We start from the raw sequence: 130,293 nt of genomic DNA on the forward strand, positions 1-130,293 counted from the left end.
AATTCCTCAAATATGTTGAATTATAGACCTTAGTCATATGCATTCATGCACGGCTTCATGTAGAGTAGTAATCTCAGCATGATTCGAGGAAGTAGCGACAAATGTTTGCTTTGTAGACCTCCAAGATATCGCGGTGCTTCCCATGGTAAAGACATAACCTGTTTGGAAGCGACATTTGTGAGGGTCAGAGAGATACCATGCATCAGCAAAACGCATCAAAACATCACCATCATTTTGACAGAGGGGAGGAGGGTGACGTTGGCCACTCTGGTGGTGCCGGCGCAGACCATCTCGCCGGTCACAGCGATGGGGACGGTAGCATTATGCCTAATAGGGTCCGATCCCATTCTTCCGTTTCTCTCTGTAGGGATAAAACAAGCTCATATCTAGCGTACTTTTTAAGTATCAAAAGATTGTCTTTACACTATTTTAGTGGCATCGCGTTGGCCCAGGGCTACATCTAGCTAATAAGTTCATAACAAATGAGGTGTTCGGTCTTGTATAGTGTTAAGTACAATAATGCGCCTATTGCACTTAGGTAAGACACTTCTGCCAATTAACACATTTTCATCATCATCCCTGGGACGAAACGTATCTCTCTTAGGGTCAAGACTACAGACGGCTATGGGAGTGCATCTTGACTTTATCAAAATGCTAAAACATTCATTGACACGGTATACAAGTTCTAAATCTAGACAAAACCGTATTCTCCCAAGGTCCTTCATCTCAAACTCGGATTTCAGTTGTTTAGCGGTTTCCCTTAACTCTCAAAGGTTCAAATTATGTTCATCAACATAAACCGTGAAAATTGCAAATCCGGAACTTATCATGGAAATGCGTGGGCATAGTTCATCATATCATTTCCCAATCAAGTAATCACTGTAGTGAGTGTTTCAACCTCATTGCAAACGCGCTCCGTGGTCTAGAGCCACTTGATTTGGGTAAATGAAGTCCATAAATACCTTCATTATATTCCGTATCTAGATCCCCATAAAGATACGTAGTGACCACATTCGTAAGCTACATGTTCAGTTATTTGGAAACTACCAAACTGACAAAGTAGTGGAGTGCAATGACATCCATTACGAGAGAATATGTCTTCTCGTAGTCGATTCCAGGGCGTTTTGTGAGAAGCCTTGCGCCATAATGCGAGATTACCATCTCTTTTCTCATCACGCTATCTAACGAAGACCTATTAATGTCAATAGGTTTTATGTTAGGAGGTGTTGGCATCTCAGGCCCGAAATCCTTCTTCTTCGTTAGTAAATCCGATTCAACTTGGATCGCATCTTTCCATTTAGGCCAATTTTCTCTACGCTGGCATTCTTCAACGGAGTAAGGTCCGATGTAATTGATCTCAATAATCTCACGTACTCATGTACACTAGTGTAGTTTGTAGAGATCTCTATATTATTAGGAATTGGTTCTAACATTGAGGCGTTCCTCAACGATGTCTTTTGGACATAACCACAATCCAGAATATTCTTATGAGGTGGATTTTGAATATCAATGATCAATGGATCAAGTTGTGCCAAACTCGCTCTCTTTCTAGGGTGAGAATCCATCAAACCTATCGGTCTCCTACCCTCTCTAGTGAAACCTATGGCCTATGACACCATTATGCCACCTTGTGGCGTCACCATACCACCATCCATGGTGGTGGTACCGTACCCATCTCCCCTGGGTGGCACCATGTCCTCTTGTGGGGACATCCATCCTTGCAGGCATGTTTGCAGCAGGTATATGTGATCTAGTCACTTTTAGGGGATCAAGATGAGACATAGTGGGGACAGACCACGACAATTCTGGTCATTCATGTTGAACGTTGATGTTCTAATCTCCCCCTAACGACTGGAAGACTGTCTCATCAAAGTGATAATCCTCAAATCTAGCGGTAAAAAGATCGCCTGTCAGGTGTTCTATATAGCGGACTTATAGTTGGAGATTTATATCCAATACAAATATGCATTTGTTGCAATGACCCATTTGATGTGCTGTGGCGGCGCGATTGGCACATAAACCGCACACTCAAATATGAATAAGTATAAGATATTAGACTCGCACCCAGTCACTAGCTGTAACGCAAATAACAGTTGAGTTGCTATGGGTCGTAGAAGAATTAGTATAGCTGCATGCGATATTGCATAACCCCAAGCGGAAATATTGGTGCGCATTACCAATGTCCGGGCCACTATCGTAGTCGTTTAATGGTGGTTTTTCCACGAGACCGTTGGAGTGTGTACATGGGAATATGATGCCTAATATCAATCTCCAATAATAAGCAATAGTCATCAAAAAAATTTGATATAAACTCTCTAGCATTATCAAGTCCAATTGACTGAATGAGATGATCTGGGTAGTGAGCCCGTAGCCATATGATCTGGGCCAAGAGTTTATCATAAGCAGCATTACGAGTGGACGATAGTGAGACACGTGTCCAGCGTGTTTGCACATCAACCAACACCATAAAACATCTAAGCAGTCTGCAAGTTGGTTGAATCGATCCACAGAATCCCCTTGGATTATATGTAAGAATGGAATTATTTCTTTAGTATCCTTTGCATAGGATGGTCCAAATCCTAAAAAACAGGCTTTATAAAATGAAAGATTGGTCTTATAATCAACCAATGAAGGTTTTGGTTGAGCCACAATGTCACAATTGACTTTGAGAAGTAGAGAGAGGAGTCAAGTCTCAATACATGGCGTCAAAGCCAAGTCTCCATACATGGTGTCAAAGCCATAATTTTGCCTCAGGGGGATCACGGCGCCGGCGTTGGCCAGCCGGTGGTGTATGGCGGCGGTTCCCAAGGCAATGCTCTCTTTGAATTGACTTTTGATTCTTACTTCTCTTCGTTCTGAAGAAGGGATGTCTGTGTGAAGTCTTTAGTATTATGGATCATCATATCATGACCTGGGTGTCCCAAACGGTCATGCTAAAGCCTATATGTGTCGGTGTCCCAAAGGTCATCTCTTGTGATGTCATTGGACTTAATTACTTGAATAGTGGTTACATATAACCTACTAGAGCGAGACATAAGCTTCTTTAATACTCGTTTTCGTCCGTAGTCATTAGAGGTAATGCAAAGGAACTTATGTCCATTCTTACTATGTGTTTCCACATAAAAACCATTGGCTATTATATCTTTAGAATAATAAAGTTCGAATTAAAGAATCGACACTTTATTAATAATAGCCAATGATTACATCAAAATTTCTGGACCAAAATCTAATCTAAAGTAAAAATCAAATTTAGACAAATTGTAATTACTCAATTCTTTCGGTAACTTCAATTAAACATGACCAGGAAAGTAAGAAGAGATGTCGGTGGAGCAAAGCTCACTTAAGTACTTCTAATCTCAAATAGTTTCCTAGACATCATACTTAATTGGGTGAGCCTAGTGAGAAAGAGTTAAGACAATTGTCATTTATTGATTTAAGGCATAATTGCCATTACGTAATTCTTGGAAAATAAAAGACTATACGAAAAATCTGCAGCATTTTATCTTCATCGCTAGATTTAAAGTCTCCTTTAACTCGGTGGCTAGAAGAAGTCACCGTTGATTGAGGTGTATTGTCACAATACATATGGTCCCTAGGACCAATGGCATTGGAATAACATCACCATAGCCAAAAGTGGCACCATGGTGTCCAACCCTTATACCCTCAACTTCATGACCCCCATTGGTCATGTATTCGCCAATTTTGGCGATTACCTTCTTGAGCAGGTTGATCATATGGATCATATTATCTATGGCGACTTCTTCTAGCGATTGAATGATGCTCATGGTAGCCATCTTGAGGCCTACCAAATTCGATATTCACAAATTCGTGGTTGTGCCTTTCAACACAAACAATAGCTCCAATTAGCTGATGGAGATTTGTGATTCGTCCTTCATTGATTAAGATTTGATAGAATTCAGAGAATCTTAATTCAGTGACGGGGAAGGTAGTTAGGGTTTTCTCAATCAATTATGCTTCCGAACAATATTCCATAACTATTTCAAAGTTAGAGAAGCAGAGATTATTCCATCGTGCTTCTAAGTTCGGAAGATCTTGAATGTTAACTAAAACATTCAGGAAGCGCTACCCAAAGGTTTCTAATGCTATCCTCATTCATGTACTCAAACTAGTGTGCCATCTCTATGTGGCGCTTCATCAGGGTAAGTGCCCTGGAATTATTTATCTCAGTTTGAGAGTCTTGAGCTGTTCCTTTAGAACAGGGCTCTTGGATTGTAGGCAATAAATCAAGGGCAATTAGGTGGAGCTCAACATTATGAGCCCACATGAAATATCCCATGCCCGTAGAATTCAATGGAGTAAAATCGAGCTTGTTCAAGTTTGATATCCTAAAAAGGAAAGCAAGAACGGATTAGTTTCGAAGTCAATGCTTCCACGAAAACTAATATAAGATTTCTAAGCCTTAATGCTACCAAGAAATCGATTTCCAAGAATACTTGGATTAGACCGAAACAATGATGTTTGAATGGTCAAATTTTGACGCTCACGGACACTCTTAGTCCGTAATATTTCAATGCTTCACGAACTAAGAGCGTTCGTATAGCGTGAATCCCCACGATTCTGTTTTTATAGAATCGAACCCACGTTATAGAAAGGTGGGATGTAGAAGAAGGGAGGTTGCAAGTCCCCGAAGAAAAAGAAGAAGAAATTAAAGACAGAAAACAGGAACTTTAATCTTAAATATTTACTTGGATTTCTTTTCTTGTTCTTCTTCTTGGTCTTGATCTTGAACTCGAAGATGATGGCACATGAGTGTGTAGGAGGAGGAGGACTTGCGGCGATGGAGGTGGTGCGCAGCCAAGGGTGGTGTGCACGGGTTTTGGGGTTCTAGGGTTTGATGTTACGCAGCAGGATGCTTTGCAGAAAAATTTTGGCTTCTGATTTCAGGGTTAGGGCTCATGCTGATAACGTGTTTAAGGAAAAGAGAACTATAGAGAGAATTGAGAGAATAGTTGTAACTTTTATTGATAATAGAAGCCTATATATATAGAGGATACAAGTACATAATCTTTGAGTACAAGGAATCCTATTCTAATTAGAACTAGGAATCTAGAACATTCTCTCCTATAACAAGTTTACAACTATAGAAAGTAATCCTAGTATGGTAAGGCACACATAAATCGAATATCTTTCAACATATATATGTTTTTTTTTTTTTTTTGAAGTTTGGAACTCAATGAGAGGCTCATCTTTACGCCTTTATTATTTTCAATCAAAACATACAACCGGGGGAACATAAAACCGATGATGAAATGCCTCAGCCTCTGTATTTTATGTTTGTGGAAATTATTCTATGCACCGACGGTGCAAATGACCCAACACTTATAAGATGATCTCAACCCTTGATATTTATAATTAATATTTTTATTAATAACCTAAGAGTATATTTAATATAATCTAACCATATGTCCGTAGTGTTCTGCTGTTTTCACCATTGATATCAATTTTGAGTAGTATAAATGGAAATGCCTCAGTGTGCAGGATGATTCAACCAATATGATTAAGCTGCGTCCAAAACAATCAATTAATCAAGATAATGAGCTACCTACAGAGTTCCTGAGACAACATTAGCAATACAGATGGTTTTTTTTAGATAGACAAATGATTAGTTCATTATAAGCAAATTATTAAAAGTTTGCACCCTTGTAATTATGTTGCACAATGAAGTCCAGTACTTCCACTGAATCTGTTTCTGTTTTTATAAATGTGTAATCTGATGTTAGAAAATCAAAGCTCACTATTTGGAAGAACATTACAGTTTGGAGATTTGAATCATCGACCAAAAAGATTTGGGTATGGGACCAATTATTTTTTGGTCAGAAACTCTGAATATAGGACCAGTTATTTGTAACTTTGTAATCAATGTTGCTTCAAAGTTCAAACTGTGGTCACTTTGACCTTTTACTTCCGACTTCCGAGACACTCAAAGGAGTCAGACTATACAGTCTGTGCTTCCAAAAATTATGACCCAGAAATTTCACACGCAAAAGATTTTTGGACAGAGTCTCTGCAGCAGATCAGATATTATATATGTTCGGGCAAGCAAGCAAGACTATAAATTGATAATCCTCGAGCACAGGCTTTGAGACCACAGTTTTAGGCAAGTGCCTCTTGATTTTTAGTCCCCCGTTTTTCATTTTTGTGGAATGAAAGAGTGTTTCAGCTTTTTCCTGGTTTTTGGGTTTGATATGTCTCAGTAGATCAGAAAAGATGCATATTTGTAAGCAGTGTGAGTTTTGTCTCGACCAAAAAAGTAGTCTCGAAGAAGAACATTGTCTTCGGTTCTTTGATTTTCCCGAGCTTTGCAATGCACTAGAAGATTATGCCAATGCAAAGCTCGGAAAATCAATGAACTTTCGGTGATGTTTTGCAAAGCTTGGGAAAATCAAAGAAGGTTATTAAATGCTCCGAAAATATATATCTGTGATAATCACTTCTCCAAACCCGTTTGGGAGGAGTGAATTCCTTCAATCTGTCATAGATAACTCCATCCAGCTCTTTATGAGAACGAATCCGTTTCCGACTCTCCATTCATTTTCATTTCAGCTCTTAGTTTCTCATTTTCTTTCATTTTCGAGCAGATCGATCATTAAGTGACATATTGTCTATTTCTTCAAAAGTCAATTTAACCAAGTGAATGATACTGAGACACTGAGTAATGTATAAAATGATAGCCCTCGAACACAAGCTCCAGTGTTAGTTTATGGCTTCTTTTTCAGTATTCCATTAATCTCAGTTTTCTTCAATCCCCTGTTTTTGGTTTTTGTTGAAGGAAGAGTGTTCTGTCTCCTGGCAAGTTCAAAAGAAATGGATGTTGTTGGTGAGGAGTTTGAGTTTTGTGTTGACCAAACAAGAAGCCTCCGAGAAGAACATTGTGTTCGTTTACTTGATTTTCCCAAGCTTGGCAAGGCAGTAGAACAATGTGCCAATGCGCGCAAAGCTCGGAAAATCAATGAATTTATGGTGATGTTCTGCAAAGTTCGGGAAGGTCAAAGAAAGTGATTGGAGGATCTCTGTCAAAACTATGTTCTTGATGTTGCTCGGAGTCAGATCCTCAGAAAAGATCAAAGAATATTGTTGAAGCCATCGTTGAACCCCTGGCGGGATCCTCCTTCTTGAGTCTCCTATAAGTCAGGTCCATTTCCAATTATGTTTGGAGTTATGCTTTTGATTTATTCGAGTTCCTCAACATCATCAACATCCGAAGTACCACGGAGTTGAAGCACGCACAAGTGTTTTTAATTTTCAACATCAACCGTCTGGATTTTAGAAACAAGCAGCTTTGGTTCTGATTAACGTTTGTATCATTTTGTTGTCTTTTGCTTTTGATTTTGTTCATGTATTGACCAGAATGTAGTTGGAATAGATCATGTAGTGACCCGTATTTCTTCCAGAAGAAACTCACCGATTTTTTGAGATGTACCCAATATTTTTGAGGAAAAAACTTGCTTACATGTTTGATGGATCGAGTGGCTTGGCACGTACAGCTGCTGCACCGAATTGATCAGATTTGGTGTCATGTTAGGAGTTCTGTGGATAAACCTTTGTCATCACATTTTGATGAACTTGAGAATCAGTTCTCCAATTCGGATGATCGAAGATTGATAATGTATGAGATCCCAATTGGATCAGCCTACTTTAAGAAGAACAAAGATACATGATAATTAAGAAGAAAAAAATGGTGTTGCAACCCCTAAAAGGACCCAAAATTTCCCCGTAATCATGTAGATATGTCTTTTGTCCCCTGAATCTGCTTTTGTTGATATAGTCAGAAAATGGGATTAATTAGTACCAATCTCTTTTGTCACTCAAAGGCACAACATCAAAGATTACCCTGCTTGAACATCTATAAATTTTACTAATTGTTTGGTAAGCTGCAAGAAATTCAAATGCAAAAGACATATATATATATATATATATATATATATATAGGGGCGGGTTCTGAAGCGGACGTCCGCACTTGGCTAAAGTGCGGACGGCGACGCAGCGGCGGCGTTCCAGGCTGCGACGGCGGCTCGGGGCTTGGCGGACGGTTCTGGGCAGCGTTCGAGGTCGGAGGAGGTCGGAGTTGCAGGTTTCTGGGCAGCGAGCTCACCTGCAACTGCAGGTTTATGGGCAAGGCTGCAACCACGTCGCCGGCGACTCCACCGACTGCAGACCCATCCGTCTGACCCGTGGCGTCCGTCCGGCAAGCTCCGCTGCTCCGTCGCACCCCGAACCGAGCTGCAGCAGCGCCATCCGCACTTTAACGAAAGTGCGGACGTCCTCTTTAGAACGCGTCCGTATATATATATATATATATATATATATATATATATATAATTATCTACAATTGTTGTAGATTTGTGCTTGTGTCATGATTACTTGATTAGTTAGGAAAATTATCTACAAATTCATTGACATCAATAATGGGGCTTGATTTGAAAGGGGAACTGATGAAGGGGGTGGTGGACAATTTTTGACCATGTTATGAACAGATTTTCTTCTTTTACCAAGTTTTCGCTTTATTCAGTCGTCTCATTTCAGCCAATACACAAAATAGCAGTATAGATCATGAACCTTAAAGTGCAAAATATCTGTTTATGAAATTATGAACAATATGAAGAGAAAATGTACAAGATGAGAGGAGAAACAATTTAACAATTTATTCACCCTTTCTGATTCTTTAAAGGTCATCGTATCATTTATTTATTTTATTTTATTGAATTTAAAATACAGGATTTGGTGATATAAGCACCCATATCATTTAAGCTTTCACATACATTCTTCACGTCAGACGAGTCAGACACTACCTCCCTCTTTCGTCACTTCAATTAATACTCTTTTAAGAGAGAAGAGATTTCACACGCAAAAGATTCAATTGCAGGTAAACAAAAGTCCATAAGAATGATAAGATGATAGTTCTTCTCCAACGCAAGCTTGCCTTTGACCTTTGAGTGTGATCGATTTCTTCCATCCCCCTGTTTTTCTTCTTTTGTTTGAGGGCAGAGCATTTTATTTCCTGGGCATTAGAGAGACATTCTGGGTTGAAATTTCTCATTTGTGCAGAGAAAATGGATATTGGTCAAGGGTGTGAGTTTTGTCTTGACCAAACAAGAAGAACAGTGTCAGTCAGTTCCTTGATTTTCCTGAACTGAGCAAGGCAATAGAAGAATGTTTTGCGAAGCTCCGAAATTCAATGAACATATGGTGATGTTTTGTAAAGCTCGGGAAGATCAAAGAAGGTGATAAGAGGATCACTGTTGAGATGGATGGTCATAAATCAATTGAGTAAGAAATAGAAAAATTTACTCTCCTTTGCGAATCCTACAGATGTAACAGGTTTAGAACTTAGAGCAAATTCACCCGTTGGGTCATCAGGTCACCCACTATTTACTGATTTTAGTGTTAATTTCACCCTTTAGGTCACGAGCACAGTGTATTTCGTGCCTCGGGTCACTCTGTACAGTGTTCTGGGTCACCATGGTGACCTGCACAGTGTATTTCGTGCCCTGGGTCACGGGCACAGTGTATTTCGTGACCCAGAGAATGAAAATATACACTAAAAAACAGTTAATAGTAGGTGACCCAGTGACTCAACGGGTGAACTTGTTCTTAATTGATTTAATCATGTACAAGCATGGAAATTCAAGTGGTTACGCTTACTTTTGGAAAGGTACCCTTCGAGTTAAATAGAGTGACCTTAAAAGTGTAATCTACATTGCTTGATCTTATTGATATAAATATCTCTAGTTTACTAAAAGTGAAATCATACACAATTAAATGAGGCGACTATAAAAAGTGAGGCAATTGACAATAATACATTTCTTGCAAACAAGCTGATTGTACTAAGGTCTTTTGTGATTAAATCTCACCACCTAACGGTTGGTTGAATTGGGACAATATTGGTAGAATGGTGGATCACGCTTGTCGCTCTGTAACATGGAATCAGAGCGGATCCCTCTCCAATTGCATTATGGGCCAAATTTGGGTTCCTTATTTTGCCATCGGAAAATTGCAATTAGATTACTAAGTGTCCGATATGTGCCTTGGATTGTTTTATTGACCAAGTTGCCGATATGAGACTTGCGTCCCAATTTCCAATGGGGGAGTGAAATGCATACTCCCCATTTTACAATCTACATTTTTTTTGTTTTGAATTATAAAAAGACAAAACTAAGTTACTAAGACAAAAATTTAACTTACTAAAAAAAGAAACATGGAGTGTGGATTGTAAAATTGGGAGTGTGAATTGTAAAATTGGAAGTGAATTTCACTCTCCTTTCCAATGTTGGTATTGGATTGTTAATTGATTTCTTACATTAGAAAAGTGACAAATAAAATATAATCTATAAGTGGGTGGATCACATCCAATTGTACCGAGGTCTTTTGTGATTAAAACCCAACACTTAACGTGTAGTTAATTTAAGTCAGTATCAATACAATGGTGGGCCACGGACCACGCTTGTTGTTGTTTAACAACATTCTATCTCGGAGCTCACTGCTTATCTCTTGGGTGAGGCTACCAAATCAGCTGTTCTAGCTCTTACACAACTGACGTGAAATGGAATGAAGTGATGAGTGAAAAGAAGAAGAAACTAAGGGAGACGTTTGAGAAGGAAGGATGAGGAAGAAAAGCAGATAATTAATCCCAAGTTTAAGGATATCTCTATTTGTGTTTAATCCAAACTCTAGGTTACTTGACCTAGTGGTAATAGGGTTCAATTAGAAGAATCTAGAGATTATATTTCCTTGTATGCTTCTAACTCTATGCATTGTAATCCTCTATATAAAGAGGCCCCTATTATCAATGAATATATGCAGCGATTATCTCTCAATTTCTGATTCCCTACAACACGTTATCAGCACGAGCTCTAACCCTGAAACTCTAAATTCGTAACCTTCAAATCTCAGAAACCACCGCCGCCTACCTTGAAGCTCTCAATCCCAGGAACCCAGAACCGGCGGCACCACCCCCAAAACCGGCTGGAATCAACCTGAACCGGCCACCGGAAGTGTTCAAATCGGCCTCCCAAGAAGAATCCGAAGATCTCTTGTGTGGTTCGCCATCTTCCCGTCCACCCTTCACTACCACCTTTTGTCAGTAGCTGCACCTCGTCCCCAGAATCCGAAACCTGAAAAATCTCCACTGGAACCGGCCTAAATTCAACCGAATCGGCCACCGGCGTCCGCTGACCTGAACTGACAGAGAGAAAGAAAAAAAAAAAGGGAAGAACCCACAATCGAGCCCACGTGCAGCAGGCCCCAGCGGAGCCCACGTGCACCAGCCAAGCAGCCAAGTTCCCTACCACGTCAGCGTCCACGCAGGAGTCCAGTCAGCCCTGCCGCGTCAGCAACCGATCTGCCACGTCAGCAACCGGACTCCACGTCAGCATCCCCTGTCAATGGTCAGTCAATACCGGTCAACGCCGGTCAACACTTTTCCGGCCAACTTTTCCGGTCAAGATTTCAGGCAATTTTTCAAGGTAAACTTTTCTAAAAGTTCCCGTTTTTGAAGTTTTTCAATTTCTTCTTCTTTTCTCGGGGACTTCCATTATCCCTTCTCCTACCCCCTTTCTTCTTCATAGGGGAGACCAATAGCGGAACTGTGAGGGTTCGTGCTCACTCCAAGCTTGGAGCTTGTAGAGTCCTCCAAACTTAGAGTTTGTTGAGAAGAAAACGATGGACCACATACGTCGTTGTTTCGATCTAATCCAAAACCCCTCTTGGAATCGGATTTTCTCGGAAGCGACTACACTCAGAAAATTCCTAATTTCTTAGAAGCGACTACGCTCAGAAATTTAATAGTTTTTCGTGGTAGCCTTTTTTGCTCCGAAACTAACCCTAATCTTGTGTTGTTTTTCAGGATGAGTAACCTGAACAAGTTTAACTTCGTTCCACTAGAGACAACTGGCGCAGGATACCATAGGTGGGTCCGAGATGTGCGCCAACATCTTAAGGCTGATGGACTTCTGGGAGCCATCCAAGAGCCTAGTCAGAACGTGCTCTCCATTGAGCAAGCTACTGCTTTTGAAGCAAAACAAGCTAAAGCCATAATTCTCATGACAAGGCACATGAATGACGCGCTCCAAAATGAATACCTCAATAAGGAAGACCAAAGAAAGCTATGGGTAGAACTTGAGCAGCGATTTGGCAACGTTCGTGACTCCCTGCTTCCTGATTTAGAAGTGCGATGGCATAGACTCTGCTTTTGTGATTTCAAGTCTGTGCTTGATTATAACTCGAAAGCTCTTCGTATCAAGTCTCTGATGGAGTTTTGTGGCCAAGCCATAACTGATACGATGTTGATCGAGAAGAGTCTCTCTACCTTCCCCGTCTCTGCACTGATGATTTCAAAGAATTATCGGATTGATGTAAATGCAGGAGTATCACAAGGTTTCATGAGCTCATTAGTGCCATGAACGTAGTTGAAAAGCACGACAATATTTTTGTGAAGAACTATAATGCTAGACCCGTGGGAACTAAGTCTATTCCGGAGTCTAACTATAGTCGCGCCCCCAATGGAGGACGCAAAGAGCGAAACCCTAAGAGTAGGGACAATTCTGGACATTCTGGTCCATACGTTCGCCCTAAAGAGGAAGGAAATTGCCAAGAGAAGAGTGCACGGAACCGTGGAGGTCAACGTGTGAAGAGAGAGAGAGGCGGAGCCTCCGACCATGGTGGTAACGCCACCAAGAGCATAGGTTGTCCAAATCGCGCCCCAATGGCGCCTCGATCAAGGGAGCCTGACCATAATGATGTTTGTTTTCGATGTGGATCAACTGAACATTGGGCCAAAGCATGTACAGCACCCCAGAATGTTGCAAACGCATACAAGACGTATCGTGAAGCAAGGGAAGCAAATTACATGGAACAAGAAGATCAAGATGGCGATCTCAATCTAAGGGTGGAAGACTACAAGGATCAAGACCCAGAGACTGGCGATTTTGATTAAGTCTTTTTATTTTCCAAGAGATGTAGGCGATTGCCATATTACTTTTGTAGTAGATGCCAATGATATTAGTCTTTCTTCAAAGTAGGCATACTCAATGTAAGTGTGATGTCTAGGAAGGTTTTGAGATAAGTGGTACTTAAGCGAGCTTTGCTCCACCGACATCTCTCTACCCACCTGGTCACATTTACATTGGAAATAGCGAAAGGAGTTAGACGACTACCATTGTTTTGCATTAACTAGTTTATTGGATTAGATTTTCTTTGATCAAATAAACAATGATGTACTTCGTTGGCTTATGAATAAAATTTCGAGTTCTTTTCATTATGACTCAATTTTGATTATGAGCATATTACTTTGTGACTACGATGGCTGGGCCATCAATATTAATTCAAGGACATGGAATAGCCCAAGTTCCACTTGCCAAATAGCACCTTAATTACTGTCACAGAAACTCTCTACGCTCTTAGGGAAAATTGCCCTATGAATAGCCAATGGATTCCATGCGAAAACACATGTAGAGAATGGAGATGAGTTCCTTTGCAAATACCTCTAACGATTGCGAACAAAGGCGCATCTTAGAGAAGTTTATGTGTCTCTCTAGTGGACTCTATGTCACTATTCGAGCTATTAAATCCAATAAAGTTATGAGAGAAGATCTCTTGGATTTAGACATATATTGGCTTTGTCACGATAGGATAGGTCATCCTGGTCATGATATGATGATCCATCTACTAAAGACTTCACTCGGACATCCATCCTTTTGAGCAAAACGAAGCAAGAATCAGATGACGCCATAAAAGGCGCCAACCATGAGCATAACGCTATGGTTGTTCCTCCTTGTGGCCATGACGCCATACATGCTAATTTCCATGGCTCCAACGCCATGATGGGAGATGTAGTCACACATTTTGCTTCTAATAGCGCTACAGACGCTCAGGCCCAACCAAAATCCTCATTGGTCGCTTCTAAGGCCTCTCGCTCATTTTGCAAAGCCAGTTCCTTCGGGAAATTAGGACTGAGACCGTCCTACGCAAAGGATATGAAAATACTCATTCTGTTCTTACATCAAATCCATGGGGATTCTATGGACTGATTCAACCAACTTGCGGACGTTTAAATATCTCATGATGTTGGTTAACACGTAAACACGCTGGTCACGTGTCGTGCCATTGTCCACTTGTAATGCTGCTTATGCTACACTCCTAGCACATATCATATGACAACGGGCTCACTCCCCATATCATCATATTCAGTCACTTGGATTTGACTATGCTGGAGAGTTTACATCGAAGACTTTCGATGGTTATTGCATTGGGACTGATGTTGGACATCATATTCCCATGTACACACCCAATTGGTCTCGCGGAAATGACTACGATGATAGTCTGGACATTGGTAATGCGCACCACTCTCCTTATATCCGCTTGAGGTGATGCAATATCGCATGCAGGTATGCTAATTCGTCTACGACCTACCACCACTCACTGTACCCCTGCGTTACAGCTAGTGACTGGGTACAAGTATTTTGTACTTACGCACATTTGAGTGAGCCATTTATGTGCCCATTGGGCCGCCACAACGCACTATGATAGGTCCTTACAGATGAATGGGCAACTCAGTTGGATTTGAGACTCCAACAATCGTCCGCCACTTAATGCCCTTGCAAGGCGATCTCCTTACCACTAGATTTGCGGATGTCACTTTGATGAAACAGTCTTCCCGTCGTTCGGGGGAGATAAGAACACAGATGTTCAACAGGAACGACAGGAATGGTCGTGGTCTGTCCCCACTATGTCTCATCTTGATCCCTATTAAAGTGACGAGATCACACAAATATGCTGCAAACATGCCTGCAAGGAAGGACGTCCCTACGAGAGGACGTAGCGCCACCCTACACGGAGGTAGGCATGGCACCAATGCCAAAGAGAGTGGCACTCTGGCATTATAGGCCATGGCCCCAGCTAGGATGCGTGGGAGGCCCGTGAGTTCGAAGGATACTTTGGCACATTCCAATGCTTTGATCATCGACACTCAAAATCCGTCTCATGAGTATCTTCCGGGTTATGGTTAGAGTTGGGGGACGCCTCAACGTCAGAACCTATTCCTGAGAATATAGAGCTCTATGAAACTTACACTAGTGTACATGAGACGTTGGGTAGAAACTCCATCATGATTGATGATGCAGTTGCGCATTTCGTTGCGCATGAGTTTGTTGAGTCCAATGACGTCGAACCACGCTCCGTTGATGAATGAATGCCAACGTAGAGAGATTTGGCCTAAATGGAAAGATGCGATCCAGGTTAAGATGGATTCTCTAACGAAGAGGAAGGTTTTCTGAGCCAGCAATGCCAACACCTCCTGACATAAAACCTATTGACTAATGGGTCTTCGTTAGAAAGCGTGATGAGAAAAAGAGAAGGCAATCTCGCCTTATGGCGCAAGGCTTCTCACAAAACGCCCTGGAATCGACTACGATGAGACATATTCTCTCGTAATGGATGTCATTGCACTCCACTACCTTGTCAGTTTGGTAGTTTCCGAATAACTAAACATGCAGCTTACAAATGTGGTCACTACGTATCTCTATGGGGATCTAGATACCGAATATACATGAAGGTTCATGGTGAACTTCATTTACCAAAGTCAAGAGGCTCTAGACCACGGAGCGCGTTTATAATAAGATTGAAACGCTCACTAACGTGACTACTTGATTGGGAAGGGATATGCCCACGCGTTTCTATAACAAGTTTCGGATTCTATCGCGGTTCATGTTGGACATGATCTTCATTAGAAGCTCTTAAAGAGTTAAGGGAAACCGCTGAACACTTGAAATCCAAGTTTGAGATGGAGGATTTTGGGAGAACACGATTATGTCTAGGTTTAGAACTTGAGCATCGTGTCGATAGATGCTTAGGCATTTTGACAAGGTCAAGCCTTCAAGCACCCCCATGATCGTCCATAGTCTTGATCCTGAAAAGGATCCTCTTCGTCGAAAGGATGATGACGAAGATGTGCTGGAGGCAGAAATGCTTTACTTAGTACAATAGGCGCATTATTGTACTTATCCCAATGCACAAGACCTGACATCTCATATGTTGTGAACTTGTTAGCTAGATATAGCTATGTGCCAACGCGACGCCATTGGATTGGTGTAAAAGATATCTTTCGATATTTGAGATGTATAATTGATATGGGCTTGTTCTATCCCTACAAAGAGATGATGGATTCGGATCCATCACACACCAGGTACGCCGCCAACACTGGACTGCGTCCACTATCCCCATCCCAAAACGACATGTGTTTTGGAAGGTTTTGCTGATGTTGGGTATCTCTCTGACCCACACAAAGGTCATTCTCAATCCGGTCAAGTGTTCACCATGGGAAAAGACCGTGACATCTTGGAGGTCTACAAAATAGACCCTAGTCGCTATATCTTCGAACAATGCAGAGATCATTGCTCTTCACGAAGTGGTTTGTGAATGTATATGGATTGGATCCATAATTACGCATGTTCGAACAATTATGGTTTGAAGTCTACCACAGATGAGCCTACGAGCATTTAGGATAATGCTGCTTGTTTTGAACAAATGAGGCAAGGCTACATCAAAAGCGATAACACCAAGCATAATCAGCAACAACAGACTCTCCTCGAGATCAAAGTGAACTAGGTTCAATCTGAGGACAGTGAGGCAGACTTGTTTACTAAGTCATTGCCCAAATCCACGATCGAGAAACATGTGGCAAGAATTGGCTTGCGGAAATTATCTGAACTCCCATGATCGTAGTCATCAGGGGGAGGCGCAGACATCAGGGGGAGATGTCTACATGTTCACCTCGAAACTTAAAGGGTGTGTTGTGCTCTTTTTCCCCTTCGACCGAGGTTATTTTTATCCCACTGGGTTTTTGTTACTCGGCAAGGTTTTTAACGAGGCAACGAGAGAAGCACCGCGTTTGGACAACACAAGGGGGAGTGTTTAAGGATATCTCTATTTGTGTTTAATCCAAACTCTAGGTTACTTGACCTAGTGGTAATAGGGTTCAATTAGAATAATCTAGAGATTATCTTTCCTTGTATGCTTCTAACTCTATGCAGCGATTATCTCTCAATTTCTGATTCCCTACAACATCCCATTCATTCACTGTTGTAATTATTCTTCCATGTACATATATAGTAAGTCTGAGATAAAGCCCAACTTTCCTTTGAACCATCTACTTAGTTTTAGACTTTGTCCACTGGATCTCCTCTTGTTGGTAAAATCAGTAAAGTGATCTTTAGTACACAACTCCATCAAGATATGTGTGATATATGGATTGGAGCACACATTGTGTGCAGCCTGCCAGAAATTCAATTCCAAGGTCACAAATGTGGATCTACATTTCTTGTTTCTGCTTGTCAGTCTAGGTATGATTTGTGAGAAATGAGCTGCTCAGTGAACTTTAGGAAGAGATGGGGTTGAGAAACGAGCTATATTTGGATTTAGCTGTTGAAATGATAGAGCATGATGTACCTCCGCTTGAATGAACTGCATATAGTTTTTTGATTTTTAATTCAGAGGCTTATGGCCTTATGTGGAAGGGAGTGGAGAATATCAGAGAGACAATTGTGTTCATCTTGTTGGAAAAAATGGATGATGCTTCAAATGAATGAGAACTTATTAGGTTGAGGCGTGTAGTCACTGCCCTTAAGAGTAGATCCGCCCCTCGAAGACTAAGTCTTGGTGTATCAGGTTAAGGCGCCCTACCCTCCAGGATACAACAACCTTGATCCTCGTATGTGTACACTCACAATACTTGGATTGGTAGAACAGCTTTGAAACTTTCTTTGGTGGAACAAAGAACAGAGAAAAGAGACTCACAAAGACATGATATTGAGATAGCTATGTTGAGTTTTTTCATATGTAGATGAGCTCGTCAGGGAGGGTATAAATAGTAGTGCATGAGAGGAAATTAATTATGGAACAATTAAGCTTTGTAACTGACACTATTCAAACACCCCAACACATGCAAACACAATATAGGACCAATTCATGCAATTAAGGAGAGTAACAGACCTGTTGAGTTTTGAATATGGATTTGAATTCCACTTGAATGGTCCAATTGAACATGAATGCATGATTGAATTCAAATGATCATGTAACAGACCACTATTGCCATTAACTCATGTAACTGAAAATCTATGGCAATCAATATATGAATAATCATTTGAATTCCAGCCTGAAAGAAACAGATGAATTCAGTTGGATTGGAATACTAACAAGTATTTTGAAATACCATAAAATTTTAACACATCTTACATCATTTCTATTATAATCGGAAGTTCCAAACATATGGAGTTGGGAACTTGTGGTTTATGGCCACTGAAAGTGTAATCTACATTGCTTGATCTTATTGATATAGAGATCTCTAATTTGCTAAAAGTGAAATCAGACACAATTAAATGTCACAAATCAGGCACTATAAAAATTGAGACAATATATGATAAGGAATCTGCTATACATGCCCTTAGCCCTCCTAAAAACAATCATGAGCTTGTTTGCAAGAAATGATATACTGTCAATCTTGCTTACCCTGTTCCTAACTATTTGTGATGCTGCTACTAATGCAAAAATGCATGTTAACATCACTAGTGATCTATCTGGTGGAGCTCCCATCGATCTCAACATTCATTGTAAAACACAGAAGCACGATTTTGGTGGTCTAGTGATTCCCTATGGATCATACTTTGACTTTGTTTTTTCACTAAGCATACTTCGGAGGAATACCATATTGGAGTGTGATGCCGAATGCGATGGTGTAGTTCACAACTTGGTTGCATACAACCAAAGGAGTTCAATCATAGACATCGTCTGTAAATATGGAATTTGTTTGTGGAAGATAAGGCGGGATGGATATTGTTATTTTAACAACGTACGAAGGGAGTATGATTGCACACCGTGGCATGGGCGGATATAGTTGTTATGTTGAATTCTCTATGTAGTTCTTCTTGAATAATAAGTATAGAAAGAACTTCGTTGTTCTTTTAGTTCTATGAATTAGATTCCCTTTATTTCATTACAATGCATTATTGTACATTAATTTGTACCTGAATCTGCTTCTCGATCTGTTACGATGGCCAATAGCTACTAAACCCCTACTTGGTAAACTTAAAACAGTTGGTAGACACTAGCTCTTCTTGTGGTTCATATATAGGTAAGAATAGAGATCATAGCGTAACAGAAACATGATTTGGTGGTGGTGAAATAGGCTTCTAAGATTCTAAGAATGTTGTCTTGGTCGCTTCCTGATATATCAAATTCTATCACGGAGCTCACTGTGCTCATCTCTTTGGTGTGGCTACCATATCAACTGTTCTAGTGCCTACACAACTGATGTGAATTGTGAAATCACTGAAATGGAATGAAGTGATGAGTGAAAAGAAGAAAGTAAGGGAGACGTTTGAGAGGGGAGGAGGAGAATTAAAGGAATTATGGCTTATTTGCTTCACCTCCATTTTGTGGTCTGTCTGGCATGTGAGGAACAAAACCAGATTTGATGGTCGTTGCTTCTCAGTTCAAGCTGTTTGTAGGCTTATATCTGGGCATATAAGAGCAACTAGTCATCTTACAACGAGTCCCATGCATAGTACTGTTCAAGAGCTACGAATATTGAAGTGTTTTGGAGCCCCATGTCGGCCTCCTAGAGTAGTTGAAGTTAATTGGCTCCCACCTTCTCTTGGTTGGGTGAAAATTAATTCTAATGGATCATGGAAACATGAAGAGGGAGTTGGTGGTTGTGGTGCAATTTTTCAGGATTATAAAGGTCAATTTCTTGGAGCTTTTGCCTCAAATCTTGAGATTCCTAGTTCGATTGCAGCGGAGATAATGGCTGTCATAAAGGCCATTGAGCTTGCTTGGGTTCGAGATTGGAAACATATTTGGTTGGAGGTTGATTCATCTCTAGTACTTGATTATATCCGTACACCTTCTCTTGTCCCTTGGTCTCTTTGAGTTCGTTGGTTGAATTGCTTATACCAAATCTCTCATATGATCTTTAGAGCTTCTTATTTTTTTTTCGGGAAGGAAATAAAATTGCTGATGCTTTGGCAAATCATGGTACGTCTTGTTCTAATTTGGTGTGGCGGGATTATGCTCCACCTTTTATAGTATCATATTGTAATAGTGACATTAGAGATCTGCCTCAATTTCGTTTTAGTTAGTTTGTTGCTTGCTTTTTTTTTCTCCGAGGTATTGGTTTTGGTCCCCCTCCTTCATTCTTCTTCTTTGATTGATACAATGGTGCAATAGGGAGGCCTTTCACTCTCCTATCCACAATCTTTTAGCTAAAATAAAAAAATAAAAAAATAAGTAAAGGAAGGAGGAGGAAGAAAATGCTGATAATTAATCTCATATATTCACTGTTGTAATTATTCTTGTACATAGCAAGTCTGAGATTTGATTTGAAACATGTACCTAGTTTTTGACTTTGTCCACTGGATCTCTTCTTGTTGGTAAAATCAGTAAAGTAATGCTTAGTAATTAGTACCCATCGAGCCAACAAATCACCGGAAAACACAACATCGAAGATTAAACACAACTCCATCAAGATACGTGTGATGTATGAAGGTACTAGATTGCTGCGCACATTCTCTGCAGCCTGCCAGAAATTCAATTCCAAGATTACAAATGTGGATCTACTTTTCTTGTTGATTTGTGCTTGTCAGTCTAGGTATGATTGTGAGAAATGAGCTACTCAATGAACTTCAGGAAGAATGGGGTTGAGAAACGAGCTATACTTTGATTTAGCTGTTGAAATGTTAAGTGTGATGCTCCTCTGCTTTAATGAACTGCATATAGTTTTTTTCTATTTTTAATTCAGAGGTTAATGGCTCGTAAGGAAGGGACTGAGAAAATTGTGTTCATCTTGCATCATTTCCATGATAATCGGAAGTTCCAAACATAGGATCAATAGCTTCTGCATTTTCATGAAGATCAACATGAGTACAGTATGACTAAATACTCTTCAGTCTTCAACTATTACATATCCGCAATGAAACACAAATTTAAACAACACTTCACAACAGGAAATAGGAAGAGTTATTTTCAGTTAGGAACATAGGAATGGTTCTTTGGTCACTTCTTGGCAAAACTGATGCCCATGGGATTTTGTGGGGTGACTTTGAAGCCTTGAAGGGCCTGCATGGCCATGGATGACTGTACGTCGTCTTCAAATTCTACAAAGGCAATGCCTGGCTTTGCATCAATCATTCTAACTTCCCTAAACCCTGGGTATTGTTTGAAGAGCAGTTCCAGCATTGCACTAGTGGTTTCATGAGGCAAATTCTCTATGAACAGAATATTGTTAGGAGCTGCTGTTTCGTTTGCATTTGGATTACCACTGCGGTATGAGGTCTGCTGATATTGCAACACACAAAATTTAATTAAATCAACCACACTTAAAAGAACTCATTTTTCAACATCTGGAGTGCAAGTTATTTATATGAATAAATTGGAAACACTTACAGTTCTGCCTCCATTTTCAGTAGCTCCACCATTTGCTGGAGCAGATTGTGGCCCTTCTTCAGTTCGCCGCTTTCTATCAGCAGCTGTACCAAAAGAATTATTTTCAGATTATGACTTGCATATAAGATAAGAAACTATTTGAGCAAACATTTTCTTTTACAGTATAAACCACAAATCTGAATGTTCAGTAGCAGGCCACGTGGTAAATTTAGACTATAAACCTAGGTCAATCACCATTCAAAAACAACACAATATATGATTCAGAAATAGATATTAAGTTTGACAAAGTTCAAAGCCAAAATGACTGCCTTTTCTTCAGTCATGCCTTAAGCAAATGATAATAGTCTCTCAAACTATTAAAATCACTATCAGTATCCACTTACCCAACACCATATTTCCCCATCTAACATGAAGTATATGTCAAAACCTCTATTGGTTCAAGTGAAAGCAATGTGCTCCCAAGATCAATGACAGCATATACACAGTCAGTCTCCCTTACTCTAACAAATAACCCCTTCCCCAAAAAAAAAAAAAAAAGAAGTAAGCTGGTCCTTCCCTTCTCATTTCTTAAACTATTCATTTATTCATTCTAACCCTAGTATTGCTATGCATTAAAATCATCTGAAATGCTATTAAAAGCTTCAAGACTATAGAAAATTTCAAAATAAGATTTAGTCACCTCTTTCTTCTTGCTTCCTTTTCTTATCTCTTGGAACAAAACTTCCTTCTACTTTAGCAATGCAATCTGACTTTGTTTTTGCATATTGAATCCTCTGCATGACACCAACAATTCCCATATTTAGATAAAAAAGTTCAATGGATATAGAATATCAGAATTAGCTTTTTTATTGAAAAAAGAACAATCAAAGCAAACATAAAAGTATAAAGCTGTAATCAAGCAACATTATGCCAGAAAGTCAAAACAGAGGCACTGTGACATTTACAGTCAACAGCTGTACATCTTCTAGTCCATGCTATTCCCTTTTTTTTCTGTTTTTATTTTTTACTGTTTTATTTAAGAGACCAGGTAATAGGTATTTGACAACCTAATCTTTCATTATATGTAATGCCTATGCCAAAAGAGACATGACATGGATACACACAGATACACACAAACAAACATAAGAGTCTATGATCTAATGGAAGAAGAAAGGTTAGGCACGAAAGCTTGGGACTTTAACAAACATGTCCAACATAGGCGCAATAAACTAACAAATATCCAGACTCACCATGGGTTTATCATAGAACGGAAAGTTCTGCATCTGGCGCACAGCATTACTGGCAGATGTCACTTCAAGAAATGCAACCCATGCTTGCCCTCGAAGCTTGGGCGTCTTCAAGGCAACAACATCCAAAATCCTTCCATACTGAGAGAATAAGCAATAGAGGGACCTCTTCAATTCTGCAAAGAGAAAAGAACATTGTCATAACCTACTTTACATACAAAACTATGCAAAAGCTAAGAAAAGCAGTTAAACAAGCCATCAACCGGAAAGACGAGTCCAAAAAGATACCAAGACTCTTAAAGATAAAAAAAACTGTCAGCTCTAATGTCATGACCTATATACTGTTGTTTCCTCAAGTTTCAAGATCCAATAGGCACCCAAAGTTAACCAGAACCATTCAGAACCCGACATAAAAATCTAATGTTGTGATCGTTTCAGGAGCTTCAGAAGAACAAACTATTCGTGTAAATTTGCTTAATGAGACTCTTGAAAGTGTTCCTTTAAGGTTGATAAAATCTGCTTTTGAGTTGACTAGTCGAAACAAAAGAACTAAATGACAACAACACCTACATCTAATGTTTTCATTTCGATTCACAACACTATAAATCCCTAAACCCTAATGCAAATAGTTCAAACCAGATAGCCAAATCTAAATCCCCCAATTCAAATCCACAAATCCAAATGCTAGCATCCGTATCAATCCCTGCAATTGGCAACCAAGTATGGTCCTTCCAATACTTGCGAGCATAAATTCATTAGCATACCTTCTTACTCTGCATCAATTAAACCCCAATTTCCCAAAATTCGCCCCAATTCAAACTAAAACCCTAAACCTCTACTTCAGCTAAGGAGAACCAAAAACAAAATTACAAAGGAAACCCAGTTCAGTCGAGCCGATTAGTACTAATTTGGCTTTAGATTGAGTTAAAGATTCAACATTTAGTTCTGTTATAGTCGCATTCTCAGGTTTTTTTTCTCAGTAACCAAACAAAGGGTGCAACAGAAAGAGAGAATTACCTTCTTTTTTGATTTTCTCATTGAGATTCTTAATGTATATGGTCTGGTTTGGTGGAATGTCCCCTGAAAGCATGGTCGCAGAGAGAGAGAGAGAGAGAGAGCAGCTTCGAGTTTCTGATTTGAGTTTCAGAAAGAAAGAGAGGGAGATGGAGACCAATCGAGCCCTAGGAATACTAAGAGAAGCCTCCTATTATTAGCCCACATACTTTGGGCTTGGGTTCATTTCTTGCTATTGTATTGGGCTTGGGTTTCGTTTAGTTCTCCTTTTTCTTTTTTTATTACAAATTCTCTCCTTCTTCTTCTTTTTTTTTCCTTTTCTTTTCAGTCGGGTCAAATAAATTAAGCTTGCTAAAAAGATTCATTTAGTAAAGGATCACTACTAGAAAAAAAAAAGTATCCATCACACGGATGAGAATCCGTGTGAAATCATAGTTTCTATACGAATTTTCGTGTGAATACGTCAATACACACGGTACAACGAGAAATTAATGATTTGTACACATTGCAAGCGTTGCCAATACTACTTGCACATATCTAGCTGTGTGAATGTTTTTGAAAAACAGTCTTGTCGATTGTTAGGGGATTATATCCGCATAAATTTGTGAGATCGAAAAGTTATTTAACCGTTCATTATCATGATGAACGTCAGACGTAATAGCTAACGAACAATTATAACTGCGAAGAAAAACCTCTTGATAAAGTTAGAATTAGCAAAACAAATCATCATATATGTTTTCTCTATTGGATGCACTTGCAAATGTATCGTGTGAGTGCGCACTGATGCTATGAGTACATTTAATAATTTTTGGTTTCAAATTTGAACTTTTTTTTTTAACCGTACCAACCGATATAAAGGATTACTAAATGGACTTAAACTAAAGACTGCATAGCCTAGTAGATGCATCTATACTATTCCAATGAAAAACGAAATTTGTGCAATTGAGAACCAAGATCAAATTATGAAAGATCCAATAATAAAAAAAAAATACAATAACAGTTGCAAAATAGAGATGTGTCCCTTCCGCCATACGTAAAATAGAATTGTGGTGATTGTAGCTCTAGTTGTAATATAATCTTCCTGAGCTAATATGCCCTATACCTCATACGGACGGGACAATCCAAACAAGTGGTGACTGCAATATGGGCTTATCCTCTTGGTATAAACCGTTGTTTTGCAAGTTGTAGACTACAACTGTCGGACATTTCTCATAAACAGCACGGCCATCAGAATTTCTTCTCTCTCTCTTTTGGCTATGTAATTATGTAAATGCAGTTTGTTTCAAGTTCCGGGAAATCTCTAGTGGATAATGACATTGATGTTGATTCTTATTCGCTCAAAACTAGAGCCTGCTCTTGCAAACATTCCAATTTCTCCCACACATAGGCAGTGAAGTTTAACTTATGAATCATATATGAATACACAAGAAACCATACATTTCTCCACAAACAAAAGCTCACCCAGTGATTCCACTAAATAAAGCCGAAAACTAAGATGTTCTACGTCCCTCTCTGGAGGTTGGAATTCCATGGCTATGAAGGGATAGATTCCCCCAAGGTCCCAAACTTCAATTATGTTTGAGTCCAAGCATAATGCAAACAAATGGCTGTTGTGGAATATAATCTCACCATATCTTTATCTGTAGTGTCCAAGTCGGTCCAAGTGTTGTCTCCATCATCACCATGCTTGTGGAATGCTAGTGATCTTGGCCCTAGTTTTTGATAGCTTACCACAACGTAAAAGTTGTTGTTGCGAGACGGATCCGAAGAGAGCACGTACAACTTTGCTAGCCCTGCGCGGGAAGCTCAAACTCTAGAGATGGGAGTTTAATTCTAACCCTATAGATGGGATTGAGAAGATGGACTCTGAACGTGGTCGAGTCAAACATCACCAGCCACCCATGTGACGAACTCAGACATGTTTCGGAATAAGAAAAGCCTCGAAACAGGTTTTTGAAGGTGTAAACCTTTTTCTCTGTGAGGCTAAAGAAGCGGCCGGCATTTATATTTTTGGGTTCTCCAGGGAGCATGAGCCATGCATACAGTTTGAGGAAGCAAGGGTCTGTAAAACGGGGCAGAGATATAAGATTTTGCAGTCGCATACCAAGATGGAGAAACAAGCTTGAAGCATGTGAGGTCGACGAGTGCAAGTCTTTTCAAGATCAACTCTAATAAATCGAATGGGAGATCCGACCAGTTACTCGTGCAACCATTGAGGATTTTATCATCCATAGCTATTTCATTGGCGGCCTTAGCCATGGCCATATTTTTTCATGCTTTTTCGTGTATGTAGGCTATGGTTGGTTATACGGAGTACTATCAAGAATACCCTTTGGGGTTTAGGAAAATATATATGGAGGATAGAGTTATACTCAGTTTGCTGGGTATGAATAGTAGGGATAATATTGCAATATAGTCGAGAGTTATCTTTTATTTTCTGTTGAATAATTATAGAAGTTCTGTTCTACAGGGAGTTGGTTACTATTGAGTATTGACCAATTCAATCTTTAGGAGAATCCCTTAGGAGTAGGAGTTATTAGTCACGAGTTAGTTGTAGCTCACTATCTGTTATGTTTGTTACTGTATTCCCTAAATAAGCAGCCTTCCCGTTGATGAAAAACTCATTTTGAGTTCTCAGTTTTTTTCTCAAAGCACACTATCAATCAGGTTTATTTAATTTGTAATAGTGGCATCAGAGCCGTCACTGGACCTGATTGAATATAAGCTGCATCAAGCGTCGTATGACATCCGACAACAATTTCGTGCAGCCTTCGATTCCTTGCTTGGTCACGTACTATGACCGTTGGAGCATATTGATAGATTCATAAATAATTTTTTGCGGTCCAAGGAGTATTAAATCATTGTGAAAACAGGTGTCAGTGAAGTAGTTTAGGGAATAGTCTTGACAGCGGCTCAACAAAGGAGCCTTGATGAACATAAACTCTAGCTAGAATCTCAAAGCGAAAAAAATATCTGTTTCAGGCAGTTGATCATGTCATTTTGGATACTATCCTTCAAAATGACTCTTTAAAACACATTTGGAATTGTATGAACAAGTATCAAGGGACAACATAGATAAAATACTGAAATGGCAGCAGCTACAAGCCCTTCACAAGGAGTTTGAGATTCTCCGATCCATATGGTTGAATTTAATTATCTTCCTCATCCATAGCTATTTGATTGGCGGCCTTTGCCATAGCCACACAGTTATTTATACTTTCTAGTGTATAGACTACGTACGGTTAGTTTTTGTTTTAGGAGAATAAGACTAGGGTTAGTTTTTTTTTTTTTTTGAAAGGATGTTGATTGCATTAGATTTAATAGCCGTTCAAATGGGTTAGAGTCTAACATGTACTTGGATAGGAAAGAGACAAGGATCCCGAAACTCTATCAAGTAAATGTAACTCATTACTAGTCTGATTGGAGCTTGCTATTTTAGCGAGCTTATAAACAAAGAACAACTCTGTGTCTTCTAAGACAAAATCATTATCTAGCCTCCTATTAGCCAATCACGCAGTTGTGGTACTAACAGAATGTCACTTCCTAGCAAACAAATAGGAGTAACTCCTTATCCATAAGCCGCTACGCCAATCTTAATCCAGATAATTACCAACTCCTATAGCAGTCTTGATTCTAAACGATTGGTCATGGACCATACATAGGCCTCAATGCCCAAGAAGGTCCACCTCTTAGGCAAGGCCCACCCTCACCACTAAGTGATAAGTGCGGATGGCAAGGCACCCTCCTAAAAGGTCAACAAAAGAGACCTTAAAAACCCAGCTTTGAGCCCAGGCCAAAAGGCCCAAGCCCAAAACCGAGTAAAGTGGATAAAAACCCTAGCCTGCATCTGTCAATCTAGCACCGTCGCCGTCGAGCTTTTTGACAGCCGGCCCTTCTAGATAGCCTTGCATCAACGACGACAATCCGGCTTGAACCAGCAACCCACCGCTACCCTTGAAAACTACATCAGGCCAGCAACAAAACCAACTGGCTGGAATCAGAAAGAAATCTCCAAACCAACTAGAAGTAAGCAACAACCGCCGCCGACCACTCTCCGATCGACGCTATCACCGTCACTGCTGCTTTCAGACCAGACCGCCTCTGATCTGCAAGACGCGAACACTTCCTAGCGCAAGTCTCTCACCTGCAATCCACGACACCACATGCCGCCTTCACAAACCAAAAGCCACCAACGCGTCAATGTCTCCGTCGACACTAAACACAGCGTGAAGAACCGCCGTCGAAGCTAGGGTTGCTCTTGCGCGCTCTCCCTCTTGATATGTCTAGAATCACTTTAATGAGTCCTTTTTTGTAGGTATATGCTAGGTTTAGTTATGCGAAGTATAAAGAATATATTCTTTGTATTTAGGGTAAATAAAGATGCAAATTAGAGAAACCGAAACATTTTAGCTATACAAGAAGAGTAATTAATTATTTGTGAAAAGAGACAAGCTAAAAGAATATTTTGGAACAAATACACAATTTGGTTGTTATTACTGCCGACTATGAGTGTCTGAGCCGGCCGGAGTTTCTAGAACACATAGCACAATGGCAGCATGGATTGATTTTTAATATTAATTGTTAGTACCAGTGGATCAAATGCAGCAAATGATGTTGTTCATCAAATTAAGCTTCTTCTTTCTTGTCATACGTACCAGACCAAACCAAACTTCAATAGACATGTTTGGCGCATTGAGGTTGTAAGATCCTGCTATCAAACAATGCCAATGTAAAAGTATATATAATAGTGAAAATAAAAACGTACTCCTTAATTTCAGTCATGTACCTAAACTCAATTTAAATATGACCAACATGCATCACTAATGTTTCAGGTAAACAACTCATGTAAAAGTATGTATAACAGTGAAAATAAAAACGTACTCCTTAATTTCAGTCATGATCATATCATGTACCTAAACTCGATTTAAGTAGGGCTGTCAATGGGTCGTGTCGGGTTGGGTTCGTGTCGGGTCAAGGTATTTGTTGTGTCGCAATATACAAACCCAAACCCAACCCATTTAATAATCGTGTCAAAAATTTAAACCCAAACTCAATCTATTTATTAAACGGGTTACCCATTTCCAACCGCTTAACCCATTTAACAAATATCTAGGTCGCGTCATGTTAGACAAAATAACTCATTTAAGGGTCAACAATGCAACTCATTTAACTAAAAAAATGCATAAATTGATTAAATTAACTAAAAATTCAACAAGACTAAGAATATAAATAATTATATATATATATTCATAAATAATTAAATCCAATAATTATAAAGCAAAATATTTCAAATGGTCTAATCTTATGATCAAATACTCCCAACGTCCAAAATTTCAAGAAGAAGTATAGCATAATTGGGTTATACGGGTTCACTTTGTGTTGGTGGGTTAACCCGTAGCCGATCCATTTATTAAATGGGTCATAGAGGGTTGACCCACGGCTGACCCGCTTTTTAATCGTGCGGGTTCAACCTGCTTTATTTCGTGCGGGTTTCGAGTCGTGTTTTCGGGTCGTGTCGGAATTGACAGCCCTAAATTTAAGTATGACCGACATGCATCACTAATGTTTCAGGTAAACTACTCATGCATGCTTATGATTTGACGACATCGTTAATTATGAGTCAATACTCTAAATCTTAATTATAAAGAAAAGATGTTAACCGATTACGTTTCTATTTATTTATTTATTTAATTTTTGTTTGTTTACTTAAAGATGAAGGTGCTAACTGCACAGCTATTAACTGTGAATATAGAAACACACAGAGAAGTCCTTATTAGCATGCACATGAATTGTTTTTTAGTTTCTATTCGTTTTGTTCCGCATACACGTACGTGATTCGCGTGGGTTATATATATAATTAGACAAGATTTTTTGGCGTAGAAAAATAAAGTTCTTGTGATTATATTGGCTTTCCCTGCTATCACTTTTGGGCTTCGAAGTTGTTGAAACTTCATCTATTTTATATTCAATTTGAACTTGTCTACACTTGGTACCAGAAGCATAGCCTCCCCAGATTAGCATATTCTTTAACAATACTGGGAACATGTAAGCTAATTATTACGTTTGAAACGTCGACACGAAGAAAATTTGGAAATTAAGCCGCTCTCGTTTTTCTCTCTCTAATAGCTAGGGTTTTCCCTGGTCGAAAATTTCTCTTATCCGGTGGCGCACCAATGTCGGTGTGGGCCTCCGGCTGCACGCGCCAATGCCTCATCGGCATGTGGCTTGTGCAGTCGAACGGGTTCTGTGCTTCTAGGCCTTGTAGGTTCCTCCCGATGCTTCTCTCAGATGACTTGAGTTGTAGTGGGTGTCTCTTACAGGCGTTCAACACCGAACTAGCGGTGGGTGGCCGGATTAGTGCTTTTAAATCTGAATCGAGACTCGACAGTGTCTGTTTGGTTTTGCTCTGGCTTGCACGGGTTGGTGGCTGGTTAGTTGTGTTTGCACTACTAGTGACTGTTGTTTGGCTCCAAAACCAGTCTGGTTGCAAACAATCTCTTTTGAGCGTGCGCAGGCGTACCAGCACCGTGGGGTGCAGTCGTCGGGGAGTCCCTTGACCTGACTTCTTCTTAAACGTTGTGGACAAGGAGAGCACTAACCCTGTCACAAGGTTCTTTTCTATGCCTTTCGGAAAAGGACTTTTTGCCTTACTGGTAAGGGCTTGTGTTGTGATCTCTTGCGTTCACCGAATCGATACTTAACGTTGTAGGTTAAGCAGAGTAATCACTGGAAGTTTGGAGAAAGCACGGGTTTGCTAAAGCGTATCTTTAGCTTTGCTGGGTTGCGAGGGCTTTACTCTTGTTTCGCTGGTTTGCAACTGGGTTGTAAGTAGGTTTGCTCCAGAGAGGCTTTGATAATCTGTGAGTTGTGTGTTTTTTTGTCCTTGAAACCTGGTATTTATATCCTAGGGTTTCGACTGTTCCTTGCCATAGAAGGATTATTGATTGAAGTTTCCTATTCAATCTCCGCTACTTGATTCCGTTAAGGGCTCGTTTTCCTTATGGATCTCGGATTGGATGAAGCTATAACCCAAACCCAAGTAGACATAATTTTGGGCCGCAGGTATCGGCCCGCTATGCTAAATCCCCTAAAGGGATCTTGCCAAAATTACTTTTGGGCTCAAACATTGCCCCCCAGGCCCCGAGATCAAGCTCGCGGAAATATAGCTGATCGAAGGGGACTTAAACGACACGTACGCTTGATGACAGAAACGAGGGCATTAATGAAGGCTCGCGTCCATTCGCTTACTAAATGTCTTTTCGTCGCATATTTTACCTCACAAAATCTCTTATTTAAACCCGCAGCCATTTCAAACCTGTCACATCAGACACTCTTCCAGTCTCTCTTAGACCTAGAAACCCTCCTATTCCACACCACCTTCTTGAAAAAAAACCCAGAAATGGCTCCACCCAAGAAGATCATCATCGAACAGGAGGAGGAAATCAACGAGGCGGCTGCTCACACCTGGGGAACCAGCATCGGTGCCCGCTGCTTCATTCACACCACAGTCTAGAGACCCCTGCTACTCAGACTTCCCAACCACCACGCCGGACTAGGTCCTTCTCGCCCTCTACAGTCTACCCATCCGTCGACCCATTTCGGTCCTCCAAAGGACCCCCGGAGATTTCAACAGTTGGGGTGCGCATCTGCACAAAGCCAAAATAGGGTTCTGGCCCACCATTAGCTCGGTGGAGATCTCTTAGTATAGCGAAGTGCGAGCGCGAGATCTGGCCCGCTGGAACGCTGCAGGCATTACCCATACCATCGATCTGTGTTTTCGCCTTCCACGTGGTGGCAATCGCTCACCACTGGCCGCCATTCTTTGCTTCTGGAACACCTCCACCAACACCTTCGACTTCCGATTTAGGCAGATGAGCATCACATTGTTAGATATTCTCACCATCACTGGTCTACCCATCGACGGCGAGCCCTACGTGCATGGCCAATTTGACTCTGTCACATTCACCTCGGCAATGGCTCAAACCTGCCGCGGTTCCTACAGCAGCTCCTACCCACGGTGGCTGACCCATTACCGCAAAGAGCACAATGCGACAGGTGGAATTGCTTTCTTGGAGTATTGGCTCTGCAAATTCATTTTCTGCCCTTCTTCTAACAAGCCCACTAGTCCTTGGACTTCCCTGGCCACGGCCCTCTACAACGGCCGCTGTGTAGGACTTGGACAACCAGTACTAGGCGCTCTCTACCGCACTCTGTACCAAGCCACCATGCACCCTTTCGAGACCGGCATTTCTGGCCCCTTTTGGATCCTCGACTTCTGGATTCAAATTTATTTCCCGCATTTCCGCCGCGAAGACATTCCACTGCTCCCACTGGCTGATGAGCTTCTTGGTCAATAGCTCTGGCACGAGACAAGGTACACATCCCCGCCTTATTCTGAATGTTTCTCATATTTGTACCACTTGGATGAGATGCCATACTTGGATTTGGTGCTTAGTAGAAGATTCCCGCCCCTGCTTGAACATGGGTTCCTTCCTAGGGACCCTAATTATAGCGATCTCTCGCGCTTGGCCTTCCACCGCGCGATCTCCTGCTCAGATATCAGGCTCGCCACTAATGAACTTAGTTACGAGCTTTATGCCCCAATCATGACTTCGCTCGCCAACTCGGCCTGATCCAGTTAGTGCCATTCCCCCTCTATGATGCTTGGAACTACAACACTTCCTGGCGTAGAATTGGCCCCATAACTGGGCCTCCACCAGCCCAAAGCATGCTCACACTGGTTGACCTCCCTAACTGGGCCAACGAGATCATTCTCGTTGATGGGGTCGCTGAGGACTACAAGCACTGGTGGTCAGAAGTTTCTATTAATTGTTGGAAACAGCGAGATGATGAGCTCTTCGCAACCTTCTTCCAAGACTTGTACTGAGTTGCTTGCTTGCTTCCCTAAGGATGAAGCACAACCTCCGCTGGCTCCACGACCCGCGTCCTGCTCAAGCCAAAATCGTAATCCGCGAGCCCTCTCAAGAGGTAATTCCCTTAGCATGTTCTCCCCTCTTCTCCTTCTGTTTTCACTCTTTTATTCCTCTAACTTATATTTTATTGTAGCGGAGAAGTATGCCTCCTTCCGACAGTCAAGCAATTGATGCTACTCCGGCCACTGGTCAGGCCGCGAAACAAAAAGCAATAGCGATGGACCCTGAAGTCAAAGACTCTTCTGATGATAAAGACCCACAGACGGTAAGGAGTCCCTCATAGAGCCTATTATCTTGATGTACTCTTTCAAAGTCTAATATGACTCCCTTAATCTTAATAGATTATCGCCGCTCTGGCCCGCAAGTGCAATTGCTCCAACCCCCGGACCGATCCTTGGGCAGAAGATGAACCAATCGCTGACCGACTGGTAATTCATACTTACAGCGAGCACTAAAACCTTCGTTATATCCTTATATCCAAACCCATAACACTCTTAACTTGCAGGTTCGTCACAGATCCTCAGGCTCCTCGAGGCAAATTGGGGAAGGATAGTCCACCGCTGGCGGAGGAGCAACCTTTTCGCAAGCCCAAGCGCCACCTGATTCAGCCAACTCTCCACCTCCTATCAATGTTGCGCGCCATTCGCAATTGGCTCTGGTGCCAGTACACATTCTAGACGATAGTTCGCCTGAGGTTGAAGAAAGAATACCGCCTCCTGATACCCCTGGCGAGCAACCAACTGCAGTTAATATCCTGGAGCAAGTAGCCCCTGATTCGGTTCCGGACACTGTTGAGGTCGTCCAGGAACAAATGGCAACAGAAACTCCCACCCTTCTCAGTGCTCCAGGAACTCTCCGCGAGCCAATTGCTGAAGAGGTACGCTTTCTCATAGCCACCTTTATTCTGACTCCCGCCTTAATCCTTTTGATATTTTAACACCTCTTTTTAGGATCAGAACCTCGCTCCAAACGAGGGGGTGTTTGTCGCTGTCGAGGAGGTGGCTGGCGAAAATCCCGCTGAGCCAGATAGTGAAAACGTGGCTGACTAGGAACCTGCCCCCATGCCCCCAGAGTACCTGAAGCAAGGAAAGGAGTGAACCCTGAGCTAGTGCCAGAGGCAGTTCCTATCGTGGAGCCTCTTGAGGCTCCTGTCGTTGTTCCCCTTCTGCAACAAGTGCTTCCTTCCAGACTGGAGATGTTGGCTCGCGTGCTTGAAGTGACTCCTCCTGGAGTTGTAGATGATACTAGAGAAAGGCTTCACCGTCTCCTGGGCCTTAACATTTTGACGCCCGACGCGCCCACCAGAGCTTTAGAGTACCTCCGAGTACTTCTTCGCTAGGGTGCCATCACTGAAGCCCAGTTCCGTGACATAGATAAGCTGCTAGATGATCTCCCAAGGTGGCTTAATGAGAAAACGGTCGCGACGACGCAGGCTAGGCAAGCCCAGGCACATTATCAGGCCCTTGCCCAACAAATGGATAACCTGCGAGATTTCCTGGGAGGGCGGGCCATCCTTATTAGAGATTTGAGGGTCGCAGAGAATCATCTTCAGTCCCAGATTCAGGAACTTCAGGCCCAATTAACCACTGTGAGGGCCAGGCTTGCCCATGAAGAACCTCAACTGGAGCAACCCTTAGCCGTTTCTGAGACGCTGTCTCAGAACCTGGCCCAAGCTCGCGAAGAAGTACAACAAGCTGCCGCTGACGCTGGCTTTCGCCTGGATGAACATTTCCTTCGTCTAACTTATGCGGGCCGGGGCCTCTAGGCCTCTAGTATTAGGCCCAATATTTTGTATGAACAATATTAATATTAATACTATTTAGTTATTTAGCCCACTTCACTAGCCCAAATACTTCTTTAAATTTTGTAGGCAATTAAGCATTCAATTTTTCCTTATCTGCTCATTAAAACAGTTTTTAAAAAGATAATCTCGAAATGGAGCGGTTACCTCCTTGAAGACCGTACCGTTTCCCACGCGTCTTTAATCTTCCTTCATTTTCGAGATCATATCATTCAATTTTTATTGATGGCTCTATTGATGGCGTTGAATCTACTCCAACCGTCCATCAAAGGACTGAGGCCACTGAGGTTGGCCCTATAAATATCTGTACTTGGGGAAACGAAGATACACACAACCATGATTTACCCAGAAATAACCTTGCAAGCCCTACTTCTCTATCTTCTTTTCTTGAAATCTTTCCCCCACGGCTCCACCTCTAGCCTCTGAATCTTAAGCCTTATGGAGAAATCTCAGTTCCTGGGTAAGCCTTATGGCTTAATCTCATGTCCACCTCGTGTCTTTGGTCTTCTAACATCCTGGATAGGATCCACCGGTTTCAGTTAGGCTGAAGAACACGCGGCACTCCTAACGCGGGATACCACATTCTAGGGAGTCCCTCTCCTTAAGTTTCCTCGCGCGGAGCAAGTCGAAGAAGGGTGGGAGGCCACCCAAGGCCGTACGCTCTTCTTCAGCACCCTACCTCCTGGACTTAAAGGATCGAACTTTCGTTTTGTCCAGGAGGGAGATGAAGCAACTGGGCAGCGCTCTCCTCTGATGACCACTTTCGGCCCAGAGGATGGATGACAGAAGGGGTTGGGATAATTATTTCCTTCCCTCTCCTTGCAGTACAGACGATAGCAGCTGCTCAGATTTAAGGAGGGTGAAGAAAGGAAGAGTAAGAGCAATCATCTCACCGACCCCCTCCTGACGGAAAATCCAGAATACCCAGAAACTGTTAGAAGATCTGAAATCCTATGATTTTCGGCCACTTTTGGCTTTGAAATCCTGCAAATGTAACTTTCGCGAGTATACTTGTATTGCTTTTGGCCGCAAAGCCGCTTTATAAATATGAATATATTTCTTTTGATATTTTCAACTGTTCTATTATATAATAAGGCCTCAGGTATAGGCCTCGTTACACATACTCTTAACACTTATTGTCAAAAGAATTGAAGAAATTTGAAAAAGTTCGAAAAAAATTAAACATAATACAGAGAAAACAAAGAACATCTGAAGGCCGTGAATACAGAGCCTGAATAGATAGAGTGTTGCCCCCTAGTCTTACTAGGTGAAGCGAATACATGTGAATGAGGCCACTGAGGAGGCCTAAATGTAAGGGAGGATGCGAACAAAGTAAGACTATGTTTGGCCCCCTGTCCTAGGAACAGGTGGATCTGGGGGATCTTCAAATTCCCAAACGCTTGGGTAATATTTCTTCAAGAACCTGCTATTGATTGGGTTGCGATGGAGTTCGCCGTCCAAATCTTTAAGGTGAAAGGCCCCGCGATCGAGAATTCTGTGAATCACAAAGAGTCCTTCCCAGCGCGGGGTCCACTTACCGCGACCAGTCAACTTCTCGCCCAGTGGCAGAACTGCTTTCCAAACGAGGTCACCCTAGCTCCTTGTAGCTGCGCCGGCGTGTCCTCTTATCATAGGCGCGAGCGATGCGCTGTTTCTCCATCACCAGGCTGTCCAAAGCCTCCAAGCGCCTCTCGCTAAGATCTTCATGCTCTTGCCACACACCCTGGACATAGTCTTCACCAATCAAATGATGTTGATCCTGGACGCGTAGGGACTGAACATTGATCTCCAAAGGTAAAACTGCATCATGGCCAAACATCAGAGCATAGGGTGTGGTGGCAGCCAGGTTCCGCTTAGAAGTGCGATAAGCCCATAGTGTTTCATACAGTGTTTTATGCCATTAGTGAGGATTCTCTGCGAGCATCTTCTTCAGCAAAGTGATGGCAACCTTGTTACTGGCCTCTGCTTGGCCGTTGGATTGAGCATAGTAAGGGGTAGAATGAATAAATTGGATACCCAAGTCAACAACGAGCTCTTGCATATCACGCCCCATAAACACTGCCCCCCTATCCGAAACCAGAACCTCAGGGACACCAAACCTGTAGATAATATTAGTGAAGACGAACTGGCGAATGGTTGCACCTGAGGCCTCCTTCAAGGGTTCAGCCTCTACCCACTTAGTGAAGAAATCGGTAGCGACGATGATGAACTTATGCTGGAAGGATGAATGAGGGTGAATCATGCCAATCAAATCCAGCGCCCAGCCTTGCGCAAGCCATGGCTTGATAATAGGTTGCATGGGAATATTGGGAATATGCTGGACTGGGCCATGTGCCTGGCAATCTTGGCATCCTTTCGCGAATGCGATGCAGTCTTTCAAAATACTGGGCCAATAATACCCATGTCTCCTGATTAACCATCGCATCTTAGGACCTGCTTGATGGGCTCTGCAGACCCAGTATATGCCCTGCGCATTAATCACTTGGCTTCGCGGCCATACACACCTGAAATCGATGTTGTCCTCGCTGCGCCGACACAGCTCATCACTCCTAAGAAAATAATTAAGCGCGAGAAAGCATATTTTCCTGTCAGTGGAGGAGTCTAGTTGCTTAAGGTAGGTGATTAGAGGAACTCGCAATTCTACATCAATAGAATCTAGAGCAGCCACTGTTGGTTCATCAGGTGGGTCAGGCCGCGCGAGCCATAAAGGCAACGTGCGGCGCTAGACTTTTGATATGTGCTCGCGAACACCATACTTCAAAGTGATTCTTGTAGCCAGCTGGGCGAGCTCATTGACCCCAAAATTGCTTTCACGAGGAATATGTTCCAGGTCCACGTCGTCAAATTGGTCCAAAAGCTCAAGTGCACGATCTAAATAGGGTGCAAGTAGGTAGCTTGTGCATCTAAACTTCTCGCGCAGGTGATTGATTACGAGCAATGAATCTCCGCGGACCTGGATGTCTCTAATACCTAGTTCCAGCAGCACTTCTAGGCCTATAATGAGGGCCTCATACTCTGCTTGGTTATTGGTGCACCGGAACTCTAACTGGAAAGAGTAGGAAAACCGATCGCCGACTGGGTTCTCCAAGACGACTCCTGCCCCTGCCAGTGTATCCATTTGTGAGCCGTCAAAATATAGTATCCAGGGTTGGAGTGAGACAGTGGCTTGATATAGTGCGGTGTACTCTGGAAAACATGCTAAGTCCTGGCGATCTAAAGTTTCAGCAGCAACCTCTAAATCTCTCACCGCGGGGACGTCCAGCATAGGGTGATGTGCCAGAAAGTCTGTGATGGCTTGCCCCTTGACTGCCTTCTGTGGGATGTATTGAAGCGAAAATTCTGACAGGGCGAGCACCCATTTGCCACTGCAACCTCTTAGGATAGGCCGCGATAGCATATACTTGACTAGGTCAGTTTGGACGATGATGCAAGTAGTAAAAGATAACATGTAGTGTCGCAACTTGCACATTGAGAAGTATAGCGTAAGACACAGCTTTTCCATTGGAGTGTACCTTGTTTCGCAATCTGTGAGTGTCCTACTGAGGTAGAAGATGGCATGCTCTATGCCCTCTTCATTGTCCTGAGCGAGTCGGCTGCCAATGGAAGCCTTAGCTGCTGAAATATACAACTTTAATGGAAATCCGGCTCTGGGAGGAACAAGCACTGGCGGGCTCGCTAAATAGGCCTCGATTTTGTCGAAAGCCTCTTGATGTTTAGGTTCCCATACAAACTCGTTCTGTCCTTGCAACTTTAGTAATGAGGAAAAAGGCTGGATTTTCCCAGCAGAATTAGAAATGAAGCGTCGCAGGAAATTAATCTTACCCAGTAACCGCTGCAATTCTTTCTTCGTTTGTGGGGGTGACGTGTTGATAACCGCATTTGCCTTATCCTTAGGGACCTCGATGCCCCTTTGATGGACAATGAACCCCAGGAAATCGCCTGCCTGAACTCCAAAAACGCACTTGGAGGGGTTCATCTTGAGCTTGTGTAGCCGCATGCGCTCGAAGACCTTTTTGAGATCCGCAATGTGGTCTCCTCGCTTCTTATATTTCACGACCACATCATCAATCTAAACCTCTAAGATCTTTCCAAGTATGTCATGGAAGATCAAGTTCTCTGATAGGTGGCCCCAGAATTCTTCAGTCCAAAGGGCATGACCACATATTTGAAAACTCCCGCGAACCCTGGCCAACGAAACGCGGTCTTGTGCCTATCCTCCTCCGCAACCGGAATCTGGTGATATCTTGCTGTTCCGTCCATGAAGGACAACAAGTCATGCCTTGCAACTGCATCTACCAACAAGTTCGCGACCGGCATGGGGTAGACGTCTTTGGGGGTAGCCAAATTAAGGTCTCTGTAATCCACGCAGACCATTTTGCCAATTTTCTTGCGAACAGGCACTATATTGGATAGCCACTGATTGTATTTGGCCACCCTAATGATGCCGGATTTGTGCATTTTCTCGACCTCCTCTTTGACCAGAACTTGGGTCTCCGAGTTCATTCTTCGCGGCTCTTGCTTCACAGGCCTCTTATCAGGCAGCGTTGGCAGCTGGTAGCATACTAAGTCTGGTACAGGCCGGGCATGTCTTCATATTTTTTCGCGAAGCAGTCCTTGTATTCCAGCAATAAGTCAATGAGCCTCTGTTTCTCTCTAAGCTCTAAATTTATGCTAACGGCTACTTCCATGGGCTCATCAATGGTTCCCAGATTGACCTTTTCAGTAGGGTCCCTAACCTTCAGAGCTGTGTCATCTAATGCCGCTGGGGCGAGGTGAATCTCTTCTTCTTCCTCTTCGTGGTCAGAAAACTCCTCGTTAACAATTTCTAAGGTCGCGACTAGATCATAGGCCTCTTTTTCCACTTTTGTACAAAGAATGGAAGGCCTCTATCCCTTCCTCTGGAAAGTCGTAATCTACTAACTATTCAAAGTATTGGGCACAGCATGGCCAGGCCTTTCCAGGTCTTCTTTCGCGAGCGTGAGCCCCCACTATGCCAATTCAGAAGCCGTCACCCCTGTGGGGCGGCCCTTACTGTCAATGCCACTGACCTGTAATAGAGCGATTGGCTCCAAGTATAGTACCTGACATTTACATAATTCGCCGACACAGGGAATGGGTAAGGATCAGCTTCAATCACCTCAGCCTTATCAGTAACCCTGTTCCACATAATTAGTTCCTGGTGGAGAGTAGACGGAATACAATAGCTTCGGTGAATCCAATCCTTGCCTAGAATAGCTCTGTAGGCTGCGTAACAATCTGTAACAAATAAAGCATAAACCCCCTCTGTAGGGCTGACCTTGATACGCAGTAACAGTAGGCCCAATGTCTTCGTTACAGTCCCCGCGAAGTTCTTAAGCGTGAGGGATGTGGACTGTATCTTCTCTTTCTTGATTCCAAGGAGCTGCATGGTCCTTGTAGTAATGACATTAACGGCTTCAATGTCGACCATGATTTTACTAACCTTGGTGCCGCCAATTTCCGCCGTGATATACAAAGGCCGCATGTGCTGAACCATAGCAGGTGTGGGTCTTGTAAAGCTCATGAAGAATTTCTTGTTATTGGCATCCTCAGTTTCGAGGAACACCGCCTCTTCTACAGGTGTTGTTGCCGCTGAGGTAATCTGCAGTGGCTGTTCGCCACTTTCCTTAATTTCTACACACTCCTGCGCGGCAACTGGCAAAGCGTATTTAGTGGGAAGCACATAAACCTTGTTGCAGGAGGTGTCAACCACTTCTGTCTCATCCATGTCATCTTCAAGGTTAAGCTTGGGTTCATCAATTGGGATTTCAGTGTTGAACTGTCTAGCCACCAACGATTCTTCCGTGGGGGACGGCTTTTCCTCTGGTATCGTGGAGACTTGCCTTGGTGGTTCCAACTCTGGTTCCTCTGCTGGGACCTGTTTGGAGGGCGTAGCCACTAGACTTTGAACTGTCTTCAGTTTCCACTGCAAAGTATCTGAAGTTTTGTCCTTGCCCCCCAGTCTTTCAAAAACTGAAGGCTTGGTTTCAGGCTCCTCGCGAAATAACCTACGCCTGACACGTGGCTGCCTAGTTGGCGAGCTTTCCTTCCTAGCTGGCGGTGGTGTCCTTTCTTTAGTGATTCTACAGAAAACACTGGGCTTAGATGCCCTTGACGCCTAGCTTGCTTACTTTTGAAAGCTGCGGGGAGCCACCAATGGCTTAGCAGCTAGCGCCTCCATTTCCTTCTGATATTGTTAAGGAGATTTGACCAATTACGAAGGCTTGATCAGGCCCTGATCCAGAGCCTCTAGTGTTCGCTTGGCCTCTCCAAAGCTGCGCTGCAGCTTCCTTTTCTTAGAAGGACTGATTTCTACCTCCTTTCCCTTCTCCCTGGTGTACAATTTTCCCTCTTTGATGGAGGAGGTCGAAGCAGGCGATATATAGGGTTTTGTTAGGATATCTTTGCTCTCGTTCCTGGCTTTTCTGTCTTGTTTTTGTTCGGCTGCAACCGCTTTCAATATCCTGAACAAGTTGGAATCCTTTGGCGACGGCGGTGACTCTAACTTGTCTCTAGCCCTTGGGCTGGAAGGCTGATAGTTTCGAGATGGTGAAGCCCACTTGACCGGCAGGAAAGAGCCAAAGCAAAATGTCTGCTCGACCTCTTCATTTGACACTTGGATGCCACATTCCTCTTTGCATCGCCAACATAGGACCACTGGTGAGTCTTCGCCGATAGGTTTGGCCTTCTTCTTTGCTGGGACCTCATCCTTGTCCTCTTCTTGACCCCTGGTAGTCAAATTTAGGGTTGGTTTCCTCTGGCTCTTCTTGGTCCAAATCACATCAACCATGTTGACCCTAGTGTCAGGAAAGGGGTTTAGGTCTACCAGCGCTGCCGCGGTTGTCGGAGTTTCCACCTGCAGACTACCATTATTGAGCCATACCTGAATCTGGTCCTTCCGTTTCACATAGTCAGCTGTGTTATGATTCCACAGATTGTGAAATTTGCAGTACTTTTTCCCTTTCAGCTGATCTGGTCGAGGGAATGGTCCAAAGTTTGTCTTCACCATCTTCACGGCAATCATCTCATCTAAAATCTCATGTGCCTCATTGGCATCGTACGTATACGTCGCGAATTCAGTTTTGGTAAAGGCTACGGACTTAAGCTTGACTGGTTCCTTAGTTATTTTCAATTGTTTCAAGGCCAAGTTCTTTCTTCCAGTCAGCTCAAAAGCGGAGACATCATTTTCTTCCTCTTCTTCTTCGTCCTGGAAAACTTCTTCACCTCCGTGGTAGTAGGGATCATAAGTGGCCGACTGGTACTTCAATCCAGCTACTATACAGTGTTTTCCCTGAATGTATGTCCCCTTGGAAGCATTCTTCCTAGCATCTGTCTCTCTGAGGAGGTGTTCAAAGCTGCCTACCTCAGTGATAAGGTCTCCCATTGATTGGATCATGCTACTATGCTGCTTCTTTCGCCGACGTGGCTCTAAGCCCTTGATTGCCAACTTAACCAGCTCCATTTCTGGCAAGATCATGTCCAGCTTAGCTTTCTAAATCTGAAACCTCTGAAGGTAAGCAACAGGAGACTCGGTAGGTTTTTGTGCCATCTGGGTAAGGGAAGCCAAGTCAACTTCAGGTTCTATCACTCCAAAGGTTTCCTTGAAGAGTTTTTCCATTGCTAGCCAATTCGCGACGGACCCTGGCAGAAGCTTGGAGAACTAGGTGAAGGCGGCGCCGGATAAAGAAATGCCGAAGATCTTGCACTTAAGACTGTCATCATTCTAGTACTGGCCACATTGCACCTTGATCCTGGCCAAATGGGTTGCCGCATTCTCGGTATCTTCCCCTGAAAAAGTAGAAAATATGATATTTTTATAACTTCTGGGGAAAGGCGCGAGCATTATGTGTGGCGGGAAAGGCCCCTCATACACCTCATCCAGGTGGGCCCTTGGGTTAGCCAACCTGATCATCTCCTCAACCTCTTCGCGTCTCACATAATCTGGACCAGGAGGAGGAGGTGTCGCCACAGTCTGGCTAGCAGTCTGCAGGGGTACGGCCTGGCTAGCAGTCGCCGTTCCTTCCCTAGGGCGAATTGTCCAGGGAATAGTAGACTACTGAAGGGTCATAGCTGGCGTGGTCACATCCTTTACCAGAGTCGTTATCTTAATTAGATTGCCTGCCTGGTTAATGCCATAGTAATTTTCTAGGAGTTCTTCGTACACATTTTTTGCTCCATCGCTGTCATATTGAGTAAACACAATATGATCAGACTGAGTGCCTTCACCGACTTTCAGGGTTCTACTCTTTTGCCATGCCTGAGGTGTAGACTTCTCTTTGTTGCTGATTACGAGAGCCTTTTCTTTATTCTTAGTTGACGAGACAGCGTCAGTAGTAGGCGGCGATGCGGTGCTATTGCTAGACTTCTCTCGAGAATTCGGTGGTATATACTTGCCGGATCCGGAGGGTTGACCCAGAGAACCCAAGATAGCACTGGGGTCTCCAAACGTCTTATGCAGAACTTCTTTAGCCTGGTCCAACTCAGCTCTCTGCATGGCAACCTGGGTCGCGAGATTGGAACCGTCGTTTTGGATGACCGCGACGTCAGTGGCGATGTGTTTGCTCGCGGCCAACAGCTCGTTGTGGTTTTTCTGCATTTTTTGGTTCATGCCATCCAATCGCCCCTATGTAGGCTATGCCCCCAGCTCAAGCCTTTTGACCGAAATCGTGAACTCATCGAGCCGTCAATGGTCCTCCGCGAGGGCTTTTTCCATCTTCTCATGGTATGTGGCAGAATTCCGTTGAAGGATATCAAGCTGCTCTTCTATGCTCGCATTCTCTAGAACGGGAATAGGCACAAAGTTATCAGTCGTACCCACGCCCGCGAGTATCTGGGTAGCATTAGACGTGTTGCCAGTCTCATTAGGCTGAACAGTAGGGATGTTGTCACCCTCAATAACGGGCTGGGGAATTCCACCCTGTTCAGTTGACATATCGGGTGATGGTGGGTTGAGAGAAAACCTTTGAATCACTTGTTCGTTGGAAAGACCACGACAGTCTGCACGAGAGTGCGGCCTGTAACTGGAGGTCTTGTGCTTCGGGCAGTTAACGTAAACCTTTTGGTAAGGGTTTGCGCTTGACTTCCCAATGGTGGCGATCGCAAAGAAACACTATGCAGGTCCCACTGGGCTTGCCAAAATGTTTGGCTCCAAAACCAGTCTGGTTGCAAACAGTCTCTTTTAAGGGTGCGCAGGCGTGCCAGCACCGTGGGGTGCAGTCGTCGGGGAGTCCCTTGACCTGACTTCTTCTCAAACGCTGTGGACGAGGAGAGCACCAACCCCATCAAAAGGTTCTTTTCTATGCCTTTCGGAAAATAACTTTTTGCCTTACTGGTAAGGGCTTGTGTTGTGATCTCTTGCGTTCACCGAATCGATACTTAACGTTGTAGGTTAAGCAGAGCAATCACTGGGAAGTTTGGAGAAAGCACGGGTTTGCTAAAGCGTATATTTAGTTTCGCTGGGTTGCGAGGGCGTTACCCTTGCTTTGTTGGTTTGCAACTGGGTTGCAGGTAGGTTTGCTCCGGAGAGGCTTTGATAATCTATGCGATTAGTTGATTGAAGAGTTGTGTGTTTGTTCGTCCTTGAAATCTGGTATTTATATCTTAGGGTTTCGACTGTTCCTTGCCATAGAAGGATTATTGACTGAAGTTTCCTATTCAATCTCTGCTACTTGATTCCAATAAGGGCTCATTTTCCTTATGGATCTCAGAATGGATGAAGCTATAACCCGACCCTAAGTAGACTTAATTTTGGCCGGCATGTATAGGCCCGCTATGCTAAAATTACTTTTGGCTCAAACAACTGTCGCTGGATTTGAATGGGTCGTCGTGGAAGTGGCTTCCGATGGTTTGAATGGTGGGTAGCTTGGATGGCGGCCGCGATTGCAAGGTCAGTTTCGTTCCGAGCTTCGTAAAGGTGAGTAGGCTGTGGCTTCGATGGTGACCGAAATGGTAGGGGGCGGATGTGGTCTGAGAAAGGAGGGTGGTGGTGAGACTGCGACGGAGCAGCGGCGGTGGTAATGGGAATTAAGGAGATGAGGGTGCGACGGTGGCAAGTAGTCAAGAGTGTTGTTGGGCTTGGCAAGTAGACTCCTGCAATTTCTATGTTGGATGGGTCGGAGATGGGGCTTGGACTGAGTTATTGGGCCATTATTGGCCTCTTGTTATTTTTCTTGCTTTGTTTTATTGCTACTATTTAGTAGATTGTGGCTTTATGCCAGAAATAAATCTTAGTCAATCTGTGTTAGGGTAACGTGGGCCCTATCCCGAATTGCACACCTTGTGTATCTTGTCTGCCCTAGTGAGGTACACTACAAAAAAAAATTCAAATTGCCACGGCTATGTACTGTCGCGGAAAATGAAATTGCCATCGCGAAAGACCAATGGCGACGACAATTGCGCCGATGTCGTTGAGGGCGTTTCCATTGGTATTTGCAACGGCAAATGCTACTGTAAAATGCCATCACAAATATCTATGGCGACGCCACCTACCGCTACCAAAACTTTGCGACGGTAAAATTGCCGTCGCAAAATTTTATTTATGAATTTTTAAAAAATCTGGCATGCAAATATGCATTGCCAGAATTTTTTTTTTTTTGGATAAAAGTGTGCTGTACAAAAAGGAATTAAACATATTGAAAAGGGAATGTTAAATTTTGCCTTTTCTCATGAATGTTACAAAAGCAATGAAGCTCTTATACAAGAGTTTACAAGATAATACGGTACTTTTCTTCCTCTACTTCAAGAAAAGCTTTGCAGGGATCTTCCTCCATCCTCCTCAAGATATGTGTCCGTTTTCTACCTACATAGATAAGTGAAAAGTATTCAGATAAAGAAACATAAATCAAGTGAAGAGAGGGAGGATGAGCATGAGACTTAGGACTACACTTACAGATACTAAAGTTTAGGCAAATTGATATTGATATCCTCTAATTAATTACTTTATGAAAGCATAGATCCTAGTGTGGAGAAGTGTACATTTGAATGAAATTTAGAGTGAAATTTGGAGAAATGTACATTTGAGTGATTAATTACTTCATTAAAGCATAGATCCTAGGTCGGCAAATTTACTGTCAACCAGACCAAACAATATCGGTGTACACACTACACACCAATCCACATAAAAAAACTTAAAGTGAAATTTAAACTACATATGAGTTTTTCATACTGCAAATCCCAAAAAAATGTTGCTGAAAGCTCTGCCTCTCATCCTCCTTTTCCAACTGTGCACTTCAGAACGTATGCTCCAACTTCTCCATTTCCTTGTAGTTTTGGACATACCTGCATCAATTCAAGATTCAATGAACATATATAGAGTTGCAAATTTAGAACTTGATAAACAATGAACAAGAATTACACACATAAGAAATAAGATACAGAACAAAAAAACCTTTACTTAGTTTCGTAGCTTTCAGTCATTTCATTATAATTTCAATTCATATATACTCTATGAAAGCATTTAGTTCCTACTGTCTTATGGTATTGATATGCCCTATTTTACTTCTAAGCTTCATTGTCATGTGCCCAGGAAGGATCCAAAAGATAAACCCTTAAAGGAATAGGTCACATAATCAACTCATCAATAACTATCATTGTTATTCACCAATTGATGTCACACACTCAAAATAAAAATCAAAAGCTTACACCTTTTTCATTCCAACCTCCTCAAACCCCAATTCAAAACACATACCCTAATATCAAAACCATCAAACCAATCTCACAAAAGCAAAGTATAGTCTTTCCCACTAAATTGTTTAAAAAAAGATTTCGGGAACAAATTAGTGCTAAGATTTTATGACTACCAACTAAAGCTGGGATATATCTGTTTACAATGATCCTATTATACTACATATAATCTCCAGCAAAGCAAATCAAATAGATATAATAGCAAAGTAGCACAGCAAAAAACAATATTAAATTTTGATGAAAAATTACACTAAAACTAGATTGATTCTTGAATTCTATCAAAAAACTGTGGGCATGAGAACTTAAACAACAAAGTTTTAAATGACCACCAATTAGAGCCAAAACAAGAGTCCCTGTAACATAATCGAATGGAATCATGATTGAGCATTCTGTCTTTAAGCCTTTTTTAAACTGCAGCTAATGTTGACAAAGGATCATTTAATGGAAGCAAATCAGGTAAATTAGCAGCTTAACTCCACAACTTTACTATCTATTACAGCATGATCATTACAGTTACAACCTTACAATTACTTATTGTTGCATACTAACTTGCTCTTTATATTCCTATTTTATTGAGCCTAACTTATATATACGCTTGAGAAATCCAAAAGCATAAATTAAAAACTCAAAAGGTTAGTATGAAAGTCCAAGATTTGTTCCATATGAAGGTCCACAACTCCATAAGCATATTAAATTCTGCAATTTAAAGATTTTAAACTCATTTCTTCTTGAAAGAAACAAAACTGCCAACCTTAAACTCGTCTCTCTAAACATACTTTATATTTTAAGATAAGATGAAGACTGTATCAGAAAATTAAGTGTGAACAACAGCAAAGGTTTATTAGCAGTAAACAATATGCTAAACTCATCTAGTTGTGTAATTGATTCCTCATGTCCTTATCTTTTCCCATAAATTTCTAAATCTTTTCTCATCAATTCCATGAAAAGCAAGAAAGAGTACAAATCCATTTAAACATGAGCACTAAACTACAGTACCCAATAAACATGACGGGGCAAAGTGATAATTAGTAAACTAGAATTGAGAACGGGTGAATCACTGCTGCAAAAACCATAGTTTGGTTTTTGGTGTCTAAAAGGAAAACAAAGTTTATATCAAGAACAAAAAAAGATTGATGTTCTCACCAAGATAAGAGCTTTTAGTAGGTTCCCAATTCTCTAAGAATGCCTCGTTTTGCAGCTGTACCTCAACCAAAGCAAGCTTTGGCTCAACTCTTTGAGTTTATGCCCTCCCTATGTAGTTTACTACTAACCATTGTTGATCCCAACAAAAACCCATTACATCCAGAACATGTAAAACTCAACAAATATTATATCCCTAATTAGACAAAGAGAAACTCTAGACTCACAGAGAGTTCTTGGTTACTATAAGCATGACAAAATTTTGATTAGAAAATACATTTGCATTTGACAAAAAATAAAAAACATTAGTTGTACCTCAAATTCGAAGCTTCATGCTAAAGGAGAAGCCGAGTTTATCCTATTTAAGCAGCTTGCGTTCATGGCACAATGAATCCGATTGAGCATTTGAACTTGTCCTATTAATTAAGTGTCAAATGCATTTGTATATAACTGTTGTTCCAACAAATCATATGTATAAATTATGAAGGAACTGGGTATATAAACTTACCAAGCCAACGCAAACAAAACCAAGTGCAAATCCAAGTACTATGCACATGTAGAATGTTGAAACCCAGGTAGTTTTCTGAGATAAAAGACATGAATAAGTTGACAGCAACAAGTGTATTCAAATGCGCATAAACCTCATTTGGACTTGTCCTATTAATTAAGTGTACTCATATGCGCATAAACCTCATTTGTTTCTTGTTCAGCCTAAATTCCTAGTAGAAAGAAAACAGGAAGTTTTTGGCAAAAGTACACAAATCTCACAAATTATTCCCACCTCTATTGCTTTCTAAGAGCAGGAAACTGAAAGTCATATTTTCACAACTACAAAGTCCAAGATTCCAATTATGCCTACTCCCTCATAATAAAGCTATGAATAAAGCTAATCTGACTTCTAATTTTCAGGAATCGGAGTTGAAAGGTTTTACTAGAACAATACATCAATACATCAGTGCCTCAATAACCAAGAACATTGGTTCTCCAAGTACATAATAAACAACACTAAAGCATTTCCGCTAAACCCCATCAAACCAAGAACATGACAAACACCACTATTTCTACACAGAAGTATAGAACACAGCCTACACTATTTCAATTTTGATTAAAGTGAAATAAACACATAACAGGGGAAATTGAGAAACCAAGTTTCAGATTTCAGATTTTCAAACAAATATGAGATTTTAGAGAGAGAGAGAGAGAGAGAGAGAAAGAGATGACAAGTCACTACCGGCCAGATTGGATTCGAGGAGAGGGTCGGACCGGAATCAGATTCGAAGATAGATTGAGACGTAGCGAGTTCCTTGTTTTGTCAAATGGTCGCAATTACCTTCTAGTGGTAAGATGAAACTAATTCAGTGTCACCAGATTCAGTTTCTTGTGGCAACATAGTGGGAAAGCTTATCGTATTAGTATGTTATGGCTTTGAGTACGTAAGCATTTACTTTCCGGTATGTCACCACCTCTGTAAAGCGAATGGAGAGCCAGAAATGCACTCTTCCCTAATTAGTGCTTGTTAGAATACAGACTCTTGTTATTATCTTATTTTGAGATGTTTTCTTTATGCTTATTGTAATTTGGGGTTCAGGTATTATGTTTTCTTTATGCTTATTGTTAAAATACAAACTCTTGTTATTATCTTATTTTGAGATGTTTTCTTTATGCTTATTGTAATTTGGGATTCAGGTATTATGTCCCCCCAACCCCCCCCCCAAAAATGTATTATACAGTTTCATTAATGACCAAGGCTGAAGGGCAGCCATTCAGACTCTTTTTTTAAAAAAAAACCTAATTATTAGGATACTTAAAGTCAAATTACAATCCCACTTAGAACTAAATTATATTCCTAATTGTAATTAAAGTCATAATCTTAATTTTAAAATAAGATGACTCACAACTGATGCAAAATGGGTCATCATGTCGGTGCCACGTTAGCTTGTGACGTCACAAATGAAGGTGATTTTGAAATCTGAACACGGTTGATGCAATTTGAAATTGCATGGATGATCGTAGTAAAAAAAATATCATGAACCAAATTGATGTTTGCCTCAAAATTTGAGGGAGTAAACTGAATTTAGTCCTAAAACAAAACAAAAAAACCTCATGCGTAGTTTTCCCAAAGGAAAAAAATAAATTTCTCATGACAGTACTAAAATTAGTTTCTAATTTAACTTTTAATTAATTTTTTTTCTATATTTGATGAAAAAATAAACAAATATAATGGCCTCAAACATATCAAAACAATTGAATATCACGATCTGCATGCTTTTCTCAAGTAAAAAACTTGTTGGAACACGACTCTCCAATTTCCACGAATATACTAACCGTACCTCCGAGGGCATTGGATCTTCTGGTCAAGAAAACTAAGCCGTTAAGTAATTATGAATTTGATTTCACTCCCAGGTATATATTAGCTGGTAAGTCATACCAAACCCTCCCTAGTTAATTTGCACTACAGCTGTGCCTATTTGTCTTTCTCCAAAGACAAAAAAGGAAAGCTGTGCCTATATATATGTCTCACACGAACACAAGAAAGTTAATAAGACTTATAGCTAGCCGGCTAGCTAAAGCCTTCCTTGGTTCGTCCTGAGATTCTGACAATTGGGATCCGCCATTTTTGACCAAATTCCCCCGGAAAACTCTGGCATTCTCGGTGAGTTAATGATGCCGGAAAATCCCCAATCCCGCCACAGAAAAATTGTGAAGACCCTCTACAAAACCCTAGCACACAGAGACACCAGAACCACCGTAATGCTAGTGGCTCCAGATCTCGAGTGGTGGTTCCACGGGCCTCCGCAGTGCCAGCACATGATGAAGATGCTAACCGGGCAGTCGAGGCACTTGGAGTTCAAGTTCCAGCCCCGAAGCCTCAAAGCGGTCGGGGACCGTGTGGTGGCGGAGGGATGGGAAGGTAAGAAGGCATACTGGGTACAGGTGTGGACTGTTAACAAGGATGGGATGATCACGCAGTTGCGCGAGTATTTCAACACTTGGGTGACGCTGATGGTTAGGGTTTCGGAGGCCGAGGACGAGATGGTGAAGCTGTGGCAGAGTGATTCAAAGGAGCGGTTCCGGCGCTCGTTGCCGGATATTGTGTTAGCTATCTGAATATTTTGAACATGTATTATGTTTGAGTTGGATCAGGTCTAGTAATGTTCATATCTCTGAGTCACTGTGCTCAGAGTGTTCGTTCATTCTGCTACTATTAAATTAAATGTAGAGATCGATGGCCTGATCTATAGTACTACTGCTTCTCGATCATTTAATTATTACCAAAGATCATATAATATATAAGGGAATAAATAATACATTATAGATATTCTGGTTTCTCACACATATCGCGATCCTACTGTTTGAGCAGTATTTAATAGCTCAAAAAATTTGGAGATGTTTAAGTAAATCTCTACTCTGTGTCTGGCCCAAACTCTAGGTTACTTGACTTAGTGGTAATAGGGTTACATTAGAAGGATCTAGATTCATATTCAATGTATGATTACTTTCCTGGCATGATTTGGATTCTATGCATTGTAATCCTCTATATAAAGAGGCCCCTATTATCAATAAGTATATACAGCAAATTCCTCTCAATTTTAGTTTCTCTACAACACGTTATCAGCACAAGACCTAACCCTGGCTTTAGAAACCAAAACCCCAGAAATTGATCAAGCTCCACCAGATTAGCCTTGCCTGCACTACTATTGCCCCCGCAGCCCCCGCGTTACAACTCAACGCTAACCCTACCAGGTTAGCCTTGCTGCCCCTGCAGCGCCCACAAGCCCTGCTTGCTTTCTACCCTCGCATGCGCTCGCTTGCCCTCGCGACCGCGACTCACCAGCGACACCGCGACCCCAAGACTCTGAGATTCTACGACGCTGCAATCCTACAAGTCTGCTTGCTTGCACTAGGACTGAAGCTCGTCTCCAATCCTACGATAAGGACCGAATACGTTCCGCAATCCTAAGAGGTATGTTCTACTATAAGTTCCCGATTTTGAGTTTTTCCTCTTTTTCTCTTCTTTTTCTTGGGGACTTGCAACCTCCCTTCTTCTACCCCCCCCCCCCCCCCCCCCTCTTTCTTCTTCATAGGGGAGACCAATAGCCGAACTGTGGGGGTTCGCACTCACTCCAAGCTTGGAGCTTGTAGAGTCCTCCAAACTTAGAGTTTGTTGAGATGTTATGATCGACCACAAACACATCATTGTTTCTATCTAATCCAATTCCTCTTGGAATCGGATTTCTTGGAAGAGACTACACTCAGAAATCCCTAAATTTCTTGTTTTCGTGGTAGCCTTTTTCGCTCCAAAACTAACCCTAATTTCTTGTTCTCTTTCAGGATGAATAACCTGAACAAACTGGACTTCGCTCCATTGGGAACAACTGGCTCTGGATATCACAAGTGGGTTTGTGATGTTCGCCAGCATCTCAAGGCCGATGGAATCTTGGATATGATTCTCGAGCCTAGCCAGGATGTGCTAACTATTGAGCAAGCTCAAGCTTTGGAAGCAAATAAAGCAGCCTTAGAGGCAAATAAGGCGAAAGCCATCATCCTAATGACTCGTCATGTGGATGATTCGTTCCAGTACGAGTGTATGAATAAAGAAGACCCTAGAAGGCTGTGGGTCTCACTCGAATAAAGATTTGGCAATGTCCGTGACTACCTGCTTCCTGACCTAGAAGTGAGATGGCATAGCCTCCGCTTCTGTGATTTCAAGTCAGTTCTTGACTACAACTCGGAAGCACTTCGCATTAAATCCTTAATGGAATTCTGTGGTCAAGAGATCACAGATGCGATGTTGATTGAGAAGACTCTCTCTACCTTCCCCGTCTCTGCATTGATGGTTGCTAAGAACTATCGAATCGATGTTACTGCAGAACGGATCACAAGGTTTCATGAGCTTATTGGAGCTATGAATATCGCTGAAAAACATGACAACATTCTTGTGAAGAACTATAATTCTAGATCCATGGAAACAGAGCATATTCCAAAGTCCAATTATAGTCGCACCCCTAAAAGAAGGCGCCAAGAGCGAAACCCTAATCTCAGGGATACTTTTGGACATTCTGGTCCATATAATCGCTTTACTCGGGAAGGTAACCGCCATAATAGGCAAACTCGGAACCGAAGAGGTCAACGTGGAAAGAGAGAGGGAGGCAACGCCTCTGGCCATGTTGGTGGCACCACCAATACTAAGAGCCATCTAAATGACGCTTTCAAAGCGCCTCAATCAATGGAGTCTGAGCAAAGAGATGAATGTTCTCGATGTGGAGTATCCGGTCATTGGGCACACATTTATAGAGCTTATGAAGAAATTGTCACCGCCTACAAATCATATTGTGAAGCAAAGAAGCTCACTATGTGGAACAAGAAGATCAAGGAGATGATCTAGAGTGAAGGGTTGAAGACTACAAATCTGGCTAGGATCAATAGATCGCCAATTCTGTTTAAGTCTTTATTTTCCAAGAGATGTAATAAGCAATTGCCATATATATTTTTGTAGTAGATGCCAATGGTTTAGTCTTTCTTCAAAGTAGGCTCACCCAAAGTAAGTGTGATGTCTAGGAAGGTTATGAGATTAGTGGTACTTAAGCGAGTTTTGCTCCACCGACATCTCTCTACTCACATGGTCACATTTATTTTGGATTAGATTTTCTCCTTGTTTTGCATTAGCTCTATAGATTTTCTCCTTGTTTTGCATTTTCTCCTTGTTTTGCATTAGATTTTCTCTCTATAGATTTTCTCCTTGGACTTACCGAAAGAAGTTAGATGACTACCATTGTTTTGCATTATCTAGCATTTTGGATTAGATTTTCTCTGGTCAAAGAGACAATGATGTAACTCCGTTGGCTTATGAATAAAATTTCGAGTTCTTTTCATTATGACTCTATTTTGATTCTGAGCATTGACTTTGCGACTACTATGGCTGGGCCATCAGTATTAATTCAAGGACATGGAATAGCCCAAGTTCCCCTTGCCAAATGGCACCTTGATTACTGTCACAGTAACTCTCTACTCTCCTAAGGCAAAACACACCTATGAATAGCCAACGGATTCCATGCAAAACGCATGTAGAGAGCGAAAATGAGTTCCTTTGCAATGCCTCTAACATTTGCGAACAAATGCGCACCTTAGAGAAGTTTATGTGTCTCTCTAGTGGGCTCTATGTCACTATTCGAGCTATTAAATCCAATAAAGTTATGAGAGAAGATCTCTTGGATTTAGATACATATTGGCTTTGTCACGACAGGATAGATCATCCTAGTCATGATATGATGATCCGTCTACTAAAGACTTCACACGGACATCCATTCTTTTGAGTGAAACGAAGCAAGAATCGAAAATTGATTCCCGGATTTAGTGTGACCGCCGCTACCGCCGCATTTGGCGTTGCCGCTATCCTTAGCCATTGTAGGGCCACGAAAGTCCTTTGTGACAACGCCATAAATGGCGCCAACCATAGCCATGCCGCCATGGATGCCACTTTCCATGGTTCCAAAGCCATGATGGGTGATGTAGTCACACATTTTGCTTCTAATAGCGCTACAGACGCTCATGCCCAACCAAACTCCTCATTGGTTGCTTCTAAGGCACCTCGCTCATTGTGCAAAGCTTGTTCCTTAAGGGAAGTTAGGACTGAGACCGTCCTATGCAAAGAAATATGACAATACTCATTCTGTTCTTACATATAATCTGTGGGAGTTCTGTGGACTGATTCAACCGACTTGCGGACGTTTAAATATCTCATGATGTTGGTTAACACACAAACACGCTGCGTGTTGTGCCATTGTCCACTTGTAATGCTGCTTATGCTACACTCCTAGCACATATCATATGACAACGGGCTCACTCCCCGGATCATCCTATTGAGTCAATTGGATTTGACTATGCTAGAGAGTTTACATCGAAGACTTTCGATGGTTATTGCAATGGGGCTGATGTTGGACATCACATTCCCATGTACACACCCAAATGGTCTCGCGGAAAAGACTACGATGGTAGTCCGACCATTGGTAATGCGCACCAATCTCCTTATATCTGCTTGGGGTGATGCAATATCGCATGCAGCTATGCTAATTCGTCTACGACCTACCGCCACTCAATGTATCTCTGCGTTACAACTAGTGACTGGGTACAAGTATTTTGTACTTATGCACATTTGAGTGAGCCATTTATGTGCCAATTGCGTTGCCACAGCGCACTATGATAGGTCTTTACAGACGAATGGGCAACTCAGTTGGATTTGAAACTCCAACAATCGTCTGCCACTTAAATGCCCTTACAAGGCGATCTCCTTACCGCTAGATTTGCGGATGTCACTTTGATGAGACAATCTTCCCGTCATTAGGGGGAGATAAGAACATGAATGTTCAACAGGAACGACAGGAATTGTCGTTATCTGTCCCCACTATGTCTCATCTCTATCCCTGTTAAAGTGACGAGATCACACAAATACGCTGCAAACATGCCTGCAAGGAAGGACGTCCCTACGAGAGGACATAGCGCCACCCTACACGGAGGAAGGCATGGCGCCAACGCCAAAGAGAGTGGCACTCTGGCGTTATAGGCCATGACCCCAGCTAAGATGCATGGGAGGCCTGTGGGTTCGAAGGATACTTTAGCACAACCTAATCTTTTGATCATCAAAACTCAAAATCTGTCACATGAGAATCTTTCGAGTTATGGTTATCGTTGGGGGACGCCTCGACGTCAGAACCTACTCTTGAGAATATAGAGCTCTATGAAAATTACACTAGTGTACATGAGACGTGGGATAGAAACTCCATCAAAATTGATGATGTAGTCGCGCATTTCATTGTGCATGAGTTTGTTGAGTCTGATGATATCGAACCACACTCCGCTGATGAATAAATACCAACGTAGAGAAATTTGGCCTAAATGGAAAGATGCGATCGAGGTTAAGATGGATTCTCTAACAAAGAGGAAGGTTTTCGAGCCAGTGATGCCAACACCTCCTAACATAAAACCTATTAACTAATGAGTCTTCGTTGGAATGCGTGATGAGAAAAAGATATGGTAATCTCACCTTATGGCGCAAGGCTTCTCACAAGACGGCCTGGAATCGACCACGATGAGACATATTCTCTCGTAATGGATGTCATTGCACTCCACTACCTTGTCAGTTTGGTGGTTTCCAAATAACTAAACATGCAGCTTACAAATGTGGTCACTACGTATCTCTATGGGGATCTAGATACGGAATGTATATGAAGGTTCATGGTGAACTTCATTTACCCAAGTCAAGTGGCTCTAGACCACGGAGCGCGTTTACAATAAGGTTGAAATGCTCACTAAAGTGACTACTTGATTAGGAATGGATATGCCCGCGCATTTCCATAACAAGTTTCGGATTCTATCGCGGTTCATGTTGGACATGATCTTCATTGGAAGCCCTTAAAGAGTTAAGGGAAACAGCTGAACACTTGAAATCCGATTTTGAGATGAAAGATTTTGGGAGAACACGATTATGTCTCGGTTTGGAACTTGAGCATCGTGTTGATAGATGCTTAGGTATTTTGACAAGGTCAAGCCTTCAAGCACCCCCATGATCGTCCGTAGTTTTAATCCTGAAAATGAACCTCTTCTTCCGAAGGATGATGGCGAAGATGTGCTAGAGGCGGAAGTGCCCTACATAAGTATAATAGGCGCATTATTGTACTTAGCTCCATGCACAAAACTTGACATCTCATACGTTGTGAACTTGTTAGCTAGATATAGCTTTGCGCCAACGCGACGCCATTGGATTGGTGTAAAAGATATCTTTCGGTACTTGAGTTGTACGATTGATATAGGCTTGTTCTATCCCTACAGGGAGTTGATGGATTTGGACCCATCACACACCAGGAACGCTGCCAACACTGGCCTGCGTCCCCTCTCCCCATCCCAAAACGACGTTAGCATTTTGGAAGGTTTTGCTGATGCTGGGTGCCTCTCTGACCCTCACAAAGGTCGTTCCCAAATGGGTTATGTGTTCACTATGGGTAAAGACCGTGATATCTTGGAGGTCTACAGAATAGACCATAGTCGCTATATCTTCGAACAATGCAGAGATTATTGCTTTTCACGAAGTGGTTTGTGAATGTATATGGATTGGATCCATAATTACGCATGTTCGAACAATTGTGGTTTGAAGTCTACCACAAATGAGCCTACGAGCATTTAGGATAATGTTGCTTGTTTTGAACAAATGAAGCAAGGCTACATTAAAAGCGACAACACCAAGAATAATCAGCAACAATAGACTCTCCTCAAGATCAAGGTGAACTAGGTTCGATCTGAGGACAGTATGGCAGACTTGCTCACTAAGTCATTGCCTAAATTTCACTTTTGAGAACCATGTTGGTAGCATCGTTTGCGGAAGTTATCCGAACTCCCATGACCATAGTCATCATGGGGAGATGCAGACACCAAGGGGAGATGTCTACATGTATGATCTTGAAACGTGAAGGGTGTGTTGTGCTCTTTTTCCCCTTGGACCGAGGTTATTTTTATCCCACTGGGTTTTTGTTACTCGGCAAGGTTTTTAGCGAGGCAACGAGAGAAGCACCTCGTTTGGGCAACACGAGGGGGAATGTTTAAGTAAATCTCTATTATGTGTCTAGCCCAAACTCTAGGTTACTTGACCTAGTGGTAATAGGGTTACATTAGAAGGATCTAGATTCCTATTCAATGTATGATTACTTTCCTTGTATGATTTGGATTCTATGCATTGTAATCCTCTATATAAAGAGGCCCCTATTATCAATGAGTATATATAGCAAATTCCTCTCAATTTCAGTTTCTCTACTTTAAGTAAATCTCTATTCTGTGTCTGGCCCAAACTCTAGGTTACTTGACCTAGTGGTAATAGGGTTACATTAGAAGGATCTAGATTCATATTCAATGTTTGATTACTTTCCTTGTATGATTCAGATTCTATGCATTGTAATCCTCTATATAAAGAGGCCCCTATTATCAATGAGTATATACAGCAAATTCCTCTCAATTTCAGTTTCTCTACAACAGGAGAATATTTCACCGATCAGCCGACCATAAATCATATAAGACAAGTTTTGTATTTTCATAAATATGTGTGGATTCTACAGGCACTATATGTTCTACGAGTCGACTACGATCGCTTTCAAATATGATTTTATGACAAAATTGATCAATGTAAAGTTAACTCCTGAACCGCAATTTTGTTCACCAAAATTGAGGGAGGGAGGGAGGGAGGGAGGGAGAGCGAGAGAGACAGAGAGCAGTTCTAACACCTAAGTTGACATCTTTGCCCATGAAAATTTGTCTTTTGATCATGAAAATTTGACTCCTCACTCTTAATTGTCATCATCATTCCTTTCCCTGTTACCCTGTTAGCTATCTAAATGTGAGGAGGTAAAATTTTCTAACCAGGAAAGGAATCAATTATGTCGAAAGTAAGAGGACATTTTTAGCCTTGTAAAGAAATGCATTCTTAAACAATTGAACGTTCTTTTCAAAAAAAAAAAAAAAAACAATTGAACGTTATAGTCCAACCCTTAAACCCTAATAGAATAGAACACGCCTTCGCACTTTTTTAGCTCCAGCTTTATTTTCTTCTCCGTCTGGCAGCACGTTCTAGCGACATCGTTGTTAGATGAGACATGATTGTCTGAGCCTCTCTTGGCTGCTTTGTTGGTCTCTCGTGGGACTTTGGGCCTGAAACTTGGGTTAAAAATGGAGAAGGGAGATTGTGTGGTGGGATAGGAGCGTTTCCGGGACTGATGTTAATGGGATCGTTGGTGGAAGACAGGTGCAAAGGGATAGACCACACCATTTAGCAACACCGGGACTCGTGGTCCAGGCAATAGGCTTGTTGGGCTGAGGGTAAGATTAAAGGTTGATTTGATATGAGTTGATTGCAGGCGGGATTAGATATTGGTATAGTCGGGATTGATTGTAGGCGAGATCAGAGTTTGTTGTGCTCTGGGTGGATTGATGGTTTGTAGGTTGTTCTAGTCTGATATGTGACTAACTGGGATCGTCAGCTCAGTTCAGGTAGGTGGCTTCGGTTCGACAATGGTGCTTCGATGGTGGGGAGCAATCGACCATGGTTGTGCCCCAGTGTGGGTGGTGGTGCCACGTTAGAGTTTAGGCAGGAATGCTCATAGGCCAGACATGGCCTTCTCCCAATCTTGGACGGTGCTTGGGCCTAGGTTCAGGATTTGGGCCCAATTTGGGCAGCTATGTTGTTAGCTCTCAGTTACTTTGTTTTTTTAGTTGTAACTTATTTACTATTTTCAATAAGAAGATATGGGCGTTGTCCCCGTCTGCACACCTTGCGTGCCTTGTCTATCCTAATTAGAAGGCAAGTTTTTTGCTTTGTCAAATGGTCGCAACCTCCTAGTGGTAGGATGAAACAGAGTGTCGTTAGATTAGATTCCATGCAGCAATATAGTAGGAAAGCTGCGCTACTTGTTAATTGTTATGATGCTTCTCCTTTGTAGAGCTATTTTTCCGTTATGTCACTGTTTATCAAAGTAAATAGAGCAGCCAATTGAGCACACTCTTTGCTAATGGTGCATGTTAGAATACATCACTCATTGTAATATGGGGTTTAGGCTCTATGTCTCCCCCTTATAATCTATGGTTTCATTAATCAAGACTTGAGAGCAGCCACACCGGCGTTTTAAAAAAAAAAATTAAAATAAATAAATAAAAAATTCATTAACTTCGCACGCTATCGCAGAAACCAAGAAAAATATCTATTTTCCCAAGACTTCCACTGCACAATGAGTTTTTCAAATTCATTGTGGGTATTTAGAAGTTGCTCAGAGAATTTCTGGCTCCACCGATCTATTTCTAGTTTCTATTTTTATACTAGAAGGAGATAATGTTGTACTCAAATATATAGGTAATATAACCATAAGATTATTTTTGTAGGGTTCATTATGTTTTCTTGGCAGACATATTTAGCATGTTTCTCAGAATTTAATTTTCACATAGATTGTATGATTTCAGAAAGAATTAATTTAGATGCCTCACGTATTCTATAAAGTTGTAAAACATGTAACCTAATATTCGTAAATCGATCCATTTCATCTTTGGTACCTATAAATATGACTAACTTTAGGAATGCTATTCATGAAAAATGGTAGTTTAAGAAAAAAAAAAAACAATTCCGACACAACACGTTTAGTGAAAATCTTTCAAGTAAATTTCTCAACTGTTTTACATTTTATAATTTGATGTAGGCATGGTTATGAATGATGATCGGTACGGTATTATCTAATGTTATATACACATAAACATCTACACACATTTAAGTTTCCTCCCATATCTTATTTTAAGGTTGATGCACCAGCTAAGTTGTTATTACAATTTTTTCTAGATAGATACTGCAGATGGTCAGTCATTTTCTTTCCTCTTGCATTTATAGTTTTATTATATCATGAATGTATACACGTTCGTAATGAAATTCATGCTAAAAGTTTAAAAAGTTCATAGCAAATGAGTTTATTTTCATATATATATGTTAAAGAAAAAACACATTATGTGTCTTCGTCAAAGTAACTGACGAAGAAGAAATTAAAGAATTAGCGATTATAGTTCAATCAGCATTTACTGTCATTATTGTAATTAATTGATATTTCCATTGTACTTCTCTCCCTATATAAAGGGACTATCAAATGAAATGAGGAGACCAATTCCCATTTTACATTTACATGTTATCAGCACGAGTCTCTAGCCCTAGCTTCGAAAAAAAAAAAAAAAAACCCAAACACTAGAAGAAAAAAAAATTCTCTTCTTTCTGCAGCCACCCTAAAAAAAAAAAAACAAGAAGAAGAAGAAGCCCCACAGCTGGCCAGACCGGTCTCGTCCAGATCCTTCTTCCGGCTGCTAAATCCTTCTTCCCGTCCAGATCGGCCTTGTCCGGACCGCCTTCGTCTCCCTCTCCAATTCGTCTTCCTCAACCGCATCGTTCGGCTAACATCCACACCCGGCCCAACCTTGCTGCAGACAACCAATCCCTCCGCTAGAGGGCCAGCGCTATCAACCTCAGGCCCGTCGGTGACCCCCGATCCTGCTGCCAGACACCAGCGCTCGCCCACGACCTGAGAAGGCCAGATTGATATCGATCTACCTAGCCACCCATCTCCAAACCAGAAGGAAGAAGAAGAGAGAAAAGATAATGGCTATTATATTCCACTCCTTCTGCGATGATACAAATACTCCATGATGAGAGAGAAAAACAAAAAACAAAAGAAGCAGGCCCTGCTGCCCAGAAAAAAAGAAAAAAGAAAAAAAAAGAACAAGACCCTGTGGCCTACTGCTGAAAAGAGAGAGGAAGCGGTCTAGTTTTTCTCAAGCCCAAAAACATCGCTACGCACGCCTGCATCAATACGCGCGTGCACTAGGATCGTTTAGCTTTCTCGAAACCAAGTATGTTCTCTTTTATTTATTTAATTTCATACTCCAGTAAATTGTAGAATCAGCATACCTCGTGAATTTTACATAATTATGTTTAAGCATGCTTTAAATATTTTATTGTTTATGTTTTTATTATGAAATTTTGAGCATGTTTCGTGAATTTTATTTACGCTTATATAATTATGCCTACGCATGCCTTTATATTATGTTATTGTTTATATTTTATTTTGAGCATGCCATATATATTTTGTTATATATTATTATTTGTGAATTTTGAGCATGTCCTGTAATTTATGTTACTACCTTCTATAATTGTTTTATTTAGCATGTTATATAAATTGAGTTTTGCCCTGATAATGAAAATTCATGAACATTATAAATACATAATTACCGTGATAAAATATTTTCACATAGCATCGAAAAAAATGTGACCACTACGAATCTTGGTCTTGAAATCTAATTCATATTCTTGGAAAATAATTCGCATGGATGTCTTTATGACTGCGTAAATTTATATATCTTCTCTCTTGTTTATGTAGATGGCTGATCCAACTCGACCTGAATTTGACATTTTGGACTTAGAAGGACTTGAGTACCATCGTTGGGTTTCCGATGTGGAAACTGCCTTTGTGGCAAAAAAACTACACTGCCACCATCAAAACTCCCACCGACCCCAAAGACGATGGACCGTCTGACAAGGTGAAAGCAAGTGCCTTAATGTTTTTAAGGCGACATATTGATCCTAGCCTGCGCTGGGAGTACCTTCAGTTGAAGACACCCAAAGAACTGTGGGATGCCCTTAAGGGATGTTTTGAGTAGGGCTGTCAATAGGTCGAGTTGAGTTCGTATCGGGTCAAGATATTTGTCGGGTCGCAAGATACAAATCCAAACCCAACCCATTTAATAATTGTGTCAAAAATTTAAACCCAAACCCAACCTATTTATTAAATGGGTTACCCCTTTCCAACCCGCTTAACCTATTTAATAAATAGGTTGTATTGTGTTAGACAAAATGACTCATTTAAGGGTTAACAATGCATAAATTGACTAAATTCACTAAAAACTCCATAAGATGAAGAATATAAATAATTATATATAATTCATAAGTAATTAAATACAATAATTATAAATCAAAATATTTCAAATTGTCTAATCCTATGATCAATTACTCCCAACGTCCAAAATTTCAAGAAGAAGTATAGCATAATAGGGTTATGCGGGTTCACTTCATGCTGGCGGGTTGACCTGTGGCCAACCCATTTATTAAATGGGTCATGGCGGGTCAACCCACGACCGACCCGCTTTTTAATAGTACAGGTTCAATCCGCTTTATTTCGTGTGGGTTTCGAGTTGTATTATCAGGTCGTGTCAGAATTGACAACCCTAGTTTTGAGAACATTCATGACACTTTGCTCCCAGAACTGACCATTCAGTGGAATGAAATTCACTTGCTTGACTACAAAAGGGTCAATGACTTCAACAATGACATGTTGCGTTTAAAGGCACGTCTCAATTTCTATGGAAGGGAACTCACAGAAGATGATATGATCCAGAAGACTCTTTCCACTTTTCCTACGTCAGCACTTATACTAGCGAACCAGTATAGGCTAGAGTATGACAACAAAACAATCACAACTTTCAATAAGCTGATCAATCTACTGCAAGTAGTTGAGAGGCATAATGAGGTTATTTTGAACAATAATGTTAGGCCCGTTGGGACAAAGAAAATTCCCAAGGCTAATTATGGCAAAGTGAAGGGTGGAAATGCAAAGGGGGTTGAACGTGCTGATCCCTACCCACGTGGCAACAATGCACCACATGGAAAGGGACAAAGGGGTTGTGGTATGGGCCGTGGAGGCCTTCCCAATGTATGGCGCAGAGATGGTGGTGTTGGCCCTGGTGGTCATGGAAACAAGGTGCAAAATGCACCTAAGAACCATTCAGTCAAAAAGGAAAGAGTTGGCAATGAACCATTCTATAGGTGTGGAGTTATTGGGCATTGGTACAAGAACTGCCAAGCAAGCAACAGAGTAGCAGCCACTTACAAAAAGTATAGGGAGTCTAAAGAACAAGTGACTCACTATATGGAAGAATAAGGCCATGACCCAGACGTCAACCTCACAATTGCAGACTTCAATGGCAATAAGGAACTTGCTCAGTTAATGGATGCTCTAGATTTTGACTGGCTGCTTTATTTTATTTTCCAAAGACAGTTGTGAAGGCATAATGCCTCATTTTTTTAATTAATTAGACTATTACTTGGTCTTAAAGTTTATTTAAATAATGGTTTGATGAATTAGATATCTGAACAAGATCTTGATTTAATTATCGTTAGCTTATTAATAAATTTCAGATTTTATTCTGAAGCATTGAATTTATTCTATTTTATTTACTACACATATATACATGGTTCGAAATAACACTATAAAGAAGTAAAGCAATATATCTAGAAAAAAAATTATTATTAGAATGAAAAGATTATCATTCTACCTAAATAGAAATACTCTAAAGAATATGAGATCTATTTTTTGAAATATTTAATAATACCTCCCATTTACTTGTAGCAATGAATCGAGAAGAACTTGAGTGCTTAGTTGATAGTGGGACTACCCACACCATATTAAGGAATATGCAATTATTCATTGCATTAATAGCATATAATTCCTCTGTGACTACGATGATTGGATCATCACAAGTAATAAAAGGGAGAGGAATTGCTAAATTTTTGCTGCCTAATGGCACAATGTTTAAAGTCACAGACGCTCTGTATGCACTAAGAGCTAACCGAACCTTGTTAAGTTTCAAAGATATTTGTGCCAACAATTCTGTGAGAATGGAACCGAATACTTTTATATTACCTCTAATGAATGTGGAAGGAAATGCATTTTAGAGAAACTAATAAGTCAATCTAGTGGACTGTACCTCACTACTATTCTGATCATTGAATCCTATATCGTCACCAACAATCAAATGTGGGACACTGACTCATACAGGCATGCCATCTAGGGCATCCTGGTCATGACATGATGATCTGTATTTTAAAGAATTCACACGGAGATCCCTTCTTTCGAGTGAAAAATAAGATAGGACAAAAATCCGCCACACTACAAGGTGTCGGTCCTAGTACTGGTCAAATACAGTCATTACATTCTGAAGTACTAGAAGCACTACCTCCCTCCCATTATGCCTCATTGACTATTTCAAAGGCACATCACTCGTTTTGCAAAACCTGCTCTTTAGCAAAAACAGGATCGAGACCTTCCTATTCTAAAGATACAAAACAAAACATTCCATTCTTACAAAGGATACAAGGAGATATCTGTGAACCAATCCATCCAAAATGCGGACCATTCAAGTACTTTATGGTTCTGATGGATGCTTTGACACGCTGGTCAAATGTCGCATTATTGTCCACAAGAAATATTGCATTTGCAAAACTCCTAGCACAGATTATACGTTTAAGGGCTCACCACCCTGATCACCTTATCAAGTCTATGAGGCTTGACAACGCTAGAGAGTTTACATCAAAAGCATTTGATGATTATTTCATGTCTATTGGGATCGATGTAGAGCATCCTGTACCCTATGTGTATGCACAAAATGGTCTCGCAGAAGCCACCATCAAAAGGCTACAGATGGTGGCTAGGACAGTGATTATGCTCACCAACCTGCCTATATCTGCCTGGGGTTATGCAATATTTCACGCAGCTTTACTTATTCGTTTCAGACCCACTGCTGGCTAACCATTTTCTGCGTACAAGTTGGTAACTGGATATGAACCTGACATTTCACACTTACTCATATTTGGTTGCGTAGTATATGTGCCTATTGCGCCCCCACAGTGCACAAAAATGGGTCCTCGGAAACGATTAGGTATTTATTTTGGATACAAATCTCCAACCATTATCCGCTATTTGGAACCCTTGACAGGCGATCTATTTACTGCTAGATTTGCAGATTGTCACTTTGATGAGACAATCTTCCAGTCGTTAGGGGTAGATAGGAAAAATGATTTTCCAAGGGAACGACAGGAATTTGATAGGAGCATTTTAATGCAACGTTTTAACATTTATTTCCTCATATTTACTTAGTTATTTCTTTAAATGACTCCTTTTATTATAGGAAAGTTTCTTTTTCCGGTTTTTAGCAAGTTTCCATTTTAGTTTAGGAAAGTTTCCATTTCTCACTTTTAGGAAGTTTCTATTTTTCATTTTTGGAAAAGTTTCTATTTTCATTTTTAGAAAGTTTCCATTTTTAATAATAGTTTCTATTTTCAGGTCCTTGGAGCAAACAAGCTGGAATAAGTTCAAAAGGGAAAGAAAAGCTAGAGAACGTTGGAGGGAGCTCTAGGACTGCATAAATGAGCTGAAACGAAGAAATGAAGTTTTCCTAGTCCAACCAGGAAATCCTGTTTCAACCAGGAAACCCTGTCCAGAAAAGGAAACTTTGTCACAGCAAGACTCCTGAGAAAACAAGGAAGCATGAGCAGAAAAATAAAGGAAGTATACGTTGGAGGAAGATTCCTGGAAGCACTAGGAGACTACATAGCTTGAAGGTGACGCATAAAGGCCCAAGAACTCTCAAGAGACTATGGATTTCGGCAAAATGGATAAGGCCCATTGGAATTAGGGTTTTGTGATGCATGTGAGATATTTTTGGGATAGTAAATGTGGTTTGCCGTGAAAAGTGAGAGAGAATGTGTGAAGGCAACGTGAAAATCAAAAAATATAAAGGAGATTTCAATTGGAGGGACTCAAGGGAGATTTTTAAGGGAAGAGATATTCTTGGAGGATTAATTGTGATTGATTGCCGTGAAAAGAGAGAGAGAAAGCAAGGAGTTTGACGCCACACAAGGAAGATTTTCGTTGGAGACTTTCAAGGGAGATTTTTAAGGAAAGAAGATATGTGTGCACCAAGAAAAGGGTCAAAACGTGTCTAGGTGCATCCCTAAATTCCCTAAAGGAATTTTGGCCGAAATAAAAGAGAAAAATCAGAAAATCTTCATGGAATTTCGGCAACCATATATTAGGGAATTAATTTGGAGTTTTGTGATTGGTTGAACAACAAAGAAGGGCTTACTTGGCATCATACCATTGGTTGAAGTGATGTGGAATTTTATTATAATTTCGTGGAAAACAATAGAAGAATCAAGAAGCTAGGGCAACACTCTTGACGTCCCATATATATACCACCCTATTCTTGACGTCAAGGAGTTCCACACTTTACAATTCAGAAAATTACTCTCTCATAAACATCTAGCCTCTCCTCCTCTCTCCATCCTCTAGTGCATCCCACGGATTTCAAGCAAGGCCAAAGAAGAGAAGAAGGAGCCGTGAGCATTCACCATCCATCACCACCCTTGAAGCTTGCTTTCGAGATTCAAGGAACCAACAACGTCAATCATCCATCCTCATCTTCCATCCATGGTGTAATTCGACCTCTTCTTTGTAACCTTGTTTTGATTTTCGTTGGTTATGTTCTAGTTGACATTGATGTTTGAAGAAAGTTCTTAATTACGAATTTTATATGATTGAATGAGATTTCCAGATTCCTATATTGTGATTCTTGGTTGCTTTTGTGAGATTATTTAATTAAATTTGTTTGATTGAAATCTTTTATGTATTTATCTTATGTGGTTCGAAACACTTAGGGTTTTTGTATGATTGGTGCTAGATTTAAGAACATGATTCAACTTATTGTTTTGTGAACTTGAATCAAAAGTAGTAAAGGTTTTGGACAAAAACCAAATTTAATTGAAAAGGATTGCAATTAGATGGACTTTTTCATACTAAGTTGTACACTTGAGTTGATATCCTTTCTTGTGTTCTTCATGCGTCTAACATGTTATGATTTCTTAGCTTTCTAGAACTTGAATGCATGTTTGATAGGATTAATCTTTGTGCTTTCACTTAGGTTAATTAGCATTGGAAAGTAAAATATGGGAAATTATTTGCTTTGAATATTTCACATGATCGACTCTTTCTCATGACTTAGATGAACAATATTAGGGTTGAATCGAATTTGATTATAACTTTGGTTTTGATCTTTGTTTCTCTCATTTCATTCTTGTAATTATGTTTTTGTGTTTTATTTGTTTTCTTCACTTAGTTAATTTTTAGAACCCTAAACCAAAACACCCCCCTTAATTTCGTAAATTTGTATATACTTGTAAATATCTTTGTAAATGTTATACTTTGTTTTAATTTTAATTATTTAATTGTTTGACAATGACAGGTGTACCCTCAATCCCCGGATTAGATCGATCCCTACTTGCTTATACTATTGATGATATTTTAGGGTTAAATGATATGCTTGCTTAGAGCGTATCAGAATTGTCGTGGTTTGTCCTCACTCTGTCTCATTTTGATCCCCGCACTTCACAATGTGAAAGTGAAGTAAAAAGAATAATCAATCTTCAGAACGTAGCAGATTCGATGCCTGATGCATTTACTGATATCGCAAAAGTGACGATATCATATATACCAGCTGCGAATATGCTTGCAAGGTTAGAAGTCCCCAACAAGGGGCATGGAGCCACAGGTCGCTGCAACCACACTTAGTGGAGGTGTGGTTGAGGCCGTGGTTCCCTAAAGGAAGAGGGGAAGGCCACTTGGTTTGACTGACACTCACCCAAGGAAGAAGAGGGCGAGCAAGGCACAAACCGATTCATTAATCATCAATGTAGATAATCCCTGTCATGAGATTGTCTCTTATTATAGTTATGTCCATGAATCAATACTGGAGGATGCTCTGATATTTGAAATGATTCCAGACAACAAAGAAATCTCAATGGATTATGAGAGTGCGTATGAGTTGATGGAAAGATCTTCCATACACATTGATGATATTTTTGCATACACTGTTGCTCAAGAAATCAAAGAGCACGATGATATCGAACCACACTCTGTTGCAGAATGTCAACAAAGAGTAGATTGGCCTAATGGAAAGAAGCAATCTAGGAAGAACTACATTCTCTAGCAAAAAGACAGGTATTTGGTTCGGCAGTGCAAACCCCACCAAGTGTGAAGCCTGTAGGACATAAATGAGTCTTTGTCAGAAAGCGTAATGAGAAGAATGAAGTCCTGAGGTACAAGTCTCGCCCCCAGAATTGACTACGAGGAGACATACTCTCCCGTAATGGACGTTATAATGTTCCACTACTTAGTTAGCTTGGTAGTTTCCGAATGACTGGAAATGAAGCTCATGGATGTGGTTATTGCATATCTCTATGGGGATCTTGATTCAGAGATATTTATGAAAGTGCCTGATGGCCGTACATTACCCAAATCAAGTGACTTTAAACCACGAAGTGCTTTTGCAATCAGGTTGAAACGCTCACTTTACGGATTGAAACAATCTGGGCGGGTGTGGTATACTCGTCTAAGTGACTACTTGATTGGGAAAGAATATAAGAACGATGAATTATGCCCCTGCGTATACATAAAGAAAGCAAGTTCTGGATTTACCATTGCGGCTGTATATGTTGATGATATGAACATCATAGGTACTCTTGATAAAATAAAAGAAACCGCGAGCTACTTGAAATCCGAATTTGAGATGAAGGATCTTGGGAAAACTTAATTTTGTCTAGGCCTTGAATTGAAACATCAAGTTTGTGGAATCTAATCCACCAGTCTGCGTATGTCCAAAAGATGCTCAGGCGATTTAACATGGACAAAGCTCACCCTGCTAACATTCTCATGATCGGTCGAAGTTTGGATGCAAAGAAAGATCCATTTCGTCCAAAGGAAGATGACAAAGATGTGTTGGGAGCTGAAATTCCCTATCTAAGTGCAATAGGCACATTATTGTACTTAGCCCAATGCACTCGACCAGACATTGCATTCTCAGTGAACTTGTTAGCTAGATTTAGCTGAGCGCCAAAGCAGCGTCACTGGAATAGTATCAAGAACATTTTATGATACCTAAAAGGAACCATTGACTTGGGACTGTTCTTTTCCTACAAAGAGATAAGAGGGACCGCAGATTGAACTGCAATCCCTAAAGGAAATGTTGATGGCTAAAGCACCACCCACTACACCGAAACCCTAAATAATGTTTTGGTTGGTTTTGTTGATGCTGGGTACCTCTCCGACCCATATAAAAGTTGTTCCCAAACTAGTTATGTATTTACCATTGGCAACACGGCGATATCTTGGAGATCAACCAAGCAAACCCTTGTGGCTAACTCCTCGAACCACTCTGGGATCATTGCTCTACATGAGGCGGTTCGTGAGTGTATATGGTTAAGAGCTATCATTACACATATCCGAGGGACTAGTGGTTTGAGTTCTACCACTGAAGAGCTTACTTGCATTTATGAAGATAATGCAGCTTGAATCGAACTGATGAAGCTAGGTTATATTAAGGGTGATAATACAAAACACATATCGCCAAAATTTTTCTACAATCTGCAGCAACAGGCTCTCCTCAAGATTCAAGTGAATCAAGTAAGGTCTGAGGAGAATGTGGCAGATTTGTGTACCAAATCATTGCCTAAAGCCATATTTAAGAGACATGTGAAAAATATAGGAATCCGAAGACTTTCCAAGCTCCTTGACTAATGTAAGGATCAAGGGGAGGTGTAGACGTCAAGGGGAGTCTAACACAGACATGTCATCATCAAATGTAATAGGTGCCTTGTGCTCTTTTCCTTCGACCAAGGTGTTTGTTTTTTCCCGCAGGGTTTTTGTTTTTACTTGGCAAGGTTTTTAGTGAGGCAACAATTCATGCACCATTTCGTCTTTGACTTGGCACAAGGGGGAGTGTTAAAGGAAAAACACATTATGTGCTTTCGTCAAAGTAATTGACGAAGAGGGAATTAAAGAATTAGCGATTATAGCTCGATCAGCATTTACTGTCATTATTGTAATTGATATTTCCATTGTAATTCTCTCCCTATATAAAGGGACTATCAAATAAAATGAGGAGACCAATTCCCATTTTACATTTACAATTTAAATATATATATATATATATATATATATATATATATAGAGAGAGAGAGAGAGAGAGGGAGGGAGAGGACCCTTCCATTAAGAGATCTTTTTTTTTGTCATTTTAAGGGATCCTTTATGGGACCTACTTTTCGATCACATATTGACATCTCGATCGTTCACTTCTGGGGACTTCATGAATAGATCACTTCTGCAAATTTTCAACCAAATTAGTACGTTAAAGTTTCGAACTAGATTAAATCAATTGTCGAACCAAATCTGTCACTCGATCGTTCACTTCTGAGGACTTCATGAATAGATCACTTCTGAAAATTTTCAACCAAATTGGTACGTTAAAGTATAGAACTAGATTAAATCAATTGACGAACCAAATCTGTCAAATCTGAACCGTTCATGTTTATAATTGTAAATCACAGTTTTGAATGCGTTAAGGATTATCAATTTGGCTGAAAATTTTCATAATTGATCTACTCATACAGACTTATCAACAGAATGGTAGAAATGTTGATAAGTGATCAAAAAGTTGGTCAAATAATCAATCCTTTAAGATGAAAAGAAAGAGATCCCTCACTAGAATGTATACACACACACAGAGGCCCGATCAGAAGCGGGTGTCCGCGAAACAGAAAAAGTGCTGATTCGAGCCATCGTCCATCCTCTTGCCTCGATTAGGCACCGACAGCGGCGAAGCTCTTGCCAGACTGAGAACAAGTTTTGATCTTGAGCTTCTTATTACCGGTGGAATCGTCAGTTTCGAGTTTATAGTCAACTTCGATGGTGCGTGAGGGCTATCTGCCCAAACCTTCGATCTCGATCATCTTGGCCTTCTTCTTCATGCTGACACCATTCGGGATGCCCAGGATCTCTGTCCGGTAAGAGCAGCACTGCAATCGATGCTTGATGCAGCTATGAGGATAGACGTCCGCACTTTTTCTGTTTTGCTGACGTCCGCTTCTGAACTGCTTTTGTGTGTGTGTGTGTGTCACACACACACATAATGCTTCTCTGCTAAGGACATCTGCATATATTAAATGCGGATTTCCTTGATAGTCTCACTTTTGGATGGCATATCCACATCTCGACCGTTCAGTTTTTAGGTCCTAATGTATAGATCATTTCTGCAAATTTTCAGCTAAATTGATGATCGTTAAGGTATCAAACCAGATTAAATCAATGAACAAATCAAAAATCTATCCAACCTGAACCATTCGTGTTCATAATTGTAAATCGCAGTTTTGAATGACTTAATGATTATCAATTTAGCTGAAAATTTGCAGAGATGATCTACTCATATATACCTAAAAACTAAATGGTTAAGATGTGGATATGCTATCGAAAAGTGAGTCTATTAAGAAAGTCCGCATATTTTAATATATGAGGAGGTCGTTAGCAGAGAAGCACTCTGTGTGTGTGTGTGTACACACACACTATAGTGAAATGATAATAGAGCTACGTGAAAAGAAACATGTAGAAATCTTGTAAAGTGTGAGTCACACTGTGTGACTTGTTAAAAATCTTGTTAAGAGTACATGCAAACATCCTGATTAGAGCATGTATAAATCTTGGCAAGTATGTATAAATCTTGGTAAGCCACTCAATACTAATAGTGGGAAGTAAGAAAGTTGATAGAACTAAACTTCATTAACTGAAAATGACTTACAAATTCAAAATCTTGAATGTATATGCAAGGTTTGGAGAGTGTTTACAAAGATTTAACTAGTAAAAGGAAATAATGTAGGCTAGGGATATTTTGCTCAGCACATGAGCTCCTAAGATTATAATGTTTGTTGGAAAAAAAAAACCTGCTTCAAACTGAGGGGGTATCCTTTCTTATATAGGGAGAGGACGTAACTAACATGCTGAGATTGACCAGCTTGTTTGATAATTCACTATTCATAAACAATAAATTTCCTGACTGCAGCCATTATTCAGTAGGGTCTTCACTTATTCTGAAACCTTTCTGCAGAGTATGGAGCTGAACTGGATTATATATCTCTGCAGGGTATGAAGCTGAACTAGATTATATGAATATGATGAGGCTGCTGAAGATTAAGCTGAACATGAATAGTGTTTTGCCTGATTAATAGAGGCACTATTCAGAAATCATAAGGGTCTTGACTATCTTGGTAGTCAGAATTATTAGTCAAGCTGAATGGAGTGATCCTCCTTAGGTATATCACAGCGCGGAGGATGGCCTCTCCTTTTCTTAATATGATTACAAAGAGGCTTGGTCAAAAGTCTTCCTCCATCAAACTGAGGATTTTAGCACTTATTTTTTCTTAAGTTTGATAAGCATTTCAACAGAAAATTTCCGTTATGGTTTGTTAGCTGGTGGAACTCCCACATATGCCCTTTCGACATCCTCCTGGAGCCCTTGCAAGACTCAGTAAAATATTTTACAATAACTCAAAAATACAGTAAACATCAAGTTATTAATTTTAGTGATAGCACTCTCGGAACAATTGAATCAAGCATTTTCAATGGTCCTATTCATTTTGACTGCTACCCAGACTACACAGTTAGCCTTAGTGATCGACACAAATTAAAAGGTTTAACCTTAAATGTTAAAACTTCGGGTTATCATGTCCTTGAAGGAACTCAACCCTTGGCCTTAATTTATAGGGTTCATTACAAAGTCACCGGAACAAATATGAATTTCCAAGCAATATCAAAAAGTCCAAAAGATCAAACTTTATTAATTCAAAGTAGTCAAGAAAATGCTAATATTCGAGTCCCACATACCATCAAAGGGTCCAATATTGTTTTACCGTCTGAATGGTCTCTGTCAAGTGAAACCCAACCAACCAATATCCAACACAATATTTCAAATCTTGATTGTATCCAGCAGTACTTTGATGGTACTATCAAAATCAATTTTAGAGAACAACGGCCAAAAAGATCCGTTCGTATTCAAGAATTAGGTCAATCTTCAAGACACTCACATTCTTTTGCAAATTTTGCTTACGCGGACAATCTGTCAAGAAGAGATTCCGACCTAGATAAAAAAAAATTAAAAATATTAAAATAAAAGAATTAGAAGATGAATTAAAAAGACTCAAATTGAAGACTGTAAAAACAGCTTCACAAGTTAGTTACCCCTGCTATGAAGATACAAATAAAACAAATCAAATACCATATGATAATGAACAAACTTAAATTTAACTAATTTTGCCATGGGGTAGGACGTTATTTTGACAAATATGTGCTTTGAGGATTTCATATTTTAACTTCATTTTGCTACCATTCACAGATGTTAGTTTTTCAGTTGTTTAACTAAAATACTTTGTGGGCATTAATCATTCTAGGATGCAGTCTAGATCAACACTAGAATCAATAAGTGCTGTGATTGTTATTTCAAAATCATTAATCATTATTTTAACTTTTGAATTCCATTTTATTAGTTTAACTTGATTAATGACGTTAGAGGCGAGGTCATGACTTTGTAGGGTGATTTTTTGCTCTTCTTCGTCATAATGATCATAATGTACAGAAGACTCATTGATTTTGCGAATTTGATTTTCAATTTTCAGAATGTTTAAATCTTCTTTTATTTCTTGATTTTTGTAAGTCAGACCCTGGCGTTGGTGTTTTAATAAGTTAATCTCCTGTTTAGTATTGTTTATTTCATGTTGTAGATCTTGAAGTGTTACTTCCTTTTTAACTTTGTTGAATTTTTCTAATATTGTATTCAAGGAAATTTTTGGCTGTACTGGTTTACTTGTGCTATCTTGAGTTATTAGTCTTTTTAATTTCTTTAGGTATTTGGATTTTAATTCTGGATTGTCAATTTTAATTATGCATTTCCGACTCTCACATATCTTTTAGGAAGGTAGCAAAGTTGTAAACATCTTAGCAGATCATGGCACCACGTTAACAAGTTTACTTAATTTGGTGGGATTTGACGACTCTTCCATTCATTGTTTTGACTTGCAATAGTGATTGTTTAGGTTTTCTTCAATTTGGTTTTTGTTAACTAGTTTTCTTTAATGTCTTATGTATACTATTATGAAGGTTTTGGCTATTTTTATTCTTGTACTTCATATATGTATAGGATTCATAAATTCTCTCTTTGAGAAAACCATAAGGAGGCGGCTTCGGCCTAGGCTGGCCTTTTGACCACGCCGAAGCCATATGGCTTTGCTGCCAGGCAGGATTTGATTGATTGCCTGAGTAGCTCTTGGATTGGAGTGGCTGGACCACGGTTTTTGCAAGGTTGTTCTTGGCAGCGATTTCGGTGGTTGCCTCTGTATTCCAGTAGCCGTGTTGCCTAAGATTGGAGGAACTTGTTTTGATAGAGCCGGTTTGCGGTTCGAAGGAGGTGGGGGTCGTGGTGTTATTTGGAACGGGCAATCTGGCTTTTGGGTGCGGGATGGGTCGCAGCAGCGTGGTCTGGCCAGCGGGGGTCATGACGGCGGCAAGGCGGCATGTCAATGCATCGGAGGCTTCTGGTACGACGGTGGTTTGCTGGGGTCATGTCAAGGCTGCCTTAATGGGCCGTGGTTGGGTCACTCATCTTTGGGCTACCCTTTGGGCTCCTATATATGGTGGGTTGGGGTGTTTGCCCTAGACCCATCCCTATGTTTTAGCTTTGTCTATTTACAATAAATTCCTTGTCTTTCGGAAGATCCCGAAGGGAAAGGAGAAATTTTAAGGTATTTTATTTTTAGCCTACAGAATAATAGTTAATTATATACATCTAGGTGCAAAGTTCTTTACTGTACCGCAATTAAGCGTATTGGCACCGAAAACTTTGTCTGCTTTTATTATAGTTTAGAATTTTGTTATTCTACTAGGCTCCTGCATAAAGGAGCGGAATTGTAATTTTCAAGTATAATGGCACCTATCATCCCTGATGGAATCTATGTATCGTGCCATTCTGGTCTGTGTTTGCTATGAATGAAATTGTTTCTTCAAAAAAAAAATGGAGGTTTTGGCTTTGTCCCTTTTTTTTTTTTTTTTTTGTTAACAAGGGGTAGTAAGGAGGTTTTTTTGCCTCACTTATCCCTCATTTTGAGCTTAAAAAAAAAAAATCTCAAGTTATTTCTTATACATTATATTACTTAGAATGAGGATCCAAATAAGTGAAATCATTAAGATCGAATAGTTCTCCGGCGTTTATTAATTAATACAAGGAAAATAAATTAGCGTATCCCACAAGCTCTCAAGATTAAAACCTTAAATAAATCGATAATAAGGGTGCCATTTCTTAGGATTGCACTAGCAACTGTTTTTATTTTTTTTATTTTTTTATCGCACAGTGCCTTTAGACTTTTGAATGGAAAATTATAGATAACCATTAACTTCGTCGTACCAGTCAAGTGGCACTACCAAAAATGTCATACTGTAGCCCTTGCTAACCCAAAGAGAGTAAGAGAGCAATGACAGATTATCAATGATATTTACTTATTGATCTCTAATTAAATTAATACTCTACACTAAACAGGTTTTGTTTTGTAGAAACAAAAACAACCAAAAGAAAATAAAAACAAAGGCAAATTATAGCCAGAAATACAAGAGACAAACCAGTTCATAATTAATACACCAATCTTATTAGCTTCGCCTCTTGCATCCATACAACCAAACTTTTAGATAATGATTTGTTATCATAAGACTCTAATTTATTAGAAACAGCCAGCATTAACTACTAGCTATAGGGCCAATACGAGGCCAGGTACAGACTTATTATCAGAGAGCTTACTCTCCCAAACACTCTGGCAACTACCTGACCGTGATGTAGTTTCCGGTGAGATTAACCTGGTAACCGTGACGGACGTGTTGTAGTACTCCCTCACTTGGGTAATTATGCCATCTGTGACGGTCCACGCGTGCACCCACGACACCGAATGACCTTCCTCGTATCCCTCAGCCACCACCATTGATCCGAATGCAACAATCGACAGAGGAAGGAATATGAACGACGAGTCGTACGGCGGCGCACCGGTGAGGAGGCGGTTCAAATGCTGATGAGTAGGGGGGCCATGGAACCACCACTCTAGGTAGGGCGCGAGGAGGAGGTGAACAACGTCCACGTCTTTGGAGTTGAAGGCGTCGTACAGAGCCGTCACGGCTCGCTTGTTGCGAGACTCCAAGTCTCCTTTCTTTTCTCCCTCCAGCCCACATTCTCGAGGGTTAGCCAGTTTTGGAGCTCTGAGTTGTTGAGGCTTTGAGTTCTGGAAATGATGGCTTTTGAATGTGGAAGCTGGATGGTTATGAGGTTTATATGGAGTAGAAGACCATGTGTGGAATTCGGACGGTTGCATGGAATAATTTATAAGTAGTATAATTACTTACTTTCGGTTTTAATTGCAAATATGAACTCGGTGGAAATTTATAGATTTTTCAATACGACTCAAACGAGCAATTATTAATTATATATGGGACACATGATATTGTTACTTTTTTATCTCGCTTATTGCTTATGGTTCATGGTGACCTAATGCTTCACTAAGTTTAAAAATTAAAACAAGCACTTTGTTTTGTTTTGTTTTTTTTTGTTTTTTCCATTTTTGGTATATAATCATCATTAGTCATGAATATTCATGATCACTGGATCATTATCAATGGATCATTATCAATGATTTTGTGATCACTTATCAATAATAACGATTTATCTCAACATTAAGTGTTTTAATTTTAACTTTTAAAATTCATTTTAAAATGGATCACCACAAAATCATTGAAATTCATTCTCATGATCATATGTCAAACCAATACGTTTTATATTCTTAATTTTATATTGGCCAACAACATTTACTTGGTTGTACTTTTTTATTTCCCTCCATTTGTTTCCTTAATTGGAACTTCCCTAAGTCCAAAGGGCAAGGGTCATCGATCATGACTAATATTGGAAAAAAAAAAAATTAGTGATCATATATAAAAAAAAAAGGGTAATATACGTTGCAAGGATCCAATTGAGAGTTTGAGACCTAGTTGATCAAATAGTGTTTCTTTTCAAAGTAGTATACAAGGTTCTAAGTTTAAATTCTGCATTTCTAAGAGAATGAGAAAGAAAATAAGGACTAAAGGTTAGTCTGTGAAAGCTTAACTTAAATCATAAGCAACTGTAATTTTTAACTTATGAAAACTGCATTTTACCAACCTTTAGAAGCAACAACTTAATAATGTATAGAGGCAGAACCGGGTTATATAGTTTAGAGGAGTGCAGGTTATAACTTATTATTATGGCAAACAAAATTCTTAATTCTTTATGGTTTCAAGTAGTTTTGGAAAGTGTTTACTAGTATTTGTGAGATTTGGGGGGGGTGGATTTCAGCAGTTTTCGACGTTTTAATACAGCCAAGGTTTTACATATTTGTGATATTTCCGATATCTCCTTTTTTCGACGGACCGATATATTTTAGGGGTAAATATCTTATCTTCTACCGTTTCTGTGAAATTTCTCAGATATCGTCAAATATCCCCGATATATTAGATATTTGCGATATATCCCCGATAAAGTGAAGAAATATCTGTAAAATTTGATATAAAAAAAAAATAAAAATAAAAAACTCAGTAATTCTGTAAATGAAAATCTGTGTGAAGAGAGATCTCCTCAAGGCAAATCTGAGTGAGGAGAAATCCCCTTAAGGTGAATCTAGGTGAGTAGAAAATCCCCTCAAGGTGAATCTAGGTGAGGAAAAAAATCCTCTCAAGGCGAATCTAGGTTAGGAGAAATACCCTCAAGGCGATTTTGGGTGAGAAGTAATTCTCTAAATGCAAATCTGTGTGAGGAGAGATTCGATACTGTGTAGTCTGTGACTATGTCTGTAACTCTATAGTTGAATAATAGAAAGAAGATAAAGGTTCAATTATTCAAATAAGGCCAAATGACATTGCAGAAGGAAGTCAAGACCTCTTCCATAAGTTGTAGAAACTGTAACTAATGCTGGAATCAACGTAGAGAGAGTCTTATCTGAAGAAGTTGTTAAAAACCAAGAAGATAATTCAGATAGTGATGATGCATTGGGTGGTACAACAACTCCCGATAGTTCTGATGATGGTGGAGAAGGTGGAAGCGGAACATGTGGTGGAGGTGAAAGATATGAATATGGTCAATCTTCTGTGGATGGAGGATTAAACCAATTTACCTATGAAGATAATTTTGATCATACCACCCAAGATGAAGACCACGAAATGAGAACAGCTGGTCATGGTGCTCAAGAGAAGGCCTGATATGGAAGGAGGACTAGAGGTGCAACTAATGATCAAAGTACCCCATCTGATGTTTCTTCCAGTGCCTTAAGTTTTGACTCTATCAGTTTAGGCACAAAGCGCAGTGAGATCTCAAATGAATCTCATGAAGGCAACAATCAATTTGGTTATGATGCTTATGGATATAATCAATATAGAGAAGTATATGATCAGTCATCCAGTTGGGTTCATCCTCATTATCCCCTTATAGGGGAAACAGTCAGCAGCTCTAAAGAGATCTATAACTATCATGTTCATCACTACAATTCGCACTATATATATGGGTCATATGTCTTGGTCTGATTGTTGCATTTTCATAGACCAGCGAGCGGCTTTTCAACTGCCTAGAGTCTCTTTTTAGATGTAGATGAAGTTGACATTCATATGTATTTATATGTAATTCTAAATTTCTAATAAATTGATTTTTTTCAAAAACAATATACTTCTGTATCTCCTATATTTCCGATATCTCCATTTTTCAAAATACCGATAGATATAAAGATACCGATATTTAGAACCAACAACAGGAAATGATGATGTTAATGTCTAAAAGTTCAGCGGTAGCTGAACCTTGGTTAACACTGATCCGATGGGCGGACCGCTACTTGTGATATTCAAAGCTTTCGTTTTCCTGTCAAGTAAAATACAGAGGGCGTCAGAGGGAGACCGCGTTGGGCGGTCTTATCTTCTCTGATACCCAAGTTAGTCAATGTATTTATGTTGACAAAGTAACAGTAGGTAAGTAGTAAATGCATAATTAATGAGGAGAGAGGAGAGAACCTTTTATAGGTGAGGAGGGAGCTAATCTTTTCCATGTTTTCGATGTGGGATTGACATGCTTCAGTTCCCAGCTTCTGGAGCTTCTAATGCTATCTTGGCAAGGCGCGTGGCGGCGAGTCAGCAGCGATCTGGGGGTAAGCCGGGGCTCAGGCGGTAGCCTGCTTGGTTGTGTTCCCGCAAGTCACTCCTTTGGCGAGAGTCGGTACCCCCGGCGGTAGCATGAGCGTGGCTCATTTTAGCTAATTATGCTTGCAAATGCAAATGTAAGTACAAGTCCCCTAAGTCCCCAGTCAAGGAGGGCAATCTTGGTTGGGGAGTTGCCCAGCGGTTTGAAGCGTTACTTCCGCTAGACTGACAAAAGCATAATTAGAGTCAGTGCATTTTCAACCATGGATTTACTGAGCGAACGGTTTATACCCTTTCGGGTGGGCCCCTGCTAGGCCCCCTAGGGAGTCCCCCACTCCCCGGCTAAGACAGACCTCCGTTTGGTCGGTGTATTGTTTGTTGAGGGGAGCTGCGCTAAGCAGAGGGTGTTGGGTAGCGAGCCCAATCTTTGATACCCAAGTGGCGGGTCCCTTATTTTTCCGGAGGAGCATGGCTCGACTGCACCGCCGCGTGGCGGTCTTTGCCAGAGTGAGGCGTTGCCTCGGGATTCGCCGTTGGCGGAAGTCCCTCCGCTGATAGTAAGCGACAAGTAGTGGCACAGTGACCCGCTTGGTGGTAGCCCAGTGAGCGGTGTTGCGCTTAGCGGAGAACATCTTGCTTGCAAGCTGAAAATGGAGAAGTTCCACTAGCGGAGTTACACTTTAGCAGAGACTATCTCGCTTGCAAGATGAAGATGGAGAAGTTCCCCTAGCGGAGTTGCGCTTAGCGGAGACCATCTTGCTTGCAAGATGAAAATGGAGAAATTCAGGGGCTCAGGCGGTAGCCTGCTTGGCTGTGTTCCCGCAAGTCACTCCTTTGGCGGGAGTCGGTATCGCTGGTGGTAGCATGAGCGTAGCTCATTATATCTAATTATGCTTGCAAATGCTCATGTAAGTACAAATGATCACCTAGAAGCGCCAGCAACAGGAATTGTTGATCAACCTTAGTTAGTCTTGCCAGATTCAATAGAAGACCCCCTACTCCTACCACATCAGTCCCTATTTCTCATGAGGATGCTCCTTAGGTAAGTCTCAATCCTGAACTTGAGTAAGATATTGTTATAAATGATGAGCATGTCCTTGATCATGAGCCTAATGATATCATAGATAATGAGGTTAACCTTGAAATAGAACCCAACACTGAAACAAGTGTGGCCCCCAAATACTAATTGCCAGATCGTACAACCATAGGGAAGCCTAAAGCCCAGTATGAGCCAAATCTTAAAGCCAAAGCCAAATATCCCATAAGTAATTATGTGTCAACTCATAGGTTGTCCGAGTCATATGCATCATTTGTGTTTCAATTATCTACTATTGTCATTCCAAGTAAAGTGCAGGAAGCATTAGCAGATCCCAAATGGATTGAGGCAATGAAGGTTGAAATGGAAGCTTTAGAGAAGAATGATACATAGGAACTAGTACCAAAACCTCAAGGAAAGAAAACAATGGGGTGTAGGTGGATCTATACCTTGAAGTATGCTGCTGATGGGACACTGGACAGGTACAAAGCAAGGTTAGTTGCTAAAAGCTACACACAAACATATGGTATTGATTATCAAGAAACATTTGCACCGGTAGCCAAGATTAGTACTATCCGTGTACTACTGTTTCTAGCTGCAAACTTGGATTAGCCCCTGAAGCAGTTTGATGTGAAGAATGCATTCTTGCATGGAGATCTAAAATAGGAAGTATACATGGATCTACCCCCCAGGGTTCATTACACCTTCCCATGAAGGAATGGTTTGCAAGTTGAAGAAGTCTCTATACGGACTCAAGCAATCTCCCAGAGCATGGTTTGGAAGGTTCAGACAGTCCATGAAGGCATTTGGCTACAAGCAGAATAACTCAAATCACACTATCTTCTTGAAGCGTAGAAAGGAAAAGATAACTGCCCTAATTATCTATGTGGATGATATGATCGTGATATGAGATGATCAGGAAGAAGTGAAGAAGTTGGAAGCTTATCTATCATCTGAATTTGAGATGAAAGATCTTGGTGGATTGAAGTAGTTCCTAGGCATTAAGGTGGCTAGATCAAAAGAAGGCATTTTTTTATCTCAAAGGAAATATATCTTAGACCTACTAACTAAAACAGGCATGCTAGCTTGCAAACCTGCAGATACACCAAAAGCACAAGTTAGCAGAGTATCCTGATCAAGTGCCTACTGATCGAGAGAGATATCAAAGACTAGTTGGCACACTCATCTCTCTCTCACACTCGTCCTGACATTGCATATGCTGTGAGTGTGCTAAGCCAGTTTATGCATCCTCCAAGTTAAGACCACATGAATGCTATATATAGTATTCTTAGTTATTTGAAGTCAACTCCAGGCAAAGGGATCATGTTTTCTAAAAATAATCATTTAGAGGTGGCAGGATATACTGATGCAGATTGGGTTGGATGTGTCACTGATAGAAGATCAACTTCAGGGTACTTCACATTTGTGGGAGGTAACCTTGTTACATGGAGGAGCAAGAAACAGAAAGTAGTTGCCAGATCTAGTGCGGAGGCAGAGTATAGAGGAATGGCCCAAGGTGTTTGTGAAATGCTATGGCTACGTAACTTACTGAAAGACTTAGTGTTCAAGCCCAAACAGGCTATGAATCTCTTTTGTGACAACAAGGCAGCCATAGACATTGCACATAAACCAGTTCAACATGACAGAGCAAAACATGTTGAAGTGGATAGACACTTTATCAAGGAAAAGCTGGAATCATAGATTATTGATGTACCCCATGTGAAGACTGGAGATCAACTTGCAGATATTCTGACAAAAGCTGTTTCTAGTAAGGTATTCCACAGCTCACTTGACAAGTTGGGCATTCGAGATATCTATGCACCAACTTGAGGGGGAGTGTTGACATGAGCTGTATCAATTAACTTTATTATGATTTAATTTGTGTATCAATTAGATTTATTTTGTATCAATTAATAGTAGTGTTATAGTTGACTTATATTAGGATTGATTACTTTCCTTTGTGTACATGGATGTAATACTATATAAACTTCCTTGAGAGATGAATAGAGGGATCACATTACTCTCATATTATTGTTTGACATACTAATTTTCCTTTCAAGGATGAAATGGAATTGATTTAGCATTTCCATTTATGGTGTTTGGAAGGATTCAAGACTTAATTGAGATTAGAAAATAGTTTGAGAGAATTAATTTGTTAATGATTTTCCAATAATGCCCAATCGAATTAAATATGGAAGATTAAAAATGAATGAGTGGTGATACGAATTATTAATTGACCAGATTTTATGAGGGACTAAACAAGTAAATTTTCAATTCCATTGAGTAAAGGAATTGAAATACCACACTCTAATGATATTTGTATTCCACCTCTTTTATGGAATTGAACTCCAGTCAACTCATTTATTTTACTTTCATTTCTAGACTTATGATTTAACCAAACATGACAATTTAATAAAATGGAAAACTATTTCACATTCCAGATTTGATTTCCTAGCTAACAAACGGGGCCTAACTATTTAGGACCAATTCCGCCCCTAATACAACTGGGAGAGGATCCTCTCCTAGGGTAGCATTTTACCTGAGTTACCTAATCTTTTAAGCAGATGAGGACACGTGTCTAATGTGAGATCCAATGGTCTATATCTCTTTGTGTTATAGATTTTACAATAATACCCATTGAAGTGTCGGTCTATTCTTTGTTATCGTCTTCGCTGCGAAACTGATCTGGGCCTCGCTCAAAGTTGGGGGAGGGTTCAGAAATCCAAGCGATGAAGAAGAAGAAGAAGAAGACGTCGATTTGGGTTTAATTAATTTAATAATGAAGATGAAATAATAAGCAAGTAGTAGTACTAGTAGGCTGTTCCAGAGGTTTCAAAGTCATAGAAATCACTATGGTCAATGACTCCATTCTTGCCTTCTCCTTCCAATCTCCCAAGGCTTATGGAAATTGACTCGTTTTCCGCTCTTATTTTATAGATAGTTGACCCTTTGGCTTTTGCTAACTTCCCATTGTCTTTCGATTTGGCTGTTCTTGTCGCTCGTCGTCTTCACACAATCCCAGATTCAGTCATCCCAAAGGAAACCAAAACCCCCTCCTGTGCGCTCTTGATTTATTTAGATTTCGATGGAGTTGGTGCTGTTTTCTTAGATTGAAACAAAAGGACATGTTTAATGGGTGGAGGATGAAGAATTGTACTGATGGATGAAAAACTGGAAGACTGCGGAGAGGGGGGAGAGAGAAGACAAAGAAGATTGGCAATAGTAAAGGAAAACTGACTTTAAAAGTAAAATGAAAACCAAATTTATGGTAGACCATTAGATCTCTCAATAGACACGTGTCTTCATCTGCTTAAAAGGTTAGCTAGCTTAGGTAAAATGCTAGCTTAGGAGAGGATCCCCTCCCAATACAACTATAAACTATAAAGATGTTATTTGTGCTCCATTCTGAGTTACCTCTCTCTTGTTACGAACTAGTAGTTGATCACCGTCGTTCTTCCATATGTCAAGTTTTGATCACTTCTTTTTTATATGATTGTTGACTGCTTTTTCTTTTGTTTGGGGAGGGAACTATTGTTATGGGTGTGGGGATGGAAAATGCATGCTCTACCTCTTTAGAATTAGAAGCTCCCCACTATAATGTATTTCTTAATAATGCCAATGATAGTGGTGGTGAATGCACTCATTAGCGACCATATTTATTAGACCACACATAAAAAGTTAACTATTAATTAAGTACGTACTGGTTAACCCTACGGTGAGTATAAATAAACTATAACCACAGTTCCTCTAATCCACCACTAATTTATTTCTTTGTCATTGTCTCCCATTTTCTTCATACAGACAGGCAGCTTGCTTTTTCATTCAAATCTAATACACGCTTAAGCTTCATATTATCTATACTAATATTAAAAGAAGAAAGTTTCTTCTCTAAAATTGAATTTTTTACCAATTTAACCCTTATATAGTATATATGGAACTATGAAATATAATTAATCATTAGGGATAATATAGTAAATTGTAAAATAAAAGAAAAAAAGAACTAAAATAAAAAAATAGCAGAAAATGTGATAGTTGTATGAAAAGATTCCCCACTATCTTTAACTTCTCTCCACACACATATATAGTGAATGGCCCTGCTAGTTTTTGATTCTGGACAACAATGAGATTTGAAACCATGAGCTCCACAGTGTTAGGTGGGCTAGCTAATCAACATGCCACGACTCACCGACAAAAAATTTGGACAATTTCTCAATTTATGCGTGTCATCCTTGCATAGGGCCTATGCTAATCGTCTCTGTATCATTCTAATTTTATCGGATGTCCTTGAAGGATAAAAAAAATGAAAAAAAGAATTAGTATTATTTATATATTTGATCTTATTAGGTATTATCGGCTGGATTTACCTGGGCTACTACTTAGTGGGAGTTAACGTAATTAACATAACATAAACAAAATGTTGCCCTACTTATATATATATTAGCAAATGGCAACCAACGAAGACCTAACTGAATCTTTGTCAATTTGTGCCACCCAAAGGGGCATATGTCACCCCGGCCATTTTCCTAAAATGGAACAGCATATTGGAATCCACCCATCAGATTTATGAGATTCTAAGCTATATATGTTGTCATTGTGGGTGAAATTAATATGACCCCAAGCAACATAAGATTAAGGACTCTAAATATAATAGTTTTGGATATAAGTATTAGGTGCCGGAGAGCAGCAGTAAAGCTCGTTATTACATGCTTTACCCTCACAGTAATAGTCTCGTACACGTAGACGATTGTGAATCTCTAACAAAACGGACAATCGTGAAATTCTAACAGGACGGACGATTGTGTTTAACAAAACTTATTATATGTTTGACGTCTGTTATAATGTAATTATGTAAACTTAAACATATAGTGATACGATAATTTTTATTTTAAATTAAAATTTGTTGGTTGAAATTCATAAAAGAATTGAAGATTTGCTATCCTGACTTCTGACTCGGATCACAGAAACCTCATTATTATTATTGTCCCTCCTAGAACACCACTTGTAAAGTTTCAAGTACCAATACCAAGTTGCTACTTATCGTATCTCTTTCGGTTTCTACTTTTGCTTTTTGATTGTACGTGGGCCCAATTATACTGGGCTCACAATCTAACAATCAGGCTCAATTTTGAATCTCTGTAAAATCCAGGCCCAGTTTGAATTGGACAAAGCTAAACTCAAAAGAGGCCCAAAGAAGTGCGGAATTTCCAATTTTACCCATCTCCCCAGTGCAGCTAATTTCCCAGTAGCCTCTTTCTTCTTCTTTTCTTCTCCCCAAAACCTCAGAAAGAGACTGAAGAGAGCGAAATGCTGCGAACGATTCTTCGAAGGGCAATAGCGACGGGCCCAAGGTCCGACGGCCCATGGAGGCTGACGGCGACGGCGAACTACTCGTCGTCCAAGGACACCAAGTCGACGGTGAAGAAGGCCAAGAAGAGTAACAAGTCTAAAGGCGAGGCCACTGCCGCCGCAGACGACGATGCCTACGCCGGCGCCGACGCCGATCTCTTCGACGATAAAGGTCGTGCTCGACGGCTTCAGGCCGACGAGAGCGATCCCTCGCTCGATGTGGGGCCCAATGGCCGACCTCTCTTCACTTCTACTCCGACGCTGGCTCAGCTCACCAGCATGGACAGCTGCTCCTACTTCAAGTTCAAGTATAAAAGCCCTAGACCCTAACCCTAAATTGCTGAAATTAGATATGATTGGGATGTGATTGTTGTTTTGTTTGAAGGACGGAGGAGTTGAACAAGGTGTTGCCGGAGGGTTTGCCGTTGGGGATGGTGAGGGAGTTCGAGGAGGCAATGCAGAGCGCCGTGCTTGTTCGCCAGAGCTTCCTTGATCTCCGGGACAATTTCCGGCGGGTTGTGGACCCGCCGTTGGGATCAGCTAGGAGCAAAGGTTTGTGCTTTTTGGATTGCTTCGTTGAACTAAAGCTCAAGATTTAAAGTGCAAATATGTTATTTATAGCTAGTAGAGGTTTGAGACTACAATTATCATTAAGCACATTTTTACATGATCACTTTAGTCTAGTCTAGTTCAAATTGCTGTAGATTTCTAAGGGTTACTGTTAATGTAAGCTAGAAAGCTAGAAATGAATGGGTTGATCCCCGGCTGCTCATTATACTTTTCATTTTCAGATAATCGGGGCCATACTTAGTTATTTGCACCCAACTCATAATTGGTGAACTCTTAGTTTGTCAATAATTAGATCGCACTCCATCTGGACCTTGCATGAGTTGTGCATCATTCTTTGGAGGAATGATCTTGTAGGCATATATAATCGGTGACATGTAAAATGTGTTTGTCCTTGAATTTTTTTCAGGGTCAAAAGTTAAAAAACAGATTGTTTTGGATGGCCCTGTAAGCTGTGGAAAGAGTACGGCTCTTGCGATGCTAGTTCATTGGGCTCGTGAGGAAGGTTGGTTGGTTTTGTATGTTCCCAGAGGCAAGGACTGGACTCATGGAGGTTTTTTCTATAAAAACCCACAAACAGGTCTTTGGGATACACCTGTTCAAGCTGAAAATATTCTCAAGGCAAGATTGTGAAGCTTTTTTCTCTATTAGCTATAAGTCACATTAAAATTTTAATAATGTACTATTAACTTAAATGTGGATGAATAACCTCCGTGGCCTTGTCATTGACTTCATGAACTTTTTTGTGTGTGTGTGTGTGTGTATAAATAAATCATGTTTAAAAAGTGATTGTCTACATGGCTGTATTAATATCAATTTGATGTAACATATGAACCCCTTTTAATCACGCAAGTTCTTGAATCATATGCTTCTCACCATCTCCATAAATTTATATTCATCTTTTGTGTCATTTCATTCCAGGATTTCCTAAAATTTAATGAATCCCGTTTAAAACAATTGTTGTGCCAAATATCTGATCCTATTCCATTGGGAGAGGGAGCTGGTGTTGGATGGATGAAAGATGGAATTGATTCCATGGCAATGCCTGAAGGTTCAACACTGTATGACCTGGTTGATACAGGAATCAAGCACACTCATGCAGCTGTTGGAGTGGTAGTTCGTTTGAGGAAGGAGTTATCTCTAGTGAAAGATATCCCTGTGCTGATTGCGATTGATCAGGTGAGATACATCACCGAGTCACATGATGCCAAGTTCTTTATGTGAATTTGTTTCTAGAGCTTTGTCATAATTTGCTGTTTTTTGTCTGCAGTACAATAACTGGTTTACGTTCAGTGAGTATGAAGAGGCAGTAACTGTTCGTTCTACTCGACCAATACATGCCAAAGAACTTGCTACGGTAGGTACTCACTTTTTGTCTCAGAGTTATGTTTTACAGTTGTAATTTTTAACTGTTAAACTGAAAGGAATCAACATGATTTTTTAAGCTTTATGCTAGGGTTGGAATACGTCTTCAATAATATCTCTCTACTTGAAACCCTGGTCTTATCTCGGTTCTGAGTGTACAAATTGGTATTAAGTTTGGGTGAAGGTGCATGTTCATTAGAGACTGATATGCAACACACATGTGATCAAATTCTTGCAGGTGAAGGCTTTTAGATCTATGATCCATGATGACATGATGGTGGGTGCCTTTTCTCATTCAACAGCAGTAGGAAAACTTCGTCAAGACTTGCCAGATGTGCCCTCTGATGCTCGCATTAACTTTCCTCGTTACACTTTAGATGAAGCAGCAGCTGTTTGCCATTACTACCTTAGGTATGCTACCAATTAATTGCCAAGTTTACAATGCAGTGTTACTGATAGTATATCACATTGGGGCTTATCTTACACGAGACAGTAGTGGATTCTAGATGGGCAATTCATTAGCTTAGCACAATCTTCTTGGAATCTCTTGCCCATCTTTTTCCCATGGTTTTACTTTGTGTCATGCAAATTTCTGGGAAAAAAATAGTACAAGATAATGCATCGAGTGAGTGGCTTAACATTCAGTTTAAAACATTTAAGGTATAGTGTGGTGTGCTTAAAACTCAAATCAGTATAGGAAGCCAGCAACCACATAAAATAATGAACCAGTCTTTGGTCAGTGCTCTGTAGAAATGCTGTGTCTGTGCAAACTTCCAGATAATCAGCTTTATCTTCTGTTTTTATTATGGCAGACAGAGGCTTATACGCCGGGAAGCTTTCTCAGAGGAAAATTGCAAGAGAATATACTACTTGTCCAATGGAAACGGAGCAGAAATGAGATGGCTAGCTACTTTCATGCGGGAGCAGTGACAGGTAGAGGACATTCTGTAACACAGTATTAAAAGAAGACTGAATTTTGATCTTATTCAGTCTTATTGTCACTGTTCAGCCTTCAGTTATCCACTCTGATTGTGGCAGAATCTCCTGTTTTCATCATTGAACTTCTAGTTAGATCAATTTTCTTAGGCCAACAAGATAAGGGTCTGAAGACGTTGTACCATAAGTAGATCAGATCACATTTTTGTACTTTTGGTCGTGGAAGAAACTCTATCCATATGCAAGATTTTTGTACTTGTTGCTCAGTTTCACTTTTAATACTGTGTTCCCATTTTTGGTTCAGATAATTCCATATTTAACTTTTTCGAGGAATGTTCTTTTGCATCAGAACTTGCATTTTTTATCCATAATCAAGGCCGACCTTGGGACTAGGCGAAGTAGGCCTATACCCCTCAACCCAATCAGCCACAAAATGTAATATATCAGAAGGGATACTGAAAAACATTCAGCGGCAAAAATCTAAAGATAAAAAGGATGCATTGAACAATGCTCTGTCATATCATGAGTACAGCACACTGTAACAGGTCTTGAACAATGGAGGCCGGCCCTAAAACTACGCTTCAGTGCTCTGTAACAGGTCTTGAACAATGGAGGCCGGCCCTAAAACTACGCTTCAGTGGAATGGAACTTCCTTTGCCATGGTATGGTACTCCTAGGTTTGTACGGCTGTTGGTCTTCATTTCACTCAAAGTCATGGCCAAACAAATCCAGCTACTACGCTTCAGTGGAATGGAACTTCCTTTGCCATAGTATGGTACTGCTAAGTTTGTATGACTAGATATCAGTAATGTACTAATCTATCTGCAAAAAAAAAAAAAAATGCTAAAATTTTGGTCCATCTACAGAACGATATTGTATTTTCTAATGATAGATTAATAAATATAGTACATTATACATCCAAAGGTACAGCAATTTCAAATCCCTTGTACATCGGGGAATTCTGTTTCAACTATTCAATTTATCTTCATAATGAACTTTTTAACAATGACAACAAAGCTGGATCTACTTTATCTTTAGACAACAAATCAATTATCAATTCCGTAGTTGATGCATCTGCAGAAAACCCCATCTCCACCATTTCTTGAATAAGTCCCACAGCCCTTGATGTCTCATTGTTATTGATAAATCCTCGGATAATTATGTTATAGGTACAACCATCTGGAGAACAGCCTTTCTCTCCCATTTCTATAAGCAACTTTTCTGCTTCAACCAATAGGCCGCCATCACAGAGTCCATTAATCATCACAGTATATGTCCTCACATTAGGCTGAACTCTTTTTGAAGACAAACTAGAGAAAACACCTGTAGCAGATTCAAGTTTTCCAGCTTTGCACAAACCTTCAATGATGATGGTGTAAATTACAATATTTACTTCACCTTGTTGTCTTCCATCTCTCTAAGCAGTTCCATTGCCGTACAAAGTTGCTTGTTTCCACATAGGCCATCAAGTAAAATGGCATAAGTACAAAGATTTGGAAGTTGGCCACTACCTTGCATCTGAGAGAACAACTTCTCTGCAACCTGTATTCTTCCCGCTTTACAAAAACTGTCAATAAGAGTGTTATAAGTGATGGTATTGGGAACAAGTTCCCTACGAAGCATTTCCTGAAAAACCCGGTTAGCCTGATCAATCTTTTTATGTTTACAGTATCCAATTATCAATATGTTACAACTACTAACATTGACCATGCAGGCCATGCTAAGCATTAGATCAAAGACTTTTCTTGCTTCATCCATTTCTCCTCGCAAACAGTAGCCATCCATTAGTGAATTGTAGGTAATCACATCAGGCTCAATATCTCTTTGGATCATGATTTCAACCACACTCTTGGCTTCCACGACCATTCCCTCCTTACAAAGTGTATCAACCAAGACATTGAAGGTGACTACATCCGGAAAGATATTTCTACTCACCATTTCATTCAACAAACTTTTAGCTTCTTTCCACTGACCTATGTTGCAGACGCCTTGAATCAAAGAGTTGTAAGTAACAATGTTTGGAGCAATGCCCCTACTAATCATTTCTGAGAAGAGGTTCAGTGCATCAACAACTAGTGTATCCTTGCAAAGACCGTCAATTGAATAGCTGCAGTGTTGTCACCCCTCATGCAAAGTCCCTTTATTAGTGTGCTGAAAGTAACCACATTGGGCACACAGTGACCTGCCTGCAGCATTTTGCTGAAAATCCCTGCTGCCTCAGGCATTCTATTCTTGAGAACAAAGCCGTTGATTAGAGTAGTGTAGGTGGTGACAGTTGGTTGAAGACCCAATTTGAAGAATTGTGCCAAGACAGATAAGCTAAACCCCATTTGATTCAAATGGCAATAGCAGTTGATGATAATAGAAAGGGTATAAACATTAGAAGCGATTCCAATCAGACCCATTCGTCTATTCAAAGCGATGACTTGAGAATAGTGTTTCAGTTTGACAAGTTGACCCAATATCTGAGTGAAACGGACAACCGAAGGCAGAGGACTTCTTTGAAGCATTTCATCGAACACCTTCAAGGCATGTTCAAGACTACTGACGTTGGCCTCAGAGCTTCGCGGTTTCTGTTTAGATTCCACCAGCCAACGAGTTACTGTGCTTCATTCCAGCCCCGTGATACCAAATGTGTTTACATCAGGTTTGTGAAGGCGAGCCCCGAGCCCAGCACATTTGCCCCCATAGGCCTAGCACACAAAGGAATGGGAGGTTAAAGTAATAACTAACAAGTACCCACTAGCAACTCAAAAAGATTAGGTCCTTGAATCGAAGGCATTTGAACGACCATTTGAAGTATCACAAACCAAACAACAATAGTCTTTCATAATAAAAACAAACTAGCGAAGCACAGGAGAATACGTAACTCTGGCTTCTGGTACATGATTTCCAACTTTTAACTTTCAGTCTCGCCTCATTTCAGTAACTTCACCTCTCTTAACTATAAAAATTAAACTCATGACATTTACAATGTTTGAATTATTATTTTCGTCCCTTGTTTTGTCATTGCAACTATTCCAAAAATATTAACTGGATAAAATATACTTTTTCTATAGCTAGAATTATTGACACCTTTCAATCAGCAAAACCTTCCGATAAAAAAAAAATTAAACAATATATATACCTTTTACAGACAACATTTCATTGGCGAAAGCATCCAATAAATAATAAACTGAAAAATGATGCACTTTTCGACCAAATGTTCGTCAGCAATCTGGCACAAACCTCCCACAAAAGAAATAACCAAAAAAAGAATCATCTTTATCAACAATAAATTGTCGGGAAAAAATCCTCACATTAAAAATCACTTATTAGATTTATTTAACAATTCCTTGTCGAACAATTAGTTAAAGAGAGCTTCTATTCATGCCTCCAAAATTGGTATTTGGACATTTCCACCTAATAGACCTCCAACTTACTTTTATAAATGACCAATATGCTATCTACACCTCCCTAATTTTCCCAAAATGCCCATTGTCCAATAAAATCAATAAATTTCTAACTAGGTATTAAGCTTGATAGATTCTGTCTCACCTTTGACTCAGGGAGTAGAATCTCACCACCAAGATTGATGTTTGGGAGATAAAGAATAATTGTTGCTAATGATTTTAAGGTTTATATTCGAGGAGAAAGTTTTCTCCAAATTGAAGACTTATTATTATTATTATTTTTTCTCTCATCTTTTGTGTCCTTGTTGGTAATTTGATATGAGTTGACAAAGTCAACTATTACTTGGAAAAATAGAGAGGTCCAAATACCAATCTTGGAGGTATGAATAAAAGCTCCCTTGGTTATAAAAAAAAAAAAAAAAAAATTAATATATTAGCACCGTAAATTTACTTGGCTGGAGAATGGATTATCTTGATTTAGCGATGAATTTCTTCGTAAAATTTGATCTCATATTAAAGAAGGGTAGAAACTCTTCGTCGGATCTCTCCCTTGAGAACCCGAAGGCCGCGTTTCGCCGTTGTTGCAAAATTGGTCTTGTCCGGTGGTGCCCAGACTTCCGGGGTGGCCTCCGGCCTCACCGCCGTCTTGGGGTGTGCTGCCGGACTGGAGATCGATAGCTACTGCCCTTGGGACTATGTCGGAGAGGGTTTTTCCCGGCTTTGTCAGTTTGGTTTGGCTGGGTTGGAGGTGGAGGCGGTGGGTTGTGTTGTTACAGGCCGGTTGTCAATCCCCGTGGAGGTTTTCTTGGATTGATGGCGCCGACATGGTTTTTCGATCAGTGGCGGTGCGGGGCTGTGGGAAACCGAATCGGGGGACTGTGTTGTTTGGTGTGATGCAGGTTGGTGGTGAGCTCGGGATGGTTTTGGATCACTGCCATGGTGATGTGAATCGTGACGATGCGAGTTGGCGACTGGGGTCAGACCAAACTAGGCCGGAACGTGACGTACGACGAGGTTTGGACGAGCATATGGTGGACTGGGCCCGAGCCAGGTTGATGGGGCTGTGTGGATCTTCTTGGCTGACTACCCTATTGGGCTTCAAGTTGTTGGGCTCAGGTTTCTACTCTAGTCCAATAGCTTCTAATTTGGGCTAGGGTTTAGGCTCTTGGCCCAAACCTATGTTATTAGCTTTTTGTCTAATTACAGTAAGTTACTTGTATTAGGAACCCAACGAGTGTAGTTTTGCTTGTCTATTCGCTATGTTTTTCATAACTTATAGGCTCGATTTTAAAAGAGCGATAAGTTCAAATATAGTTGGTCTATCCTATATACCACTGTAGCTCTTCCACGAATCCTTGTTCTGGCCATTGTTATGTGTCAGCGGGTGGATATGTAATGACATTCTTGACATACGCTATTATCAATAGAATTACCATTACTTCAATCAAAAAAAAAAATCTTGATTTAGCGATGAGGCCGGTAGAATAATAGAATTAATGATTAAGAAAAGACGATTTAATATTTGCGAGCAGTTGACCAGTGAGATCGTTTCGGATGCTGACATCATTCCAATCTATTGATATGTAGTTCTCATCTAAAAGCTCTAAGCTAGCGTTAACATGGTAGTAAAAATCTTTCAAGCTCAAAAATTCCGAAGTATTTGTATCTTCAAACCTCTGAAGCTCTGACACTTCTCATTGCTTTCACAACTATGCTGCGCTAGGTAGTGAGAACTCAAAATAGTGAAACCTCGATTCATTCAACAAAGCAATGCTCAAAGTCGGCCACTGATGACGATCAAAAGCTTAATCATTGATTAGAAGTACAATCTGGCTCTCGCAACTATGCTCCATCTCTTGCGGCGAAATCAACATTTAATTCTTCTGTGCGACAATTGAGGTCTGAATTCTGGTTGTATGTCTTACTATTTGACTGGATCAAGATCCTTTTGCTCACTGTATAATCTTTAAGGGTGCAACTACAGATTTGATTCCCCTGGTCAAAATGGAGACTGGCACAATGGGCAAGTTGATTTGTGAGAAGTTGAGAACCACTTATAGAGGCAGGCCGAATGGAACTTGTGCTTGCAGGTCTTGCACGCTAGACGTGGAAGGGCGTGGTTGACGGTATGGATGACACTATAACAAATAGGACACTCCTCGACACCTTCAAACTCCTTATCAAAGTTGCGCTTCCATATCCGGATAGCTTCTGCTAAAGCTCCATTCTGCATCAAACAAATAAGAAAATTATCCACATTGATCTCGGTCAGTTTATTTCTGATCCTATGCTTAATGAAAGAACAAGACCGTCCATTCTTCCTTCCCCAAACACTACTTCCATGGAAATCGTCACAACAAAACTAAAATTCTTCAAATTAATCAGTCTCTGTTGCTCTTTCTACATACATTCTTATCACAAATTAAATTGCACAGCAGCATGAAAAAGATAATGATTCTTTGACCTTCTGCAATTGGGTGGAATATGGACACTGACCAATAACATTAAGGTTAAATTCAGTTTACCTGATTCCGTACGAATAATGTCATAGACATTGACCATTTCCTCTGCTTCGCTTCACTAATACCTAGACTCCTTGTACAATCAACATCAACAGGCCGTAATGGGTAAGATGAAGGAAGACGGATTACTAGATTCATTGCAGTCTCATCCTTTGTATAAGTAGCAACAACCTCATTTGCTGATTTGCTTACAGCAATGGTAAAATTCTCGTCAGCAATTTCATCCTTTTTAATCTGCACAAGAATTGAGATTCAGAGTTAAATTACCATCATCACAGTATTGTTCAGTAAAGAAAGTGTAAACAGGATTTGGTTATAGTTTATAACAGTGGCTATTTAATATCTTCGGCATCTCAGAAACAATACAAAATAACCTAGAGCAAAAGCATCCGTATAAGGCTATACATACCTGACTTAATTCGCCAGCGATGAGATGTGGGCTGCACCATGCTCTTGTGAACGATTCAATTCCTGATAATGTAGAGCGGTCACGTAAATCATTGGACCACTGTCTTACATAGGCGGGAAGAATGTGGAGCATCAGACCAAACATTGCTCCAGCAAGCGAAGCCATTTTCAGTGGTTCAACAGGCCAGAGAGACTGTACCGAAAACAATAAGGAACCAGTTCTAATGGAACGTGTTGCTGCAGCTGCAGCTTCTGCTATGCCAGCAGGAAGCTCTTCGTCTTTCTTCTTAAGAATCCACAGTTCTAGAGGAATATGCTGGAAGAGGCAATCTAATATTACTGGATTAGCAGAATCTTGTACGTACTGGACTAGTCTCTCCCTTGCAGGTGATGATGATGGCAATGACCCTAAATGAGATAACAACAAGGACCACGCAAGAAAAACATGTACCTGAAATTTTGACAAGGAATCAATTTACAACTTCAATAAGCACTATAAAATACCAAGCAAGAGACAAATACAATGCAAGCAAGGAGTATTTTTTACTACTATTGAAAGCATATTTACCCTTTGATCTGCCACTAAATCCATCTCGAGAACATTACTAGGTAACTTTTCAATCATGCAAGATATTTCAGCTCTCAAATGAATATCCGTTTCTGTCGACATGTCAAGAGAGGATGAAACCTCTTCATTGTTACTAACGCCATCCAAGTAACTTTTGTCTTCTTCAACAATAGCCAGGCGTAAAACAAGTTCAGTTGAAAGAATAAAGTAAGCAGCGAACTGCAACAGAGGAACTGTTTTGGCAGAAAAAAGGATTGCATACAAAGAGCTAATGGGTCCTTTGCTCAGCCCCCAGAATTCAACTGACTTCACTGCTCTATCTATGGCATCTGTTGATGAGTTGACCACATTTAAGGCCACCAATTCCCAGAAATAGGAATGTTCAAATCGCGCCGCTGATACAATAAATGCAGCCTCGTGACAACAGGAGCTTGCAATGGCCTCAGCAATACCCGTGCAGAACAACAATCGAAGGATGCCTTCTAAAATTCTATTTTTGAGGGGGTCCCATCTTTCTGTTCTCACGGGATTTAAGTTATCTGCATCTTCTGCTTGTTGGCGACCAAAAGGTCCACAGGACAGAGAAAATGATAAAAGGGCATTTTTGGCAATGTCTATAGGAAAGGGATCTGAAACGAAAACAATTTTGCCAAGGTTATCAACGACATCATCCAAGTTATCAGAAGTAAAGCTGCTAGTGATAGTGTCGTTGACATTTTCAGCAATTTCCTCCATCATGACAACAATAGACTGCAGCCAGCGTCTTATCTGAGATAACACAAACTCCCAATCTTCTTCATCAAATTCTTTCCAACAATAACCAACTGAAACGACCATAAGCTTTGATAGCAACATCTGCACAACTGGAAGCTGATTAATTACAGCTGGTGCGCCAACACCATGTCTCTGCTTCCGGAATAATTCAAGTAGGAGCTTTCTCTCTACCGAGCTGATCTCTCTCTCCAGCTTCGGTGTTTGTATGTCCTCTACTGCACTAATGGGATAACAAGAAATAACCAGCTGCATCCAATCTTCCATATCTGCAAGAAGAAATCAAAAGGAAATAATTAGCAGATTATAAAGTAAATCAGCAAGATCTACAAGCACAATCGGCCCTTTATGACAAGAAGGTGGGCTCCCACCACTTGATGCTCCAGAACAGGGACTGCTTATAAAAATTTGAAGAGTTTCTATTTCTTACTCAACCAACTGTTCACATGATAACTTGCAGCTCCAAAACTCAAATGTCTAAGAGAATTAATTTTTATCAAATGGAAATATTAATTACATGCATTTACCTTCTCCTGTTTGCCACCACATGATCAAAGGTGGAAATGATAGAGCTTTTTTTAGCCAGCCTTCAATAACAACTTGCACATGATTTTCCCCAGAAGAATCATGTTGAGCGTCTCCACTAGAGTCATTACATCTGATGCTTCTTTGACTTAATGGTTGAATAAGAACATTAACAATCAGAGGAAGAATCCTCAAACAGTTTGCATTTGTTGCTTCTCCAACATAAAGTTTATTTACAAGCAATGCAAACAGCTCCATAGCTTTCTCAGTACCCCATATTTTATCATTAAACAAAGTTAAAAGAAAAGCTACAAGAGCTCTTAAGAATGGTTCTTCAATATCCTCCACTTCATCACTTGAAGTAGGACACAGATAGACAAAATTCTGTGCAGCACATCCTCCCTGAACAAGTGTGCCATCAAGTAGAATGTTGAAAATAAAATCTACCAAGCTCTCCTGGGAAGAGAAATTTTTACTCTTTGCATAGGCACTTAATGAAGGTAAGAATGAAGCTACAGCACTTCCTCCTGGCCATTTCCACGAGCATAATATTTCAGCAGCAAGCCAGGATCGAGTCGGCTTTTCATATGTTGCTTCCACAGAGGGAGGGAGAGTATATCTAGCATAACCCCCAACAACTCTATGAATCCCAATTTCTGATATCATCTTGTCAATAAATGAAATAAACTTGCGGTGGCCAAAGTCCTGCATTTTGTCATATATTTGTAATGTGTAAGCCTCTCTACAAATCCAATATAGATCACATAATCCATCTAACAATTAGTGAAACAATTCCAACACAATACACTCTCTGAATAAACACAAGTAATAAGCTAGTCTCACAGTAAGGAATGAAGCATCAACTAGTCTCAATGGTGTGTTAGTGGGCTAACTCTTCTGAACCTGGCTGGTTTATGAATATATTTAACAGATTTCTCAGAAGCTTTCTCATTCAGCACTGTCCTGGTTGTGAAGTGTTGAACACATACATACAGATTATTTTAGGGTTACAAATACAGATTATTTTAGCTTTCTCTTGTCTTACTGCACACAAAGAAAACCTTGGGTTGGGGATGAATCAATTATCCAAATGTGTTCAAGCATCAAAACAAATAGCAGCAGAAGGGAACCTAACTGACAAAACAAGAGAGTGGGCATCGAGCTAACAAACTAGAACTCAACGATCTTTCTTTCCTTACTGCGCCTCTAAGAAATCCTAGGGTTGGGGTTAATCAATTTAATCTAAATGTGTACAAGCATCAAAATGAATAGAAGTAGAAGGGGCCATAACTAACAGAATAAGAGAGCGGACATCCAGCTAACCAACTAGAACTCAACAAGTAACAAGAGAAACAGACACAAAAACATGAATCAATAACACAGCACTATGTCAATCCAATAATTCCCACTCACTTGGATAGAGAAGTCCTTGGCAACTATTCCCTCTGGCCTGCTAAAATCCGGAACTATCCACAAAGGCCATCTATCACCTTGGCAGAGAAGTTGGTCCAGCAGATTTTGTTCCTCATAGGGATCCTGAGAGAGACAGTCCAAAATTTCAAGCATCCACAAGCAGCACAGAGATGTGAACTTCTCTGTGTCTAATTCCTCTTCATTGAAGATGGCGGATCTCATACACTGAATCAGAATTTTTCCAAGTGCCTTTCGATTGTGTAAGCTGAGTGTTTTCCAGAATTGATTACTTATCTTACATCTAAATGCATGAAAAGATTCACCAAATCCCAGCCTGGCCTTCAATTTTTCCCTTGATTTATCATCAGGTGCATCATCTATCGTTGTCAGTAATACCAGAAACTCCCAGTCAATCAGAAAAATTGCAGCTAAAATAACTGAACTCAACCCACTTTCTTCACCAAGTGTCTTTAATAAATATAAGCCGCCATCAAGTACTTCAAGAGCAAATTGAGCCATCTCAAACATGCTCACAGAATTTTCAAATTCTGGCCCAATAGTGTTTGCCCCGGCAGTCAATAGAGAACCTGCATCCCTAACCCAAGTAAAAGAGGATGCCATAATAAAAGAAAGTAACTTCTTGAAAACCTCTTCAAATATCAGGATCAATGTATTTCTTGACACCAGAGAAATTTGATTGATCTTTGTTGAACCAGCAACAACAGTACTGCAGATGAGGTAAAAAGTAGGTCAATGAACATAACACTTAGATTTAAAGCATTCAAATGAATGTTATATGAAATAACTAAATAAATTCTCCCATTCCATAGAAATCAGTGACCTTGCAATTTCCAATTATGAGATACATAGAAATCAACTTCAGCATAGATATTCTCCAGATAATAGTTAGCTATCCAATTATAGAAAACTAGTCAACCCAAGCAAAGCACGGACTAAATAACTAAAGCTACATTGGAAGAAACTAGGGTAAAAAATAAATAATTTCATTCATACCACAAGAATTGAGAATTAGAAGCTCCGAGAGGAGGAGAGGATCGAGCAACAGCAACAGCAGTTGATTCTAGAAGCTCATGATGCCAATGATCTGGGTTGCCCATTTTTGTGCTGATGGAAACTCCTACCTTTGTGTTTGTGATTCCGTTTCTTACTTTCTGTAAAAGCATTGCTAAGATAGTTATCCGGTCAGAATCTAAAGAGCAGGGTGCAGATCCAGAATGCTCCAGGTTAGTGGCATATCTGATAACACTATCCCACTGCTCAGAGAAATATTCATCATCAAGCAATGCAAGTAACAGGTCAAGACGAGCACTTAAAGAGTAACTATTCCCACTAAGACACCATGGAACAAAAGTTCCATTGAACATTTGCAGGAATCTATCTTCCTCTAATGCTCTATCACCCTCATCAGGAGAATAACTATGTGGAGACGTATTGTGAATAAGAAGTTCGTGGACTATCTTGTGAGGTCCAAATACAGAAACAGCCACTGCTAGAATCTTCACACAACTTGGTGAATCCTGGTGTCAAGAAGATAAGATTAAAGAACATAAAGATAAATTTGCAAGTATATATAGTACATTTATTGTCGGCTAAACAATAATTGAAGTTCACATTTAATTCGCCTGGACACATCTTTATTTTTCTATATACCATTATGAACTTGCTGTTTGACTGGGAAATAATACTATTAGAAAAGTAAATTCAACCAGTTCCAGGCAGACATAGATTTGGAACTCTAATAGTCCAAAAGTCCCCACTCATAGCTGAACCAGTCAGAATGTAGTCTGACACCACAAACATATGCATAACAACTATCTTAACAATTGTATGATCTCCGAGAAACATTACTATCCACAAAAGTAGGATAATAGATAAATATAAATATGTATCAAGCATGAGAAGCTATTGTGTATGGCAACTTACATGTGATCTCATCAATGCAAAGGAATTAACCAACATTGGTCCAACTAGAGAAGCCAAAGGCCAACCTCGACCATTCTGCATTGCATGTTCTCCAAGTAATGATATAAACTGTATAACTCGCTCCGCAAACTCACTTTCTCTTTCCAAGTTACTAGCATGCTGAAAGAAACTCTGACAATTCTCCTGAAATTCTGCAGCAAAAGCTGAGAGCAAATCATGCTCCAGCAAATCAATGCCTGAAAGAACCCCAACAATGCAATTTGCCAACTCTCTAAAGTAGCTCATTGGGTACGTGATATTCAATGTTTCAACTGTCTTCTTGTTGGAAGCTAAATCACTTTCACATGAATCTACTGATAATCCGGGGGACGTTTTCTCCTCCTTTCTTGAGCTACTAGAGAAAATGTAGTCTTGCCACAAAAGCTTTACCAGAACATTTTTAACAAGAGTTGCTTGAAAATCACTGATGGAATCCACTCCATTGCAATATCTGGTATCAAATAGAGAAAGATTTATAACCAGTAACATATGAAAACATCAAAGCCATATTAAACTTTGGGAAAATAAACACATCAGCTGAAAATCCACTGAACAAAAAAGCAGCAGGGTATAAAACAATATAGTGAACCATGATTAAAGTAAAATCAAAGGACTCCCACCTTGAGACATTGTGCAATGCCCAAAGAAAGCATTCTTGTAATGCTCGAAAAAATGCCACTCTATCTGCATTTAAGGAATGCGATGGATTCCTTCCTGCCCAGAGGTTCTTGAAGAATTCAAGAAAAAAAGTTTCTGCAACGACTGCTTTAGATGGCACGGTGTGTAAGAATAGAACCAAAGATGGATAAGAAACCTGTTGAGATCCAAAGCACCTATTTCTAAGGAAATCCCAAAACCGATTCAGTACAGTTTTCTGTACATTGACAGAAGTCCAACTTTCAGGAAATTTATTAGAAAACAGTAAAATTGCATCCCACATTGATGAATGACAAGCAGGATCCTTCTCCTGAAATCCACCTAATAGTGCAGCAGCAAGAGTTTTCATATTTCCTTCATTAAAGGCTTGAGGGACGTTTTTTATAAAACTACTCAATACAGAATATGTGGCTGAACGGATAGCAGGACTTGGGGATTTCAAGAAGTCTAAGAAATATTTATGAGCAGTGAACAACTTGTCGGCACAAGAAATAGCAGTTTCCCTAGCCTTCAAAGCATGTTTTGGTTGAGCAGCTAGGTTTTCGGTGCCTGGTCTTTCTAGTTGTAAGCAAACCAAGACATCAAGAAGTGTGGCCAATGCCAGTAATGATGAAGATATCACCTGCAATCCAACATGATGGAATACACATTAAATCTGAGAGCATTTTAATATGCACGTCTAATATATGACTAATTGAGGTTTACTATGGTGATGTAGATGAAGTGACAAATCCTAGATCCATACCTGCTGATGCATCTCTTGCAATTCATCCAGAGCAGTTCCTTTATCGGACATATTTTGCGGTGTAAGCCTCAGATTTTCTTCCAAATAAATAAAAACCTCTGCCGTGCATAAAATTAAAGCATCTAGTCTCTTTTCTGGAGCTGAAAAGACTGCCTGTTGTGCATTATGGACACTCAAGTTAAAGTCAAAACAAAGGTGCATACGAAATGCATAATCGGTGAGGAGTTAAATTTCATAGGACAATCAAAAACAGCTTTGAACTGAAAAAAAAGAAGAAAAAGAACATGATGAAACTTAAGGAATGGGGACAAACTATTATAAAAATAAAAAATGTTAGCAATCTTCACACAAAAAAATATCTCTCTCTCTCTCTCTCTCTCTCTCTCTCTATATATATATATATATATATATATATATATATCTGTGTGCGCGTATGTACATGATCAAATTCTTGCCCCCGCAATACTTGAGGTTAGGATAAAGCCCGACCAGTCTAGACCATCTATGGGATCTTACCATGGGCCATACAATAGCCCCCCAGTTGATTTGACTCTACTACATTCAAGATAATTGGATTCCATACAAGTTCTGAACTTTTTTTTATATGGGAGCTACACTTAAGTTTCTGTTCTTTTGTTGAGATAGGGATAGAAATCACAAATTTCTAACTGCTAAGATTAATGTTATTATGGCAATGTAGAGATTTTCTTAGGGCAGTTTCTGACATTAAGCACTGTAAAAAAACAATAGACGAGGATATATCTGCAAAATAACCTGAAATGATCGCTTTGCAGCTTGAGAAACTTCAGAGACTGGGTCAAATTGAGAAAACCACCACGGTCCCATCAAAGATTTCAGCTGTGGCGCTAAATCTCTCCTAAACAACAAACAAATCAATATCAGGGCATTTAGGCATAACCAGAATCAATAGATAAATGAATGGAAGTTCATATTCAGTTGACAATTAGCCTACATGTGCAACCATTATCCATAAACATTTCAAGGGCTTTGGAACATAGGAATTTTCCAGCTCATTACTATAGAATTTAGGTGGACCCAATTTAAGAATGAGATCTTATCACCCTTAGTCATGTGGAGATAGCAGCATCTAAAGCAATTTTTTGTTTCACAAACGCAGGGTGGATTTATCAAAGTTGTGGTACTGTTTTCAAGGCCCACTCATCACCTCACAGAGGAGCTTATCCAAGATGCAAGTGAATCAGGACATTGACTTTTTAAAAGATATAACCCACAATAAATAAAGCACCACTGAGAGTTTTCCTTTAACTTGATAGAATTCCAGACAGCATGCCCAAAAGAACACAAAAATGTGAGAGTACACAAAAGAGTTCAAACCCAACGGCGGTGACAAGAATGGTCATTGTGTCATGAGTTGCTCGCCGCACATCCCTATTGTAGTCCACCACAAGCCTTTTGTATTCAAATCCCTACAGAAGAAAGAGCTGCGTAAGTCTCAAAAATCTGAAACAAGTGTGTCAAAACTAATGACATCAAAATGTGTTATTATTAAGAACTTAAGAAAAGGAGATTAAAAAAAAAAGGAAAAAAGTCTCTAGTAATATCATACTGAGATGAGAAACTATACCCATTGTGGAATGGCCGCTACTATGTCCTTCGTGGACTTTTCCTTCAACAGTGTGGATAGAGATGCCAAAGCTTTAAGCTATTAATGAATGCAAATCAGTGAATATTACAATCATACATGATGGACTCCAAGCCTCAAGTCAAAAACACATTTTCAGGCAGAAGTTTACCTTGGTGGTGGGATCTTTCCTTGCAAGCCTCTTCAAATGTAGAGCCAAATCACTATCTACTTCCTGCACGACCCACACGTGAAAACAGACGGGAGGAAAAGGTTAAACAACAAGAAGAAAGAAGTTAACTTTGCACAAACTCCTTCTAACAAAATTGGGAAATTCTGTATCATTGGTGATGGCTGGATTCACCACTTTCACCGAAATGAATTCAACAAGAGGAAACCAGAGCGCGTTTTGCAAATTTCTAACTCCTCATTCTCACAAGAAGGTAACTACTAGATTCAATAGAGCCAAATCCAAACACACTGCGACAGAAATCTTATTGCAGCAAGACTATAACAAACTATAAATTGCTTTCAGAACTACTCAACCAACAACAGAACATAAACACAGTCGCTACCCTACCAATTGATTCTAAATCTATTTCCTTTTACTTAGTTTACTTTTTAACTTTTTGCATTGCTGGTAGATCCACCACCTTCACCCAAATGAATTCCACGGAAACGAGAGCTTGTTATGAGAATCTCTAACTCCTAATTCGGTAATTACTAATTTCAACTAAACTCTATACATTCAGTAGGTCTGCAATTCACTTGTAAAATGAGCCGAATTCCAAACACACTCTTACAAAAATCTCATTGCAGCACGACTAGAACAACTACAAACGCATTCAGCAATCAGCACTAGTGTAAAACAATAACATAACATAAACACACTCACTGCCCTAGCAATTGATTCAAAATCAAACTTATGGTCCTGCCATTCATATACATCAAAACCTAACCAAAATCCAATACTCTCCTCAAAAGCCAAAAATTGATAGCAAAAGCTTTAGATAAATGGAAAACCTACCAAAAAGGGCCTTGAATCATCGCCGGAAGGAGGAGCATCGAGGCGAGAGCCTCCGACGTAGCCACCGAAGCCCACCGCCGCAGCAGAACCCGACGGCAACAGCGACGCCGCCAAACTACACAGAATTTCTCACAATCAGAGATGTTCAAAACGACGCAGTATCAACCAAAACATGTTGGAAACAAAATCAGTACCTGCTACTTGAAGGGCGGGCCTTGCTCCTAGCTCCGTCTCCCTTCTGCTTCCCCATTCTGGTTTACTGTACAAGTTATTCGAAACGACGTAGTATAGGAGGAGAGCGAGTTGCAGAGCTAGAGAGAGAGAGTTTTTCTCTTTTGAGCCCTGAACGGGACAGGAGGGAATTGTGCTCGGCTGACGGAAAATCTGGTGCGAGAAGGTGTATGATATTTAAGAAGCCAAACCAATGAGGGGGTAGATGTACGGCAACTCCAGGGTTTTTATGTCAAATACGACCGCCTTAGCGGCTGGGCCCGTATGGCTTACGTGGCATTGCATATTTGCATGAACGGGTCATTGAGTTCCTCTTTATTTTTTATTTTTTATTTTTTAAAAAAGCCTTTTTTTTTTTTTTTTAAGTTAACTCAAAGTTTTTAACCACCGTAATTATGAGTTTATTACATTCCTCTTCTTGCTTCTTGACACCTTTCCTTCTCACAAAAACAAAAAATAAATAAATAAAATAATAATAATAATATCGTACACTTTCCAAGATTGCAACTTAATCAAAAGTGGACTCGATTTCCACCATAAGGGCAGCTTATAATTGAAACTCAGTTTCTCAACATCTAAACACTATTTTTCACCGGAAATGCAACTTACAATCAGAACTCGACTCAATTTCCACCATAAATACAACTAACGATTGGAACAACAGTCTAGTAATATATGAGAAGACAATGATATTTAAAAGTGGCGAGAGCAACCCCTAGATTTCTCCGATAGGTTTAGGTGTGGACTAGCAACAAGAAAGAGATGATGAGTTTTATATGAGAGAAAATTATACAAACAGTACCCGAACTAAGGCCGACTCCTAACTTCAGTACCCAACTATGTAAAACTATCACTTTGGTACCCCAAGTTTCAAGCCTGACCCAAGAACAGTACACGTCGTTCATAACAGTGTTAACTAACAATCTGCATGCTAAATTTGGATGGGTATTTGGGTCATTTCGTTATCCAGACCTTATCTCATGCAAATCCCTTCTTCTTCCCCTCGTCTCGTTCATCTGGGTTTTGAGCTCTCTGAGCCTAGAAGTTATTGATGCCCTCGTTTCTAATGTCTTCAAAAGATGAATCGAAAACAGAGCCTTGTTGCAGAGAAAAGCCAATGCTAGAGCACCGCCGCTGGTGGCTGCGAGCTCCGTCGTCCGATTCCTCTTCCTCTCCTCAACCACAGCCATGGATGACCCATTTTCAGAGGTGGGTTTATCTTCATGAGAGGTTACTTCATTCTCATGTTAATTGAACCAACAAACCAACATGAACATCAAACCAAATGGCCCAATAATATCCAGAAAACCCAAAATGTCTGCAGCCTAACTTTGCATATCCAATTCTACAACTTCAACGATTCCAGAAACATCAAATCATCAATTTCTACTCACTGTTTCATGCAAGGTTTCAAATTTCGGTTTCGGTACTTCAAATTTAAGGAAATTTCGGAGAAAGTTTCGATTTCGGTGGAAATTTCTGTTAAAAATAAAGAAATCAAATTAATTGCATTTATAAAATGATATTTTTGAATGAAACTTTTACATAGACTAAACTAACCTATAATAAACCTATTTACAATGTAACATCTCTAAAATTATACATCTATAATAGAATTATGATATTTTATATGGACGAGTAATTAACTAGTATTGTAGTAGGTTGCTAAACTAGTATTTTTATCTATGTGTATTGATAATGTGTTGTATATTGATAATGTAAATATGATTTATTTTTTTTAATAATTAGAAAATTACAAGGGGGTGGGGCGGGGCACGTAAAACCAAAACCCCTTTGAATGAAGATGATTAAGTACAACAAAAGGAATATAAAAGCTACTATGATGTGGTTCGATCTAGCTGGTTGAACTGCTTTAATTTAGTATCATACAATACTGCTCCCAAGTACATGAATTTTGGAAATGATTTTCGTACTTCATCACATGGTTATTGTATGTATACGTGTTGTTCCCCTTCCACATGCAATCCATATATCGGATATTGTGGAATAACCTAATATGATGTTACAGTGCATGAAACATACAATATTTGAGACGAAGCAAAAAGGAATTCATGTTATGGTTGGAGCATTCAACTTTGTAGCAGATAAAAACAAAAAATGTTTTTTGTTGTATTCAACATGATTGCAAAAAAAAAAAAAATCAAAATCAAAATTTCATATTTTCATATTTTCTCTATAAAAGTATGAACCAAAAAATCATTGTAGGTGACATAAAAATTTAACAAAAATTTTAGAGAAATTTCGAACAAAATTTCGGTGTGAATTTTTAAATATATATTGTGTGTGTAGATATTTCGGAAATTAAGAATTTGGTGGAAATGTACTGAAAATTTCGGGAAACTTCTGACGGAAATGATATAGCATATGAATTTCGTTTCGGTACTTCAAAATTACGGAAATTTCGACCGAAATTTCGGCAGTTTCGGAGAAATTTAAAACCTTGGTTTCATGTCATGGCCGGAAATTGGTCAAGGAAGACCAAAACCACCACCGTGAACAGTGAACCACGGTGGTTCAGTAACTCCAAAATTCTAATTTATGCTAATCTCCTCCAAACTTAAATTCAAGTATATAGCGAGGTAGAGCTCGACAAGGGAAACAAGTTTGAGACCTGAGTTGAAACTAGACGTTGCCGGAAAACATGGAAATTCACCGGCAAACTCAAACATCTTCTCATCTTCGATTCTCTCTCCCAAGTTGACAGATGGACAAGAAGGTACCACAGGCTTCTTCACCTTACCAAGACGAAACTACCGCCACTGGTCTCACTTGTAGCGTGGCCAGAGTCGGAAAATATGCCTGAAAACCAGAGAAGCTTTTGGGCATTGTCCTGCCGTCGTCACTGCTAGTTCGGAGAAGGGAGGACGGGGCTCCGCTTCACGCCGCCACGAGGAAGCTAACGGCGTCTGTGCTACTTCAGGCAGTGGTTGGAGAGTTAAGAAATCGTTGGTTCCCCGTCGGAACGAAAACGGATCGACGTCAGAGTCGGTTTGGGTTTGCAATTTGATGCATGTCGAGCTAATCCAACACCTATTAACCAATTCAATATTCAATCTTCCTCTTCCTCCTTCCTTCCGTATGATCACATAAACAAGGAGCAATTATGAAGGAGAGGATATCTCACTTGTTGCGCGCACACACACACACACACACACACAGGGAGCGAAATATCAAGTTTGTATATTAAAAAAAAAAAATGGGTTAAGACATCAAGTGACCAAAATATCCCACAAAATATGCCACCTAGCACAAGACTTAACACCGTTAATAACGGCGTGTAAGATTCTTGGGTCGAGCTTCAAACTTGGGGTACCAAAGTGATAGTTTTGCATAGTCGGGTACTGAAGTTAGGAGCCGGCCTTAATTCGGGTACTGTTTGTATAATTTTCTCTTTATATGAGGAGGTTTGTGGAGCTTGAAAGAAAAGCTCTCATGTCTACTAGCCCCAATCAATTGTGGGTTTTGTTATTGTCAATGATGGCAGGGTTATTGGTCAAGGCTTTCACCCTAAAGCTGGCCAACTACATATTGAGAAATTCCAATGGTACATGTCCTTAATCTGAGATATGCTGGCGATGTGGCTGAGAACGAAACAGCATATGTGAGCTTGGATCCATGTAATCACTATTGGAGAAGTTATGGAAACGTTGGAGGAGAAGAGTTTGTTTTGGATGTACGTTGTTAATGTAAACATTTTAAAATGATGTGATTGCCTCCCTTGAGTCTACAATAATGTCTTTCCTAGCACTGGAAATAGGGGGTGTCAATGGGCCGGGCAGGGCCACAACGTATTTTTTTAATTTTTCGGGGCAGGCAAGGTTAGGCTTCTCTTAAAAATCAAGGCCATGGCCTTACAGCCTTTTTAGAGCCAAGCCCGGCCAAGTTTTTTTGGGTGGGCAGGGTCGAGCTCATTATATTTATATGTCATGTTCTTTTGTTAAAAAATAAAATAAAAAGGCTATGAAAAAATTATGATATGTTAATGATTTGAACAAAATAAAAGGAAACTATAGCCTAATGCAATAATTAGTTCAATATATCTACATAAAAGGGTCCTTGACCCAAAACACCAAAATTGACCAAAATTATCCCACTTACCCCAGCAACATATTTTTGTTCCCATTTACACAATTTAACACCAAATGACCATTTTGCCCTCAACACAATTACAGAATTACAATCACTGCCACTCTCTATCTCTCTCCTCATCCCGATCCAGTTTCTCTCTCGCCTGATCTGCACAAACCAGTTCTCTCTCTCTCTCTCTCTCTCATCACAGTCAGGTCTCCGGCGAGGTTTACTCGTGTTTTTCGGCGAGGTCCCTTTATATTATGTCATCTTCCTCCTCCTCCGAGTCCAACTTCGAAAATGGATCCTCCAGGCCGCGCCAGTAGCAGCCTCTGCTCACTGTTCCTCCCTGCCACATTGCCTTCGCAAATCCGGCAGCATCACCAAGCAGATCCGATAGGGCACCAGCGTAAAGATCTGAATCGAGGAGCCGCCTCAACTCGACTCGCCTGACTGGGTTGTCGTCGACATCGCTCGCAGTCGCAATCCGGTCAAAACGGTTACGATGGGTTTGGTTGGGCAGCAGAGGCAAGATAACGGTGTGTTTGCTCCGATTAGGAATTTTGCCGGTGAATTTGTTTCCGGCGAGTATCAATCTGCCGAATTGCTTACAGTTTTTCAGACCTTTGTCTAAGGAACCAGAGAGGGAGTTGTTGGAGAGGTCGAGGTTTTGGACGCGCTGGAGGTTACAGATCAACGACTAGAGCTGACTGGCAAAGGGAAATGATGTTGGTGCCCAGAGTATTTTCTGGGTGCCCCAATCATTTTTTTTTTTTTGGGTAAAATGGGGCGAAAGGCCAGAAGAAAAGAAAAAAAAAAATGTTCTATTGGGGGGTAATAAAGGGCTATTGGGGGGCAATAAATGTTTTGAATTGATGTAATCTCCACTTTTTTTTCCTTAATCAAAGTTTTATTTGTCTAATTTTACAGAGATTAGTTCCCATTTCGGCGACCGAAAATTCTATTGAGGGTAATAAACGTTTCCGGTGACCTATGAGATCTCCGATGACCTCCGGCGAGGTTTTCAGAAAAGTCCAATGGGCAGCGGCCGGTGACGGGATTTCGGCGAATGTTGGCCGGAATCCAACGACCGGTTACCGGATTCAGGGGAAAAGTTGGCCGGAATCCAGCGACAGGTGACCGAGCTCCGGCGAAGTCTCCTATGGTTTCTCTCTCTTCCATTTTTTTTTTCTCTCTCTCTCTCAGTCATAAAGGAGCGAGGGTTATAGTCTCAAAAAAAAAAAAAAAAACTTAATAGGGTATTAGAGAAGACTTCCTTAGAGTGTTTTTGATAACGAGAAATTAAAAAAACTTAATAGGGTAAATGAGAAAAAAACCCTACATAAAAAATATTAATACTATAATTGAATGGGCTTTCGGGCTAGGCTTATAATGCTGGGCCAAGTGGACTTTAATGGGCATATAATGGGCCGGCTCGCAGGCCAGGCCTGGGCTTTGTATTCTCCGCCCTAGCCCTGCCTCATACCCAATGGGCAAGGCCGAGATGGGCTTTGCTGTGGGCCGGGTCAGGTCTCCATTTTACAATTCATTTTTTAGTAACTCAAAATTTTGTCTGTAATAACTTAAATTTTGTCTTTTTATAAGAATTTTAACATAAAAAAAAAAAAACAGTGTGGATTGCAAATTAAGAAGTGTAAATTTCATTCTCCTTGATGATAAAGACACTATTATTGAAGATATTATATCAAAGTGCATTCTTTGATCTCCCAATTCTCAATCCAAATTCAGAGAGAAAGAAAAATCATTTTCTACTATCTTGTTTTGTGGCATATTGTATAGGAACACCTCCATGCATGTACTGGGTATAGAATGACTAGATTTGAAATTTAACACATAGAAACAGGAAAATACAAAATCTGATCTGCAAACTTTAGAAGAACTTAGAGCTTTGCAGCCTGCAGCAGAGAATGAAAGAGCGAATTATATACAAAGGAAAAGCTACTCCACGGAAGAATCAGCAAATCACAGTAAGTATTATTTCAATAGTATAATCACTGTAATGGATATGGTGTTTTATACTCTTCTAATTAACTCTTCATCAAACACCATTTTCTGCTAAACTGAACTAAAATAAGGCAAAGAAAATCTAGAACTAGAACAATTCAAAGGTATATGTAGTGAGGATACATTTGATCTATTTCTTCATCACCTTTAAGGGAAGTTCAGAGATTGACCTTTTTCAATTTTCGTGTGGAGAATACTCAAATTTTTCCTTAAAGTTCTTCTATAGTCTCTAATCAATCAAGAAATATTACAATTAAGGCTGCAACCAATGCATGATCGACAGATCCAGGAAAGATGGTCAATCGAAATTTTCCCCTCTTGGGAAAAGGCTGGTGCAATTTGTACATAAGACTAGTCTGCAACAAGACATAACAAAAGATTAAGACTAACTCATAACCAAGAAAGAACACCTTACACAAATTTCTAAACACAGATGGGTTAATGAGAGGTCAATATCTAATTTTTTTTTTTTTTTTTTTTTTTTTTTTTTTTTTTTTTTTGTAACCAAAAAAAATATCTAAGCCTTCTATATTATTACATGCTTCTTTAAAGAATCAGATTAAGCAAGAGATTCTATGAATACGTTCATTATCAACTAGCAGAGAACTTGCTCAAATATTTACATAAGGAAATGCAAGGTGTTATTGGGACTGGAGAACTTGTTATTAATTTAATAACACCATCGGTGATCAATTTTAACTTCAACCTGTTATATCAATGGCACTCAACCCAAAAAACAGAAGAAGCATTACTATGCAAATGGTCGCACTTATATCAAAGAAAGATGCTGATCAAAGCATAGACTACATTAATCCCAAAACTCAACTTTCCCTCATAATAGGCCACTACAGCAATCATGGAACTGGGTTGCAAATGCCACCAAGTCCATCTTTATGCAGGGCTATTCATATTTCATAATAACTCTCAGTACTCTTTCTACAAAGACAAATGAGGATCCATTTGGATGGAGCAACTCCAAATCTAAGGATTTAGTCAATAGTTAATACTATAAAGCTTAGACTATTAGCTTTTTTATTGAGATTTGAACTAATGAACTATAATGTCTCAAAAACTCTCAGTAATTTGCAACCCAGTTCCATGATTGCTGTAGTGGCCTATTATGAGGGAAAGTTGAGTTTTGGGATCAATGTAGTCTATGCTTTGATCAGCATCTTTGTTTGATATAAGTGCGACCATTTGAACTTGTTATTAATTGTCTAATGTTCTAATGTTCTATAATGTATTCATTTTGAACTGTATCGGTACAATTTATATCAATTGCATTTTATCTAATGGTCTATAATTTATTAACTTTTCAACCAACTTAGCCTTAGTGTCGAATGAAAACCTGGTTTTGAAATTACTGTGTCGAAATGGAGCCTAATTGTGCTAATAGCTTTAGACACATAATCTAGATTTTCTACACTAGTTGCACCAAGTTTGTCACACAGTTTCAATTTCACCCAATAATTTCAAAGTTCATTGAACTTTATCAAACAGAACCATCCCTGATTAGCAGAAGTCTAGCACCAATACACATTCGCATACTAGAAGTCATTTCAATTTTCAAATGCTTATCACACACAAATAACCAATCATACCTGAGCAACTATGTCATTGCCGCTATAGATGCTGCATGATTTTTGGAACGGGAACCCTTTCACTTTAAAATCACAGGTTGCCTCTGTTGAAATCTCACCACCAATAAACACCTCCAGCTCAATTCGAGTAAGTTTGTTTTTCGTTCTCTGCACTCTAAATATGAACTGATTCTCCTCAGCTTGACCGCCCTTATATCCTAGCCAACATCCACTCTACAAATCCCAAGAAACACAAAAATTATTACCAAAAGAAAAAAAAATCTATGAGGAAACAATTAGAAACACAACTCACATTACTGAGGCACAAAGTAAGCAGAGGATTTCCAGCGGCATCAAGCAACACGCGCTTATTGGATGATGACTTCAGAGATTGATGGGTGACCTTGAAAACTACGTTACCAGCGGAATCTAGGAAACCCAAGTCGCCACGTGGCAGGCCTGGATGTTTCTTGGAGACAAAGAGATCGACCGGAATTTCAGTATTTGTGGGATTTGTAAGAACTGAATTGTCCATAGAAGTCAGTCAAGTTTTGGAGTTATTTAGGACCAACTACAGAAGCATGACGGAATGTATTTGAATCACAGAGAATGAAAAGCCAAAGAGGAAAAGAACAGGTAAAGGAATCGATTTTGTTGAAAACACAGAGATAGATAGAGGTGGCGGAATAATTGGGTTTTGGTCGGAGAGAAGAATCCGATTCATATTAGCCGTCTTTGTTTGAAATTTTTCTATGGTGGCTGGGACCTGAAGAATCTAGCTCAACTCCGGTCCTCTACCTCTATGATTGACTCTGCTATACTACGGGCCTTGGGCCTCTTTGACCATGTTTTGGGCTCTCTACAGGTGCTTTTATACAGTAGCACTTTCAATAGAAAGCACTTCTAACTAGGAGTGCTTTCCTACAGGATTTGGATTTCTGTTTCCTACAAGTGCTTTCTACTCACAATGATCATCACATAGATGTATAAGAGGTAGCCTTTAAGTTAAAATCTCTCACCAATGATTTCCACAAGAACATAGTCCATCTTTGAAATGATGGAATCGACTCGAATCCCTTGCAACAATCTCCCTCCCTTCAGTCTTTGAAATTAAGCCAGTTACCACATGACAGTCTGCGCACACTCTCAGGTTCTTAACTATAACGATACGGGTACCTGGAGGTGTGCTGATTAGGCCTAGTCCAATTGCCAGTTTCTCGCTATGACTGAGAACTATCTCCTCCTTTGTCTGTTCATCCACATTTTGCATTACCATGCTTGTGTTTGGAACGTACCCGTTAATTTTCAACTTCCGAAAAAGATGTTGCAAGTAGTTGTAGATGTCTTTACTTAGGGGATGGGATCTGTCTCCTGATTGAAAACTGTGAACTGTTTTGTTAATCTCAATCCAAGTGCTTGCCTTTTCTTTCCTTATTCCTCTATCTAGCATCAGTCTTCTCACTTTTGCCACACCTTGCAAGTCTCCGACAAGCCCATAGAAGTTGGATAGCAACATATAGGCTCCTGCTTCTTCAGGTTGTGATTCAAGCAATTTCTGCCCAACAGTCTTTCCTAGCTCTAAATTCTTGTGAGAGCAACATGAGCTCAGAAATGCTGTGAGAAGCTTTGGGTCTGGCTTTATAGGCATCCTCTCGATGAAGCTATAGGCCTCGTTGAAACACCCTGATCGTGCTAGGAGATCCACCATGCATGTATAGTGCGCCATCATTGGTGTTATTGAATACTTATTCACCATCATGTTGAAAATCCTCCATGCTTCTTGTACTAAACCTGCATGACTACACGCATACAAGGCACCCAAGAATGTGATTCTGTTTGGTCGAACACCTTCTATTTCCATTGCATCAAACGCCTTCAAAGCTTCTATTCCCAGGCCTTGTTTCCCAAAACCCACAATCAAAGCAGTCCATGAAACTACATTCTTCAAAGGCATGTTCCTGAAACATACAAAAGCATCTTCCATGCACCCACATTTAGCATACATGTCAATAACAGCATTCCCAACCGACAAATACAACTCGAATCCATACTTCATCACTAAACAATGTACTTGTCTACCGTTACGCAACGCTGCAAGATCAGAACAAATTGAAAGAACACTTACCACGGTCATAACATCAACATCAGCTCCCTCCAATCTCATTTTCTCAAAGAAAGCCAACCCGGTCCTTCCTTCCGAGTTATGCCCAAGACCCGAAATCAGCGAATTCCAAGACCCAACGTCTCTTTCCAACATGTTATTAAACAATTCAATCGCTTCCATTGTTAAGTGAGACCAACACAACCCAGAAATCATGCAATTAGTAGCAATCACATCTCTCTTAGGCATTTCGTCAAACATATCGCGGGCGTCTTTGATCTCATTGCATTTACAGTACAAGTCAAGAAGAGACGTCATTAGAATCGTCTCCCGATTGAACCCATGTTTGATCGCCATGCCATGAAGCTGCTTGCCTTCTTTTATTGCAGCAACTCTTCCACAAGCTCGCAAAGTTGCTGAGAGAAGAAACCCTGTTACTTCAAACCCATTTTCCAGCACTCGGCGAAACAGAGCTACTGCTTGACAATTTTGCCCTTGGTTTACAAGATTACTGATCGTCTTGGCCCATGATAAACTTCTATGCAGCATCTTACACAAGGCTATTTTGGGAATTGAGTAGTATAGTGTAGATTCATTGTCAATGAATTGTAGGGTTCTAGTGTGTTTTGTAGCTCGATGGTTCCCGGGGTCTTTTTCTTGGCAAGGCGTATTTGGACCGGGAGACAGTTCATCAGTCCATAAATATTATGAATCATCCGTCACTCGCAAGAATCTAACTAACATTTGAGTCCAATACGCTTTAAAAATTAAAACGAGAAATATATAGGGTTTCCCTTTTTTTTTTTTTTTTTTGAAAGGGAAAATGATTTGTACGGTACCCCGCCTTTAGCTCCTTATAACTTTTGATACCTGACAAAAAAAAAATATCAATACGGTACCTGAAGTTCTCTGCCTGACCGAGGATTGGTACATATAGCCGTTAGCTCCGTTACGTCGTTTTCCAGCTGGCAATTTTGATCATAAAATGACCAATTTACCCTTTATTCTTTTTTTTCTTTTGTTTTTTCCTCAATTTTTTTTCTGAACTTTTTTCCCTCAATTCTCCTCCATTTTTGTAATTTTTAAGCTTCTTTTCATGGAATTACAAACCAAATTGATGTGAATCCTTTTGGGTTTTTATTACTCTTTTCATCACGAATCCATTGAGGTATGTTTTGAATCTTATGGTTTAATCTTTTGAGAATTCCCAAAATTTGGAATTTCTAGAGTTCTTGATGAATTTTCAAATTCGGGTAACGAATTGATTCGACCGAATATTGGGTATTGCTCTATTGTGTCTTACATTGATTGAAACACATCATCTTCTCCAGACCATTGCCAAAAGAAGAAACCCAGAATTGGGGCATATTAACTTCATTTCTTGGATGCCTGAATAATGGCCTCGTTTCAGACTTTCAGTACATAAGCTATTTGGAATAGGTAGCAAACAAAACAGATAGCTAGACCATAAGGAAGACTAAAATATCTCTAGCTAACAATGCAGCTAGCTATGCTCCTTGGATCCGGAGGCAATGCAAAAGAAATAGAGGCAATGAATTTATGCTCCTTGGATCTCAATTTCGCTGCAAGCTCAGAAGCATCTTAGTTTCCCCGTCTATCTCTCCCCCAATTTCATCCAATAACTTCCCATTCTCCTCAACCTCTGTGGGAGTAGTCAAATATTTTCGACATGTAGTTATGCGATCATGAATATGGTTATAAATGCGGTCTTCATTGCGGCTATAAGTACGGCGGTAATTGTGGCGATAAGTATGGCGTTTACTGCGGCTTTAAGGGGGTTATGAAATCATCACAGCAATAATCATCGACATAAGTATGTAAAGTAAATGTAGACATAAACCCTCGAATAATGACGACTTGTTCCCCACCTATATAAAGAAGGCTCGACGTCCAGATAATCCATCTCATTCCGACTATTTCTACTCCACTACTGAGAAATGTACTGACTTAGGCATCGGAGGGTTTTCTGCAGGTACCCCCCCTCCTCCTCGAGCCGACGGTCAAACTCCAGGTCAACGCTCGAGGGAAGCTTCTCGATTGTTCCCAGGTCAGCTCTCGCTCCAGTCCGGATTAATTGTTGGGTTAAATTCCTCATCGGAATTTTTCACCTCTAACAAGTGGCGCCATCTGTGGGAACCACTTTTCCCTAAAAAGTGATGGTGGGAGCTGCACCTAAAGACATCTCATTTCTGTCACCGAGGACTGGCGGTGACAAAATCCAATCCCCAAACAGACTTGCCTCAAAACTACTGTAAGATCTGAACTTGCCTCTGAATGATGAGATGCAAAGGCTGAGGCAGCGGCGAGGTTAGGGACTGTGCTTGCGAAACCAATAGAGTGACAAACACGGGCGCCGGCTACGCCACCAGCAAAGGCTTAAATAGACCTCATGTCGAGGGGGCAAGTGGCACACTGATTGGATGAACAATTGGAGGAACCAATACAAGCCAATCCTCGAGGGCCTTAAGGAAGCATGTGCTGAGGAAAGTGATCGATGAGTATAACCGAGCCAGTCCTCAAGGGCTCGTAGCTGCAATCGAAGGGGACGCCGGTAAGTCTCCTTTTAAAGTAATAAATGGGCACCAACCCAGGTAACACCAATCAGCGTTTAGCAGTTACTCTTATGATTTTCGTTACAATTGATCTTGAAATGCAATGGAAGCCGGTGGCGAGAATGTCTAAACTATTGTTCGATTAAACTTGAGCGACCTTCTGGACCACACCCTCGCTGCAGGCGGGGGTGGGATGGCGTGCCTCACCCCTCGCCACGGGCAGGGGTGGGATGTGGACCACACCCTCACTGGAGGCGGGGTGGGATGGCGTGCCTCACCCTCGCTGCAAGCGGGGGTGGGATGATGGACCACACCCTCGCCGCAGGCGGGGTGGGATGGTGTGCCTCACCCCTCGCCGCAGGCAGGGGTGGGATGTGGACCACACCCTCGCTGCAGGCGGGGGTGGGATGGCGTGCCTCACCCTCGCCGCGAGCGGGGGTGGGATGATGGACCACACCCTCGCCGCGGGCGGGGGTGGGATGATGGACCACACCCTCGCTGCAAGCGGGGGTGGGATGGCGTGATGGATTTTGTCCTTGCAGGATATGGAGGTTATGCAAGTGGTATTGAAACTGACCCCCATGGGAAATGGGAGCAATCCTGTCCTCGGAAGATGATAAGGAGCAATGAGCGGAGGGTGAACCTTCCTATTCGGAATGCGCAAGGAGGAATACTCTCAAAGAGGCAAGTCTTTCTCGAGGACGAAAACTCTCAAGAAAGCAAAGGCTCGTGGAGATAGGTTTTTCTCGAGGAGGTGAATTTTCGAAGAGAAGAAAAAAGTGAACGTTTAAAGAGGCAAGCTCCCGAGGGAGCAATCGAGCAAGGCCCCCAAGGTTAGTATATGCAATGATTGATTCGTGAATGATTGATAATTTAATGCATGTTGGTAAATGCTCGAGGAGGCGGATCCTCGAGGGAATGATCGTGCCAACCATGCAAAAACGATTGAAGAGAAAAGTACTCAACCGTAGAGAACCAATGAAGAAGGCGTGTCAAAAGAAAATTATTACTGTTTTATTAAGGCTCATTACAAACATCGGTAGTTGGGACCGTTCCAAAGGAAAAATCCAACAAGGGTAAGAGCAACAGAATTGCAAAAAAGAAAGAAAGAAGCAAAAGTCAATTACTATGCAATGAACTCTGGCCATTCATTTGGATCGAGGGGTGGAGGACACTTCTCCATCCCTATGGCCATGGCCCTCCGAAGCGCTAGATGCAGGTGAGGGAACGTCTCCAGGAAGCATGCCTTGAATGGGAGAGTAGCACATGGGTGCAAATCCGTAGTAATGGTCGAATTCGTCTGGGCCAATGTAGCACCTGTCCTTCTCTCTGGTCAGGGCTTGATTCCACCCAGCCGAAAATTTTTGGTTGATACGCGCTTCATCTAAGCAGCCCCTCTCTTGAACTCATTCTCCTTGCTTCGAGTTACTAAGTCCAAGTCAGCTTTCAATGTTGCTATCTGACGATCTTTGTCCTCGAGGAGGTGACTTAGGTCCGCCATTGTTTTCATCTATTTGTTAAGCTCTTCTTCCTGGGATTTGAGTTGGCGACTCGCCTCGTCTAACTGTTGTTGTTGCTTCAACTGGAAGGCGTCGAGGCTGCGTAGGAAGTGGTGGGCCGCCATGAGGGCCTATACAGGAAGGAAAGAACTAAATGAATAGAACAAAAGTCATTTGCGTGAAGGAGAAAGTAATGGGAAAAATGAAAAGGTACTCACATCTAGCTGAAAAGCGCACATGTCATTGTAAAGTTTAGTAGGACTCTTAGGAGGCAGCTCTAAATTGGGCCTCAGTGATGCAAAGGCACTAGCTACCGCTGACGCGGCCGGACCATTGGCGAACATGGATTCTCCTGCCAGAACATAGGAGTTGTCGCATTTCCTGAAACTTAATTCTAGAACTTTGGGTGGAGGAGGAGGCATCATGACCGATCGAGTTGCTGAGGACGTTAGGCGCTTCGAGGGGATGGATGAGCAGTAGTATCTGGCATGGGTGGTGGAGTGAAATGAACCCTCCGCAGCGGAGAATGCGATGACATGTCTCGAATCGGTTCCCCTCGAGAGGAATGAGAAGGGCCAGCCCATTGAGAGGAATGAGACTGGCCATCGCTAGCGACGAGATCTCCGACCTTACGTTTTCTTACCTTCCGAGGTGGAGGAACCGATTGAGGTAGTTCCCTTACCGAACCAGATGAAACTCCTTCATCCGAAACATTACCCCGGGACCCACCTTCCTCTACTTCAAGGCTTTCTCCTGCTTCGTCCCCCTCGACGGTGGCCACGGCCGAGCAAGGAACTATTAAGCGAAAGGTATCCTTGGCCTCGAGACACTCTGCAAATATTGATTCGCAATCATAAGATACGTAGAAGTGGTTTTCGATCTGTACAACACGGGGCGCTAGTTCCTTCCCAGAGAGTGCATGGTCGATTTTTTCCTAGTAACGGCCAAATAAAGATGATGGGCGGTTGGATGCGGCCTCGAGGAGATTCTCACAACTTACAAACTGAGACAGAAACCATTCCCGCTGCACAAGATGACTTTCTAACCACGCGATGCGACTGGGGGGAAGATTGACCTTGGCTTGAGAGAGTTTGTACGCTGCAAGTTAATCACATGAAACGAGTGAAGGTCTACTAACAGGCACCGTATAGGGAATTAAGTACAGGGAGAAAAAGGATTAAGATACGTACCAAGGTCGTCTGCGAACGCTCACGGGGGCAAAAGATCCAGCTCAGGGGAGCACCATCCACCAGTGATCAACAAGGCCCTGGATTTCCATCCTCGATAGTTATTGGATAAACCTCCAAACACCTTCATCTTCGGGTATGGAGTAAAGTTAAAATATCTGAGTTTGCCAATTCTGGCACAATTGTATAGATAAAGAAAATCCGAAAGTCCCAGGGAGACCCCCCACTTCCAACCCATGATTAAAAATGCAGACAGAAGCAGATAAGCATGCGAATTAAGTTGAAGTGGGTCCAAACCGAGCACACCCCACATGAGTTGGAAGACGAGGTGTATTGGAAACCTGATAAATCTCAGGTGCTGAGGAGATAAAATCAAGGCACCAACAGGCACGTTTTCACCAGTGTGAATATCGGCGACCGCAGGGACAGGTGAAAGCTTAACAGATTTCAGTATGGAGTACTCCTCGACGTACTTTTCGATGTCGCGATCCTTCGGCTTCCATGGCACAGTCTCCTCAACTCTCTCCGGAGTTTTCTTTTGGATTTTTACTGAATCAGTGTGCTTGATGAGAACCATGGGTGCGAGAGGAAGAAACTATGAGGAACAAAAAAGGTTGTTAATTTTCCTATGCATAACGTGCAAAAGAAAGGAAAAAAGCAAACAACGAAAAACAACAAGAAAAAAAGAAAGAATGCAGAGGGTACCAAGTCGGGTTCAAGCTTGGGGGCACAGACTGGTGACGGAGGTCGACGGACGAAAGAGGCGCCGGCGAAGGTTGGGGGGGGGGGGCGCCGGGACTAGGCCGGAACTGCTGCGCACCGAGATCAAGTTGGCGAGGTTGGATCCGAGGCCAGGCTGCAAGGGGCTGGAACCGAGGTCGGGCTGTTGTGCGTGCCTGGGGCCGGTCGAGTTGCAGGTAGTCGAAACGAGGCGGGTCGCTACGCAGGCCTACTATCGGACGGGAAGCAAGCGGTCGGAAGAGAGCTGTGTTGCCTCCAGCGACGTTGAGAGGTGGAAGTGAGGAACCAGCCAAGTAGGGGTCTTCTTTATAGGGATGAGGCTGTTGAAAATCACGGAACAATCAGAGGAGAATGCAGAGATTTTCGCGGCAGTAGGAGGCCGAAAAATTAGGCTGGAATCATGCCAGAATCGGGTCGGAGGAAAGCCGGATTGGGCCAGAGCTGGGTCCCTACGGCGATGGGGGTGAAACAGGGTTGGAGACCTATCCGGGTCGGGGTGAAATTGGGCCTGGGTAGGGTGGTAGAACCGGGTCGGGTCTAACCCGTTTCGGAACCAAAAAAAAAAAAGGAAAAAAAAAAGAAGAAAGCAAAAATTGGGCTTGGGCCGAGCTAGGTGTGGCTGGAAATGGCTTAGAGATTGGGCTGGTCAAAACTGAGGCCATTTGGGGCCTTCTTTGGGGATGATTTCCATGATGGGTGTCCAAAGGAAAAGCACAGGTGTCCAGAGAGGAAGTCCGGATTTTGGGAAATTTCCTCGTTGGACAAATGTCCAAAGAGAAAATTTTGGGGCATTGTGGGAGTAGTCAAATATTTCTGACATGTAGTTATGCCGATTATGCAGTCATGAATATGGTTATAAATGCGGTCTTCATTGCGGCTATAAGTACGGCAGTAATTGCGGCAATAAGTATGGCGTTTACTGCGGCTTTAAGGGCAATGGCGGTTATGAAATCATCACAGCAATAATCATCGACATAAGTATGTAAAGTAAATGTAGACATAAACCCTCGAATAATGACGACTTGTTCCCCAAGTAAGTCATCACCTATATAAAGAAGGCTCGACGTCCAGGTAATCCATCTCATTCCAACTATTTCTACTCCACTACTGAGAAATGTACTGACTTAGGCATCGGAGGGTTTTCTGCAGGTACCCCCCCTCCTCCTTGAGCCGACGGTCAAACTCCAGGTTAACGCTCGAGGGAAGCTTCTCGATTGTTCCCAAGTCAGCTCCCGCTCCAGTCCGGATTAATTGTTGGGTTAATTTCCTCATCGGAAATTTTCACCTCCAACAACCTCGTTATTTTCAGAAGCTAAAATTGAAAAATATAATTTGGGTTTTTGAGAGAGACGAATCTTGTAGGAGTCAAGATCCTTCTCGCCAGGTTTGGTGTTGCCCATGAAAGTTGTGGAGCTGGGACTTGTGGGATTTCAAATTAAATGATTTTAGAGGAAAATGTGAGAAAGAGTATGGCTTTAAGTTGAAGGAGGAGGAGTTGGATGTGATTGAGGAGGCCATTATAGAGAAGCTACTGGAGTTTGAAGAAGGTAAGACCCAATTGGTGGTGGTGGTGGTGGTCGTAGATGATCTAATGGTGGTTGTGGTGGTGGATGAGGAGGGGGAGTGATTCGGTGCCCCATATTTTTGAGCTTGAAAATCTTGCTCTTGAGCTCGGCCATTGGCGAGGAGGAAGAGCTGAGTGAAGAAATCTGCCTCCACGCGTCCAGATGTGGGAGCCACCTTTTCAGACCGGTGACGGACCAACGGCTCGCCATTGAAGCTGGTGAAGTGTGAGGACTGAGAAAAGTGAAAGGAAGGTGTAGAGCGCCGTTTCTTTAGGTGGTTTTCCCTCCACCATCGCCGTTTTCTTTAGGTGGTTGCCCTCCACCACCAGCCATTCATTGCACTTGTGCTAGAAATCAGACCTGGGTTGCTTGAGCCCAATACAAAACACAGCAGATGGGCTAACTGAGAAGGCGTCTTCCACCATCAGATCGTCGTCGTTTTGGGGCTTTTTGTCCATAGACTCTTCTTGTTCTTGTTCTTGTTCTTATAGTTCAAGTTTGGGGCTTTCGGTTTGAAGGCAACAGGACCACAGAGAGAGAGAGAGAGAGAGAGAGAGAGATGCTTAGAAAAAAAAAATAAAAAAATTAAGGCATGAAAGGACGAAAATACCCTTTAAAAATTGCCAGCTGGCAGAAGACGTAACGGAGCTAACGGTCATATGTACCAATCCTCGATCGGGCAAAGAACTTTAGGTACCGTATTGATATTTTTTTTTTTTGTCAGGTACCAAAAGTTACAAGGAGCCAAAGGCAGAGTACTGTATGGACCATTTTCCGTTTTTGAAAATAGAAATATACAAGGTTGAAATTGGCAAATTTAAACCTAATGGGGACTAAAGTGTAACTCACCCATACTCTATAGTAAATACCATACAAACCCTAGGCAATCGGAAATTGGTGATGCTTTCGTTGTTTGAACAAATCTCTCTAGTAGGTGCTTGTTGATTAGTAGTGTTGTACTTGTTTGCCTTTGATTTCTCTCTGGTTACTTGTATTTTGCTGTTCCATCCTAACTGTGTACTTTTTTTTAGGCCCCTTCTGAAGTTTTTGATCCTCATCTTTTGACTCCAATATGGTACAAGTAGCCGGGATGGTGGCATTGGCGGTGCTGGTGACAGTTGCAGTTTTAATTTGGAGATGATGACCATATATCAGATGGTGCACTGTGTGCACTGGGCTTCATAGAGTCTATGGTTGTGTTTTTGGTGTTTTTCATAGCTTGTGGAATTAAATCCTATATAGCTCAAAGGCGATTGAGAAATGGGGGATTGTCGACTAATTAATTAGGCCAAGTTCGGATGGATTTGAAGTTTCTCCTTGTAGCCAAGAACTAACTACCGATCTCGTCCTTTATTTGTTCATCTGCTTTTTGCATGACAATGCTTGTGTTAGTAAGATACCAATTATTTTTTCAACTTATTTTGAAAAAAATTATATGTAGTTAATTCCTCACTCGGACCAAGACATAACTTTTACTTGTTGAATAACAATTATGGTAAAGTAGAGTTAGGAACAATATGAATCTCTTTATGATGAAGGGATTTATTTTGCAAGTTCATTATTATGGGGAAGTTCCTACAAAGGTCATTATTATGGGGAAGTTCCTACAAAGGGTCGGACTAATGACATATACAATATTTGAATTCTCAGTATATATAGATGCTACATAGTTAATTCTCATCCTTTAGAAACTACGAGTGTAATAGGAGCATCCATCAACAAAAGGATCACCTGAAGATGATCATCTCATGACTATTGAGAACGAATCAAATAAGACGGTTCTATTTCTCAATCTTTAATTTCCGTTTGTTTGTTCGACGGCCAAAGGTAGGGGTCGAGGATTTTGGTTTTTCTCTCTCAGTTGAAGGGTGCGACTGCATCATGGGCGGATCTAAGCCAGGTTGGGATCAATGTGTGGATGGGATGGTGGAGGTTGGTGTTGGGACGCATGATTCTGACCTCATCTCTGTTCTTTAGTGGATTGATGGGTGGATCCACGACGGTGGTATTGGGCAAGTAGTAGAGGCACCTCTATTTGGTGATGGGTTGGAGGAGATCAATGATCGTACAACAGCGGCGTGGTTGGGGTTTGTGATTGGGCTGGGCATTTAGCCCGAAAACACTAAACCCGGTCCAAACGGTTCGGGCCCTTTAAAAAAATTTGACAGTTTTATAAGGCCCGACCTGAAAACATTATATAACGGGCCGGGCTCGGTCCTTCAAAGTAAAAAAAAAAAAGTAAGGCCCGAAAAGAGTAAGGTCCTTATAAGGCCCGAACTCATGTATAGTTACTCATATTTGTTTAGTTTTTTTATTCTTCTCTCTTCTTCTCTCCCTTCTTTCTCTTCAATTACTCATGTTTTTTTAGTTTTCTATTCTTCTCTCTTCTTCTTTCTGGACTCTTTCTTCTTCTCTCTCTTCTTTCGTCTTTCTTCTTTCTTTTCTCGTCTCTTCTTGTTCCTCTCTCCCCTCTATTTTTTTTCCTCTCTCTTCTTATCTTCTTATTCTTCTCCCCGAATGCCTCCATTGTCTTTTTTTTCTTTTCTTTTCCCTTCTCTCCCTAGTCCTCCTTCCCCATCAGATCAATTGTAGATAATGAATTAGTGAGAGAATTCCTAATTCTCCTTTGTCTTTACTCATCCCTAAAATCTCTCTCTCTCTCTCTCTCTCTCTCTCTCTCTCTCTCTCTCTCTCTCTCTCTCTAGTTTTTCACTTTTTCTGTAGCTATGCCGATTCGAGGACGAATCAGAGTTGTGGCTTTGGAGCAAGATTGATCTAAGAATAGATCTGTTGTTGTTGTTGTTGTTTTTTTTTTTTTTTTTAGGCTTTTGGGCCCGAAAACCCGGCTCGAAAAAAACAGTTTGGGCCTAACTAGGTCCTAAAATTGAAAAAAAATTATTTAGGCCCATCCCCAAAATTCATGTCCGAGCTCTATAAATTTTACACGGGCCGAGCCTAATCCCAGCCCTAGTTTGTGATGGTGGGTGGCTGCTTCTATTGGTGGTCTGATAACGGCGGGGTTCCAACGGTGGTGTGGATCCGACATCGAAGGTGTTGCGGCATGGGTGGTGGCGATATGGTGGTCATGATGCAAATGGCACCAACTCCTCACCTGGGCTTTTTGGGCCTGGACATTGCATTTGGGCCCCATTGTGGGCTCTTGCTTGTAGTTTTTTCTGCTTTTTTTTGTTGTTGTTTCCAATAAGTCCCTATCAGAGTATGGTTGACAATAGTGGGCTTCGTCCCGATCTGCACACTCAATGTGCCTTGCTTGGCTTAGTGAGATGGTTATCTGTCTTGAAATGAGAGCAACCTCTTAGTGGCAGGATGAAACATAGTGTCGCCAGATTAGATCTCGTGCGGCAGCATAGTAGAGTAGAAAAGCTGTGCTTTTTGTTATGATGTTTCTCCTTAGTAGAGTTATCTTTCCGTTATGTCACCATTTTGTCAAAACAAATAGAGTAGACAATCGTACACTCTTTGTTAACTAGTGATGTTAGAATACATTACTTATTGTAATATGAGGTTAAGGCTCTGTGTATCCCTAACCCCCCCCCCCCCCCCCCCCCCCCCCCAAATAGGTATATGATACTGTGGTTGATTAGACTAGTCAAAGAAATTTTACAAGGAAGAAACTTATGAATGAAAAACCCAACCCCAAATCAAACTAATAGATTGAATGGCAAACTCCAAATTTAATATTTAACTTGTTTGGTGTTGGCAAAATACATTTTCCACAAGGTAAAAATATAATCAAATAGGATACTCCCTCATGGGATAAGGTAAATTCTAGGGCTGGGCACGGGCCCGGTCCAACAATAAATTAACTGGGTTCGGGACCGGCCTGTTTTTCATTGGGCCCGGACCCGACCCGTTTTGACACAAACAGGGACCGGCCAGTTTCATTTTGGGCCGGGCTTGCGGGCCCAAAAACCTGTATTTTACCATTTCTATATCTACTTTGCTATACATCCAGATTTCATTCATATCAACCTAGTGAAGATTTGAATCAAAACACAATATCAAGATCCAAAGTTCAAGCTGCAAATTCGAATATCCAAAATACATAATATCCAAATTCAAGTACTCATCAAGAACAATTAAAGCTACAATTTAAATACAAAGTGTCTAAATTTAAATATGAAGTCCAAATTCAAGTACAAATATGCAATGAAATAGTAAGTCCTAATTCAAATACAGCAACTTAGTAGCCATTCTTCTAGTCTTCAATCCAGCAGTTCACCAGCAATGCAGCCATCCATTAATTCGCTTCCACACTTGTCCCTACAACAGCCATCATGAATCGATTTAGTTAACAAAGAACCATTCAAGCTGCAACTTTACTCAACTAGCACTACACACAGCAAGGCAAATCAGCAAGCAAAGAATAATGCACTACACACTAAAAAGATAATGTAGCAAATAATAGCACAGCAGCAAGCATAGAAGAACAACAAATGCATCAAGCAAGCAAAGCAGCAAAATGCAGCAAGCAAGCAAAAACTAATGCAGCAAGCAATTAATCAAATACCAGCAGCCATCTTCGATTTTTTGGCCCTACAAGCAGCCTTTTTTGCTAATTGTTCAGTAGCCTTCTCCTTCGCATATTCTGTAATTTCATTCAAAAACATTAAATTAATACTAAGCCCCATCAAAAAGTGAAAAACAATAGCATATTCGATTTATTAAACATGTAAACATTAAACGCACCATGTTCACACAACTCATAGAACTCCATCTCCTCAATTGTTGGAAAAAAAAACTCAATATTTTGCACGTTTTCTGATTTGATCCAATTCTGCAAGCATATTAATGCTTCAACAGATTTAGGAGTTAGAGAACTCCTATACGGATCAATTACTCTATTCCCGGTGCTAAAACATGATTCGGAAGCAACGGTTGACACTTGAATAGCAAGAACATCCTTTGCTACTAGCTGGAGATTAGGATACTTGGAGCCATTAACCTTCCACCATAGTAAGATACTAAATTCAGCTACTCTTGGTGGCTTTTCAAAAGGATCCAACAAATACCTATCTACCTCACTCTCCACGACAACTTCACAATTGTTTTCAAGCTCCCTTTCCCAATCATCAAGCATTTCAGCCATTTTGCCTGTCATATTCTTTGCTGTAGAATTGGTAGTGACACTTCTACTGTTCAAAGCCTCTCTTCCTCGATTTTTTTTACCATTTTGAGCAGCAGTCGAGGATGCATACAAATATGTCAAAGACACCAACAACTCCTTCACTTTGGCATATTTTCTTTTCACACTTTCATTGTCAAATTGCAGGTATTTCACACAAATATGCTTAAGATTCCTAAGTTTGTACCGAGGGTCCAAAACCAAGGCTACTAACAGCAGCTGATTCACATCATCTATGCTATCAAAATACTTCCGGAACTTTGTCCCCATCTTCATAGCCATCTCAACCATAAGTTTCTCACCTTCACTTCCATCTTGCATTTTCGGTGTCCTAAATAATGCATTAATCTCTGCATTTACAGCAACAATATCGTGAAATGCTCTATGTGCAGTAGGCTTAGTAGATGCACTAATCCGGAGTGTAACAGAATAGAAAACTTTCAGAAACCCCACAAACAACTCAGCCCTCTCCCAATCTTTGTCCTTTGGAGGCCCTACCCACTTCATCCGTTTTCTGCGCTTTGCCTCTTCAAGAACAGCTTCTTCTTCTAATAGTTCCTCATCCTCATCAAAGTAGCTTGTATATTTCACATCTTCTTCTTCTGCCAATCTGTCAAATGCCTTCTTTAACTGAATTGCAGTCTCTAACATCAAATATGTAGAGTTCCACCTTGTTGGAACATCAAGAATACACACCTTGGTGCATTCAGGCACTTCTCTTTCAACACACAACTTAAACACATCTAATCTAGAGGAAGAGCTCCTAACATATTTTACCGCATTCCTTATACTAGATATTGCTCTATTTAGTATAGTCAATCAAACCAGATTTCACAATCAAGTTTAAAATGTGTGCAAGACATCTAACATGCATATGCTTGCCTCCCAAAACAGGGGGTGACAGGACCCGCCCCAGATTTCACCCCGAAATTCGAAGTGGCCCTGCGGGGCCCACTTTAGAAGAAATTCTACCAAAAATTTGACCGAACTTCCCCTAAAATGGACTACCCAAAACCTGTAGAAAAACATATATACTTCTAAACAATTCACCCTTAATCTCCTGGAGCCACCCTACTCCCCAAATAACAACAACTTCCATTTCAAAAGTATAAGTAACAACTTGATAACTTGATAACATGAATCCCGCAGGTTATCAGAGCAACTCTAATATAACAGGTAAATAAGGAAAATAGAAATAAAATGAATATACGGAAGCTATGTTGTGGACTATGCCTCGACTCCATGTACGCCCGACCACTACTAATCTAACCTGCACACTGGGCATTTGAAACCGAAGGGCCCAGGGGAAAGTAATTGAAAACACGTTAGTGTGAGTGGACAAAATAAACGACTAAATAAATAATTTAAAAGAAAAGAGGTTGTATTACTTTCCCACGAATTTAAATTCGTAAAACTTCGATGCATGCAACGTTTATAAAACGTATGTCTTTAAAACTCGGAGTCTCGTGAAAACATACCAGTCCCCGCTGGCTAAAAGAATCGTACTAGCCCCGCTAGTCAAGTAACAAATAAAAGGATATGGCCGGGGAAGAGATGTCACCATACGCGTAAAGGAGCCCCTTAGGCTCTACCTACTCTCGACTGCCACTCACACATAGATTGTGTGAGGAGGAGAACTAATAACCTCGACTGCCAGCCACGTGAGGAGGAGAATAAGCTACATCAACTGCCACTCACAAACACAAAGTAAGTGAGGAGGAGACCTAATCAAATAACCCGAGTATGGTGAGGAAAAACAATCGAAAACCAGTAAATCCATAACGCTTCCCGAATATCTCACGAGAAAACAATAAGTATATTCAAGTGACGTGACCCCACACGCCAAATACTCTCAAATTCAAAACCAAACCCGGAAATTAGTACAAGCACAAATTTCTTCGGAAAAATCTCATTTCCAATAATATTCCAGAATATCTCAAAATTGACTACTAAATATAATATGTAATCCGAAAATCATCTCGGTAAAATAAGTCGTTGAAAAATCACTTAAATCATATTTCCAAATAATAATCATATATTCCAAAACCAATTCTGAAAGTCATACCGAGATAAATCATAATTAATCTCTGAAAATCATTATTGAAAGCAAAAGCACGAGATAAACAGAAATCAAATTCCGAAATCAATTCATATGCTCGAAAAGTAATATGATAATTAAATAAAACATTAATTCAAGAAAATAAGCGCATGCATCATTATTTAAAACAAAAGTCCAGTCACAGTACTATTCCAACGATCATGTATACGAGTTCCTTCATCAAGCGATGAGTCGGTACCTCGTCCTGTACACAATTATTCGTACATAAATAATTACCGGACGGAAAATAATTTTACGATAGTCAATAATTAAATCTCAAAACCCATAACCTCAACTTCTCCAATCCTCTTCCACATCCAAGCAAACTTCACCAACACTGCCCACTCGTCGATTTCAGACTATATAACAATTATGGAGGAAATCCGACAATCGAATTCACGATTAACATTAACCGAAATCCAAATCTTTAGAAATTTATAACCGATTCAAAACTCCAACAATCCTCACCAAACTTCATATATAAGCTCTATGATAATTATAGAATTCAACTAGCCAGAAATTGAAATAAAAAAGCTACCCTAACCGCCGCTACCGCCGCCCACAGTGGCGGTGCCGCCGCCACTGCCACCAACTCCAATGGCCACCAAAATTTGGCAATAGCACCTTCTCAACACACCCATTTATTCTTTCAACTGTGACCAAGTTAGAAAATGAGCGAAAGTACCTCAACAATTAATCGGAAGGTTGAACCCAAATCATGAATAGTAACCTCAAACTTCAAACCGTCGATTCTTCCTCCACGCTTCAAATCTCGGCAAAAGCTTCGGGGAGCATCATCTATGTCCCAAGGCTCTCCCAAGAACCTAACTTGGTCGTCTGGGGTGGCCGGAATAGGAAGAAATCGGCGTTGACTCAAACTGCTACAGTAAACTTCTAAGGCTTGATGTGCCGTTTTCCGGCCAAGCCGTCGTGAGCCACCACCGCCAGCGTCTAGAGGGAAGGGAGACGAGTCCAAAGACGCTTGCTTTGCGTCGTTAAGTGGCCGGAGGAGGGAGAGAGCCGGAGTTGCAGGCGAGAGGGAGAGAGAGCGACAGCTCGGGGAGAGGAAGAAGAAAACGGGGGGAAAAGGGGAGAGAGAAAAGAGTTACCGGCCACAGTAAATAAATTCAAATATATACTAACTATAATGAACAGTAACTTTCGTATTTTTGGCCATAACTTTCGCATACGAACTCTCAAGGGCAAGAATCAGGAAACCAGGACGCCAATCCCAATACAAACTGGATCCCATCTTTTTAAGTAGAATCCTCCTAAAGCTCAAATACGGACCCAAGAGTGAATGGGTCTAAGAACCACAGCCCACAAAAGACTATTTTAAATCAATGCACAAGCCCAAACCAGAGCGATCCAGGCCCAAAAGATACTTTGGACACCCAACTCTCTAGGCACCCAAGAAGGCTGCGACCTCTACAACTTTCATGAAGAACATTTTCTCAAATTTTGGCCCGAACAAAAAGTCAACTTTTAGGGTCACTAAAAGTATCGAAACAAAGTAAAAAGTGAAAATAGTTGTCGTTTACCGTCCAAATGACTAGTAAACGGGTAAATTAAGATACGAGACGTTACAGGGGGTACAGCCCAATTGGCAATTTTCCTCCTCAAATAATCAATGGCAACCTTATTTGCCGATGCATTATCGACACTCACAGTCAACACTTTATCAATTTTCCATTGAACCAAACACGTTTCAAGCATTTTTCCTATGGTTGTGCCTTGGTGATTGGAAATGACACAAAAGTTCAAAATTCTTTTGTGCATTTTCCACCCACTATCTATGAAATGGGCGGTCAACACCATGTAATTCACATTTTGTACTGATGTCCATGTATCGGTAGTGAGACAGACCCTATGCTTG

General features: G+C 40.6%; 9 protein-coding genes, 1 long non-coding RNA gene, 1 other non-coding gene and 1 pseudogene across 18 annotated transcripts; 3 read left to right on the plus strand and 9 right to left on the minus strand.

Moving 5' to 3' along the window:
* Nucleotides 1-6,778: 6,778 nt before the first annotated feature.
* LOC121053101 lies at nt 6,779-8,806 on the minus strand. Its single transcript, XR_005810779.1, has 3 exons — nt 8,781-8,806; nt 7,472-7,505; nt 6,779-7,277 (listed from the first exon to the last, which is right to left on the minus strand). It is a non-coding gene; the product is annotated as an uncharacterized LOC121053101 (long non-coding RNA).
* Nucleotides 8,807-19,356: 10,550 nt separating this feature from the next.
* On the plus strand, nt 19,357-19,938 carry LOC112164125. Its single transcript, XM_024300365.1, has one exon. The coding sequence runs from the start codon at nt 19,357-19,359 to the stop codon at nt 19,936-19,938; it is 582 nt and encodes a 193-aa protein (XP_024156133.1).
* Nucleotides 19,939-20,865: 927 nt separating this feature from the next.
* LOC112165738 (U2 small nuclear ribonucleoprotein B'') lies at nt 20,866-23,852 on the minus strand. Of its 2 annotated transcripts, none has more exons than XM_024302363.2 (5): nt 23,694-23,852; nt 22,680-22,852; nt 22,130-22,223; nt 21,451-21,533; nt 20,866-21,339 (listed from the first exon to the last, which is right to left on the minus strand). In XM_024302363.2, exons 1-5 carry the CDS (start codon nt 23,764-23,766, stop codon nt 21,061-21,063), a joined length of 702 nt encoding a protein of 233 aa, XP_024158131.1. In that variant the 5' UTR covers nt 23,767-23,852; the 3' UTR covers nt 20,866-21,060. The 2 variants fall into 2 exon arrangements, with proteins under 2 accessions (XP_024158131.1, XP_024158130.1); XM_024302362.2 differs by having other exon boundaries at nt 20,866-21,342.
* Nucleotides 23,853-36,012: 12,160 nt separating this feature from the next.
* LOC112164126 lies at nt 36,013-36,723 on the minus strand. Its single transcript, XM_024300366.1, has 2 exons — nt 36,373-36,723; nt 36,013-36,276 (listed from the first exon to the last, which is right to left on the minus strand). The coding sequence occupies exons 1-2, from the start codon at nt 36,721-36,723 to the stop codon at nt 36,013-36,015; spliced, it is 615 nt and encodes a 204-aa protein (XP_024156134.1).
* A 13,068-nt stretch (nt 36,724-49,791) lies between these two features.
* Nucleotides 49,792-50,581, plus strand: LOC112167714 (wound-induced protein 1). Its single transcript, XM_024304762.2, has one exon. The coding sequence runs from the start codon at nt 49,926-49,928 to the stop codon at nt 50,370-50,372; it is 447 nt and encodes a 148-aa protein (XP_024160530.1). The 5' UTR covers nt 49,792-49,925; the 3' UTR covers nt 50,373-50,581.
* Nucleotides 50,582-75,148: 24,567 nt separating this feature from the next.
* LOC112167752 lies at nt 75,149-75,882 on the minus strand. The gene has a single exon (XM_024304814.2). The coding sequence runs from the start codon at nt 75,880-75,882 to the stop codon at nt 75,271-75,273; it is 612 nt and encodes a 203-aa protein (XP_024160582.1). The 3' UTR covers nt 75,149-75,270.
* Nucleotides 75,883-83,945: 8,063 nt separating this feature from the next.
* Nucleotides 83,946-84,047, minus strand: LOC112168604. Its single transcript, XR_002924363.1, has one exon. It is a non-coding gene; the product is annotated as a U6 spliceosomal RNA (small nuclear RNA).
* Nucleotides 84,048-85,014: 967 nt separating this feature from the next.
* On the plus strand, nt 85,015-88,700 carry LOC112167261 (28S ribosomal protein S29, mitochondrial). Of its 2 annotated transcripts, XR_002923675.2 has the most exons (9): nt 85,015-85,408; nt 85,486-85,652; nt 86,077-86,288; nt 86,589-86,846; nt 86,938-87,024; nt 87,271-87,443; nt 87,845-87,965; nt 88,318-88,513; nt 88,567-88,700. XR_002923675.2 is itself a non-coding variant. In XM_024304261.2 (7 exons), the coding sequence occupies exons 1-7, from the start codon at nt 85,059-85,061 to the stop codon at nt 87,960-87,962; spliced, it is 1,365 nt and encodes a 454-aa protein (XP_024160029.1). In that variant the 5' UTR covers nt 85,015-85,058; the 3' UTR covers nt 87,963-88,247. The 2 variants fall into 2 exon arrangements, 1 of the variants encoding a protein (XP_024160029.1); XM_024304261.2 differs by lacking the exons at nt 88,318-88,513; nt 88,567-88,700 and having other exon boundaries at nt 87,845-88,247.
* Nucleotides 88,701-88,825: 125 nt separating this feature from the next.
* LOC112164127 lies at nt 88,826-90,855 on the minus strand (annotated as a pseudogene).
* Nucleotides 90,856-92,840: 1,985 nt separating this feature from the next.
* On the minus strand, nt 92,841-103,998 carry LOC112166245 (E3 ubiquitin-protein ligase listerin). Of its 6 annotated transcripts, XM_024303035.2 has the most exons (16): nt 103,777-103,998; nt 103,583-103,697; nt 102,728-102,790; nt 102,559-102,636; nt 102,309-102,400; nt 101,727-101,829; nt 100,953-101,105; nt 100,171-100,829; nt 99,512-100,001; nt 98,582-99,105; nt 97,568-98,294; nt 96,157-96,859; nt 94,859-95,898; nt 94,292-94,741; nt 93,886-94,116; nt 92,841-93,587 (listed from the first exon to the last, which is right to left on the minus strand). In XM_024303035.2, the coding sequence occupies exons 1-16, from the start codon at nt 103,830-103,832 to the stop codon at nt 93,360-93,362; spliced, it is 5,712 nt and encodes a 1,903-aa protein (XP_024158803.1). In that variant the 5' UTR covers nt 103,833-103,998; the 3' UTR covers nt 92,841-93,359. The 6 variants fall into 6 exon arrangements, with proteins under 6 accessions (XP_024158803.1, XP_024158804.1, XP_040363072.1 ...); XM_024303036.2 differs by lacking the exon at nt 102,559-102,636; XM_040507138.1 differs by lacking the exons at nt 102,728-102,790; nt 103,583-103,697; nt 103,777-103,998 and having other exon boundaries at nt 102,309-102,415.
* A 5,876-nt stretch (nt 103,999-109,874) lies between these two features.
* LOC112201960 (protein LURP-one-related 7) lies at nt 109,875-112,324 on the minus strand. Its single transcript, XM_024342887.2, has 3 exons — nt 111,821-112,324; nt 111,529-111,741; nt 109,875-110,283 (listed from the first exon to the last, which is right to left on the minus strand). The coding sequence occupies exons 1-3, from the start codon at nt 112,040-112,042 to the stop codon at nt 110,161-110,163; spliced, it is 558 nt and encodes a 185-aa protein (XP_024198655.1). The 5' UTR covers nt 112,043-112,324; the 3' UTR covers nt 109,875-110,160.
* Nucleotides 112,325-112,493: 169 nt separating this feature from the next.
* LOC112201959 (pentatricopeptide repeat-containing protein ELI1, chloroplastic) lies at nt 112,494-114,288 on the minus strand. Its single transcript, XM_024342886.2, has one exon. The coding sequence runs from the start codon at nt 114,155-114,157 to the stop codon at nt 112,523-112,525; it is 1,635 nt and encodes a 544-aa protein (XP_024198654.1). The 5' UTR covers nt 114,158-114,288; the 3' UTR covers nt 112,494-112,522.
* Nucleotides 114,289-130,293: the final 16,005 nt, after the last annotated feature.

Source organism: Rosa chinensis, chromosome 5, assembly GCF_002994745.2.
Source record: "Rosa chinensis cultivar Old Blush chromosome 5, RchiOBHm-V2, whole genome shotgun sequence".
Taxonomy (NCBI): domain Eukaryota; kingdom Viridiplantae; phylum Streptophyta; class Magnoliopsida; order Rosales; family Rosaceae; genus Rosa; species Rosa chinensis.

Coding starts and splice junctions, on each gene's coding strand:
- LOC112164125 (XM_024300365.1), top strand. CDS start 19,357: ATGAGTGAAAAGAAGAAAGTAAGGGAGACGTTTGAGAGGGGAGGAGGA.
- LOC112165738 (XM_024302362.2), bottom strand. CDS start 23,766: ATGCTTTCAGGGGACATTCCACCAAACCAGACCATATACATTAAGAAT. Junction 22,853..23,693: donor TGAGAAAATCAAAAAAGAAG/GTAATTCTCTCT, acceptor TTCTCTTTGCAG/AATTGAAGAGGTCCCTCTAT. Junction 22,224..22,679: donor CGTTCTATGATAAACCCATG/GTGAGTCTGGAT, acceptor GGTGTCATGCAG/AGGATTCAATATGCAAAAAC.
- LOC112164126 (XM_024300366.1), bottom strand. CDS start 36,723: ATGCAACCTATTATCAAGCCATGGCTTGCGCAAGGCTGGGCGCTGGAT. Junction 36,277..36,372: donor AAGCAGAGGCCAGTAACAAG/GTTGCCATCACT, acceptor CGCACTTCTAAG/CGGAACCTGGCTGCCACCAC.
- LOC112167714 (XM_024304762.2), top strand. CDS start 49,926: ATGATGCCGGAAAATCCCCAATCCCGCCACAGAAAAATTGTGAAGACC.
- LOC112167752 (XM_024304814.2), bottom strand. CDS start 75,882: ATGCAACCGTCCGAATTCCACACATGGTCTTCTACTCCATATAAACCT.
- LOC112167261 (XM_024304261.2), top strand. CDS start 85,059: ATGCTGCGAACGATTCTTCGAAGGGCAATAGCGACGGGCCCAAGGTCC. Junction 86,289..86,588: donor AAGCTGAAAATATTCTCAAG/GCAAGATTGTGA, acceptor ATTTCATTCCAG/GATTTCCTAAAATTTAATGA. Junction 87,025..87,270: donor ATGCCAAAGAACTTGCTACG/GTAGGTACTCAC, acceptor AAATTCTTGCAG/GTGAAGGCTTTTAGATCTAT.
- LOC112166245 (XM_024303035.2), bottom strand. CDS start 103,832: ATGGGGAAGCAGAAGGGAGACGGAGCTAGGAGCAAGGCCCGCCCTTCA. Junction 94,742..94,858: donor ATTTAGTGGCAGATCAAAGG/GTAAATATGCTT, acceptor TCAAAATTTCAG/GTACATGTTTTTCTTGCGTG. Junction 94,117..94,291: donor TCGCTGGCGAATTAAGTCAG/GTATGTATAGCC, acceptor ATTCTTGTGCAG/ATTAAAAAGGATGAAATTGC.
- LOC112201960 (XM_024342887.2), bottom strand. CDS start 112,042: ATGGACAATTCAGTTCTTACAAATCCCACAAATACTGAAATTCCGGTC. Junction 111,742..111,820: donor TTACTTTGTGCCTCAGTAAT/GTGAGTTGTGTT, acceptor TGGGATTTGTAG/AGTGGATGTTGGCTAGGATA. Junction 110,284..111,528: donor GCAATGACATAGTTGCTCAG/GTATGATTGGTT, acceptor GTCTTGTTGCAG/ACTAGTCTTATGTACAAATT.
- LOC112201959 (XM_024342886.2), bottom strand. CDS start 114,157: ATGCTGCATAGAAGTTTATCATGGGCCAAGACGATCAGTAATCTTGTA.